The sequence below is a fragment of the Sarcophilus harrisii genome, chromosome 3 (assembly GCF_902635505.1).
Source record: "Sarcophilus harrisii chromosome 3, mSarHar1.11, whole genome shotgun sequence".
Taxonomy (NCBI): domain Eukaryota; kingdom Metazoa; phylum Chordata; class Mammalia; order Dasyuromorphia; family Dasyuridae; genus Sarcophilus; species Sarcophilus harrisii.
The window spans coordinates 236,701,827-236,816,682 of NC_045428.1; the positions used below are offsets into that span (position 1 = coordinate 236,701,827).

The 114,856-nt window shown below is 33.6% G+C and overlaps 1 protein-coding gene across 3 annotated transcripts; it reads left to right on the forward strand.

The window, feature by feature from the left end:
- Positions 1–10,137: 10,137 nt before the first annotated feature.
- Positions 10,138–111,411, forward strand: HLCS (holocarboxylase synthetase). 3 transcript variants are annotated; one of them, XM_003763395.3, is made up of 11 exons: positions 10,138–10,215; positions 16,588–16,740; positions 25,235–25,397; positions 26,900–27,816; positions 28,692–28,871; positions 45,567–45,838; positions 97,311–97,378; positions 102,770–102,930; positions 107,438–107,552; positions 110,016–110,229; positions 110,813–111,411. In XM_003763395.3, the coding sequence occupies exons 3-11, from the start codon at positions 25,346–25,348 to the stop codon at positions 110,979–110,981; spliced, it is 2,148 nt and encodes a 715-aa protein (XP_003763443.1). In that variant the 5' UTR covers positions 10,138–10,215; positions 16,588–16,740; positions 25,235–25,345; the 3' UTR covers positions 110,982–111,411. The 3 variants fall into 3 exon arrangements, with proteins under 3 accessions (XP_003763443.1, XP_031815095.1, XP_031815096.1); XM_031959235.1 differs by having other exon boundaries at positions 10,139–10,659; XM_031959236.1 differs by lacking the exon at positions 16,588–16,740 and having other exon boundaries at positions 10,139–10,659.
- Positions 111,412–114,856: the final 3,445 nt, after the last annotated feature.

The following is a 114,856-nucleotide window of genomic DNA, read 5'->3' on the forward strand; positions in this document are numbered from 1 at the left end:
AGATTGTTTAGATCTGATTTTAATTGGGCAAAAAGTGTTTTGCAATTGTGTTCATATAGTTCCTGGCTTTGACTTGGCAGGTATACACCCAAATATTTTATTTTTTTTTCTATACTTATTTTGAATGGAATTTCTCTTTCTATCTCTTACTGCTGGGATTTATTAGTAACATATAGAAATGCTGATGATTTATGTTGATTTATTTTATATCCTGCAACTTGACTAAAGTTGTTTATTGATTCAAGAAGGTTTTCAGATGATTCTGTAGAATTCTCTAAGTATCCCATCATATTATCTGCAAAAAGTGATAGTTTTATCTCCTCACTGCCTGGTCTAATTTCTTTCTTTTCTTGTATCTAAAGCCAAAATTTCTAGTACAATATTGAATAATAGTGGGGATAATGGGTATCCTTGTTTCACCGTTGATATTATTGGGAATGCATCTAACTTCTCCCCATTACAAATTATGCTTGCTGGTGGTTTTTAATAGTTGCTGCTTCTCATTAAAAAACAAAACAAAACAAAAAAACTCTACTTATTCCTATATTCTCTAATTTGTTTTTTTTTTTTTTTTTGAATGGGTGTTATATTTTGTCAAAAACTTTTTCTCTATCTATTGAGATTATCATATGATTTCGATTAATTTTGTTACCAATATGGTCAATTATGCTGATAGTTTTCCTTACCAGCCCTGCATTCCTAGTATAAATCCCACTTGGTCAAAGTGTATTATCTTGGGAGCCAAGATGGCAGAAAAAGCACACGCGACTTTCTAAGCTCCTCTCATTCCCCTCATAACCAACTATTTTATCCAGCCTCAGAAATAGCTCTTCACTGCTTAAATTCATGAAGATCAGAAGCATACAACTTACCTGCTGAAGTCAAGCTAGAAGATCGCCAGGAACAGACTAGCATAGTCAGTGAGAGACTAGCGTCCTCAGCAGACCAGGGGCGGGGGTGATCTCTGTGGCTAGAGATGTTATAGAGACCACTCTGCTATAGGCTAACTGCTCTGCCTTGATTACAAAGCAGTAAACTGACAGAGAAATTAAAGCCTGGAACAGAGGGTACTCTAAAAAACGCCAGAACCTAACACTGGCTGTAGCTACTCAAACCCGGAAGTGACTCAGGAGACTGAAACACAGCCCTGCAGCCACATCCTGCAGTTCGGGGCCTTTGCGGGGGCAGTTACAAACCCACACAGCAGTGGGGCACAGCCTGGGAAGCCTCTAATCAGGACAGTGGGGGGCTCAGCCTGGGGCAATAGAACTTCCCCAAGAGGACAGTGCTTCCCAGAGCAGAGACACTTCCTGCCCTGCAAATCCATTCACTGATCAACTGCTAATACCCACCAGCCCCAGGGCGGGATTTGGCTTGGGATAGTGAAACTCTCACTGCTCAGCGTCTAGCCCCAGGGCAGTCATTATCTCACACAGTGGGGGTTCTTTGCAGGACACTTTCCCAGCTCTGCCCTGCAGGCCTGAGTTACTTCCAGGTGGGGAACTCTTTCCCAGAGCACTCCAGTACCTCTCTGCTTTTTGCAGCCGGCTAGCAGGACAGCTACCCGTCCATACATCGCTCACTGCTCTGCAGAAGCAGCTGGTAACCTCCTGGCCCTGAAGGCAGATCCTACAGGCTTTAACAAAATGAGTAAGAAAATCAAAAGGACGATTGATAGTTTCTACTCAGAAAGAGAACTGCTTTTCAACCCTGAAGAGACTAATAGCAGACAGTCTCCAGACAATTGTTGGTCCCCAATACAAAAGGCTCTCCTAGAAGAGACTATTAAATATTGGTAGAATTTACTTGTAAATTCATCTGAATCCTGGACACATTTTCTTAGGGAGTTCATTGATAGCTTGTTCAGTTTCTTTTTTTAAATGGGAGTAATTTTTCCCCTCTTTTGTTAATCTGGGTAATTTATATTTTTGTAAATATTCATCCATTTCAATTAGATTGTTAGATTTGTTGGCATACAGTTGGACAAAATTGATTTAATTTTTTCTTCATTGTAGTGAGTTCACTATTTTCATTTTTGATGCTAGTTGTTTTTTTCTTTTCTTTTTCTGATCAAATTAACCAAAGGTTTATCTATTTTGTTGGTTTTTTCATAAAACCAACTTAGTTTTATTAATTAGTTCAATAGTTTCCTTTCAATTTTATTCAATTCAATTCAAAATTAATATTTCCTTTGATTTTTAGCATTTCTAATTTGCTATTTAATTGAAGGTTTTTAATTTGTTCTTTTTCTAGCTTTTTAAATTACATGCTCTTTATTGAATGTAATTTTTATTGCATCGTGTTCTGAAAAGGAAACATTAACTATTTCTTTCTGCATTAGATTGTGAGATTTTTATGCTCTAATAGATGGTCAGTTTTTGTGTAGGTGCCATGTACTGCTGAGAAAAACACATATTCCTTTCTTATCCTTATTCAGTTTTTCCCAGAGGTCTATCACATTTAAGTTTTCTAACTTAGTTTCTTTCTTGTTTCTTTAGTGGTAAGATTTATTTAATTCTGAGGAGAAGGTTGAAATCCCCACTAGTAAGTTTTGCTCTTTATTTCTTCTTATAATTGACAACTTCTTTAAGAATTTGGATGCTATAGTGTTACTACTGAACTTACATCCCAAAGAGATTTTAAAGAAGGTAAAGGGACCCACATATGCAAAAATTTTGTGGCAGCCCTTTTTGTAGTGGCTAGAAATTGGAAATTGAATGGATGCCCATCAATTGGAGAATGGCTGAATAAATTGTGGTATATGAATGTTATGGAATATTATTGTTCTGTAAAAAATGACCAGCAGGATAATTTCAGAAAGGCCTGGAGAGACTTACATAAACTGATGTTAAGTGGAATGAGCAGAACCAGATCATAATACACTTCAACAACAATATTATACAATGATCAATTCTGATGTGGCTTTCCTCAACAATGAGATGATTCAAACCAGTTCCAATTTTTCAGTAATAAAGACAATCAGCTACACCCAGAGAGAGAACCATGGGAACTGAGTGTGGACCACAACATAGCATTTCCACTCTTTCTTTTGCTTGCATTTTTATTTTCCTTCTCAGGTTTTTCTACCTTCTTTCTATATCTGAGCAGGACCAAAAGAAGAATTTGCATAATAATGGATTGTTCAAGATTATGTGATCAACAATGATGGATATAGCTCTTTTCAATAATGAGGTGATTCAAGGCAATTCCAGAAGACTTTTTAATGGAAAGTGCCATCATCATCCAGAGAGAGAACTATGGAGACTAAATGTAGATCAAAACATGGGAATTTTTACACTTTTTGTTTGCTATTTTTCTCCCCTTTCACATCTTTTTTTTTTTTTTTTTTTTTTTTGATCCGATTTTTTTTTAATTTTAAAAGCTTTTTATTTTCAAAACATGGACAGATAATTTGACAACATTGACCCTTGCATAGCCTTGTGTTTCAGATTTTCCCCTCCTTCTCCCCACTTTCTCCCCTAGATGGCAAGCAATCCAATATATGTTATACATGTTAAAATATATGTTAAATCCAATATGTATAAATATTTATATAATTCTTTTATTGCACAAGAGAAATCAGATCAAAAAAAGGAAGTAAATGAGTAAGAAAACAAAATGCAAGTGAACAACAACAAAAAGTGAGAATGTTATGTTGTGATCCACATTCAGTTTCTATAGTCCTTTCTCTGGGTGTATATGGCTCTCTTCATCTCAAGATCACTGGAAATTATATCAGTCATCTCATTGTTGGAAAGAGTCACATCCATCAGAACGGATCATTGTTTAATATTGATGTTGCCATGTACAATTATCTCTTGGTTCTGCTCATTTCAGTTAGCATCAATTCATGTTAAGTCTCTCCAAACCTCTCTAAAATAATCCTCCTGATCGTTTCTTATAGAACAATAATATTTCATAACATTCATATACCATAATTTAGTCAGCCATTCTCCAATTGATGGGCATCCATTCAGTTTCCAATTTCTAGCCACTACGAAAAGGGCTGCCACAAACATTTTTGCACATGTGGGTCCCTTTCCTTCCTTTAAGATCACTTTGGGTTGACCTGATTTTTCTTGCACATCATGACAAACATGGAAATATGGTTAGAAGAGTTGCACATGTTTTACTTAAATTGGATTACTTGTTGTCTGTGGGAAGAGGGAGGAAGGATAAAGGGAGAAAAATTTGGAACACAAGGTTTTACAAAGATCAATGTTGAAAACTATCTTTGCATGTATTTGGAAAAATAAAATACATAAATAATTAAAAGACAATAATGGGTTGATTCCTTAACTGATAGATGAATCTTTTCCCCACTTTTCACCTCTCTTTTCTTATTTTATTTTTACTCATCTGTATAATATTTCTTTTGGTCAAAGAGGTTAATAGAGAATCAGGATAGTGCCATAGAAGCCAAGAGATCCTAAATGTGTAAATTTTTAAAGGTAATGCTCTTAGAAGTAATGTAATCCATTTCTGTATTTTTAAAAGTGGGTAAACTGCGTCAGAGAGGTTAGATGCTTTCAGTGTCTTCTAAGGAAAAACTACCTTATCTTTCATGGGTTTGGAAGAATTGGTATATTTTTCTTACAATACTCTATCTCTTGGTAAATTCCTTAAAGTCCTTAAGATGCCTTTAGAGTTCTTTATAGTCTGCCTTAACCATGGGGATTCAAAAAGCCACTAGGCTGCACTAAAGGAGGAAAACAAAAATAGAAACAAAAGTGTAATCCAAGTTTCCAACTAAACTTGGAGGATTTCCATGTAACTACTTTGTTGTGACCTCATATTGGTAGAAGGAGAAGAGAAGGAAACAAGCATTAAACTATGCTAAATACTAGGAATACAAAAGGAAGCCAAAGAAATCTCTGTCCTCAAGGACCTCACAAATTAATGATACTCACAACAATCTCAACAGGTAGGTGCTATTATTATCCCCATTTTACAAACAGGGAAACTGAGATTAAGATAACATACATACAGATTAAATGATTTGCCCAAGATCACACAGATAATGTCTAAGGTTGGAGTTGAACTCAGATCTTCCAGGCTCCAGACTAAACATGCTACCTATTGTACCACCTAACTAATGCAAGGTGATATGCTTCCATAATAGTTGGAGTTGCCCTGGTAACTTTTGGGAGAAAAGAGACTTTTATAGTTCCAGAGAATATTGCAAGTGCTAGATTCTCTTCAAGATTAAGTCCATACAGGTAGGCAAGGGATGAGGTATAGAGAATATAGATAGATAGATAGATAGATAGATAGATAGATAGATAGATGGATAGATATAGATGTCGATAAATAATCCTACTTATATATATAAGTATATATATTTATATATATATGAAGCGAGACAGAAATGGAGGGAGATAGAAACAGAAAAAGACAGATAAAAGAGAGAGATAAACTTTGGAAAGTGTGGACACATAAGAAACTTCAATATTTCCCTGATTTCTAGCTTTCTAGCTTTTCTAATCTTTCTACACTTAAAGGGAATTCTTGTGTGACACTAGGGCCTCTCCCTTGGTTTGAGACAAAACATCTCATTCCCAGAGGGAGAACTCATTTACTCTTATCTTCTGGCATAATCTATATAACCTTACTATTCTTAATTTTCCAACCAAAATTTAGTGGGAAGAAATTAAGTTTATAGACTTAAGCTTGGGATAATCCTTCCCCCTCTAAGGGATAATAACTAAGAAAGTGGCTTTTTGTTTTGAACCAAGATTATACACCGAACACAGCAATATTTAAGAGGTGATAGATATAATTTTATAATAATAAACCTTCTCAAAGACTGAAAAAAAGGGTCCTGTCTCCTCATGGCCCATATCCTGCTCTTTTTAAGGCTGAAATCATTATTATTTCTTCTCTGTAGAAGGGTAGGTAAGATTTCATTAATATCTATCAATGCTTCCTCCATGACCTGTTTTTAAAGAACCCATGGAGACATATCTGTCACATGGGCAGACACATATCATAGCAAAAACAAAATAAACAATGTTGTACCTCCCTGAAGGTGACTAAATATTCAATTTTTCATTTCAATTCAATAAGCTAATTAGGCATCCACTATTTGCCAGGTACTTTACTAAGGGCTGGGAATACAAAAAAGAAAAAGAAATTTCCTGCTCTCAAGAGTTTAAAGTCTAATGGGGATGAAAATACACAAAAGAAAGCTGAAAAGGGCTGGTATGTGTGTATGTTTATGTTTGTGTGTGTGTGTGTGTGTGTGTGTGTGTGTGTGTGCAAAATAGTTACCTGGAAAGTTCTGAAACCCTCTAGAAAGGAAAATTTTGGGAGGCATTTGTAACTCTAGCACTCTAATTAGAGGCAACTGAAGCAGTTGAGAAGATGTTAAGTATTGTCAAAATATTTTGAAATATAGTTTTTCAGACCTATTGTCAAGTATGCAGATTGCACCCTGAGTTTGGCATAACAATGATCCTTTTCAGCCTGGATTCATCTCAACCTCTGGCAAAGTATTACTAAGTAATACAAAGTATTACTAAGAAATTTAGCTCACCTTATTTCCCAGTGACATCTCTCACTGTAATGTTCTTCTCTAAAATATAATGTTCTCTGGGAGCAGGTTTCTTGGGGGGCTTCTGGAGGCAGCCTTCATTAAAAGGCTTCAGTTCAGTAACCCCCCAAATGCAGCCAGAAGCTAAAAGTTCAGATCCTTTATTGTCTCCTTCAAAATAGCCCCATTAGCTTTCTTAGAGGCCTATCTCTCTATTTGGTTCTGAGAGCTCATACTACTAGTCCTTTTGTTTCTTCCAGCTTCTGCCTCCAGCTCCCTCTGAATCCAAAGCCTCCAGCCAGCACAAAGGTGGAAAATGGAATGAATCTGACTCCTCTGAGAATGGGCTTGTGTCTCTCTGACTTGTGAATCTCCTGGACTCCATCCTGGTTGAGGCTCCTAGCTTATATATACTCTCTTAAAGGTGTGAATCTTAAAGATGTGAAAGGTATGAACTCTAATAAGTACTAAGTTCATTAGTAAACTAAAGAATTGTTAAGTATCATGCTAAATTAGATAATTATTGTCTATCAATTCCAGTGACCTAGCACCTTGTAAGTATTCTAACATATCACACCTTCACAATTCCTGTTCCTTGTCATTGACAATACTACATTCCCATTCCTGTCACAAAACTGGTTCTCTGACCTTCAGGGTGGACATGACCCCTAAGATCTGAGATAATGACTAATCTCATGGGACCCAAGAACAATGTATTGTCTCAAGAAATGCTAATCATAAACACTATCTCAAGATCTAAAAATCATTGTGTTTTGGGCCAAATCCTTTCATGTAGATAAGTGGGCCCAATAGCAGAAGTATAAGCACTGCTTTGGGGTTAAAATAGCTTCCCTTTTCAAATGCCATTTTCCTCACTCTGAAATTAATTGACTTTCTGTTTATTGTAAGACAATCCTGTGTCTAGTCTGCTTTGTTTAGCTCTCACTCTCCCTATCTTCCTAAAGATTAGAGAGTACTTTTGGTCTAGTTTTGATTTAATCTACATAAGGATGAGCTTTCTGGTGATCAATTTAGCCTGGAGGTGATATAAGTATTCTGTAGAAGGAAAACCAAACAGAGCTGCTAAAGGAAGATAGATGGCAAAGAATTGGAAATCTAGAGGAAGCTCATCAACTGGGGAATGGCTGAACAAGTTATGGTTTATGATTGTGGTAGAATACTATTGTATCTTAAGAAATGGAGAGCAGGATGGTTTCAGAAAAACTTGGGAGGTTTTATATCAATTGATGCCATGTCAAATAAGCAGAACCAGGAAAACATTTTACATAATAGCAAAACAAAGAATAACAGTAAAAGAATTATCTATTCTGATCAAAATAATGATCTGAGATATTCTTAAAGGACCCATGATAAAAAAATGCTATCCATTTTCAGAGAGAGAAATGATGCACTCAGAATACAGATTTAAAAGCATATTTTTTCACTTTTTTTTACTTTCTTGGGGGGTTTTGTATGACTTCTTTTGCAACATGACTAATATGAAAATGTGTTTTGCTACTTCACATGTATAATCGATATACTGTTTACCTTCTTAAGGGTTCAGGGAGAGGTGTGAGGGAATAAATGAATATGGAACTCAAAATTAAAAAAAAAAAGAATGTCAAAAATACTTTAAATATAATTGTGAAATATTAGTGAACTAAATAAAATAAATACATGAAAGTAAAAAGAAAAAAAAATAAAGGAAGATGAAGAAGATGGGACAAGAAAGACAAGAAATTCCAAGCTTTGCCACTCTTCTCATCCCACTTTGGAAGGATTGATTTCTGTATCTAAATGATGAGAAGTTTTCCCTGTTTTACAATTCAGGAAACCTTTGCAGTTCATAGTGGAACTCTCACTATAAAGAGGTGAGGACTTTGAGCAGGAGTAGCACCAGAAACTTCTGGACTACCATGAAGATGTCAACACTTACTGTATGGTTGGTGATGTTCATCTCTTTTATATTTAATACTTTTATTTTCCCCAGTTACATGTAAAGCAGTTTTTTTACATTTGTTTTTTAAAATGTTCGAGTTCCAGATTCTCTCCCTTTTTCCCCACACTTACCTCCCCTCCTTTAAGAAGACATATGTGAAGTTCTCATGCTCATTACTATCATGGTACCATGTGCTACATCTGTTTAGGGTTCCCTAACTCACCAGCCAATTATATAATCCCTTTTTTAGAAGTCCCATGGGGAAGAGCAGAAAAACAAGACTTTGCCCTATTAGTGACTTCTGAGGGATTGCTTTTCTTTTTCTGTTGACATAGACACTTCTTTGGTTGATAGAACCTCTTTCAACCTCCCCTATTTTCAGACAGCAACTCACCTCCCAACAATGATACTTCTTTGGTCTTCCAACCCCTCTGGGAGAAGGGTTGTACTGGTAGCAGTGCCGAGGACACAGATGGTAATTTAGTGGTGAGATTTGGCAAGCAATGAAAGGTTATTAGGATAACAGAGGAGGTATTCAAGAGCAGAGTACAGTAGAATTGAAATGGCCAATTGTTTGAAATTGGAAAGGGAAGAAGATCAAGTCAGAGCAGATCTAATAACCTAAGAAGATATTGAAGGAAGGAGGAAATAAAAGTCTCCTTGTGGGCAAAGAATAGATTTAGAAGTAAGACAGAAAGAGAGATAGAATAAATATGAGGTTATCAGAAAAATATTAAGAGTTATCAAAGAAATAGAATACTTTGTGAACATTGAGATCATGTGTGACTTTCCTATATATGATTTATGTGGAGTGAAGAAATAGGTCATGGGAGTGAAGGAAACTGAAATTAAGGAGTTAGAAGCATTTTTGCCAGAGTTTTAAGTAGAGGAAATTTGTGAACTAGGTACTTAAAGGTAGTACTTCTGAACTGACTAGATCTAGGCAAATTATTTTACCTCAGTTTGTCCCAATTTCCTCAGCTTTTAAGTGGTGAAAATCATAGCACCTAACTCTCAGAATTATTGTCAGGCTCAGAGTAGAAAACATTTGTAAATGCCAACCACAATGTTTATTACATAGTAGGTGATTAATTTCCTTCCTTCCTTCCATCCTTGAAAACGAATGATCGGGAGGACAGCATATAATAGCTAACATGATTTGGATTATATGGAAAAATTTGAGGATTTAACTTTAGGATCTTCAACTCTAGAAGGAGGGGGTTGAGACAGATAAGGTATTCACTAAAATACTTTCAAACACTTAATATCTATGTTTCTCATACTTAAACCCCCAATGTTTGTGGGTATTATTTTGCAAAGAAAGTGATTTTTTTTTTTTTTTTTTACATTTAAATTGGGAAATATTAATGAAATAGATAAAATATATTCTTAAAATCCATGCTTAAGGGAAATAGCCCACAGAGGTTATTCTGGTGAATCAGACAGGTAATTTTATATTAAGAGAAAAAAAATAAAAAAAACCAGGAAAAAAAGTGGAAAGCCAGAAAGCTGCGCTATATCGGACCGGAGAAACCTCAGGCCTGCCGGCCTGCTTGGGCTCTTTCCCTCAGGCTAGGAGAGGAGAGCAGGGGTGGGGCCTTTCTCAGTCGCTCCCGGCCCGACCTATCGGGATCGCGCTTTCTCTTTCCGCAGAGCCAATCAGAGCAGGAGGAGGAGCCAGGGAGGAAGTGGTAAAGGTTGTGCCGGGGGAGGGGGGATTAGGCTCTGGGACCCCCTGCTCCGGGTGAGTGACTGGCTACCTGGCTGAAAGTGGAGATACGGGGTGGGGACGTTGCCGCGGGAGCTTTGGGAAGGGCTTGGAAGCCTAGCTGCCCCCCTTTCTGCGTGCACCTGAGGCGCCCGAGGGGCGTTCCCGGGGCATGAGTCGCTAGCGGGGCTGAGAGTGGTAGGGACGCAGTTAGTGAAAGCAGTCTGGGTCCGGGAGAGGACCGCGGGCCCTCCGGGCATGCTGATCACGCTGTGTTACCTGTACCTGTGGGCGCGCTGGGGGGCGCGGCCCACGCGCGTTATCCGCAGGACGGTGCGCAGGCTGCACCGCACCCGCTGCTCCTTCACCTTCTGCAGCAGCGGCGGGGTGGGCAAGCCCGGCCCGGGGGCCTTGGCGATCACCGAGGACCGTGTCTGCTTAAGAATGGGAAACCGAGTCTTCTTCACTGACGAGTCCCAGGTAGTTTTTATTCTTTCAGGGACTGGGCTTGGGGGGCTACCGAAAGGTGAGCTTTGCCTAATCTTCCATCATCTGGAATGGAGTGGTGTCTTACCCACCTCTTACATTTCCCAGCTGTGGGAAATCCTGGAGCTTGTTTTTTCATCTCCAAAATGGGGACGATGAGACCCTTAGTACCCGTCTCGCGGGACTGTTGGGAGGCGCAAATTATGTGTAAAGCTTTTGCAGACTTGTAAAACGACATATAAAACCAAAGTGAGTTTTTATTGACTTATGGAAGGGTGGTTCTGTCATATGACTAGCGTGTTTTCTTTTTTTTTTCTAAATTTTTTTTTACTATCGTGTTTTCTCCAGCCTTTGTATTTTATGTTTATATCAATCACTTGTCACTACTGAAAATAAATTGCATTTGTTATCTCTGTGTTCATAAGGATATTCTGATATTAAGAATCCGGAGTCGTGGGAATAGTATGCACTTGTGTTGGAATCCTTACAAAGTGTTAAGTCATTAGAGTTGATAGAGACAAAAATTATCTAATTTAGCCTGGTTCTGTATGATTGATGTGATCTTTTTTTTTTTTTTTAATAGCCTTTTATTTACAGGATATATGCATGGGTAACTTTACAGCATACAATTGCCAAACCTCTTGTTCCAGTTTTTCACCTCTTACCCCCCTCCCCTAGATGGCAGGATGACCAGTAGATATTAAATATATTAAAATATAAATTAGATATACATTAGTATACATGACCAAACCGTTATTTTGCTGTACAAAAAGAATCAGACTCTGAAATATTGTACAATTAGCCTGTGAAGGAAATAAAAATGCAGGTGGGCATAAATATAGGGATTGGGAATTCAATGTAATGGTTTTTAGTCATCTCCCAGAGTTCTTTCTCTGGGCGTAGCTGGTTCAGTTCATTACTGCTCCATTAGAAATTGATTTGGTTGATCTCGTTGCTGAGGATGGCCTGGTCCATCAGAACTGGGTCATCATATAGTATTGTTGTTGAAGTATATAATGATCTCCTGGTCCTGCTCATTTCACTCAGCATCAGTTCGTGTAAGTCTCTCCAGGCCTTTCTGAAATCATCCTGTTGGTCATTTCTTACAGAACAGTAATATTCCATAATATTCATATACCACAATTTATTCAGCCATTCTCCAACTGATGGACATCCATTCAGTTTCCAGTTTTTAGCCACTACAAAAAGGGCTGCCACAAACATTCGTGCACATACAGGTCCCTTTCCCTTCTTTATAATCTCTTTGGGATATAAGCCCAGTAGTAACACTGCTGGATCAAAGGGTATGCACAGTTTGATAACTTTTTGAGCATAGTTCCAAACTACTCTCCAGAATGGTTGGATTCCTTCACAACTCCACCAAGATTGATCTGATCTTACAAGGAGATGTTATGGGCCAGAAGAAACAAGATACAAGTGGAACTGAGAAACAATGCTTTTGTTCACACCTTTAGAGAGCTCATATAAGCAAGAGTGCTCTCTGGCCCTAAGAGCTTCATTTAAGAAGATCTTTGTTGTGCTATTTGCTGACCAGCTGTATGACCTTGAAAAATTGTAAATATACTTTATATGTTTCTTGAAAATTTTTATTCTTGTTGGGCATATGTTCCTATACTATTTAGGGAGTGGAGTTGGAAATATCTACAAACTTTTTCATTTTGACTAAATCCTGTTCAAGATATATGTCAAATGCTACTTGAAAAGTTAGTGCTGACTAAAAGTAGAGTAGTTTGGCTTATTGAAGTAAGGCAATTTTAGTCAAATGACACCTTGGATAAATTATTAGAAGTGGAAATCTCCCAAACCTTCCTCCAGTACTTCCTTGTGGTATGGAGGTGGCTCTACGTAAAACCGGTTTTAGGAAAAAAATGTTAAAATTTGTGAAAGTTTTATTTTGTGATGCTTTGTTAGAGGATTAAGTTAGTCTAAAAATGAAGGGCTCATTTCTAATTTGTTAGCTACTAAGTGACAGATTCATTGTATGGGATGCAAAGAACCCATTGTATGGGTTAAAGAATTTAGGAAAATAGGTACTATAAGAGGTATCTCATACCTCCGGTAGTATAAAGTACCATCTACATAGTAGCCTTGTTAAATGGCTTTTCAACAATGAGATGATTGAGGCCAGTTCTTCCAATTATCTTGTGATGAATAGAGCCATCTACACCCAAAGAGAAAGCTGTGGGAACTGAGCATTTTCACTTTTTGTTGTTTGCTTGCATTTTTATTTTCTTTTTTGCCTTGTTCTGACTTGTGGAAAATGATAATTGTATAAAAATGTATATATAGGATTTAATATATATTTTTCAACATGTTAAACATATATTGGATTACTTGCCATGGGGGAGTGGGGTAGGGAAAGAAAAATTTGTAACACAAGGTTTGGCAAGGTTTAATGTTGAAAAATTATCCATACATATGCTTTGAAAATAAAAAGCTATAATAGAAAGAAGAAAGACTTGTTAACTAACTGTGGAGATGGTTACATTCATGCCAGGATATTGTATGAGAATGTAAAAAAGTTCCTGAAAGCTGTGTAAAATTGTCGAGAAAGGAAAGATAAAATAGTGAGTGGAGAGTATAATTTGAGATATTCCAAGAAATGTAAATTTGGGCTAAAAGAGGGCCTTGAATACTATGTAACTTTCATTCTGTTAAAAATGTTTGAACAGTATTTTTTTGAGTATCATATTCTCAAATCCACCCTTCTTTCAAATTTTCCTGTTACTGTTACATCATTTTTCTAGTCATTGGTCAGAACCATTATGTAGTCCTTGGCTCCTCATTTTCATTCAATCTACATATCCAATCTTGTTTTTTCTTCTCTACAGCATTTCCACCTCTGTCCTATATTATCTATCAGGCTTTGCCTACCTTAGATTGTGTCTTCCCATAGGTTTCCTCTATAGTGGATGTAGGAGTGCCTCTGGTGTGAGGCCTTGCCTTTTTCTAGGCTGCTCATTCACCTCTGGTGTCCACTTTCATCCAATTGTTTTCTGTGGCTTCAAGTGTTCACACTTCCTAGTGTACACACCCCAACAATTGTCTCTGCAGATGGGCTAAAGCATGCTGAAGGTAACCAGCCTCAAACCTATGGGAGTTGGATGTCTACTCTAAGCATGTAACTACTTCCTCTGATGCAGATGAGAACAATTTATTCTATGAAAGTGGGTGAAAAACTTTGTGGAGCTTCTAGAGCTTGGTTATATATCGATGGCCACTGGACATTGACTCTGGAAGAGAGATTGAGGTTGATGACTTGGTGCAACTCTTCTCACACTTAAATCCAAATCATATACAAGGCAAGATATCATCTTGTGATGCCATTGATCCTCTGAAATGAAGTGACAAAACTAAGTGGAAGCAGATTTCCATTCCTCTAGCACACTACATATAGATTGTACATTGGAGATTTAGTAGATTATAACTTTGTCTACAAATGTCTGCATGTATTCAATGGGCCCTGTAAGTTTTATTTTATGTGTTAATGGTGCCCATAGTATGAGCTGTGGAACTACAAGTCCTTTTAAATGATTACAAAGATGTCAGCCCATCCTATATGACTGATCCTTGTTTTTGCTTAAGTTCATCACCCAATGTGTTGAAAGACTTCTTATTTTTGAAGGTACCTGACATTTTGAAGGTACCAATAGGTCTCTAGGTGATTACCTATCATTCCTCACCCTTACTACATAATAGGACCATCTTCTCTTCCTATCATAGGATTTCATGAAGACATCTTTTACTTCTGTTTTTTGAAATCCTTATTAGTTCCATATGTCTTTCCATTGTTTGTGTGATAATTTTTGTGTGATTTTTGGTTATTTGGAAATCTAATCTCCCTCTAAGTATTTCTAAGGAGATACAGTCTGAATTTTGGAGGAACTCCCTTTGGATGGCAAGAGCCTTTTAATACTCCTGTTTGTTGAAGATATTGTGCATATTGCATCACACTGGAGAATATTGCAAAATATGCTGCAAGGAATCTGTGACCAAGTTTGGCTTGATCATCTAAATAGAAAAGACCAAGTGGTTGACATTCGTTTATTGCCCATATTACAACATGCATTTGGAAGGACACTCTATGGAATTTGTCATGTATTTCTGGAACAAATAGTATACATGGACAGTGAATTAGATCTAGATCTATTAGAGTTGAACAAGAAGAAAACGAGTCAGGATTGTTTTTAAGAAACCGTTGAGCTCTTTTAATAACTCCAGTGAAATCCAGTGAAATGAAGTGCCTTCTTTATAGTACCAACATTATATCCATGTGCTATAAAGCAAATATATTGCAGTATTACAATAGTGCCTGGTACTGAGTGCATAGCAAATGTTCTGTCTCTTAAAATCTCTACAAAATAAGTTATAAAGTTGATTTTCAAAAAGATTTTTAAAAAGTCAGCCTTATTAAAACTTTTGTTTTTAAAACTTTGCAAAATCTGGGAACTGAATGAATTACAAAATAGCTGTAACTTGATTGGTACAGGCTGGTCAGTAGGTATTGCTTTGGATTTTAGCTCCACTATATGTTATGGTTTCATGAGTTCATGTAGCCAAAATGAGAAGGATGTAGAATGATTTTCTTGCAAGAGCCCAATTGATATTGCTAAACATGCATTTTGTTATTTTCTCTAGCTCTGTTTGCTTTCTATGTCTGACCTTAGGTAAATATGCTCAGGAATTATTTTAAAATGTACACTTTATATTTCTAATAGGAAAGGGCTAGATAAAAATGAAAGTTTTAGAACATTTTGCTTAAGAACAAATGCAATAAAGAAGGAATCTGATAATTATTTAAACTGGCATGGTTTAAAGTGACAATGAGAAAGAGACCCTTTCTGAGGTCAGAAGCTGTTTTCTTTGTTGTTGGTTTTTGTTGTTGTTGTTGTTATTGTTGTTTTTATAGCACTCAATACAGGTTTTGCCACATAGTAGGCATTTAATAAACATTTGTTGAATTGAATTATACATATTTGAGTGGCCAATTTTTTATTTTTAGAAGTACAAGCGTACTTTTTTTTTCATTTGCTTTGCGTTTTACAAATGTGGGAGGGGGGTTTTTGGTTTTGGGTTTGGGTTTTTTTTGCAAATTAAAGGTTTGTGGAAGTCCTGTAAGGATATCAGTCTCACATTGCTCACATTGTGTCTCTGATCACATTTTGGTAATTCTTTCAATATTTGCTACTTTTTCCATTATTGGTTTCTGATTATCGTAAGTGTTTTGGGGTGCCATGAATTGTACTCTTGTTAGATGAAGTTCTATGGCGGGCAAAATTCTATCATAGCATCACATGCTACAGAGAAATCTTTTGTGAAAGGAATAATCAAATGGTGTGGCAATTTTTATTAAGAAATAGGCCTAACCACCTCATCTTTCAGTAGCCCCTACCCTGATTAAACAGCAGCCATCAACAATCAAGGCAAGACCTTCAAAATATTGAAGGCTATTGAAGGCTCCAGTGATAAGAGCATTTTTTTTTTTAAGCAGCAAGGCATTTCCCCCCACCCCACCCTACAAGCAATTGGAGTTAAGTGACTTGCCCAGTGTCACACAGCTAGGAAGTATAGGAAGGATTTGAATTCGGGTCTTCATTGACTTAGCCATTGCTTTATATACTGTGCCATCTAGTTGTGACTACAAGGTATTTTAAAATAAGATATATACATTGTTTTTGTAGGCATCAAGTATAAACCTAACTTTATATGCACTGGGGTTTTAAAAAATATTGCAAAAATTTGGTATGATTTGTTTTATTGTAATATTTGCTTTTATGTGTAGTGGTTTAGAACTGAACCTACACTATCTGAGATATGCCTATACTCAAAATGCCTGGCACTGTACTGTTAGAATAATGATAATAGATCTAACTTTTCTTTTTTTCTCCCTTTACATCCTAGTCTATTGATGACTTAAATAAGTGGGCACTACTTCTTGTTTCTCCTTTTATTTATCCCGGGGATATTCTTGAAGCAGAACACATAGCATTTGTGATAGAAAGCATTTTGCTACGAAGTCAGAATTTACCAGCACCATTTTTCCCTTCAGAAACGGTGAGTGACATTTTTATGTCTTGCTGAAGATTGGACTAATAGTAGTAGAATAGTAGTAGTTTAAACTACTGTGCTGTATATATCAATAGCATGACAACGAACTAAATTTAATAAGCTAAATTGCCTTTGGAATTGTAGTCCACACCGACTCAAGTTTATCCCACTTAATAAAGACATTCACCTTTGTAATAACTCTTTTATAAAATTGCCTTTCCCTTTTTCTCTGCCTCCTCTATTTAAACTTTGAAGGAAGCCTGACTTAGGCTACCTCCTCTCTCCCCATTCTCTTCAGTTGTAAGTTCATGAGTTCCCCACTGCTGACTTTCAGGTCATTCTTCCAGATTTTTCAAATACCAACTTAAATGCTATCTTTAGAAAACTTTTCATGATTCCCTTCAGCTTGCTCTCAACTGTACTTTTTTTTTCAAGTGACATTAATTTTACTTAGCAAGTAATGCTATGTAGAAAAAAGCCCCACATTTAGTTATAGCCATATTATGTAGCCAGATCATATATCCATAATTCTTGCCTCTTTTCTTAGAGGAAGAAAGTTTTATATCCCTGTCAGTTCTAGTACTGAGATTGTTCATAATACATCATAGTGTGACTGCTTACTACTACTACTATTACTACCTTCTTACATTATCTTAGTTGTTGAAACCATTTTTATTGTGATTGCTTTGTTCTGTATTAATTTCTAGAAATTCTTCCATGTTTCACTGAAATTCTCTGATAGTCACCATTTCTTCTTTTGCCTTATTTACATGTACTAAAGGGTAGACATTTCCCAATCAATAGACATCCCTTTTATTTCCAGTTATTTGCTACTACAAAAGTAATGCTCTGAAGATTTTTTTCTTATTGACTTTTTTTTTTAATATATGTAATGCAGTCTGATGACTTCATGTAAGTCCCTTATCCCTCTCAGCTTGGGTGCAGAGACATTATATATTGACTTTGTATCTTTCCCAGTGCCTCTCATGGTACTCTGTACATAGTACATGCTTATAAATGTTTCTTATAATGTATGTCTAAACATTATTTTGCTTCCAAAGAGGTTCATTCTATTAATTTATATTAGATTTTTCAAATTACTAAAATGCTTGATAACTATCCTATACCAGCAAGGAAAGTCCTACAAGTGGTGGTGCATTCTAGAGGTATTTAAATAGTCCTACCTAGGGTTTTTTTTATACTTTACAAATAATTCTTATGCACATTGTGGTTAATTTCCAACTTAGTACTTTCCCCTATGAGTGTTTGTCCCTGTGTGTAGTCACCTACCCCATCTAGAGAAGAAGCTTGTCTACTAACTAGTGGTGGTTTTGTTATAGACCTTTCACCTCAAAGGTTTTCATAATGCTTTTAGTAAGCTGCTCGTCTTTTCCTCTGATCTTTTTAGTGCATGAAGAACAAATACTGAAGAATTCCTTAGGAAACATGTACAACAGAAATATAGATACGATACTTTACACAAAGCATAGTAACTGGACATAAATTATATAACCTCTATAATCACCTAAGTCAATACTGTATGGAACCAACTCCCCTCAATTTTGCTTAGTGTAATAAATTTCCCATTTGCTCTAAATTCCCATTTTCAGAACCCAAACAAGACCTTGTAGTCTTTAAATGCCATTATAAATGTTATGGTTTTTACTAATCTGTTTTGTTTCCTTGAAATCAGAAAATCTTACTTGTTTAATTTTTTTGACATGTGCTGGACTCCCAGTGTCACTGTAAAAATGACATCCAGCCAGTTTTTTGTTTTTTTTTTTAACTGTAATTCCTGATCATGTGCAATGCCCAATATCTCTGGGTATTCACAGATAGACAATATCTGACAAAATGAATTTTATATTTCTAACTATTTTAAGAGACGAAACTACCTAGTGCTAGGAAAATTTGACTTTCAGGGCATCCTGTGGTAATAGTGGTACTTGTCCAGACCTGCTAACAGTCCCTGGCCTTATTTAACATTTTCCCATCAAGTAATTGCCAATATTCTTCAGGGGATATTGCTCAAATCTTCCAATTTTTTCTCTCTACTTTTCTACTTTTCTATCTACTTTAGATAGGATGCGGATAAAACCAAACATTCACCCTCACTCTTCTGTCTACAAGCCCCTTCTTTTATATATTCCTTATCAGTTAAACAATTCCCCATTATCTTTCCTTCTGATTATATCTAATGTGTCACTGTAACTTCCCAAGGGCTTTTACTAATCTACTCTGATTTCCTTTTATTCACAATCCACTAAAAATTCCTAAAATTCCTGACTACTTTACATTAGAGGATCTCTGTCCCAGTATCTACTAAATCTTTACTCCAGACTACTCCCTACCTAGGGGTTACTAGGATTTCCTGGTGGGGTCTAGAAAGAAGGAACCCCAGGTTCCCTAACCCTAACTTTTTTTTTCTGGACACTCCCTGAAGTGTCCATACTTACAGGTGGTCTGACTCTCCATGCTGAAACACCTCTTCCTATCCCCATCTCTCCAGTAAGGGGGAAATTTTCAGTATTTTTACAGAGTTCCTTCCTCAGTCTACTATGGGCTCCAATGTTGCTCCCCCTCTCAGCTTCTCTCCTGAAGCTGCTTCTGTAAGTGCTGCTGAAGGAGAAAATTTATAAAGGTGGGGGAGGGCTGTACCTGAAAAATCTTGGTAGTCATTAATCTGCCTTTTCAGTAGGAAAATTTTCTAACTTCTTACTAAAAGGTTCTTTCCATTCATAAAAATATTAAAGCTTAACAACCAATCTTTATCAGCCCCAAACTTTGGCCAGAATATTGAAAGTCTTATAATAGGATAATAACAATTCTGTGGCCATTCATAAAAACAATACTTTTATCATTATCTTTTCTCCAGGTTCACTCACTGTCTCCCCACTTTTCTAACATCTTTTATATTGGGCTTATTGGAAGAATATTGGTTTTCCTTACCTCCCCTCAGGTACCTGTTCCTTACTATTTTTTATCCCCATCCTATGGACATTCTCTTCTAGTTTAGGATCTGAAGTAGCCATACCATTTTGGGCCCCAACCCAAATTTTGATCCTTTTCTTAGCTTGTCCAATGCACTAGCTTATATGGTTCAGAGATCCATTCTAATCTCTGCATTTAGGGCATTAGATTCTGCTCAATGCATTCCCTTTTCAGTTATCCTTACAGCTGAGAGAAAACTAGGCATCAGGACTCCTCAAAAAGAAGTGGGGGCACTTTTCCCAATTCCTGACCCACTCATCTCAGTGATTTCCTGGCCAATGCACTAATTGTTAGAAATAAAAATTTCTGACTTGAGATTTCCTGGAGTGGAGAAAGATTTTATTAGGTGTCTAGTAAGAAGAGAGTGCCTTTTGAGAGGGCACAAAGACCAGAATATATACAATGTTTACATATACATATACAATCCTGTTCCCTTGCCATATCATATGTTCAAAAATGGTGGATGTCTCCTTAAGGGAAAAGTTGGTTGACTTATTAAGCATGCTTAATTGAAAATTTAGCTTTTCCAGGGCATATCACAGATCATTTGCATTCAACCAGATTTGGCTTAAGATGTTCTTTAATTCTCTTCAGCTATATAGCTTACATCACATTCTTTTTCACCATGGCAACAGAGGGAGGTTGTGAGACTGAAACTTTTCAAATGGAAACAAAATCTTATAATTTTACTTCTCACAATTCAGTACCACCTGTGTAGGTGTGAAGAGGTAGAATGATGGGAGGATGTGATGGTTGACTGGGCATAATGGAATATATAATAAGGGAGCCATTCAAGAGAGGAAGGCAGAGTAGAGTTGAATTGATTCTTCAGGGAGTAAAGATGGGGAGAAGAGGAGAGTGGCTAGCACAGGGAATGTCACCTGGCTGTCTTAACCCCACCAATAAAAGCAATAGAGCAATATATCAAAGAGAGAAGTACTTTGAGCTGAATAATAAGATGAGAATGTATATGATTTAAAGGGTTAGGGCAAATGGGTTAGAAGTTGAATCTAGGGAGGAAAAATTTGGCAAAAATTTGGAAATTGAGCAGATACTATTTCAGATTCTGCTACTCTTTGTAAGAAGCAGGATCAAGATCAATTAAGGAGGGCCTAAGTTAGCTTAGGAGGAGAACCTGAAAAGGTAGCTGATTGGCTAAACTAGATGAGATAATTAAGAAAATTCAAATGAAAGTGATTAGAGGGTTAAGTCTTTTAATTCATTGAAAGGACAAATAGGTGATTTATGCATGGAAAGGGCAAATAGGTGAGTAGGGCTATGTAGTTGAGACAGCAAAAGTTGTAGAATTTTTAATTTAAATTTTCTTAATAAAATTTTTCAATTTTTATTAAGAATTATAATTGGCTCTAAAGTTATTTGGCACCCACAACCTGAAACCCTAGGTTTATTTATTTTTTTTATTTACAAAACATATGCATCGATAATTTTTCAAATTGATCCTTTCAAAACCTTTTTTCCCCTTCTTCCCCTTATCCCCTCCTCCCCTAGATGGTTAGATAATCCAATCCAACCTTGAAACCCTAGTTTCAAGAATCCAGGCTAAAAAACAATGCATTATGGAGAGTAGAAAAAAATTGCAGTGATTTGCTTATAGTATATAGTGTTTGAATTTCTTCAACCATCTTCTGTGTAACCTGTATTGGAGGATAAAGAGACCCAAAGAACTAATCATCTCGCTTTAGGATTTTAGGAAGAATGAAGGGTTCCAAGAAGTTTAAAAAAAAAAAAAAAAAGATTCTATAGAGGAAGAAGAATCTGAGGGTGGAGGAGGGAAGACGTCCTGTGTTTGATGTCCCATGAAAAAGTGTTAGAGAGGAGAAAGTGGAGGAAAAAGACATCTGCATTTACTATTTACGTTTTATTTTTCCCCTAATTTCATGTAAAGATAATTTTCAGCATTCATTTTTAAATAGCATTTTATTTTTCCAAATACATGCACCTTTGCAAAACCTTGCATTCCAAATTTTTCTCTCTCTTCTACCTGTACCCAAGATTGCAAGCACTCCAGTATATGTGGGTGGATAAAAGTTCCCAAAATTTTTCTTTGCCTCTCCCTTCCTTCTACTGTTCCCCAGAATGGCAGTCTGATATAGGTTACACATCCGCATCCATGTTCAATATTTCTACATGAGTAGAAACTGAACAAAAGGAAAAACCCCACCAAAAAACCCCCCAAAGAAAATAAAATGAAACCTATGCAGTTAGACTGCATTATTTTATTCTCTGGCTATGGATAGTAGCATTTTCAGAGCTGGATGCTCTGAGGAAGGAGTACAGTCTCAGGACCTGTCTGTTGTTTGATAAGAGATCATCGAATAAGGGTCAGAGGAAGAGGATATAGTAAGTGGTGATTCAATGCTCAGGATCACTGAGGCCCACTATTGACATAATTCATAACTATATAGAGATCAGAAGCAGAATAAATTTGAAAGATGGAAATCTAGTAAGGAAGTGACACTATTTCCTATTTTCAAGGTCATGATATAGGAAAACAGGATTTGTTTTGGCATGTACCCTAAATTTTCAAAGGTTTCAAAAAAATGATCTATGGAAAAAAATTGGTTCTGGTGGGGTCAATCCAGGAAGGATGGAAAAGGGTCAGGAATAAAATTTTGCAGACACAAAGAGAAATATGTATGCAAAGGGAACTTACAAATCAGTGACTGTCTAAATTAATCAAAAGAGTTGATCAGGTTCTTAATATTTGTGTCTTGGGCTTCTTTTGCAGTCTGATTCACCTCATTTACTTCATCTCAGAATATTTTTTTGTTTGTTTTTTTGCTGAGGCAACTGGGGTTAAGTGACTTGCCCAGGGTCACACAGCTAGGAAGTGTCACACCTAGCTGCCCCCTACTTAGATTTTAAAAGAAATTTATGGAAGATTTTCAACAAGAGTTGAAATTTAATATAAACATTATCAGAAAATTCAGTTAAATAGCACACTTGTTACTTGGGCATTCTAGATATGTTATCCAGAAAAAAAAAGCTTTGCAGTTTTGACATTAAAAATAAGTTAGTTTTTTTTTTTTTTTTAATTTTTGTTTAATAGCCTTTTATTTACAGGATATATGCATGGGTAACTTTACAGCATTAACAATTGCCAAACCTCTTGTTCCAATTTTCACCTCTTACCCCTCTCCCCCTCCCCCAGATGGCAGGATGACCAGTAAATGTTAAATACATTAAAATATAAATTAGATACACAATATGTATATATGACCAAAACGTTATTTTGCTGTACAAAAAGAATCAGACTCTGAAATATTGTACAATTAGCTTGTGAAGGAAATCAAAAATGCAGGTGTGCATAAATATAGGGATTGGGAATTCAATGTAATGGTTTTTAGTCATCTCCCAGAGTTCTTTTTCTGGGCATAGCTAGTTCAGTTCATTACTGCTCCATTAGAAATGATTTGGTTGATCTCGTTGCTGAGGATGGCCTGATCCATCAGAACTGGTCATCATCTAGTATTGTTGTTGAAGTATATAATGATCTCCTGGTCCTGCTCATTTCACTCAGCATCAGTTCGTGTAAGTCTCTCCAGGCCTTTCTGAAATCATCCTGTTGGTCATTTCTTACAGAACAGTAATATTCCATAATTTTCATATACCACAATTTATTCAGCCATTCTCCAACTGATGGACATCCATTCAGTTTCCAGTTTCTAGCCACTACAAAAAGGGCTGCCACAAACATTCGTGCACATACAGGTCCCTTTCCCTTCTTTATAATCTCTTTGGGATATAATCCCAGTAGTAACACTGCTGGATCAAAGGGTATGCACAGTTTGATAACTTTTTGAGCATAGTTCCAAACTACTCTCCAGAATGGTTGGATTCGTTCACAACTCCACCAACAATGCATCAATGTCTCAGTTTTCCTGCATCCCCTCCAACAATCATCATTATTTTTTCCTGTCATCTTGGCCAATATGACAGGTGTGTAGTGGTATCTTTGTCTTAATTTGCATTTCTCTGATTAATAATGACTTGGAGCAACTTTTCATATGACTAGAAATAGTTTCAATTTCTTCATCTGAGAATTGTCCATATCCTTTGACCATTTTTCAATTGGAGAGTGGCTTGAAAATAGGTTAGTTTTATGTGATGAAAATGACATTTGCATTCCTGACAATTTTACAGGACCCTTCTTCATTCACAAAAATTTTCTGACATTGCTTGCATCTTCCATACATATTTCTCTTTGTGTCTGCAATATTCTTTGTGACTTTTGGGGATGAGGAGAGTAGAAGTATGTTTTCATGCCTTTTCACTCATTTCTTTAGTATGCTATTACATAGCTCATACATTTCTTTTTTTCATTCACACAGCTAAACACTAGTTTATTAGACTTGTATCACCTAGACTGTAGCAATAGCCTTCTGATTTCCTACTTCAATGAAATGTCTTTCTACTCTAATCCTTTCTGTATTCAAAGCTACCAAAGTGATCTTTCTCAAGTATTAGTCTGACCATGTAATTCCCTTCCTTCTCCCACTTTCTTCAATCTCATCTTTATTATGCTACTTTGGCTCCCTTCAAGATCAATAATGGCACCAATGTCAATGCAATACTTTACAAATAGTTTAAAATTCCACAACATCTCTGGGAGATTATTTTACAAATGAGGAAACTGAGGAAGTTAAAATATAAACTAAAACTAAAAAACCAAGAAAATGAAATTTTTTATAAGTACAAGGAAGGGACATGACTATAAAAAGGAAAAAAAGGAGGCTGCACCAGATCTGTACACTAGATAAGTGTACTTCCTAAGCAAGTCACTTAACCCCAGTTGCCTCTCCTTTCCTGCCCCCTTCCTCCCCCCCCCCCAAAAAAAAAAAGAGTAGGGAAGGGAGTCTTTTGATTATTCTCAAGGAAGTAGTTGTTAGACACTAAAGGAACTGAAAAAATATTTGGGTAGGAAGACCTTACTAGAGCTCTTGAAACTCCTGTTCATGCCTACAATCTCCTCCTGGGTTGTAAGGCTTGTCCTATATTTAGTTACATTTAGTACATGAAAATTGCAAGACTCTAATCATTTTATAATCATATTATTTAATTTTTTTTTCCTCAGCTCTAAACAATTAGCATTTAAAATTCTGTTTTTCTCTGCTTGAGAATGTAAAAAACTCCTGAAATGTGACTTTAGGGTAACACAGCAGAGGTAGAAAAGAGTAAGGAAGAAGGTAATTTGTATATAATAGAGTTAGGCCTGAATAAATAAAGTTATTCAGTTCTAGAATCTCTGGGTTTCTTTATTTGGAGTCAGAAGATTGCACTTGTTATTTGTAAACTGTGATTTTAAATAGAAACAAGAACTTCTTTATTAGAATTTTTGCATTTGAGAAAGCTAAAACAATAATGATTCTGTTAATGTGATTATTACAGAGCTTAAATTTTCTTTATAGGTATGATAGAATTTTTTTTTTAAATGACTAATGTAGTCATTAATGTAATCTTCTGCCTTTTTCTTTTTTTTTTCTTTTAGATTGTAAAGTGGTCAGACTGTTGTTTGCCATTAGCCTGCAGACCTGGTGAGCCTTATAAGCTATTTGCTGAAGCAAGTATAGATAATTTCAGCAAGTTGGGCATTGCATTCATGGAAAACAGACTCCAAATGGATAATGGAATGGTGCCACAAAAGATTGTCTGTAAGTATCTTCATGAATGCTAATATTAGCAATAATAAGATTAATATGAATAATAAGGTTAATAATAAGATAAGGGAAACTAGAGAGCACAGTAGACTGAGCATTGACCCTGGAGTCAGGAGGACCTGAGTTCAAAGCTGGGCCCACTTTACTGGGGCTACACTTTACTAGCTATGTGACCCTAGGCAAGTCTCTTAACCCAAAATGCCTCACAAAAAAAATAGGAAAGATATATTTTTAAAAATAGCAGTTATTAGTTTAGTTATTAAGATTCAAATATTCAGTAAATATTTTAATATTCAAAATCTTGTAAGCATGAAAAAACCAAAAACATTTAAGTGATATAGTATACTTTTACCATGTTCTTTCACCTCTTGATACTTAGCTCTATTCATGTGCCTCTTCCTGCAGGAGGTCTTACCTTGTAATTTCTCTGAATAAATCTTGTATGTACTTATTCATGAATGTTTTCTCCCTTTTAGAATGTTTCTCAAGGGTAGCATTTTTGCTTTTTTCTTTTTATTCTCAGTGTGCCTAGCACATAGTAATTGCTTAATAAAGCTTGTGGATTGATCCATATTTTTTATGCTTAATTGAAAAGCTTATAGAATACCTTATTGTTGTCCTTTCTAGGATGCTATCTTTAAATTCAGAAGCCAGGCTATTTATATTCTCTCAGAATACTTTCACTTAAAATCATTTTTTAAAAATGAAAAACCAATTAAAAACCAATTTTGATCTCCCACTTAATTCATAAGTTTATAGTAGTTGCTGGTATTTCTAAGCTTACTTTTTCTTTTGCTGAGGCAATTGGAGTTAAGTGACTTGCCCACTTCAGGGCTGGTGCTCTGTGTTATCTAGCTGCCCCAGATTTTACTTTTTAAAAATTTCCTTTCAATGTTTTCTAGAAACAAAATTCTGAAAATTAATGCAGAGAATCTTTAATAAACTTAACATAGTTTTTTCCTTCCTTTATAATTTGCTGTCTTTGAACAAGTCCTTGAGTTTGTGTAAATTGCTTTGCTTATTTTTGAGGGTGCCTAGCAAATAATAAAATTATCCATTTCTACAAAACATCCATAATTAAAAGGAATTTCAAGAGGCTCTGTAGTCTACCTCTCAATAACAATTAAAAAAAAATGGATCAGACATACAACATTTCTTATATTTAATATATATATTTATTAAGTTAGAATCAAATGAACTAATAGCCACCAAACATGAAAAACTTATTTTTTTCTTTGTTTATAGTTCTGGTAATATAGTTTAAATAGATTTTTGGATTAATTTCACAAATTTAATTGAAATTCATTGACTGTTGATGTTACTAATTTTATAAAGCCTATGCTTTTGAATAAAGGTTGTATGTAGTATTGATTATAATTTTGTGTTTTGCTTTTTAAAGCTAGCATAATGTGGGGGATTCACTTCGGGTATTTATGAGATGTATTGAAAAGGATTTTGTCAGTAAAATATACGATTCTTTTCTCTTTATGCTCTAGCTGTACATCTTCAGGACTCGGTGCTAAAAGAACTACAGCAATTGACAGTATCCAAGATCACAGAAGTGGAGGAATTTAAAATCAAACCAGAAATGATAGAGCCTTTAATAGATAGGAATGACCAAAAGGTTCAAAATGAGGAGTATAATCAGAAGAAAGGCAGTGCTTGTCAGGAAGAACCCACCAATGCATCAGAAAAAGGAGCTGAATTTGATGAATACCATCATTTACATCTTTCAAGTTGCCATGAATGTTTGGAACTAGAAAGCAGCACCATTGAATCAGTAAGATTTGCATCTGCAGAAGACATTCCAGATCTTCCTTATGATTTCAGCAGCAGCCAAGAAGGCAGTGTTGATACCACTTGCCAAACTGTACAAAATATTCCTGGGAAGCCACCGAATATTTTACTCTTTGTGGGCTCTGACTGTCAGAAAGTACAGCAAAGATTCCAGCAGCTCCATTCCATTCTGATGGATTGTCTTGACACTGATTGTTATATAATCTATCACCTGAAGGAGAAGAATGTGCTCAGTGATCCATGGGTACATAACTGTTTGTTGTTGATCATTGCCACAGAAGAGCCTATTTCTGAAGCAGTTTACCAAAAGTTCATGGTGTACCTGTCCCAAGGTGGGAAGGTTTTGGGGCTGTCTTCCTCCTTTACATTTGGTGGCCTACAGCTGAAAAGCAAAGAGGAACTAAAGAAGAGCATTCAGACATTGGTTTTTTCCAAGGCTGATGACAGTGAAATGAAACTGAATGTAGTGACGAGTGGGATCCTGTTTGAAGAAGGCACTGGAGAGCTGCCTAGCCATCCTGGAAAGCTCAAGGGTTACTTAGAAAACTTGGATAGAGACAGGATGATTGTTCATCTGCCTTTTGGAACAAATGGAGGAGAAGCAATTCTTTGTCAGGTATTAAGAACAGAACTTATAGAGAAATGTGGCTTTTGCCCTAAAAAAAAGGTTAAATTTACATTTTGAGGATTTTTTTCTTGGTTCATGTTGATTATTAGGTTTTCTCTAGACTTTTTGTAATTGTAATATATATAAACCCAAATCCTTTCTATGAAGGAGGTATTTAAAATAACTTTCTGAAAGCTTTACTATGGAAAACATTGCTAACACAGAATAGAGCACAGAGAACATGATCCATTCTTTCTTTGGTAGAAGATGGTCTCCATCTTCTACTTATTGTGAAATCAATAGAAAGAAAATAAATATGTATAAATAAACAAAACAAATTGAAAAGAGAAAATATGTTTTGGGCTACTTTTCCTGTATCTACCATTTCTTCATTTGGAGGCGTTTCATAATGAATTTTTTAGCTGAGTGACCCTGCAAGTCATGTAACTTTGTTCTTGCTTATCTGTCAAGTGGTGATTAAATAAGATATTATGCTATCTTTAAAGTAAATCGTCATCATGCTGTCATCATCATGATTATTTCAAAATACAGGAATGATAGCAGCTGTCTAGCTCAGAGCTTTATGAACTTCAAATGTAACTGACTTTGGGAAAGCAATTGTGAAGTGGCTTTTAATTCTCTTTCTGGAGAGATAGCATCCTTGAGCTCTCTATACCACTATTTCATTTTCTTTCTCTCCCTCTAGTCACCAACCCTACTACCAACAAACCTGTTATGATAAGTTATCGTTCACTATTGATTTAAGTGTCTCAGATTCTAAATTTTTGCATTATTCATAAGCTTTTTTTTTTTTTTTTTTTTTTTTGGTCTTGGTGTAACATAACTGTAGCATACATAGGCATCCTAATTCTTTTTTTCTTTAGGTGCACTTGGAAATGTCTCCCAACACTTTAATAGAAACTCAAGATGCCTTTAATTTATTGAAATCAAGCAATTTCATGAGATTTGAAGTCCTTAAAGAGATCCTGACGGTCCTTGGCTTAAGTTGTGAATTAAAGAAAATTCCTCCCCTGACTCCTCTTTATTTGCTCACAGCTGATGAGGTAAGTGAGCTTAATTTAGTAAGTTCAATGGGAAATTGATGCTTTATTCTCTTTAATTATTTAATGTTTCTCTTTAAATGTTTTATTTTTTCTTCTTTATGTATATATACTTATGTGTATGTGTGTGTTGTCACATTTCACCTGGATTTCATCTTTAAAGTAATTTTATGTATGCGTGTATATATATGTATACACATGTACACACGCATATATACACATATGATAAACATGTGTTTATGTGTGTGGGTATGTATACATGCATATTTGTGTTAATGTGTATATATAAATATGAATTTTATGAGAAGGGATTATATTTCTACTTTTTTTTTTTACCTGATACATAGAAAATCTAATGTCAAATGATTCTTGAGACTTTGGTATATCCTTTGATCACAAACATGTTAAACTTGGGGAAAAAATTTTGTATACTTTTTTAAAAAATACAAATACTTTTGTATTTTGACTTTATTTTGATCCTGTTTCTCTAAATCAAACTTTTGATTATTTCATTCTTCTAAAGTCTGCCACCTACTGGCCAGTAAGCCAGATGTTCTGTTTTCATACCACAATGGGATGGGATGAGAACTTTACCAGGAATATGTCTGTTCTACTTTTCCAAATTTAAATGTAATTGGATATATAAATCTTTGGTTGAGTCTATGATACTTTGGTGTAATTATGTACTAGTCAAACTAAACATGACACCTAATTGTGGATTTGTAGAAATCTGATATGGGCAGCTAGGTTACACAAGAGTTCTGTGGCTGGAATCGGGAGCACATGAGTTGAAGTATGGCCTTGATAGTATTGGTGTGAAACTGGGCCATTTACTTAACTATGTTTGCTTCAATTTCCTTGTATGTAAAAAAATTGGAGAGGGAAATTTTTCTTTGCTAAGAAAACTCCAAATGAGGTCACTAAGTGGGATTGAGGTTTTTGTTTAATCTAACAGTTGTTTGTTCTAAATGCCTTATTCATTTGTCTTTGTAAAGGCTTGTTTTGTGACCATAAATGGGCCACTTTCCTCTTGTTGCCTCAGACAGTTCTCTATACATCCACACTGTTATCAACATTTCTTCTGTGTATCTTTTCTCTCCACTCATAGCCACCAGGTTACAGGCTCTTTTTCACCTCAGGCCTAGACCTCTGCAATAGCCTTTTGGTTGTTCTTGTCTCTCTTCTGTCTCCTCCATCTTGTCTTCCACTTCCACTCTGCCTAAGTAAAAGGCTGACCAGTGTCATCCCAGTGCTCAATAAATTTCAGTGACTTGATTCCAGGATCAAATATGAAAATTCAAAGCCCTTCTTGATGAGGCATTTTCCTATTTTTTTAGTTTTCTTTCACTTCATTCTTTTCCATGTACTTCAGCAACATCTGTGTCTTTACTCTACACTGCATTTCTCGACTCTTTGTCCTTTCTGTCCTTCCATGCCTGAAATGCTCGTAGTCATACTGGCTTCCTTCAAGACTCATCTTCTTGGGAGAATCTTTCTCCTAGTGTCTTCCTTTTAAATCAAAATTTAGAACAAAAATTTGTTTTAATAGGGAAAAATGAAATATTTTAAAAAGCTGTTAAAAAAAACTTGGCAACTTTACACATTTCATGGAGATGGCATTATGGTACATAAAACAAAACAAAACAGAATCAGTAGATTCAAATCCTGCCACATACTTCTTAATTGTATGATCTTTGGCTAGTCACTTAGTTTCTCTTTGCCTCAGTTTCTTCATCTGAAAATTGAGGAAGTTGAACTAAATGACTTTTAGTATATAGTTCAGTTCAACAAGAAAGCTATCCGTTAAAAATCAGTTTTAATATAAAACCAATACTGGTAATTTAGACTGGGGGAATACATTTACTCCTTTTTTTTGGAATCTAGCTTGTTATTAACTTTTCCAACTGACAATAATTGGCTATTATAAACAATGCATAAATATTTAAATATGTTTGGAATGGATATTGTGACTTTGTTTTTCCCTTGGATCTCCTTCAGCTTTTTTGACTATGTGGAGAAAATATCAACCCATTCCTTAAATTTGCCTTTTGCAGAAGGCCTTCCCCAGGGCTCTTCCCTGCTAGTAATCTAAGATTGCTTTCCATTGCATTGTTTGTATCTTGTATCTTGTATTTACATTATTATTTACATGTTTTCTTAGTTCATAGAATTTTTCTTGAGGTAAGAGACCATATTTTTGCCTTTAGTGTTTATTCCTGGAACAGGTTCTCTTAAAGTCTTGTTGACTAACAGATTAAATAACATTCTTTTCACTAAGCCCTTAGCCAAAGCAGAGTCAGATTAAAATAATAGGATTTTTTTATTATCACTTTGAGAACTTTTCTTCTGAATAAGGAACTCCTGTTAGATAAATTTCTTCCATTGGTTTAAGATTTATTATCTTAAATTAAGTTACCAGGAGTACCAGAACTTGCTCAAAGATGCACATATCAGAAGCTGGATAGGAATCCCAGTTTTCTTGGTTCCATTGATGGCTCTTTGTCCTACTTCCTGACAACTATCTATTTTGTATATAAGTTTTCTTCTTACACCTCATCAGTAGTTTCAGTATGCCATAAAGAATTGGAATGGGGCGGAAAGAGAAGTAAAAAGTAAGAATTCTTCTGAATTCTTGATGAAATGTCTGTGACATATGAGATGTGCACAGAGGAGGTGGAGCTGGGCTGTAACCACACTTTTAACATCTGGACTAGAAGATTTCTTACTTGTGTTCATACTTAAAATTTCAATTGTGCAGAGAACGTACCTTGCCAAGAAGTAGATATGTGGGCAAATTAGTAAAACTTTAATTATGGTACAGAGTGCTACATCTACTGTGCTATATTGGCTATTCTGATATTTTTCTGTTTTGGAGGACAGGGCATATTGAAAAGTTCTAGTTAATTTGTGTTAATTATAAAGGGTATTTTTGCTCTAAGCAGCCATAAAAGATAAATGTAAAATCTTTTGTCTTTCAGAATGTTGCAATTTTGCTTTTTTCTGTTATCATGTGAAGATTGCTAGTTTTTGCTAAAAAGAGTGATATCAATTCAGGAAGCATCAAAATTTGCATCTTGCCGATCCAGTATAGTTAGCCTCAGATATTTTGTGTAAAATTTTGTGTAAAATTTGGGTAAAATTTGTGAGGGCAAGGCACTCAATTGTAGTTGTATAGATCATACTTAGTGCTATATAAATGCTATCTGCTTCTGTTTCCTTTTGCTACATCCTCTCAGAGACATTGAGCAATTTACAAGGCTAAGATATAGTAAGTAGAGTCCCACACAGTGATAATTATCTCTTCATATAAAAAGGCCAAGTGATTTTTGGATTGGTTTTTATATATCACTTGTTTTGCTGCTATAATCTGATCTTTTGCCTCATAGAATGCTACATCTTTTATATGTTATACATATATGATTATATTAGATGTTTTAAGTCTTCTGATATTTATTAGTTATGACCTGTCCTTTATGAACCTCAATTTACTTATCTTTGAAATAGGGTATTTTATAGGATTGCTTTGAGAAGGTACTGCCTAAATATGATTTTATTTTCATTATTATTTCATAGGATTGTTTTGAGAAAAACAATTCATAAACCTATTCATAAAGTGCTGAGAATAAGGTGTGGAATATAAAATGTCAAGATTGTTGTTAGCTGTCATTTTACATTAAAAAGAGTGGATAACCTTGCTGCTGCTGAGAATCATAATAGTCTTTTGCCACAAGGTGTCCTAAGTGAGTTAAATTGACTGCTAACAATGTTTTTTGGAACTGAAAGTAGAAAGAATAGCTAAGAAAAGACAACATAGTTCAATTTCTATTCACTGCACTTTAAACAGGGAAATAATTTAAATGTCAAAACTAAAAAGCATTTCTACATATATAATAGGGCACAAAAAAGACTTCTAAATAAAGCTGAGAATTGCTTCTGGTCTTTCTCATTGTGCTTTTTGTCCATATAATTTTCACCAAGTCAAAATAGAATGCTTTTAGTTCTCAAAACATCACATTTCCTATTTGTTTTTATTTGCTTGATTTTGCTCATTGATTTAGACTTTGCTCCCCAATGGAGCAGAGTTAGAATTGCAAGAAAAAACAAACCATAAGCACCTCTATGGGGAGGTCTCAGAACAGTCCATGGCTATTCTTTGGCTATGGTCAAATGACTTAAAAAGATGAAGATTGTGGATGAACAATTAACAATTAAGATGTCAATGAACAATTAACATCGTATTGTTTCTTGCTTTTGCTTTTACCCTCAAACTCAGTTGAGACAATTTCCTTCTGTTTCTTTTTTTGCTTAATTGCCTAGATGTGTTCATCTAGACCTATATGACTCAAAGCAGATGGCATCACGGATAAGACTATTCATAAGCTCCCTTTATTATCCATTATGGAGTAAACTAGTCTTATTACCATTACCCTCAATGGATTATTGTGCTTAAAGATCCTAAAAGTAGATATAGCAGATAATACTCTCTCACCATCCTGGAAACCTAGAATAGGAGGGAAAATCTAACATGCCACAGACAAAAAGGAAGCCATTTTTGGAGAAGATGCCACATATAAGCATGCCATCATTCCATGATGGTTGCAGATTTGTAGAACAGCAGGAGCCTAATGTTGTATTCTTTTCTCTTTTCTCTCTGTGGTGTGTATGTGTGTGTTGTGTTTATGTATATTTTACATTATAGGGTCTATACATCATTTTGGGGGGTATATAGAAGACAGTACTAAAGGTAATTATAGTTCAGTTAAAACAAGTAATTGCGCTGTAGGGTGGTACAGTGGGTAGAGTGTTGGACATGGATTTGACTGAGTTCAAGTCTGGTCTCAGACATTTAGTAGCTATCTGACTCAAGAAAATGGCAGTATCTTTGCCAAGGAAACCCCAAAATAGGTTCACAGAGTTGGACATGACTGAAAATTGGGCTGTGATTCAGTTATTAGATACTTTATTCACTTTGATGACTTTAGATAGTAATTATCTTACAGAGGAAGAAAGAAATGCTCAAACAAGTGACTGCAGAAGTGATATTGTAGGACCCAGAATCCAAGTCTTCTAATGTTCTTACTTGTTACCTTTCACTTCCTTTTTGTTTCTTTTCTTTCTTTTTTTTGGAAAAGGCAGATTTCATAAACATGAAGATTTTTTATAAGGGTGGACCACAAACTCTGGGTAGATTTAGGTCAGGGAATGGCACTCTATGGTGAACTTGCCAAAGATGGCAATGGAGCCAGATGCTGTCATCATACCTCCCTCTCTCCCTTCAGAGTGTCAGCTGTCAGTGTCTGCTCTCCTGTCCCCTTCTGTCATGCCAGAAGCACAAGAGGATTAACTTTTCCATTCTACATTTTTTGCAAGATTTCTTTATGCTCTTTTAGGTGCCTATGTACCAAAATTTGATCTTCCTGAATAATTGTAACAATTGGAATATGCAGTCTATTAAACTATGGCATGAAATTTTTCTAAATATAAAGTTCAATCTTTTGGTCTGTAGCTAATTAAGAATACTGAGAATTAAAAGCAAGTTTGGCATTGGTTGGAATCTTGTGAGATGTTCTCATGTTACTTCCCAAGGATCACAGATGTAACTTCATAACAAGAAATAGCAACAGTGTTATTAAACAAACTGGGTTAAAATGATAAAATACATTTTATGCTTTTTTTTTTTTTAACTTTGAAAGCTTATACTTAAGGAAATGGAATAGATTTTTTTTAACAAATATTTATTTTGCTACTTGATATTTAATAATTTCCTTAATGACTTCTAGAGTACCCAGCTTTTTCTAGATAATTTTAATGGAGGGATTTTTCTCTTCTCTTTATCTCTTTAGCTAAATCATTTAATACATGGCTTCTTAACCTTTTTTTTTTTTTTTAATTATGTCTTTAGCCATTTGATCAAGCTCATGAATCCTTCCTCAGAATAATGTTTTAAAATGCTTAAAATATTAGTATTAGTATGTACAACATACTGGATCACCATGTGGAATATATTCCCAATGATGGTCAAGATAAAATAGATTACATATAACATATATATATATAACAAGATGGATGTATATAATAATTATATAATATATAATGAGATAAAATAGATACATATTTCCTTTTTGAAATACCCCTTTCTATTTTTCATACTGATTAATATGTAGGAGATAAATCTGTAAAAAAAATTCTTTTACAAATTGGGGAAAATTCTCAAATTGTTGTATCACCAAGTCAACCATTATGTCTTAAGACTTTACTTTCATTTTACTTTCATTTTAACTTTCTCATATTTATAATGTTCTTGGTATGATTTGAGTTTTGATATAGGAATGTCAACTACATTATATGCCTACTACATTTATTTTTAATCATTCAAACTACTGCTTTTCTTTCTTACAGCTGTATATAGGTAATGTGTATAAGTGTGATATACAGAATTTCGCAAAATTGTTTTGGCTGACACCCTAAACAGTGTTTAATACAGTTTTTGTGTGTGTGTGTGTGTGTGTGTGTGTGTGTATGTGTGTGTGTGTGTATATATATATATACACACACACATATGATATACATATATATGTACGTATACACATATATACACACATATTTGGACAGATGGACACTTGTGTGCCTGTCTATGTATCTATATGCTAATTTTTTTTGCAGGCTTCCTTCCCCTGTTATTCAAATATAAAATCTTTATTCCTTGCAGATTCTCCTATGACCCAGTAACCACCTCATCCTGGAAAAAAAATGAGAGAAAAACATTCTGCTTTTGTAGTCCCTTCCTTCGAACCTTCATTAAAAGAGAAGTGCTTGGGTTAGAAGTGTGAATTACTTTCTAGACTTTTTTCACCATTTTCTACTTTGGATAACATTTTTTCCCCTTCTTAAATATTTCTCTCCTTTGGAATGTAAGCTTCTTTCAGGACAGGGATTTATGTTTACGTTCCAAAAGTAAAAATGTCTAAAATAAAACTTATCTTTCTCCCTTTTCACTGACCCTTCCCTGGTTACTATTCTCCAAGTTACTTCCAAGTTATATAGATGTGTGTTCCTCTTTTTGTCTTGTAATTTTCATCTTTTTAATCTTGAAAAACTGGCAACTCATTCATGCTTCAAAAAGCTTAAAAATTACTTTTCCTTAGAAAGATTTCTGTGATTTTTTAAAAAGATAAATTAGAATAAAATAGAATTGTGATGTTAATAGTGAAAATGGAATTATTCATTTTTGCAGTAGAGGATACAGAGGCTGAAATACATTACTTGTTCAGTGTGACTATGACTATTTTTTTTTATTCTTTTCTGTGTTCCTTGTTGCCTACCACTTTGTTGGAGATGCCTCAGAAGTATTAATTATTTATGCCCGTCATTTACAGTCATGTGTTTGTGAAAGAGGTGGTCTTTTTTATTTTTTCAAATTGTTCTTTGGTACCAAGTCTGTAACTTATAATGTACCTTAAGAGCATTTTTTCTTTCCTTCATGCCAATGGTTGGAGTTCTGCTTGCTTGCTTTGTTCTCAGAAATTTGGGAGTTTGAAATCAGGTAGCAGGTAAATTCTAGATTTTAGTCTTCTGATTATTTTCCTGCCCCCTGAAAAGGCTATCTACTGTGCCACCTTATACCTATTCTATTATTTGGCACTTTCATAATTTTTCTCCAGAAACACTGAAACCCACGTGTAGTTTTGTGATCCTTTGATAACTCATAGCCTTTTCTTTTGACCTTCAATATTTATTCATAGATGCCTGGTGTTTTTTAATTGATCTAGAGACCATATTCTTCTTAGTAATATCTTTTCTCTTTATGTGTGATGCTCAATCTACAGTTCTTCCTTTTGGTAATTTCATTCCTTTATTCTCATTTTCTACTATTGTTCCTTTTCTGTTTCCCTCTACCTTCATGATGGTCTTTGGGAGGACTGGATTTCAAAGCCTTCTTATCCTCTCAACCTTGGCACTTGACATTTTACATTCCACACCTCCTTATTCTCTACCTCTTTTTTTTTTTTTTTTTTTTAACAGAAAGTTATTTCTGTAAAAACAGAACTTGATTTTCCCCTTGGACTTAATGGAGTGCCCTATAATGACATACAAGCATCATATCTCAATTCTGGGATATTTCTCAGGTTTCTAATGAAGTATTAAGTGCTGTGCCAGCCAGGATAGTTTTCCCACACATTCTGAGGAGAGAGATTAGTTTGCTTGTTTGGATACCACTGCCTTTATAGTGGACTTGGGGGAGTGGATTTCTAGAGATTACATGATAGAATAAAAAATTAGCCTCTCTGTTGACCATTACATTGTTTGGGTTTTTGTCATAGTGCAATTTTAGTTCTTAGTGCAAGACAGAGAGCAGATCAAATTTAGCCCTACTCGTGGTCAAGTGACTAGGAAGTCTGGATAAATTCCTTTTTCACGGGAAAAAAGGGACAATTTTAGTGATAATAGATCTCTTTGTACCTCTTTGGTGACTATGTTTTAATTCATTAAGAGTATTTATGTGATATGAGATGTGACGTGATGTGACGTGATGTGATGTGAGATGAGAGAGAGAGAGAGAGAGTGTGTGAGTGAGAGAGTGTGTGTGTGTGTGTGTTTGTGTGTGTATTGTACAAATGTTTTTGTTCTCTGGATCTTTTCTTTTTAAAAAATTATTTACTTCGTGTATGTATGAACCTAGATGTTTTCAACGGTTTCTTAAACTTAAAACTGTTTTATATGACCCTTGGATTTGGGGGTGATTTGTTTTTTTTTTTTTTTTAAATACAGACCTATTTTTATCATTGTTTTTCCTTCAAATTCAATGATTTTTCTAAAAGGTGGAATAATTTTTGGTATTAACTTAATGAAATGAACTTGTAATTGGAGACTTTTCCCCACCCTTAAATATAATAAAATATCTGTATCTAGAGATCACAGATCTTAAAGGAAATTCATTCAAATTTTTTTCACATCCTGTAATTTTTCTTTTTTGAGTGTTACATTTTCTCATTTCCCCTTGACGGATATACTTAAGAGAACTATAAAAACAAATGCAAGTGAAAAAATAATAGGGAACAAATGGACTGTAATAGATCGCTCCTTTAATATAATAGCTTAATATGTCTTTTCCTCTTTGGGATAGGATGATTTTTAGTTTTATTACTTTGTACCTCTTTTATTTTGGAAATTAGATTTCCCATGAAAATGAGCTTAGGTATAAGTTATTTTCACATAGATGATTTCTGTTTTCATAATTGAGAAATTGTAATTGATACCCTGTTTTCTATACATGTTTATTCAGTTCTTTGTATTTTAGCGTACAAACTTATTGATTAGTGCTTACAATATGCTAAGGGTTTGGGATGCAAAAAGAAAAGTCAAGATAAACATTGCTTTCATGGAGCTGACATTTTAATTAGGCAAAACAACACATACAATAATATTCATCTACAGGGTATATGGAAGGTTTCAGTAATCCAAGTGTTCAGCAGTAGGTAAATGGCAAGGCCCAGAGATTATATCTAGATTAGATGACAATGAAACACAGGATCAGGATAGGTAGTAAGATCTAATCTTACTTGGGAATGGACTTATCTGAGCACAGAGAATGAAGCAGCCAAGGTCAAAGTCAGAAGATAAGAGGGGCTCTGATAATTTGTGGATTTTCTCCTTGGTTACTATAGTTTTGGGGAATGATTCCTGAATAGTTTCTGAGAAAGCCAGGATCCAGGCTAGAGGCAGGGAAAGGTACTGTGATGCAAAGTGGAGAAATTTTTATTCTTGTTAATCACCACGTTTTATCTTTTCTAAAATTCTATTGAGGATATTTTCTTCATTTTTTGGGGGGAGGCTGTAAAAGTAAGTTGGCTGACTTTTACTTCTGTGTATTTGCATTTCCAGTCTCTTGTTTTTTATTGTTTTTATTTTTGGTGAAGCTTCTTCTGAGGACAAATTCTGTACTGAAATTCTAATTTATCTTTTAAACTAGTCAAATATCATGTGGTCTATTCCTGTTCTCAAATTCCTTGAAGTTCTCTGTGGACTCATTGCTCCATTAAGTATTGGATCATTTTCTTTCATTTTGCTTTCCTTATTAGATAGAGAATGACCTCTTAGTACTTTTTCATTAACCTTCAATAGGAAGGGAGCATTCTTCAGTCACCAAACAAGTTACAAGCAGCCTGGCTAATCATCCTTAACACCCACCCAATCCAATTGGCCCCATATCACATGTATTGACTTCTCCACTCACACAAACGGTATCTTAGTGTAGACTTTCATCATCTGTCACCTTTTCAAGTCTCTCCCAACTATTCACTTAGCGCAGTTTCCACTTTCTTCATGAATACTTTTCTGTTCTCCCTTCCTCTCTTCTGCTAGTGCATTCCTTCCCAGAACTACCTTGCGACTTTGAATTGTATTCTTCATGTTCTTCAGTTAGAATGTAAGCTGCCAGGGGTCAAGGACTTTCATTTTGCCTTATATTCCCAGTTTGAAGGGTATAGTAGAATTTTAATAATAACTGCTTCCTCATTAGTTTTTCTTGCTCTTAGAAAGTTACTGAATAAAATAATGAATACTGAATTAAAAAATAAATAAAAAGCATAAAAAGGAAAGTTTTTATAAGGCTTAGTTTTGATAATATGGTTTTAAAGAGACATGGGGAGCAGGTGAATCTTTGATTAAAGATTAAAAAAAAATCTGCTTTTACTTTTGGCCAAAATGTCCCTATGGTTTTGAATGGTTTTAAATGTTTCTCCAGACAGGATCTGTCACTTCATTTGGGGATTGACATTTTCAGAGTCAGGTTTTGAATACTGTTAGTATTCAAAATTGGTTTCAAAGTTAGTGTTTTCTTTTCATTTGGTTCTAACTTTTAACTGTACCTAGAACTTATGCATTCCTGTTTCCCAATCCAAGTTTTAGACTTCCTTATTAGCCATTGTGGTTCTTTCTATATTCACTCTATAAATTGAATAGCTCATTTATCCTTGATCTGTGGGATTTTAATATAAAGTTATGTACACAGAAACATTTTAGAAATATTACTACTGCCAGAATGGATGGTTACATCTAGCTATGTGGTTAGAGATCATTATTTTGATAATGCTAACATAGCCATTGATGAAACTTTGTTCCTTCTCTCCTACATGCTATATTTATATGAACCACTAGAGGTTGCTAGGAAACAAGCCAGCAAAAAATGGCCTATCTGATATGCCTGTGTAACTTACTTAGTACAGAGAAGTGTACAGTCAATTCAACCTTTTGGCACGCTATGTCTAAGTAAAAGGAGCAATGGAAGAAATATATAATAGCAATATAAGAAATGATACAAACACTACAAATCATGTAATGATTTTTTTTGCTATAAAAAAGGAATTTGACTCAGTAAGGGCTGATAGGTGATAAAATAATTAGAGTATCAGGAAGTGAGAGAATGAGAACAGCAAGTGGTAGTAGGAATTAAGTGAACCATACTGATTCTATCTTGTGACTCAGTTCTGGAGCTATCTCAGTTTTGGGTCTAGCCCCATACTGCTCAGTTTGTTCAGTTATTGTTCCTTTGATTGAATACAGATACTTTCTGGGAATTCTCTCTCTACTTTGGATAGTCTTTCATTTTTTCTCTGAGTAGAAATCAGATAACTTAATTTTGTTTCTTTTAACCAATTGACCTTATTTGATTTATTCATAAAAATTTTTCTGTATTTAGGGCCCAGTGCCAAAGCTGAAGAAGGTCATTGGTCCCAATTTGTTATGCATTTGGCATGCATTGCTAAATCATTTGATATGCTCAGGAACTCAAACCTCAGTCATTCAGTCTTTCTTCCTCTACCACAGAAGAAATCCTGCCTCTTATTTGTGAGATCCTGTGCAAGTGTGATCCTGAGCAAGTAAATTGGGAATAAAAATAGTCCCTCTCTATAACAATTTTGTCAAGATCAAATGAAATGACATTTAAGCTTCGTAAGCTTAAAAATACCATATAAAAATTACCATTATCACTAATGGGAGCTTTAAAAGCTTTTCTCCAAAGGAGATGCATTTCATGGAGTCCTGAATTTGAAGACAATCTGGGTCTATTCTGGTTATTTTCTCTGAGCACCGAACAGTTACTTTTTAGTGCTTTTCCTCAGCTATAACAGAAAAAGTGTAGCCTAGAGGTCCAAACCTCTAATTTGGACTAGAGATCTTTGAGGTTCTTTTCATCTCTTTAAGTAGATGATCCTGTGATTCATGCATATGTTAATTTTATACATGATTCCTTGATACAGGTATAATCTTGGACAACTTTACCATCTTTTGATGTCTTTCTATGAAGGCATTAAACATAGAGATGTATTTTTGCCAAAAGTGTTCCTGCCTGACATGAAAGATGTTCAAATAAGGGGAAAATGAAAGACATAAGATATTAGATATAAGATGCAATTAGAGGCAGGCGCAGTTTAATTCTTAAATGAATTAATGGAAAAAGCATTTCACATTCAGGACTGTGCTTACAGGTTAGCAGCCTTGTCCTCAAGGAGCTTAAATTCTAATGGGAATGACAGAACAAAAAGGAAGCTGTGGGAAGGAAGGATTTTATATATATATAATTTATTTACTATGTAAAAGATATTCAGTGGATCTACTTAGTTGTGCACACATTTCTATACCATGTGACTGCTATTCTGACATCTTCAAATTTGGATTCCACCCCTGGGACCAACCTGGGCTGTGATAAAGGTTTTTGCCTTATTTTGCTTCATCTCAGGCTTTCACCTTACTTCTTGGCCATCCCTTTACTATACCAACTCATGTACTTTTTCCTTTTTGCCTCTCCATAGTCCTTTTTAGAATATAAACTCTTTGGGGGCAGAAACTCTGTTGTTTACTTGTTTTTGTACTATTTACTTGTATTTGTATTCCCAATCATTGAGTCAAGCACCTAAATAAACTTTTATTAAAAATTGATTTTATTAAAATTTTATTATTTTATTTTCTCTCTCTCTGCCTCTTTTTTCCTTTGTCCTTTTAAATGCTTCTCCCTTCTTCTCTCCCCCCTCTCAGTATTACATTAATATATCTTAATGGCCTTCTTAACATTGACATGTTAAATGTTCCATGTAGTTCAGAATGTTTTGTTTCCACATTAATAATCTTGGTGTAGAGCCTAGGCTTACCACAGGTAGTGAAATCAAGATTAATCTCCAAATCCAATAGATGACATTTCTCAGTGTTAGTCATTTTGGGCACATGTTAAATATTTTGGGCACACATCTCTATTTGTCAAATAGTCTGAGACCCTACTCCTGCATTATATGGGTTATAGTACCATAATAATATGGAGCTTCCTTGTTAGGGCCTCTGATCACTTTTCTCTGCAAAGCCCTTTCTCTTCTTCAATCACAAAGTCATTTGGATTCAATTGTGCCAATTAACACTAAATGTAGATCAGGCCGGGTTCAGTTTTGCAGTTGAAATGAAATGAGACACTGGTAGACCAGTTAATTGTTAACAGAAGTATAGGAAGGATGTTTGGTAGGGAAAATTGATTGGACATAGATTGCCTATTTTTTGCTATGGTGCTGCCAATAATAGTCAATAAACATTTATTAAGTGGCAGGCACTGTGTGTTCTAATTACAGAAAAAGATAGTCCCTGACCTCAAGGAACTTACCCTCTATGAAGGGAGGGGTGTATGTGACAATATGGAAAAGGAAGCTGATGAAAATGCTTGAGCGGCATGGAGAGGGAAGATGTAATCAGAGCAGCTGATAGAAAACAAAAATTCTGAACAAAAGTTTTGGGAAGAGTTTATTGCTCTGCCTTTCAAACCCTTCAACTAAGCAATTGAGGGAGATGAGGAAGTAGAGTATCTCCATTCTGATGCGATTATCCTGGGGAAGGCAAGATACTCTGGGTGTTAAAACCAGCTAAAAATTAAATGAAAGCAGCTGGTAGGAAATGTTTAAGTTAAGTAAGTGCCTACTGTGTTGTTAGGCACTGTACTAAGCAGTGGAGAATACAAGACAGAAATCCTTACTATATAGGAGTTTACAGTCTAGTGGGAGAAGACAACCAATAAAAAGTTGGAAAGCAGAGTGTTGTGAATATGAAACCAATAGAACTGCAGATTGAAAGTGGAGGGTGGCCCCAGCTCTCTAAAGGAAAGCTTAGGGGAAGGTGTTGCTCAACAACTCTCTCCCTACTCTAAAATACTTTTCTGTAATTTCTGCACTATGTCTTCCAAAATATTAAAAATCAAAAATTGGTTAATAAGTGAATATTTACTAATATAACAGAAGATGGTTTTTATCACTGCTTCCTCTACAGCCTTTACTAGTGGCTTTTTCCCCCTTTTACCAGGTAACATATTTTAACTGTAGTCCCTGAGAAGAAATGTCTCTAGTTTTGCTGTCTAACTCAGAGGATTGATGTTGATGTTAAATATTCTGTACCAAGCAGTATTAGCACATGTAGAATTCTCTGCCTATGCATATAAATCATCCTGTTGCTTTTATTGGTAGCATATTATGTGTTGTGAATTCGTAATAGCTGTTATCATGATCCTTGTATTAGGCCTTTTTCATTGTTTATGGTACTAGAATCTGGGCTAGTATATTGGAGAGATTTCTTGCTTTTTCATTCAGTCCTTTTCTACCTCATTGTATCTTTGCTTTCTCATTTCAGAAACCTCTGTGTTTGCTAATAAGCAAACAGTTTTGTCTAATAAGCATTGACAAAAGCTTTTCACTCATACAAGATAAATTTAATCTTAGAAGTGAGCATTTGGCCTAGTAGAGGTCAACAAACCTTAATACTGTGTAATTATGATTTGGTCCTGGAAAAGGTCAGAAAATACATCTTCCTCTTTCATTGGAGAAGTGAGTGTGACTTCAGTAGACATGTTAAATGTTTCCTTTTTTGCTGTTGTTACATGGAATGACTCTTTGGATAGGTGGGTGGGAGAAGAATATATTCAAAAAGAACAGTAATAGTTTTTTTACATGTTGAGCTTGAGATGGTTATGGACATACTGTTGGACTTTCAGGTGTTTGAGAGGTCAGGTTGACCTCTATAGAGGTATTCATTTAAGTCAGAGGAGTGGCAAAGAAAAAGAAGTGGGAGGGAAAAGATGGTGAGAGCAGGACAAGAAAAACTAGAAAGGAAAGGGCACTCCTTAAAAATAATAGCTTCACAACTCTGAGGAGAGAATGGGGAATAGGTTTCCTCTACAGGTTGCACTCTGAATGTTTGCTACCATGTCCCATCTCTTCATTCCAATGTCTCACTGTAGCCCTGGTATTCATATGTTGCCCCTGTGTCACTTATTCTCATTAGATAGCTTCTCCCAGAATCCCCAGGACAGCTATGTCTCATTCCTCTCTAGGCTTTATTCATGTCCTTAGGAGGGATACCTTCAAATCCTATCCATTCTCCTGTTTCATCCTGTTTTTGTATCATCTCCTATTAGAATACATTTTATGTGTAGAGCTACATGTGCTTTATTCTAGCACACAATGGCTGGCACATGGTTGGTTGTTGAGGATGATCACTTATGTTGGGGTCAAGATACAGTATGTCTGGGATGAAGAGAAGCTGTGGCTCTATCCCAGCTGGGACACAATTAGTCCATAAGATTTGTGTTGGAGATGTCTTTAAATTTGGGCATCTTACATTTCCTTTGACCTTTGGTAATTCTGCTTTGTTCATACAGCAAAATATTTGCTTTGATTCAGGCATGACATGTGGCTTGGTAAATTCTTGCTGACTGTAGATTGAGTCTGTTTTTCCAGATGGAAAGACCTGAGTATATTAAGTAAGAAGGAGCCAGTGGAGATTTTGAGCAGCCTTGGTAGCCTAGCTGAGATAAGTTTATCATCCACCGATGATACATAGTGTGTTGCTGCTAATCAGTAAATAAATAAATATATATATATATATAGTTAACAAAGGTCTAGTCTGAACATCTAGTTGTTTATATTAGTGTCTGACTTACAAGGGACTCTTCATGACCTCTTTTGGGGTTTCATGGTGAAGTGATTTCTCCAACTCCTTACAAGTGAAGATATTGAGAACAGGGATAAATGACTTCTCCTAGGTCATTTATCTTGTCTGAGAAGTTTGCTCTGAATTGAACTGGTGGAAGATCATCCCTAGATGCTCAGAACCCTAGTATTTTCCTGGTAAAGATAGAGCACTAGTCCTGGAGTCAAGAGCACTTGAGTTCAAATGTGGCCATATGCACTTGACATTTATTTGACCCAGCAAGTCACTTATTCCCTATTGCCTGCCCCCAAAACAAACCAAAAGCCCCCAAACTCAAAAAGACAAGTGATCCAAAGGAAAATAACCTTGTATTGAATGTCAGTAGATGGTAGCATATTGCCAGTGATCACTTTTATGTATTTAAGTGACATTAAGGACATATGTGATCAATAAAGAAGTGTTATACTGCCATCAACTAAATGTGTAAAAAAAAAAAAAAAAACTTGTGAAGATGGACAGTTTCTCTGTGGAAGACACAAACACAACTTAAGGTTGAAAAGTGTGGATAAGTAACAAATGGAACTGATAGAGGGAAATTTTACATAGCTTCTGGCTCCTGCTATTTTTGTTTTTGTTTTCCTACTATTTTTGAGTTTTTATCTCCAGTATCTAGCATAGACTTATGCTTAATAAATTTGTTGAATTGAAATAATTTAGACCTTTTCATTTCTTTTGATACAGGAAGTCCGAATTTCTTTTATGCAGTGGCTCACAAGAAATGTGGGACCTGAAGGAGTAATGAAATTCAGGAAGCTGACCCTTAAATTTGTTTCATCCTATAAACCAGAATTGGAAGTAACCCCATCTCATATGCCAGTTATCACTGCTACAGAGGATTTTGCCCCAGAACATTTTAACCTGGAGATCTATCAAAAAAATTTGCATACAAAGCAACTAGGAAAAATAATTCTGTTTGCTGAAGTGACTTCATCCACAATGAATCTTCTGGATGGGTAAGATTTTGGTGTTCTTTAAAAAAAAGTCATAGACCAAGGAAAGAGACATCCCCATTTTAGAAGAATATGATCTTGATTAGAAAGGCTTCAAGGTTTATATTTTTAAGAATTGGTGATTGTGGATCTGATGTCTATTTAAATTAGGCTTCTTAGAATGGTCTCTGAAAAAGGGTTAAGTGACTTGTCCTGGGTCACAGTTTCTGAGGCAAGATTAAGACTGATGTTATAAGCTTAAATAGAACTGGGATTCTTGGCCTCTAGTGTAGAAGAGATGTATGATGGAGTGTGTTCATACCATCTGCTTTGCTGCATAAAAGGAATAATACATTTTAGAATTAAATATTAAGATAATATATAATATATGTATAGGATATATAAGATGATTATTCTGGTATTCTTGTTGAAATGGAATTTAATTTCAGCTTTGATAAGGAAATTATAGGCCAGGCAAGTAGTTCCATGTGTGTTCATAGCTTTGATATTTATTGTTTTGGGAAAATCTTTGGTTTCCCAAATTTTGCTTCACTGAGTTAATTTATACTTCTTATATTTCTCATGTTTTGTTTTGTTTTGTTTTGTTTTTTGCTCTCCAGGTGAATTAAAGGTGGTAATTTACATGTGTAAATCACTGTCACTGTCCTTGAAGTCTTTCTCTCCTCTACACCATTACAAAAAAGCCTTCCTGGGCATAGAAACAATAATTTTATTTCAATAATGAAATTGTTAACGGGTAGAGTGAAATTGTTTCAATGATAATGGAATTGTTGACTAGTAGAGTGCTGAGGATACAGAAAAATAGACACTGCCCTTAAGGAGCTTACAGTCTAAGCTTTATATAAGTTAAATAGTAAATAAGAGAGGAGAGAAATTAAGAATTAGTAATTAGGAAAGGCTTTTGGTAAAAGATTTCAGTTGGGACTTAATGACTCTTAAATTTGAGAAATCAGTAGATAGAGCATACCAGTCAGTCTCTAAAATGAATATAAAGTAGATAGAAAAGTATGTAGATAGCTAATTTCAAAAAAATTAGCCAAATTTATTATTTATTAAATTTATTTACATTTTTTAATATATGTTACATAATTTAATTTCTTTGGTACCTCAGAAGGCACTTCAGAATTTTATTGTGTCTCACTGTCTTCATTGTGGACATTAGCTTTTTTGGTTCATTATTTTGGAGATCTGAGATACAGATAGAATGCTTACTGTATATGTATATACACTTTACTATTTAATGATGCTTTAGCTTATTATCCATTTTCAACACTTAGCATCATTCTGTCCAGCTTATTGCTTCTTGAAATTCACCAAGTCCAGAAAAGTCGGGTATATGTAACTCGGCTTTTCATTTATATATGTAGTTTTTCTTATTATTGAAAGACATTCTTGTCTGTGTAGAGTAAACATAAGAGATGTAATCTGAGTCTTACATAGGATATCCTTGTGAGTTAGCTAAACTCACTTACATTTTGGGGGGTAATATTCCATACCAGTTTTCACGGTATAAGGTCAGATCCAAGAGGATAAAGTGGATTAAAAGCTAGCCTTGATGTCAGGAAGTCCTTTACTTTGAAATACACTAGCTTTGTGATGATGGGCAAGCAAGTTATTTAACTGTGTTCCTGATAACTATATATTACTAGTGTGTTTGCATTTTGAAGGGAGTTCCCAACACTACTTGCCTGGCCTATAATTTCCTTATCAATCTCCCTTCTCCAGTCTATTTAGTATAGCACTGTCAAATAAGACTTTTTATAAGACTATTTATGATCATGCCATTCCACCAAACACATTTTCTTTACCCTTTCACATAGATAAAAAACTAACTAATCCAGCTGAAGTTCTCTGAATTGTTATCAAATGAAAGATTTTGTTTGATTTCATTGCATGAAAGTCAACCCATCTTGGAGCCATAAAACTTGTCTTAGATACTGATGACTCAGTGTAGTTGGAAGGAGCTTGGTTGTAATTAAACATTGGGAAAATGGATGTTGGAAGAAATATGGGATATGTTCATACCTAAACAAAAATGATGTCATAGAATTTGTGGGGGTGGGAAGGAGAGGGATAGGGGAAAAGAACATACTAACATGCAAATGAGCATTTTCTGGGTATTCTCAATTGTATTTCACTGAAATTATTCATATTGCCTCCTTATTTAGCTACTTTGATCTTAAAATTTCTGTTAGATATTGGTCAACCATATTTTGACCATGAAGTGACTGAATATTTGGAAAACCTCAGTGGATTTATGTACTGTATAGTATTTATTTAGAGAAAATATTGGAGGGTGTTTCCATGTCCTCTTAGCATTAGCAAAATCTTTTTGATAGCTGAAAATCAAGAGGACTAGCTTGAGGAGTCCTTTAGATTATTTTGTGAGTTCAGTAAGATAGATCCATGAGAACACTAGAGTGTTGGTTCTTGCTGGTTCTACTTTAGAGAGATAATTAGAAAGGGGCAGGGGGGAAAGGAGCAGGAATAAATAGTACTTGATTTATAGAAATTGAGATGATAGTCCCAAATCTGCTAATTCATTGTATTTATGTATCTCTTTCATTTGTGAAGTTTAAAGTAGTAATGAATGGTCCAAATTAAAATCTTAAATTTAAGACTCTTCTCTTTCCCCACTCACTCCCTTATCCATGTCACTTTTGAGAATGTTAGTTTTGTGACTAGAAGTGATACATAATCGTTCCTTTTTCTTGTCATTTAATGGCGTATTTCTTTCAGTTTCAGAATTTAGGGTTAATGAGAGTTTAATTTAATTATCAAATCTTTATCTTTCTTTTCCCCTTGTGCTACTTTCTTGTGTCCTCATTTCCCTTCTTTCTGCTCCTCCAGTCTACCTTCTAATCTCCATTCCAGTCTCTTTTCCTTCCCTCTCCCCTCAACCCTTCTCTTACTCTTACCCACCCCTCCTGAGGCTTCCCCAAATCCAAATAGGGGAGGGGAAGATTAAAATCCTGAGAGGACAAGAAATTGGGCTGGAACTAATTTAATGGCTGAGTGACCTCACAGTAGAGAAATCACTAGATCCTAATAGGGGTCTTTGTCTACATTTCCACCGTAGCTGGTAACATGCCAGTCAAGAGTCAAGCTAGAGAAACAGGTGGGAGCTATTAGACCTGTCATAAAGTTTGAAAAATTGATTCAGGAGTTGAAGTGAATAGATTGAACTTGACAGTGTTGTCCTAAAGATTCTAAGGCAAAATTCTGTAGTTTAATTTTAAATCCCTTGATTATTCATTAGCTTTCCAGATGGCTTTTGTTGATATTTTGCATATTAATGCCTATATTGTGTCATCATGTACTCTTAATTTAGACTAAGGTAATGAGAACACTATAAATATACCTGTATCTTAAATTAAGCAGATGTTAGTGAAATAACATGAAAAACAACTAAAAAGCTCCCCAATTCTATTCCAAAGTAAGAAATTAAAAAATTTTTAAAAGCATATTAAAGTTGGGCACTTAAAAATCTTAATCTAGTAAGGCCATTATTTTTTAAAATTAATTTATATTGATATCTTGTGTTTTTACATCACATATATTCAAACTGTGTTCTTCCTCTATTCCTTAAAATATATAAAAAATATATAAGAAAAACAAGTTCTGCAAAAAAAAAAAAAGTTGTATCTCAGAAAAAGTTCTGCAAAAATAACCAACCAGTGTTAAAAAACCCACATGATATTATATACAGTATACATTTCTGCAGTTTTTGTAGCATTTAATTTTGTTCTCATTTTTTGTTCTCATAATTATGTTTTCCTAATTCTGTTTAATATATTAATAAAATAAAGTAATGTAAAAATATAACAAATATAATAATTAATATTCCTAATTGTGTTTAATATATTTTACATATCAGTTCATATGTCTGTCAGTGCTTCTGTGTATTCATGATATTTATTTCTTATAGTACAATAATATTGCATTATATTCACGTAACTGTTTCCAAGTAAATGAGCATTGTCTGTATTTCCTGTTCTTTGCTACTAGAAACTATTAGAAATAATAATCTTAGAAATATTTGATGCAAAGGATTTTCCCCAACTTAACCCAATTCCCCCCCCCTTTTTTAAACTAGTTTCATGTAATAAAATGATCTCTGTCCTTTATTTAGTGAAGAATTTATCTGCCATATGTAGTTGTAATAGAAGTTGTTAGAAAAATTAGAAATTAGAAAATTTCTTTGATCTGTTTTTTTAACTGGGTTCATGATCTGCCTCTTACCTATGTTGACTGTTACCCTGGACAGTTAAAATCCCAATATCTTGAATAAATCTGAACTATAGGTGCTGAACATAGTTCCTTCCTCCATAAGTTTCTTATACTACTCTAGTCTAGTTCTAATCTGTATGCTATTATCTTTATCAAGTCATGTGTCCTTCTTGATATAGTGATTCCTGCCTAGTTTCTGCCAGATTCCTTTATAAATTTCCAAGAGTTACATTAGATTAATTTAAATTCTTTATCTCATCTTTATCTCATTTTTATCTTTTCATTTTCAATATGAGTATCTCTTATCTCTTAGTGATAACAAAGTTATCCTTTATTTCTTTAAGGATTATGTTGTAATGTGTGTGTGTCCTAAAAAAAAAAAGTCATAGGATAAAAAAATTTGTGCTTGATTAATCAATCAAATATCTTCTCTTTCTTGTTCTGTGGGCTTGTGAGTAATTAAATTGGATTTTTCCATATGTATTGAAATACTTCTAAAAATAAAATGAAAGGCTTTTGAAATATATTAATATATTTCTTAAAATAATTTACATATTCGTTCAAGCTGAACCCATTATGCTCTGAAATACTCTACAGATACATTTTTTCCTTTGGACTTGGACTTGGACTTTGGACAGTAAATCATGTTCTATTTCAACATGAGTGGTATTCTGTCTGATCTAAACCTTTCAATTTTTTTTCTGCATTGCACAAGGAATCATTCATCATTTTCACTTTCCTTTCCCATAAGAATAATCAAATTAGTGAGCAGGAAAATGATGAAATCATACTTGGCAATGAATAACTTTTTAGATGTTAGATTTTTTTTTAGTCTTTGGGAAATTGAGGAACAAGGGAGACAATGGGGAAATAGTACATGCACATACATTGTTCAAGTGTACTTTTTCCTCCTTCGTTCTGATCTGAAGTTTTAATATGGCTATTGACCGTATTTCTCTACAGTTTATAAAATATTCATAAAATTAATCATGATTATATTGCAATAGAATTTTAGGTATATTTAATAGAATTTAGATACAAATAAAAGATGTTTTAGAGGCAGTCATGTTTCACCTGGGTGACCTTGGGCAAGTAACAATCTTTTATCTGTATACTAAGAGGGTTGATCCCCAAGAGGCTTTCTAGATTAGAAACTTATTCCACATGTGCAAAATGATATATGTTGAATTTGCTTTTTTTGAGAATAATCAAATCATTTGCACCTCTTCCACATCAAACAGTAGCCTATACTTTATCGTTATTAAGATTGCTATTCAAGATAGCATTTTTTGTAATGTTTTTGCTTAATGTAAGTAAAAACATTTACATTAATTTTTACTTATTAAGCCTATTTTTCAATCTACTTTGTTTCCAGTTCTTTGCTAAAATAAGAACTATTGCTATCAGCATTTTATTAAGGACTTCGACAGTATGGATTTGTATTTGAGATCATATTTGAACTCGAGTCTTCCTAACTCAAATCCAGTGCTCTGTCCATGTATTCAGCTACTTATATATTGATGACATACTTTTTTTAAAAATTAGAAAATCGGTAGTAAAGAGCAAATAAATGTTATTTGGTATTGAGTAAATTTTAAACAACAACAAAAGCATATTTAGCTTTCAGTTGCCTTGACATAGTTGTTAAATGTGCTAAGCTGTTTCTAGTATAAGGAAAATTGTATGATGCACTTTGTCATTGGCCTTAATTTGCACCAAGTTAAAGCTGCCATTTATTTCCCATCTCAGATTTATACCCTTTTATTGAACTGAAATTTTCTCTAAAGTAGTGAAAAAAGTTTTACAGAACAGAACTGGAATTCTTGATAAATTAAAACAAGATATCTTATAATTGTATTAATTTGGTTAAAAAAAACCTTCAAAAGTACAAGAAATATCTGAAACATTTTTCAGATGCATGCTAAGCAGTGTGAAATGGCTGTCTAGAAAGATAATGCTATTGCAGGTAGCATTAATAAAAGTATATATAGTACCTGTCAAAAGTGAGCCAACCTGCAATAGCACCTATTTCACAACATTGTTGTAAAGATAACATGTACAGCATTTTTGCGATTTTAAAAAACCCTACATAAACTAGTACGACTAGCTATTATTCATATGTAGTAGGAATAGTCTTGCTCTAGGTATCCCTCCCAGGCTGGGGCCTTCCTTCCCTTTCTTTTTGATTGATTTCCTCTCAGCCTGACAAGTTTTTTTCCCCTGTGGCTTTTGTGCTATAAATAGTATTATGTCCCTAAGGATTATGTATGAGCTGTGAAATCAGCACTAAGATCTGCTAAAGCTTCACAAAAAATACTTTCAATCCATAAACATGCTTTACTAGCAATGCATAGAAAGATTGGGCACATTAAAAGTAGTAAGATTAACAGTGACCAGGGAAATTAATAACTCTGGATATGTAGATTGTGTAGCATCCTCTATCTAAGCTAGATGGTTCCATTTTGTTCTATTTCACAAGGCATGACATCTCATAAATGAGTTGATCTGTTGTTGCTTCTTTGATTTTCTGCTTCTAAGCCTTTCTTGCTCACCTGTACTTCTTATCTATATATATATAGTATCCACCACTGCAATGCCTCTTATTGGCAAAAGCTTCTCCAAATGCAATTCCTTTGGCAGCATTCTTCTCATCCTTGTAGCAACAAGAGGTGGTAATATTTGGAATAATAATTAATAATAAAGAAATAATAAAGATGTTTCTTCTTTTTTCCCTCATCATGCTTCCTCTCCTTTCTGTTGCTCAGCTGGAAATTAGCAATTATTTTTATGCCTTAGGCATTTATATATATCTTATAAGCTGGTGTCTAGGGTGATGTTATACATGTGTTCTGAACATGAAAGAATATAAGCAGTAATATTAAGTTGGGATTATTTGCAAATTTATTTATTTTTATTTAAATAATAAGAATAAAAAGAGAATAAAAGAGAGAGAATCCTCCCTAAAAAAGCCATGATAAAATTTTCTTAAAGAGTAATTGACTTGGTTAATTACTTACTTTACATACAAAAATTTATATGAAAACCCACAATCTGTATACCCTTGTTATGCTAAATCCCAAATGCCTAATTTCACTTCAGTTATGCTCCTAGTGAATATAATTTTAAAAATATAAATTTGTATGCACATAAAGTTTTCATTTCTCACACCTCGTATCATTTAGCTTTGTTATGGGTTTTATAAGTTATAAGGAAAATGCAACTCCCTGTTGTACATGTCTGATTCTCAAGTTTGCTATAAAGTGCATAATTTTGCATTCTAAAGAATGGTCTCATTATTTAAAATATTTACAAAAGTAGAAAGAAGGGGATTGTTAAGGAATTGTAAACTTCCATTATGTAGTTTTAAAAATCTTAAATAAATTTAACAGTTTTTTGCAAAATGCCCTATTTATGACCTTGTCTAAAAGCTTTTTGGTTTTCCCTGTGTATTTTTAATGTTCTGAAGTTACTACATATTGTTATATGATTCTTTTGAGAACTGATGAGAACTTGCACTCTGATCTTTTAGGTTTAGCTTTTGTTTTTTTGTTGAACCCTGAATATTCAGAGAAATTTGTTTTGCAAAAGCCTTTCCTCTTAAAAAATTTAACATAACAAACATGAGCATATTCTCATGAAACCATGAATGTAATTTATACATAGCCATTCTTTTCATCTTCAAAATCTTCATCTTCAAAAAAAGATGATTCAGGGCAATTTCAATAGAATTGTAATGGCAAATGCCATCCACATCCAGAAAGAGAACTACGGAGACTGAATGTGGATCAAAGCATAATATTTTCATCTTTATTGTTGCTTGTTTTCTTTTTCATGTTTTTTTCCCCTTTTGATCAGCATGACAGATATGGAAGTATGTTTGGAAGAATTGCACATGTTTAACATATATCAGATTGCTTGCAGTCTTGGGGGATGGAGCAAGTCGGGAAGGGTGGAAATAAATTGAAAACAACAATAAATGAAAAGAATGTAAAAGAAAATTCTCCAGTAAAACAAATACTTTAGTTTAGCTTTCTTCTTTCTTCCTTTAAAAATTAACTAAGTATTAACTAAAAGGATGGGAACTAAAAAGGATGTCCTTTATTGCTTAGTTAGATGTGGTTAGTACTGATAAAATACTATTGTGATAGTAATAAATAACTTATTACTGTCACAGGACTTGAAAAGACTTATATGAACTGATGTAAGTGAAGTAAGCAAAACCAGAAATACAGTATTTATTATTCCTTCAATATTTTACACAATGAACAAATTTTGAGGAATTTTGTAAATAAAATTTAGCCAATAAATTTGCTGCAAGTACCATGATAAATGCAGTGATCACCCATGATTCTTTGGGATATGATATTACAAATAGATTATGGATTTAGTATGTACAGTGAGACATTTTCACATAACAATTAAGAGAACTTGTTGTTTTTTCCTCAGGAGTTAGGGGGTAGGGATTTAGTGTGGAAAGCAAAAAAGTTATAGAAAGCCACAAATGTAAAATTTATCTTAATTTTATTTTCTTATTGTTTTTAAAATTTTTTTTTAAATTTAAAATAAAATAAAAAAATCCCTTCCACCCCTCATTGAGAAGGCAAGCCATTTAGCATGGGTTATCCATATGTAGTCATGTAAAACATATTTCCGTGTTATCCTGTGAAAGAAAATAGATCAAAAAAACCCCAAGAAAAACAAGAGTGTCTTTCAGCGTTTAGATTTCACCAGTTTCTCTGGAGATAGATGGCACCTTTCATTATATTGCACAGAAGATCTAAATTATTCATATAGCTTTTACTGTGTATTATATTCTCTTAGTTCTGCTCATTTTTGAGTATCCTTCTCTGATCTTATAGCACAATAGCATTCTATCATAATCTTTTTCAATTATTTCCCAATTGATAGACATTTCTAATTCTTTGCTACTACTAAGAGATAACATTGTTAATAAGTTCCATTTGTATTGTTATCTCTTTGGGATAAAGAGCTAGTAGTGATATTGCTTCATCAAAATATTGTTATCTCTTTGGGATAAAGAGCTAGTAGTGATATTGCTTCATCAAAATATGCAATTTTATAGTTTTTTGGGCATGGTTCTAAATGTTGAATATATTTTCAGAAAAGATAATTGTAGTATTTTACTTTATTTAAAAAGTAATCTGTAAATAGTCATAATGTGGAAACATATCAATAAAACAAAACAAAATTTATGGGCTTATTTATATCAAGTCCTTCGTCAGAGGATCAGCCTATCAAAAGGTCAAGAGACCACATCAGAATGTCATTTCATGATTGTCTCATCCCTAATATGCTAGATATTTTTATGACTTCATATAGAATTTTCTTGGCAAATATGCTGGAGTAGTTTTTCCATTTCTTTCTCCAGTGGATTAAGACAAATGGTAAAGTGACTACCAGGAACACATAGCTAATGAATATTTAAGCCTGGATTTGTACTCAAGTCTTACTAACTCACTTACTTACTAACTTACTAAGACCATCCAAGTTGTGAGAGACGTATTATTACCAGGTTGTCTTATTACTGGTTTAGTAAGGTGCCATATTGGGAAATATGGAACACAGAATAAAACAAAAAAAAAGCAACCTGCCTTGTACAGTAAAGAAAGGCTATCTGAAAAGGAAGATGAAAAAAGGTCAGATCAATTGGAACCCAGTGGATGACAGCACCAGATCTAGGTAAAGTTTGTTTTCAAAATGATACTTTATGAGTCAGTTGGGAATAGACTTTTGAAAGAGGGGTGGAGATTCCTAGTAGGGATTCCTAATTCAGAGGTAGAGTCCTGATATTCAAATTCTCCATCAGAAAGACTTTTAGCTGTTCCTGTTGGTTTCATTTTTGACAGTGAATCTGGGGATTTGAGCTTCTCTTGAGCTCCAAGGTAGGCTTGGTATTGAGATCTTTATACAACTTGATGTTAGCGTATGAAATTTTCATCCATAAGAACTCTTTAAAAAAAAAAAAATGCTCTGAATTTTTGTCTGTTTCTCCTGTTTTCAGTTTGAAAAGAGGAAAAAAATAAAATCTATGTATGTATAATTGAGTGAAACAAATGCCAACATGTAGCTATATCCTCTGAAATTGTGTTTGGTCATTGTCTTGATCAGATTTTTCCTACTTTATAAAAAGTTCTTTGTCTTTACAGTGGTTGTTGGTGCTACTGGTTCTGCTTATCTTGTTTACCCAACTTTCTTTGAGACAACCCTCAGCATTTTATTATATACCGCAGAAATATGCCTCCTCATTCTTGTTGCCCATTGAGGATGAAAGAAAAGCAAAATCTGTTACAAACATGTATAATCAATTGACAAATTTCTACATTGACCACAAAAAATCATTCTTTATGCACTCTTCAGCTTTCTACCAAGAGTTGGGTCATTTAATTGATCAATATAACTAATTCTTTTCTCAAATTATTTCTCTTTACTATATTTACATCTGGTTTTGTTTACTCTGCATCATTTCATAGAAGCTTTCCCAGGTTTTCATGAAACTATGTACTGCATCATTTCTTATAGAACAGTAGTATTTGGTGACATTTATATACTATAACTAGTTCATCCACTTCTGAAATGATGGCCACCTTCTTTGATTACAACCTCAAAGAGCTATAAAACTTTTTGTACATTCTTATGCAGTTATAGCCAGTCTGTCTTGCTTAGGACTAATCCCTTCCTCTTAATCCCTCCTTCCTCCTTCTCCCTTTTCCCTTCCATTTCCTTTGTGAATGAAATATGTCTCTACTCAACTGTGTGTCTGTCTCATAAAGGTCTCAAATTCTGCTACAGATTCTTCTGTGAGTGTACATTCTTTCCATCTTTGATCAGTTTAGATGAGAGTGTGGTTGAAGTGTCAGTTTTTCTTGTTTTTATAGGTGGCTAATTTGCCCAGCCTAATTATGCAAGGTAATTTTCCCTTCCTTTTCTTTCTCAATATATTCTCATTCCCTCTCTTTCTGTTCCATTTTTTTATGGAACTACTCTCAGGCATTCTGTTTAATTAGACTGATCATGATCAGTTTAGAGGAGAGAGACATGTATCATCTCATATTTGAATGTAAACCCCCATCTTTGTTCCACATTTACTTGTTTGTTTCCCTTAAACTTCAAGTACTTACAAAGTATTCTGATCCAGGGCTCAATTTGATTGCTGCCCCCTTATCTGAGTTTTGATTTGAGCAATATTAGAGAACAAATCCCTCAATACCTAAAAATGCATTAAAAAGAGCCATGATGCAGAAAAAGACACAGCCATAAACTGTCTAATCTGGAATTGCACATAAGACACAGTACTGCTGAAGCTGAAGAAAAACCCATAAAAATGTCCAGCTAGAGCTTCAGAGGTCTTTTTCACAAGCACTAGTATTAGGAGTATTAGAAGAAATGAAGCAAGAGATGCAAAGACCTTTTACTATGACATAAAATTTATAATTTGGAATATGGAATTCAGTAGATAGAGCCTTGACCTTTTATCTTGCCATTGGACTTTTCATTACTGTGGAAAGAGACTGACTTTGTAGTGGTGGTAAAAAATTGGTTCTCTTATTATTCTTATTCTCTTTCAAAACAAAGGACAGGCATCTATTGTAGAATACTTCTGGATTTAGCAGCCATCTGGAAAGCTTTATTGATTCAGAGCAACAGAATTGTGGACCCCTGAACACCACTCCTGGTGTATAGGTTCCCTCTGCCTTGGATCTGTGACCCAGAACCAGCTGAAGGGAGAAAAACTTTGAGCTGGTTTGTTTAGAACTTCCTTTTGCTCTGGTTTAGTTTGCTCCTGGTCATTTTCTCTTTGTTAACCCATGCTGAGTTTGAGCTGAATTCTTCCTTTAGGATTTGTTTGGTGGCATTTTCTTGATCTGTTTCTAGATGTAGAGGAGTTTTGAGAGTTGTTCACTCTACTGCTTTCTGACTTTACCTTTTCCCTTCAAAATTACTTGGAACATAGTAGTATTTCACAGTTCTGTTGGTGGGATGGGTTTCCTTAATATTTTTGAAGCCAGGATCCATTATCGTTACCAATTTATTTCTGGTTAATTATCTTAGTAACAGATTAATTATTTAACATTTATATAATGTCTGGGGGCAGCACAGTGGATGGAGTGCAGACTTGGAGCTGTTTGACGCTGGGCAAATCAGTTTTATCTGTAAAATGAGCTGAAGAAGGAAATGGCAAAGCATTCCAGTATTTCTTCCAAGAAAACCCCAAATGGTGTTACAAAGAATTAGACTCAACTAACAGCAACAAAGTAGGTGCCAAGCTAAGTGCTTTAAAGACATTAAAACCTGCAATTAATAGAAAATGGCAAAAAAAAAAAAAAAAATTACTGTTACTGTTTAATTTAGAACCTGTCCCAGATGCAGATTGCTTTGGAGAAATTAGAAGGCAGTGGTGTCAAATTCAAATAGAAGCTGAAATGGGGGAAAAGGGTGATAATTTTTTAGAAAACCACAAATTAACATCTATGTAACATTACATTTCCCAATTACAATTTAGCCTTGGTTTGGTGCACAGGGCTACCCTGTGTTCTAAGGAATGTGACTTACAGACTTTTCTTTGAACTAGGAAAATAGATTGGGGGTGCTCAGACTTGCATAAGAGCAATGGATCGAGAGTGCTACTATACCAATTTCTAACATGATTTTAGGTTTGAAATTACCCGTTTTTGCACTTAAGACAAAAAGTATTTAATAATTACTTGCTTTTTGCCACTGTGCTAAGCTTTGGAACTGCCAAGGACAAAAAATGAAATGGTTCAAAAGATCTAAATTAGTAGCAATTGAGTAGTATCTGGTTTCCACTGTTTTGGTGTTTTCCCTGGTTTCAATGTTGCTTATGTATAATATTTTGGCAAAAAATGTTTTCTTTTTCATGGTTAGTCTTCCTTTGAAATTCCAAAAATGTTTCTTTGCTAATAGTAGGTCAGAGCTTCCTCATCGTGGATGCTTCTGTTGGCTTTTTGCTTTAATTCTAACTAGATACTTATTGTTCATTGTTGCTACTTTCTTCTAATATTGTCCAGATTTAAAATCTATAATCTCAACCTTAACGAGAGTAAGGAACCATACATGAATTCAAGAATTAGTTGCTCCTTGTCCTGAAAGGAAAACCATTTTAACATCATTGAACAACTCTATGAAAAAGGCTTGAGTATTATTTTACATGATTTTAGACTTTCATGACTGGAAATTAGATACGCAGTTGAAAAATTATATTTCACTTGAACTTTTGCAAACTTAGGGCATACCATTATTAAAAAAATCAAACACAACACCTTACATGGAGTACAGTACCAGATGTTATATGAACTACAACAGAAATTACTGATGGCCACCTGCTTACTGCTTATTAAAATGTGTATAATAACTGATGTCATTTAGCTTATATATTATAGAATTTTATATTAGTTCACATCAGAATAATATTTTTCAGTAGAATGTTTAGACATTTCTGTCATGTTATAAAACTTTTGGAATATTATGATTGTCACTTGTTATTAATTTTTGAAAAAAACAGTTGAATTGAAATCGGGGCACTTCACTTTTAACTTTCCCTATTTAGTACTTTATTACTGTAAGGAAAGTAAGCCTTCAGGGAGGAAGTGGAGAGTATTCTTGCTTTTGATGACCAGTAATACAAGAAATAACTTGTTCTGCTTGTCAGAGGACAGCTGAAGATGTTTCATGGATAATAGAGTTTGCTATCCTGTGTTTATCCTGTTACTTGTTGAGTACGAAAAATAATACATTCCTTATTTTTATATACATTTCATTTTAGTCTACTATATTTTATAATATTTTATATTATTATTTAATAATAAATAGTTATATTATAATCCATATAATATAATATATAATAAATAGTTAATAATAGTTACTTTGGAGAGGGGAGATAAATTTGTAACCTCTTATCTAGATCAGTAATTCACAGATCCCTTAATTTTTGGTGATTGTCCAAGAGCTTCATGCTAAAAATTCTTCAATGGCGCCTTATGAATTAAATAATTGTTTAGTTATAATAACTTTTATAATAATATGCTTTTTCTTCTGTTACAAAAAGCATGTGTATTTTTTATTATAACTTTGTTTCTACAAGGATTTGAAACTATCTTAATCATGCACACTGACTTTGTTATTCCTGTTTCTGTTCTATGTAAATATAGCATTTTGAATGCAAACCGGTTCCCAATTCATGGTCAGACAGATGGGAATACTGTCATTTGTGTCTGTACAATACATCAGAGTAGCTCCCTCATTCCCTGCTGTTACCTCTAATTGTACCTCAGCAGCTGTGTTCTCATATGATCAGGATATTATGAACATTTTTGTTCTTTTAGTGCAGATATTAGATTATTTGAAACGTTCCTTGTGCAAGGACAAGTCATTCTGAAACCATCACAGACCATCACAAATATTCTGCAGAAACAAACCTTATATTGCCTCATTGAGAATGTGATTATGAGGTCTTGCTGGATTACTTAATTCTTACAGAATGTTCTACATAAAATTCATATTTTTAATAATTTTATAATGTTATATTTAGTTAATTTTAGAATTTTGTTTTATGATAATTACAAAATTTGTAGTTTTGGGGGCATTTAATGAATAAATCTAAAACGGTATTGGGAATAGTTTATTAAATTACCTGAGAGATTCAGAATAAACTTTTTGTTTATTTATTTTTACTGTTAAATTAAGGGAAAATTTAGAAATTGAGGGGAAAATATTTCCCCTTTATGGTGAAATCATGAACACTACATTAGTAAGAAAAAATGTTTTATTTTTGTTCACTTCTGTAAGGGAAAAAATGTAGTCTGGCTTTAAAAAAAAAAAAAAAAAAGCCAAAAAATCACTGTTGCTAGCTTCTGTTCTTAATGGGTGACTAAATTTGTACATACATCTCCCAAATACCTTTCTTTTCTTCTCAAAAATTATGTCAGAAGAGTTTATTTGTACATCTTAAGCACATGCTATGGGCCAGCCATTATAAGTTTTAGAGACACAAATACAAAAAAAGATATAACAGTTATGAGATGGGAGGGCACTAATAGTTGGGAAGATCAGGAAAGGCTAAATATATTTTTTTAAAAGTGCTTTTTTAAAGGAAGAGAGGAAGTTTGTGATGCATTGGTACAATGCATTGGTAAAGAGGGAGTATATTCTAGGCATGGGAGCCAGCAAGTGTAAAGGCATGGGAGATGGAACCCTATAGAATAGAGACAGGGCCATTTTTGACTGGGTTTTAGAGTAGGAGAGGTTAGAAAGCTAGATTGCGGTTGGTTGAAAAATGTTTTAAAACCTAAATGGAAGAATCTATATTTTATATTTAATCAGTCATAAAGCCAGGTTAGAAGTCATATTTCTAAGGGTTGAGGAGTATCAGTTCATATATACAGGCTGCTTTTTGAGAGATGGGACTGAGAATTTCAGAGAATGTTTTTATCCAAGTTATATGGACAGTTGTATTAAAGTATTTTTAAAAATTCTTTTATTGGGATGCTGAGTTCAGGAGAAGGCAAGGTATAGGGCAAGGTATTTACCTGCTTCATTTTAGATTGTGACTTTGGGATAGAAAACCATTTTTCCTTTGTGGCCTTTGGAGAAGGCCTTTATATTTTAAAAGGGATTGTAAGTGTAAGATTTCAGCACTGCTTTTATTGTGATTTTCTCTAAAAATAAACCTGTGTTAAAGCCTATGTTATTAATCACTGAGTAATAATTTATAAGTGGCAAAATGTTAAAGTAGGTAAGTGCCTCCTTCTGTGGAAGTCTGAACTGTTATTTCTTCTATTAATATATTCTCAGATTTATAATCATCTGGTATCTCTCTTGTTCATACAAATATCCATAAGTATCCATATAGCTATTCTTTCTAGCCATTTTCTGCTACTGCTTTATAGACATTTCCTTTCCACTATAAAAGCTCTTCCTTGTGTGAGCTATTCTCTCAGTGCGTCTCTCCATTCTCAGTACATCCCCGTTTTTTCTTTTTCTTTTTTTTTTTTTTGAGATCATCTGAAGATAATCATTTTGCATCCATATCTGTGTATGTAGACTCCTTATTTCTGCTTTAATTCTATTCTATTTATAATGTTATAAATAAATTACAATGTTTTAATATTATAATGAATTCCAACAGTTTAAAACTGAGTCTATTATGATTTGTCTTTCATGTTTGTTTTTATAATTCATTTTCTTGTGTTGTGTCACATTTTTCTATTCAACTTTGTTCTTTTCATCTCATTAAATACATTCATTAAACGTCCACCTCCCCACCCTTTTAAAGTTTAGATTATATATATATATATAATTATTTTATATTTAATAATTTAGATTATTCTCAGTTGTAATTCTAGGTCCTTTGTCTTCAAGAATATCATTCCAATCCCTCTACAAATTTTTCATGATTCTGATTGTGGCTCCTTAATGTTTTCATTGTCTCTTTCTGGTTGTCTCCTGTTTTCCCTGACCTGGGAATTCTGAAATTTGGCTATGACATTCCTAGAAGTATTTTGAGATTTCTTTCTGAAGTTGCTCAATGGATTCTTTGAATTTCCATTTCTATTTTGCCCTCTGAATCCAAGATCAGTTTTTTGTGACACTTTCTTAAATGATGATGTGGCTTTTTTTTTTTAATCATGGCTTTCATGTAGTCATATTTTATACACCATATAAATATAGGTTAGTGATAGAAAGCCACTGGAGTGAAAGGTGACAAGGTTAGACTTGGGCTTTACGAGGATGTACCCATACCAATTTATTACAAAATGAATATATGTGAGCAGGAAATGGAGAAAGGGAGAAAGACCATGAACTAGGCACTGAATTTATTGAACTAGAGAGAAAATCCTGGAAGTCAGTAGATGACTGCTGGAAGACTTTGGATTGTAGAGGTAGATTGAACATACTTCAAAGAAAAGAGTTATGATGATAAGGGGAGACCCTTAAAGTGGCTGTGGTGAGCAAGCAGCATTCCAAATCCTCCACCTTGACAAGTGAGTTGGAGAAAATGGATCACCACTAGAAAGGGTAGCTAGGGAGGACATGTTGTAAGAAGGAAGCCAAATCTCAGAATCAAAGAATAGAGGGTGTGGAAAAGGAAAGGAAAGAATTTAACTTTTTCATCATTTTTTCATCATTGCTTTTGTATGGTAATAGGAAAAATTTGGGGGTTGTTTTCATTCTTACTTATTAATACTTTATAGCATTCTTTCCTGTTAATAGCTTTTGAAAAGAATTATATAATCTATAATTTATTTCCTTTGACTACTTATTTATTACAAAATGACTTTTAGGATGTGTATGGGCATTGAACAATTTATTACAAATTTCTTCTCATTCAGTTGCTTCCCTTATTTTAGAAGCATTAATTTCATCTGTTAGCAGCTTTTCAGTTTTATGTATCCAAATTTTATTTTATCTTTTGTAATTACCTCTAAACTTTGTTTAATACATCCTAGAATACATTCCCCATCCATACATGTGATAGACATGATTTACTTTCTAATTGTATGATCTTTAATAATGTTGCATAGCCATTTAATATTGTCACATTCATTTATAACATATAATATATATATAACATATTTATAACTTTATAACACTTATAAGCCCATCACTGAAGAAAAAAATAGCAGAAAATAACAGAAAAATTCCCTTGAGTTTAACTTCTAAGATGTACTAATGTACATGATAACTATGTGAACATAACTATAAGCAACTGTCTACAGAAAAACTAATTGAAAAAACTTTAGATAGTTCCAAACTACCAAAGGTTTACTTCATATAATTAGACAGTATTTCATAGACACCTGGGTACAATCCTTGATTCTGCACTATCTCTCATCCTTCATTTCCAATCTATTGCCAAGGCCTATCAGTTTTGCAATGCAATATCTCACAAATAACTCTTCTGTCCTGGTAGTACCACCATTCATGTATAGGCCCTCATTACCTCATGTCTGAACAATTAATTGGAGTAACCTGCTTTGGTTGACCTGCTGTAAGTTTCTCTAATCTCTCCTCTAATCAACCTCCCAAGTGATTTTTTACTGGTCCCACCATGTCACCTTATTATTCAATAAACTCCAATGACTCGCTATTCCCTTTAGGATCCAGTACATAATTCTCTGAAGTTTAAAACCTTCCATAATCTGCCCCACTCTGCCTTTCTAGTTTTACACTTTCCTACTGTTCAAGTGACACTAGCCTCCTTGCTTGGAATTTTCTCCCTTCTATTTCTGTCTCTTGGTCTCCTTGGCTTTCTTAAAATCCCAGCTAAAACCCAACTTGTAATCTTTCTTGATTTTAGTTCCTTCCCTTTGTTGGTCATTTCTATATATTTTTTGTACATAACATGCATATAAAATATATATATATTTTGTCAATATATATAAAATATATAAACTATATATAAAGAAGATATATAGATATTCACGAATTTGTTAGCTTGTTGTCTTTCCATTAGATTGTGACTATCTTTTGCTTTCTTTATATTCCCATTGTTCATACTAAATGTTTAACTGATTGATTCAGTAAATGTTTAAAATGGTAACGATATCAATCTAAAAATATTAATAGTGGCTTTCTCTAGTGTGGGATGATGGTGGAAAGGAAGATATCTTGTAACCCCCCAAATTAGTTTTTAAAAGAATATTAAATAGGTATTTAAAAGATACTTATTGACTAACTCTACTCCTTGCTATTAAAGGGCTAGGTGTAATAGGAGTAATATTTGCCACTTGGCTAGTATTTCCTTAAAGGGTATTAAAACTGTTCATAATTGGCTCATGTAGCTAAAGCCTGAGCCATTACTATAGCTTCCTGATTGCTTAAATATAAAAGCCAGCCTCTTAAGGAGTAAGGATTTGCTCTTCCTCAAGCTTAATTGGGGCTAACACAGAAGCTAGAAGTTATATTCAAGTGAATCAATGTTTTGTCCTTGCTATGTGTCCTTTCTGTGCTGTAGCTAAGTAAATTTTTTTTTTTGTCTACTATCATTTTGTTCTAATTGCAAACCGGAAATACCAGATAGGTCTGAATTACATATAGTATAGGTACATATAGTACATATACATATAGCTTTCTTATTTTAGTTTTGGTAAGAAAAAGTGTTTAGTTTTTTTTTTTTCTTATCTATTGAAACATAGGACAAAAATTATTTGTATATTACTATATAACTCCATGATTTAACAGTACATTTTGTTGTGTTTCAGAAGAAAAGGCATACTTATTTATATTCCTGAGAACCCAAGAATGCCTTGATTACTGGGTTATTTCAATAATTTACATGCTACTTGATTTCAACACTTTCTGAATCATTATGGTGTCTTTTTTATTTCAGAATTAGATTTCCTTTCATCACAGGAATGTTGCAGTATCTTGATTTTTAAATGAACCTTTCATTCTTTCATTCTCTCCTTTCCAAAGACTTGAATTTAGCTAGTGCCTGCGGTGTTTTTTTTTTTTTTTTTTTAAAGTAGTCTTCCTCAAGGGTATTTTTTCATGTCAAAAAACATTTTAGATGGATTTTATTTATTTTTTTGGCTATTTTCCTTGTGCAACGCACATATTGTAACTGGTTAGCCCAGTGTCAGGTATACAGTAGGCTATGTATAAATGCTTATTCCATTCCCCTTTTTAGGATTACTTACAAATGTCTTTAGATTATGAATCCAAGTAAAAGACATGATGTGTTATCTTTTCAAATTAATAACATGGTTTTATGATGGATGTATTAACTTTAGAATTATATGGTGATATTTTAGTTATAGTACTGGTTTTTGTTATTACTGGGGTGGTCTTGGAAAGTCACTATTCTATTAGAAATTGGACTAGCTTATCTCTAATCTTATTTGCCAAAAAGCATGTACTTTTCTATGCTATTTATATATACTCTTCAATTTTTGTCTTCAATTTTTTCAACTTGACAGGAAATCATTCAAAGTCTATCGTCTTTCTTAAATGTGACCTTTTTGAGGAGTATACCCATTTCTATGCATTTCTTGAGAATTCATTTCTTGATTATAGTTGTACTATAGGACAAAAATAAACTCCTAATTTAGCATTTTGCAAATCTCCTTGCGTTCAGGATATAGATGAATGTATTGAGCTTTACATTGTTTACTGTTGGACCAAACTGAACAAAGATGGGTATCTATTGATCAGAATGTTTCTAAAGCCTCCACTTGGAATAAAATTGTTTGCTTTTGGATTTAGTTCTTCAGAGTTCAAGGTTGAAAGAAAATTTAAAAAACAACAACAAATAAATCCAGGACTTCTAAACTTGAATTTCTCCTCTGGCTAATTCCTTCATATTATTTCTTGATTTTGATGCCACCATCATGAATGCACTCCATTCCATGGTTTTTCCTAGAGGAGGCATTCTTAACCTGAGCTGTTATTTATTCTTTTGTTTTAATCTTGAGTATTCAGAGAATTTTACTACAATTTTGTTTTGCAAAACCCTAAATAGCTGTAAAACCCTGGACTTAATAATCTTTTGTATTTATTTTCATTTTCATAAAGTTTCATTTTTTTCATGAGCATACAGTGGAAGTTTTAGCTCTGAATTAAAGATTTTGTTTCATACATAAAGACTGACTATATCTGGCCACAGAACTGTACTTTTGTCTTCTTAATGGATAAATCTGTAGCTGTCATGTAACTGGAGTTATATTTGACTTATCAGCACCAACTAATAATTAAAGATCTTTTATTTGAATTCCTGGCAACAAAAAGTGAAATATTTCACTTTCAAATTTCAAATTTTAGTTTATCCAGTTCCTATTGAGGGTGTGAATTCAGTACTGGGTCAAACTGCAAAAGAGAAATGACAAGCTGTATTAGTTTTCATATGTGTGACAGCCAGTCACCCATAGTTTTTAAAAATTGCCATGCTTATTTAGCAGTGTCTTTGAATCAGTATACATTATTAATTGTATTAAATGTTGACCCCTGAGTATACTTCTGTATCGCAAAATGTGAGGTACACTTTCAGGACTTGTGCTGTAGACTATAGACTATAGACTGTTGTCTTCAGCAAATGCATTTGTGTTAACTGAGTTGAGAGCTTTATAGAACTTTTATTTGATGGTAGGGGGAGGAATCTGGCAAGCAAGTTATTTTTTGAGAAATGAACAGAGTGAGCTTGTCACTTCAAGGAAGAAATATTGGTTGCCAATGATAAAATTTGAATTTTCAAGTGAAATTTTTCCAGTGAAAAGTGGTGGAAATATTAATTTCTTTATATTGTATAATAAAATGTGACCAAATAGGGAAAACATGTATAACTCACTGAACCAGTATTTTCCAAATATACCCATCAAATGGATGGATAAAAGATCCATTAAAAGTGCAAGATATATTTGTGAATTTTAATGTAAAAAAAGTTCATTGAAATGGTTTCAGATTCCACATACTTCAAAATCACATATATAATAAATAACCATTTGTTGAATATAGTATCAAGTATAGTATAGTATCCCAAGCTTTGGGATTTTTTTCCCCTCCATTTTTCAGCTATATCTGTGTAAGGCTGGATTTCTATATATAGTAAAATCAAAACAACAAATTTCGACATGTGAATGCAAAAAACAGATCTGAGAATCCAGCTGTTTTGTCTCTAAAGGCAAGACATTAAAGAGATTTGCAAAAATGTAATACATTTACATTTAATTTAATGTAATATTGGTAGGTTATTTAATGAAAAAATATTTTCATAAATTTATCAGTTTTTACTTCTAATATGTAAGTAGACAAAGTCTGACAATAAATGTTTGTAGAACTAGTAGAATAAACCTATAGATAGAGATAGAAAGGTCAATTATATGGTACAGTAGATAGAATGCCTGACTTGGAGTCATCTTCCTGAAATTTAAATGGAATTATTCTTACCTGTGTGTTTTTCCCAGGTTCCTCATCTGTAAAATGAATTTAAGAAAGAGAGGACAAACTACTTCAATGTCATTGCCAAGAAAACCCCAAAAGGGCTCACAGAGTCAGACATGACATCAAAAAATAGCCCTCCAGTGATCTTATTATTTTATTATTTTCTGCCCTATTTTAATAATCTAGTATATAACATACATTTACTAGAGCTTTCCAGCTAGCTTCTTAGCTCCTGCAAAGCTAAAAAAAAAAAAGTAATCTGTCATATTTGTCTTCTCACTTCTATACCTAGTTGGTAAGTGTCAACATCACTTTCATAATATCTCTTGCGTCCACTTGTGTTCAGGGTCTTAAACAATCTCATGTCTAGATAATTGATCTCACACAAGGCTCCCACTCCAGTTGTCAAATGAAACTAAGCATAGTCATTCAGTCTATTCCAATGGCTTCTTATCTCTAGAATCAAATATGAATAGATGCCTGCTGATATTTGATCTCTTCTCACTTTTCCAATCTTCTTACACTTCTTATACTCTGTAATCCAGTGACACAGATCTTCTTGATGCTCATTGACCATAACATTGGTTATTTTTTTTTTTTTTTTTGAGAAGGGGATGGGGGGCAATTTTAAGTGACTTGTCCAGCTAGTATAAGTAGTAATAGCCCAGTGCTATATCTATCACCTCATTTGCTAGCTATCTCCAAGCTTGCAAATTCTCTTCTGGAATTCTTCCCTTCTTCATTTCCTTTGTCCTTGTCCCTACTAAACTCCGACCTTCTATACTTTTCTCAATATCCTTTAATGCTAGTGCTTTCCTTTTGTACTGATCTAATATTTATCCTATCTCTATCTTGTTATATGCATCATTATTTGCTTGTTATATCCCACTAGGCTTGTATTCTTGTACTTGCAGAATAGCAATTAATCTTGCTTTTTTTTGGGTGGGGGAGGAGCAAAAAATGATTATAGGTGCTTTAGAGTTATAAACATGTTTTACTCATGTTGTATAAACTTAGTTTCAAAATCATTAAGGTCTATTTTATGATGATGGTTATGTTATCATTATCACTGCTGTAATCATTCACATAATTGTATTCCTTATTTTAGCTTAAGGAGTATGCTATTGGTGTAATGGGGAGTGAAGAAAAAGTGTAAATTTTGAATGCATAGTTATTGTTATTGTGTTTTCCTAAAAAATCACCATTGCAGGGGTTAAAACTCTATTTCCTGTATTAAAAAAATAACTTTGGGTTATAGATAAAAACGGAGGGTTAAATGAAAAGAAACTTACAGCAATAGGTTTGCATATAGAACTTAATTGGACCAATTGACCTTGTGTGATGTATTTACAATTGCCTTAAAATTGTAAGCAGATGTTTGAAAACCCTTCGTTAATAGGTTCCTGACATCTGTTTCAACATTGCCCACCAAAGCAGCTCTAATTAGTAGAATACCTAATGCATGCATCTTTTCTTTACTAGGCTAATCGATCAGTTTTGTTCCTTGGATATATAAGGCAGCCATTATAGCTTATTTTATTTGAATAAATTTTACATTTTATTTACGTAGATCAGTATACAATGCAGTTGGAGCATATACCTGTGTCTGGAGTGAGTGTGTGTGTGTGTGTGTGTGTGTGTGTGTGAGATAAACAAAAGTATAGTATGTTATCAAGGGATGAATAGGTAGAATATAATATTTTAAACCCCCTCAATCAATATAGGTGTTTTCCTTGATCATAATGTTTGTGTTAAAATTACAAACTGAAATTGGGAAAATTTCTGTGTCTTAATATAAGAAATTTGGGGAGTTAATTGAAGTTGTCTTATATATTAATATTTTTACAAAAAATAGAAATTGCATTCAACATAGGTCAGGATAGTATTTGCACTGTCATTTAAAAAATAAACATCACAGTTTTGTTTGCCTCAGTTTTGTCAGTTGTAGAGTGGATTTCCTCCTATGGTGGTTCTGAGGATCCTTCAGGATTCAGTCCATAAATCTAGTTAACCTTATTTCTTATTTCTGGTTTTAGTCAAGTGGGGAGTGCCTGCCTTATCTAAAATCTTTAATTTTTGTTTGTGTGGGTAGCAATATTTACTTATAACATTAGAAGATTAAATGAATCAGTATTATTTGAGAATAACATGAAGTTCTCAAGGCGCATACTGAAAAGAAGTCTATGAAAAAACATAACATAAATGTGAAGTTAAAAATATATGAAAACAAAGGAATTTGGAAATGAGGCCTTAGTTATAGAAAAGATTTCATGGAAAAGATTGAGCTTTTCTTCTGCCTGAGGTCTTTTTTTTTTTTTTTTTTTTTGCTATGAGGTAATTGGGGTTAAGTGACTCGGCCAAGGTCACACAGCTAGGAAGTGTTTAAGTGTCATTCTGACTTCAGGGGTGGTGCTATTTTCACTGCACCACCTATCTTACCCCAGCTGTTCTAAAGGAACAGAAATGATGTAGAAAAGGAGTCTTTTATTCTTTTTTATTTAAAAAATAATTATAATAAATTATAGAAAATAATTTTTTACATTTTTAAAATTTGAGTTCCATATTCTCTCTTACTCCTCCCACTTGTTTAACAGTTTTTTTCTTTTTGGTTCTTCATTTCCTATAATGGTTTGAAGCCAATAGAGCTTTATTTTGTCTGAAAAATATTCCCAATGTTGAGTCACACTTAACTAGGCTATTTATGTCTTCAACTTCATTCCTTCAGTAGCCTTGGTATCTAATGAAAATCCTATCTAATGAAATACAGCTTTTTACTTTAGAATTTATCAAAGGTTGATGTTCAGTGCCATCATCATCAACTTTTTGCCATCATCATCAACTTGTTTAGACTAGTCAGTGTATATACTGTGTAACAAGGTTTGAGACAGTTTCTGAATTATTTAATTATTTTATTAATAAGGCCCGAACATTACTTTTATACCATATACTTTATATCATATACATATACTTTTATAGACATGAGAGTGGTTTGTGTTTTATATATTATGTATTAAGCACATAAGAATGGAAAGATTGTTTATACTCCGGAATGTATTGTTTTGTGATTTGAAGAATGGAAAGAAACCTAATATGGTTCATAGAATGAGGAAGGAAAACAATCTAGACATGTGGAACTGAATCAGCTAAAAAGCTCATAAAAAGTTGAGACATGAGGAGACTTCTAGTTGGCAAGTGTCTAATATGTTTGGGATATAAAATATGCAGATTAGTATAAGATTTGGACATTAGGGTAAGGTGATGACAGTTTGTAGACAGATTGAATGGCAGGTTCAGAAGTAAGGATATTAGATATTGGGATATCTAATGATAGTAGATATTGGGAAACCCTATGAATTTTGAACAGAAAAGTGACATAATCAGATTGATTCAAAGGGAAGACTATTTCCCAGCTATCTGTTAAGGATGGAGAAAGGGATGATATGGGATGAGATTTCACTATAATTATATATTATAATAACTGAGGTGATAGTAAAATAAATTATTTCACTTCTGTGAAAAACAAACTTAGGGTAAGAAAATCATTTTCTGTGGATCTTAGTACTTATTCTGAGATCCAGTTTGCAAAAATAGAAAGATTGGGAAAATTTTGGAGACTGTGTAGGATTTTTAAAAAATTTCCAGCATTTATAACTTATTTCATTTATCACATTTGAAATTGAAATGGAAGTTCAGATTTCTTTTTTTGTTGTTATATTTGAAAATACCTAAAATATATACATATACATATTTTATATTTTTTCATGACTTTAAGATGTAGAGAGAAAAAAAGTTCCTTTTTGTTTGAAGTAAACTACTTTTAAATTTTCTTAATATTTTTACATGTTTACATATTTTTACATATTTACATACATGTGCATGCTATATGATTTGAAGGGATACATTTATTGCTAGAAAGACTGCCAAAAATTAGGACAATTTGGCCAAGACACATAGATTGTGCTTTCTTTTTTCTTCCCATTGAAAGAAAAGGAATGAAAAAGAAATTTGAGAAAGTGAATAAATAGCTGGCTAGAATATGGAATCTGGGAATAGGACTTAGACTTCTGGACCATAGCTCCTGAAAGTTTCTGTAAAAAAAATCTAGATTGTAAGACTGCACTGGCACCTCGGATACCTCAGAATCAGCCGGAGTCAGGATAAGCAAAAGTCCCTCATCTTTATTCTCAGTCCTTAGACGCAGGATGGAACAGGATGGAAGCAGAATCTCTGCAATCACCGTCCCCCTGGTCTACTGCCGAGAATGTGTCCCTGGCTAGCCTTACTCCACCCCCTAGTCCCTCCTACAATCCTCTATACACCAATCATTGAGCCAGTACGGATAGTGGAAAGGACCATTTTCCAAGCGTATGCCTGTAGAATACTGTCCAATCAGTAATTAGCCTCAAGTGCTCAGCAGTCCTGACCTCAGTGCATCAACCCAGTAGTTTTAGCCCTCTACACTAGATAGCTTTTAAAAATGTATTGTATATACAAGTGGGTGAGAGAGAGAAAGGTGCAAAGGGAAGGAGGAATGGAATATGATGCTTTGTTGTAAGTCCAGGTGCCTGGCAAGGTTTTCCACGAGCATGAGGGCATACCAGAATGTTTGGGAGAAAGAAAATTTTTTATAAAGGGGGGATAATTTCAATTGGGAACATGTCTATAAGACATACTTTCTAATTTGAAGTTGTAGGTGCAATATTAGAGGTTAGGAGAAAAAGACATGAAAAAAATCTTTATTAGAGATGTTAGTTGAATTCATGAGTGCTGATAAGGTTACCAAGATAATAGTATAGAGGGAACATAGAAGAAAAAACCCTTAAGAAAACCTTCATTCATTGGGCATAATCTATCCAGCAAAGGAGACTATGAGAATTGGTCATGAACTGGAGAAGAAAGTGTCAAGGAGAAAGAAGATCAAAGATTGAGAAAAGATCAGGATTGAGAAAAAGCCATTATATTTGTCTGTTGATAAACAGACAGTTGGGAGCTAAGAAGAGTCAGAAATTAAGTAGAAGAATTGATTATAGAATATTTACAATTTGTCCATTTCTCAAGGAATATAATAGGAAAGATTGGTGGATACCAGTATATATGGATGGATCAGGTTTTGTAAAAAAAAGGCAGCAAATTTAAAATATGTCTGCCCATATATAGCATTTGATATTGTATGAACTCTATTTTTCCTGATCAGAAATATTAAATGCCTTACAAGAAATGCCAGATCAGCAGATATACTGAGGGTAGACACAGATGAGTGACTAATGATCTTCAAATAAGGTTCAGGAAAATGTTGCTAGTTCATTTTATAGTTGTGGATACAAGATGGGTGATAAAATATATAGGATAGCATATATACTTTTTCATATTATATTATATTCATATCATATTATATTATTTTATATTATATTACATATAGTTTCAATAGTTTCCTCCTTTTTCAATAGTTTCCAAGAATATGATCAGAATGAAACCTTAGCTACACAATGAGCCACTGCAAACTGCTGATGTGGACTCACCTTATAGTCATACATACAAGTTAACTAAAAGGCTTCCAAAGGCATTAAATAGGAAATAAAGAATGTTTGTTATTTCCCCTCTAGGATATATTATTTTACTTTTTTTTTTCTTGTGTGGTTTTTTTTTGGGGGGGTATTTAAGGTGTTCATTTCTTATTCCTTGCCTATTCATTATTAACGAACAATTAATGAACAAAACATATTAACATTCTTTTCTCCCTTTCAAAAAACTTTACATTTAAATAAAGAAATAAATAACTTGAAATGGATAGACATTAAAGAAAAAATGGTTCATAAATAAAGTGGAATGCTGTTATGTGCATGCATACTTTGTGACTGATTTTAATAGGATATTACATCTTACTGGAAAAACATTTCTTGTCAGGAAAAACTTCTAAGTAAATGTGGGAATTTATAATGTACAATGATGAATCACAAGAAGTAAATTCTACACAGGTTTTAGGAACTAAAAGCTTATTTCTGGATTTTTTTTGGGGGGGGGCTGGTTTGGCTTTTTAAATGTTTTTAAATTTTTTTTCTAGAAATTTTAATAACATTTTGTAATAAGATTAGAACATTTATACTAATGGAACATATACTGATCTGCACATTATGCTTATAATAGATTTTAGTAGAAAGGCATTTGCCCAATTAAATTTACAGATTAGGTCTTTTATTGATTTATGTCATGTTGGAAATCAATACTAAAATACTTTGAATCTTTAATTGTCAATCCATTTATAAAAATTTACTTTAGGGAAAGCTGCTAATGCGGAATTTGTTTTCTTTTAGTGAATAGTATTGATAATTATCTAATGCAGTGAGAAATGTGACAATTGTATAGCTAAGCTGGATTGTGGGAATAAGTAGGGGATGGACAAAGTTTCTATATTTTGGAAAGTTTCCAGAGTAGGCTTTTTTTCCTTAAAGATATTTTATTGATGCTTATCAGTGGTGATGGTGATTGCTACTACTGAGCTGGTAAGTGTTACTCTTACTTGCCCATCACTTTTTTGGTCATCCTTTATTGATACCTTTGACCTTTTTTATTTTAAATAAATTTGACTCCATTTCCTATAGTTGAGAAATGAAGCCTTTATCAGAGAATCTTGCTGCAAAATATTCCCAGTTTCATTTCTAATATTAGCAGCATTGAGTTTTTTTCTGTGAGCTGTTGTCAAAGGGATGATAGTTGGAACCATGGGAACTAATGAGCTCATGAAGAGCAAGTTTATAGAGAGAAGAGTTTATAGAACAGCCTGTGGGATGCAAAAAAAGGAGGTGGAATAGTAGAATCTTTAGGTTTATGCAGTGTTCTGAGGGAGTGTCACTCTCAATCTCTCACTTCACAAATGAAAAAAAAAAGTGTCAGGATTCTTTATACCATAGTGCCCTAGAGTAGCAATCTTCACAGTGAATGTCATTAATTTAAAAAGGTCTTGACCTCAAGGAATATGTGATCACTATTAGAAGATGGGAAGATAGCCTGCATCCCATTTTGCATTGGGTAGGCAGTTATAAAACTCCCATCATCTACTCTATCTGCTCCTGTTATTGTGTAAACTTCCAAGCTTTCCCCTTCTGTCAAATGAGATGATTCCTCAGTTGATTATGATCTAACTCTGACCTGGGAATCCATCTGCTTTCAGCACACCCAGCCTTATACATGTTTGTTTGTATGCACACATGAATATAGAATGAACTTGTTCTCTTCAACAGGTTTTCTTTTTCATTATTAATTGGATAGGGACGGAGAAGATGTGGACCTAAAAAAATAATTTCAATTAAAAAGTCACTCTAGTGGGTCAAATAAAAATTCTTGTGTTTGAAATGTACAGCCCATCATAACCTACCTGCCATTATACATTAACCTATTCTTCAATCCAGCCAAATTTGACCTCCCTTTCCTCATACTTTCAAAGTATAATAGCTATATCCAACCATTTATATAAATAACATTAGTACCAATATAGATTATCAAAGATAGTTTTCAGCATTCACCCTTTGCAAAACCTTGTGTTTTTCTCCCCCTTCTCCTCCAACAGCAAGTTATCCAGTAAAGATTAAACATGTACAATTCTTCTAAACATATTTCCACATTTATCATGTAGCACAAGAAAAATCAAGATATATTAATTTTAACTAATTGCTACACTTGTTAAGCAGACCTCCCTTTGTTAAATGCTAGATCTACCTCAGAAGAACATGAAAAGGAAATTAGGACCATAAAATAAGTGGACCATATTTTTAAAAAGAGAGACAGAGAAAATAGGTTTACATTGGAACAGCTAGGTGGTACAGTGGATAGAGTGCCTTCCTGCCCTAAAATCAGGAAGGTTCATCTTCATGAGTTCAAATCTGGCTTCCGACTGTTGTGACCCCAAGCAAGTCACCCAGTTTTCCTCAGTTTCCTCATTGGTAAAATGATTTCTTCTGAAAAGCAACCATAAAGTCCATAAGGACTACATTTTATTGTTTTATGTATTTTTCAGTTTAAGAAATTTAAAAAAGATATCTATTTGCTTATCCAAATTGATCAACTTAAATGATTACTAACACTAATTACTTCCCTGTTTCCTAGAGCATACACTGGACTTTTGGGGAGAAAATCACATTGCTCTTAGGACAGAAATGGTTTCTACATCATTATTATTAAAATAGATTGCTTATTTCATTTTTAATTTCATTTTGAAGATTCATTAGGGGACATACTCAGAATTTTATAAAATATATATATATATATATATATATTTTTTTTTTTTTTTTTTTGCTAGAGTGGTACTTAATGTCTTCACTCTAGAGGTACTTTATAGAAATCCACAATATAATAATTTGTGGATTTCATTTCATCTAACCATAACCTACTATATATTTATATTATTTAATACTTTAAAGAATGGGAAGTCATTTGTTTCATTGTCCCATCCATTGTCACTTTTTAGGGTAGTGATCATATGGTGACAATGAGAGAATAAAAAGTGAGACTTATTTTGTTCTTTGTTTTACTTTTTGTTTTTACATAGCCTTCTCAGCTTCCTCTCCTCTTCCTCCTTATCCAGTTTCAAGTTATTCATTCTCTCTTACTGCCATTAATTTTTTTTCTAACATAATTTGGAGACAACAAAATTTTTTGATGTGACTATCAATCAACACAGTCAATTGGCATTAATTATTCTTTTGAGTTGTTTGCTGTTTTCACCCCGTAACAATAAATGTTTCATTCTGACTACATCTTAATAAGTGGCTATTTTGTTTCCTTATTGATTTCCAATAAATACAATAAAAAATGTTCAAACAAATAGATTTTTCACTATGGGAAATTGTGCTTTTTAAGTGACTAATATTTTTGTAGTGATTGCTATTGGAACACATGCTTCTGAGTTGGTTTTAACTGTTCACTTATGCTTTCTTATAAAAAAAAAATCCTTCCCTTTCTCAGCATTTAATCTGTTTCCTTTGATTATTTTGTCATATCTTAATGTAAACATATTTTGGTTACAGGTGTCAGATGAATTTCTGGGTTCTCTTTTCAACGTTATCAGACAAAAGTGTATTCTTTAAGACTTTTAATGAACCTTCTTATTGTGGACACTCAAGGTCTAATAGTATGCCATTTGGTAAAGTTGTTGAGAATTTTAATGCATTTTAGTTCTCATTCTGCATGTCCTATGTGCTCCTCACAGGAGGGTCTTTAGAAATAGGATTAACTTCTAAAAGAATGCATTAGGCATGCCACAGAAGTAGGCAGTGCTTTAACTAGTCTGATAAATTGTTCCATGCTTCAGATCTTCTGTCAAGGGAAAAAATCCCCAACATATACATATATGTATATCTATATATATACACATACATTCTTATTGAATAGATAGGAACTCTTATATTTAGGAGTTATATATTTTGTATTATACCAATCTGATCTCATATCTACTTTCTGAAATTAATTCGACACTGCTTTATATGTTAATCCACAAAGGATTGATTTTTTAGGAAGGTCAATGCAGTGCAGCCCCAGAAATGGAAGCAAAGCTCCACTTAAAACAACTCATTATTTCAGTTCCCAGATGTAAGCCTAGAGGCTTTTCACTGTGAAGCTGAGCCAGCTATAGGCGGCTTGGTCATTTTGCAGAATACATCAAACAAGGGTGTTTGATGTGATCGGTAAGATAGTTGAACTAATTAAGTTTAGTTAACCAGTTCTCAAATTGAACAATTATACTTGGAAAGTTTCTAACACAATAGAACAGTCTTTTTAGCCATAAGCATTCTCAGTAATGGAACAGTATTTTTAAAAGAAGCTTAAATAAATTTCATGCAGTGTAGATATCCCTACATTTTGTTTCAGTAGTTCCTAAATTCCATTCTTTATTCAAGAAAATACATCATTTGTAAAAGAATTGGAAGTTCAATGCTTAATCTTGGAGGCAGGGGTAGAGGGAAACAAGGTGAATCTAGATAGGAATATCTTAGATAGTTTTAAAAAGTTTTAAAAATGATTCAGCTACCTTGATCAAGAAAAAAAGGCCATAATATATATCATGCTGCAAGTGTGCCACAGAACAACTAATATCTATAAAAATATAAATAGAGATCATATACATGATTATTTAGCAAAATAAATAAAAATAAGAACCTTTTTTAAAAATGAGTGCAGAAGATTTGGTAAGAAATTACCAGTTGAGGCACAAGGAACACCTGTAGATAGATATTCAGTCTTTTAAAAGAAGGTATTAAACATTTTCTCCCTAAATCTCCCTAAATACATTGGTTGGACATGGGTCTATAGTTGGGGGAGGGTCCATTGATGGTACATTTATCTTGGATGGAGACTGGATCCAGAATTCTGTTCTCATAATTGTATTGTATTGGTAGCCTTTTGGTTTTTGGTTCTTTCAGTGATTCCCAATTCCTTGTAGAAAAGACTGTATTACCATCCATTTCTCTGGCACTTCATAAAATCCCTCAGTTCCTTAAAAGCACAATTTAGATGTCACCTATACAAACTACTTACCTTTTCAATTGTTAGCACTCTCTTTGGTTTTGAAACTACTTTGTGAAGACTGTATACTTGATATATCCCAATGGTACAAATCCCAAGAGTAGTATATCAGCTCTTTGAAGAGAAGGCCCTTTTCCCCCTTATCCTGATTCTTGTGCTATACTTCAGCAACTAGCACAGTAAATATATAAGTAGTAGAGTCTTAATACATAGAGAAGGAAGAGAAGGAGAGAGGGAAGAAGGAAAGAAAGAGCATTAAATGCTTTCCATATGCAAGGTACTATGCCAAGTATTTTAATCATTTGATCCTTACAACAACTCTGTGTTACTATATATAGTATAGGAAATAATATCTACTACTATTACTATAGTATAGAAAATAGTATTTACTATTTCCATTTTATACTTGAGGAATCACTCAGTGTCTGTAGCTGGATATGAATTCAGGTTTTCCTAGCTCCATCCAAATTGATTGTGCCAGTTAGCTGTCTTTTCAGAAACAAATGTAAAAAGTAATATGAGCAAGGCAGAAGTGACTCACTTAAATTCACTTCATGTGCGAGACAAAACATCACAGATGATGCCTTGATGTCATTGGTTCTTTTCAAAAATGAATGATCAACAACAACAATATAAGGAAGGCATTCTGCTAGATGCTGAAGATATAAAGATTCTTTCCTCAAGGATATGGTAATAGAATGGATGAGATAGGAATAATCTGTCTTTAACCAGGTACTTGAGATACAGGGCAGAATATGATAATTACAAAGGAGAGGAACATAAAGAGTGATGAACATTTTTGAGTGTTGTTCTATGACTTTGTAGTACTGATGACATCTGAGATGGATTCTTAAGATGAAATGATATGAAAAGCTATAGATCAACCTAGAAGAATCTACTATCCTCCATTTATGCTAGGTATTTGTGAAACAATTCTCACTTAAAAGGAGCCTAAAAGGACTTCTAAATAGTAAAGGGGCACATTTTAGCCATGGAGAATAGTATGAGTAAATGCAGGGGAATGGGAAATTGCAGAATGGGAACAGAACACTAAGGACAATAAGTAGTAGCTAGCTTTAGTGTGTGTGAAGGGAAATAGTTTGAAAATTTTTGTGTTAGGACAAAGAAGTAATGATTTATTTGAAAAACCACTAAAGAATTTTGAGTAAAGACTGAAATAGTGGTATATTAGGAATGCTCATCTTTTTTTTCTTTGGAAGTAGAATTTAAAACTGAATAAAAATGTGTAGATGATTTGTGGAAATTAGAATTAGTGAAGTGAGTCAGAAATTGATCTTGAGGAGAAAATTGCATATTAATCAATTGTCTATATAATGGCAAAACTATTTGACATTTTACTTCCCAATGGATGCGTATGTTTTAAAATATACATACTTTTTAAATACACATTTCTTTTGTTTCAGTTGTTTAAACAACTGAAATTGTTGGAAACCAAAAATTTGGTTTCATAGGATCCTCCATCCAAGTGTTAGAATTAGTATCTATTTCAGGATTAGAGTAGTAGTGTATAGTTAATTACTCTGGGGCTGTTCTCTCTGGGGTCTTAGTTGTAGTTATATTGAGGTTCTTCATTATATTTATTCATCCCATGATATTTTCCATTGTATTATTAATATAATTATTATTTTTTGCAAGGGAAGAGAATATGGTTTCTCTGAAGATTTTTTTTTTTTCTAGTGGAGATTTCTTTCATTTTCGCTCTTTGAAACAGATGGGTTCCTTAGTAATTGAATGAGGCAGAATGGTGGGTAAAGTTTAGATCTTGGATTTTAAAAAATTGTCCAGATGTAGTTTAAGGGGAAACCATGTCCATCGTCATTTTCTTATCATTTTTATGCTCTGGTCTTCATTTGTTAAGCAAGTGACTTGCAAACATGTCACATTTTCTCACATTTGTATTAGAATTGATGTAGATTTGTTACATCAGACTTCCAACTACCAGGATTGTCTGGTGTCAGCCTCAGCCTATGGGAGGGGAATTCCCAACAAGGAACCCTAGCTTCTTGTATTTAGTAGAGAGTATTGGTCTTGGAATCAGAACATCTGGAGCGCAAAAGATGGAGAAGTGAGGAGCAAGGAGAATGGATCTGGTTTCCACTTTCTAGGCTTTGAGGCGCAGTGTAGTAAGTAATAATAGTAATAGTAAGAAGTAGTAATAAAATAAGGTGTATCAGTATGTCCTCTGGCTTATTGAATCTTTTCTGTCATCTGGCAACTAGTTTGCTCTTGAATTGGATGCATATTAACCTATTTTAATTTTAATTTCTTCTTCAACCCTTTCAAAAATGTGCAGATGCAAGTGGGTAAATTTTAAAGTTTATAGTGTATTGAATTGTATTGAAACTTGTAACATCTATTTTTGCCTTTGCATAATACATAAACTATATATTGTAGTATCCCTAGCCTAGCACATTGACTAAAGAATAGGAAATGCTTAATAAATGCTTGCTGATTGATTGATTTTACCATTAATGAGTGAAATATTGTTTCATTTTTTTATTGAAAATTGTTAATTTTCAAACCATGTTGACAACCACATTTTAAAAATCTTGTGACATAGTCCATGAACTGTAATGTTTAAACTGGTGAAATGATCTATCAATTGAAAATTTTTAGTTCCTCAGGTTATTGAAAGATTTTGTTAATACACTTTTTGCTTTGAAGTAGAGGGGCTTACTTAATAAAGCAAATATTTGATTCTGATCTCTGTACCATCTTCTATTATTTTAGTCCTGTTCACATTGTTCCCAGCTGCATTATGTATCCCCAGTGCCAAAAATTAAGTCAATGTAAAAGTATACTCTGGTTTTTACTCAGAGGTCACGGATAGTCCCTCTACCCTTGGCAGTCAGCAGTGTTCTTATTATACTTCATTTATATACTTGGGAAGACTTGGGAGGACCAGCTGGGCTCCCTGTCTGCACTCATCAAGAGTTAATTTCTGAGTGAGGTACTGTTGTCATGAACAAGTGCAGAAGATACTTAGGTGGTCCTGCCAAATAAGAAGAGCCCTTAATTAGCAACAATGTTCAATCAGATTGCTTAACCTGCCACAGGGCTAGGGAGGCCATGTTCCTTCTCGCTACCCTGCGAGCAGACAACCTCAGAAGACAACTTAAATGTTTCTTTTACTATGAAGGGAGCTACTTAAACGCAAGAGAGGCAGTACATAATCCAAATAGACCAAAGCCTATTGCATGGAATACCTCCATAATTATTTCTGACAGGAAGGGAAGGGTAAAATCTTTCATTTTTGTATTATTTTCATAAGCCATGTGTTCTCTAGTAAGACTACATACCTGCTTTTTTTTGTGTGTCTTCTTTTCTTCATTTGTTTCATGTCTCATTTTTCATATTGCCTCATGTTTAATGTCGTCATTTTCCCAAGTTGTGTGTCGAGGCTGTAAAGTGGCATTTGTATATTGGGATTTTATATTGAATCACAAAACCTGTATCTTTATTCCAGTTTCCTACTTATTAACAGTCTTTAATTTAACTTATCTCTATTTCAGTTTTTTCACCTGTAAAAGGAAATACTTGTCCTGCCTACCTTACCATTTTTAGGAAAACATTTTGTAGCTGTGAATGAAGAACTATGGTAGATGAAGTTGGAGAAAAGAACAATTCCTGACTAGGGGTATTAGGGAAAGATTCATTGAGCTCAGCTTTTGGGTAAGATTTCAGTAAACATATAGGTATGCCAGAGGGCAGATAATCGCAGTGCCAAATGTGTTCTTTATAAGTATAATGTGCTTTTATTTGGTATTGTTATAAGAGTACCTTTAGTATTGGTGTAATTTATGTCTCATTCAGTTCTGAAATCTTTCATTATTCATTTATTGAACAGTACAATTTTGATGATTTTGGGCCTCTGGTAAGATTGTTGAGGGAGGGGGACATATTAACTCATTTCAACAACTTTCAAAATAAGAAAAAATGACCCAAATACTGAATAGGAAAAGAAATAGGAAAGAAAGAAAAGAAATGAAAATCCTCACAGGAAAATCTTGTCAGAGAAACCAGGGATGGAAGAAATTGTGTCCTTTCCTTGCAATAAAAAATCTTAAATACATGAAGAAATAACAATTTAAAAATGTATAAGTGAAATTAAATGCATTGAAGAACCTGTAGAAAGGAATGATTATGTAATAAATATGTCTAAAATCTTGGGAATGAAAACCCCCAGTAATTAACCAATTCAGCTCTACACTATCTTCTACTGTATAATCTTTTTGCTCCCTTAACTTGTTGCCACTCATGCCTTGTCAAACCTTAGCCCTAGATTATACCCACTCTGTCTCCTTCACTCTTAGTCGTATTTCTGAATGGAACAGAAGAAAATGCAAAATCATGCTACCTGCTAACAATCACATAACAAATCCTTTTAATACCATCTGATTTTTAGGGCACCTACATGGTGTAGTGGATAGTGATGGCCCTAGAGTTAGGAAGACTCTTAAATCACTCTGGACTTTGGACAAGTCATTTAATTCTGTTTCTCAAATGAGCTGAAGAAGGAAATGGCAAAGTATCTTTGCCAGGAAAACCTAAAATGGGATCATGAAGAATTAGTCACAACAACACTAGTAGCATCAATTTTTTCACACTTCCAATAGAGTATAATCCAAATCTTCAGGAAGTACAGACCCAAATATAAATGTAAAAATGTGAACTAAATGGCAAAATGTAATAACAAAAATAATGTAGACTGAGGCACTCTTGGTATGAGCAACTTATTAAATAAAGCATGAATTTAGGATCTCAACTATGCCAACAAAGAACTTGAATAAGGGGGATAATTCTCTTTCATAGTTTTCAGGAGTACTGAACAAAGAACAGTACTTCATGTTTTGGGAACAAAAGTCAAAATATAAATATGTCAGATGTCACATTTGACATCCAAATGTGAATGTCAGAATTACTATGGTTACAGATCTGAGGCATGGGGGACAATATATGATTAATTGTGAATGAAGGGTTAGCAACAACTTCCTCCTTCCTTCCTGCGACTAAGAAATATTGATTGTTGTTGTTTGGTTTACCTGCAAGGTAGTAGTGTACTAAATTTCCTTGAAGGATAGGTTGGTGGTGTATATACTAGACCAGGGTCCCTGGTGTCCACCACCATTATCTCTTAAAGATAATGAATTTCTATGAGGCATGAATAATTAGGAGCATTAACTGGGTTTCTAAACTTGATACAGTTGAATTTCTGAACTACTTTCAGAGACAAAGAACCACATCTTGGGCACTAACAAGACAAAATCAGTAGGATCAATTTTTAAAAGGTAGAATCAATTTGATCATATCAATATCAAGTAATTAATAAAGCAATATCAAGGGAATATTAAACAATTAAATCATTATCAACCACTACAGTAGGAATGAAAACAAGTTTCTGGAAAATTCATGGTTGTAAGGTTGGGAACTCCTTGCTGTGCTTTTCTATTACCATGGCTATCTGCTGAGGTTCTGACCCCTCCTGTTGCCCGCTATTCTTTCCAACCATCCTGCACTGCTATTGTTCCTTCCATCCTGAACTGCCATTCACTTAGTTGCTCTATCCCTGAAAGGGTTTAGAATGAAACCATCTTGGTTACGTGCTTTATGCTAACTAAAACCTCACAACCCTATCCTACTATTTTATAGTAGGACTCTTGGGTGGCAGAATGGATAGAAAACCAGGCTAAAGTCACTTGTTCAGATTTGTCCTCAAGATACTTACTAGCTGGGTTTAACCCTGTTTACCATAGTTCTTATATTTAAAAATGAGCTGGCAAAGGAAATGGCCAACCACTCCAGTTTTCTTGCCAGGAAAATCTCAGATGGGGTTGGGAAGAGTTGAACAAATGACTGAAAAACACATGTATCTTTTCTAGTGAAGGTTCACAGACCTTAGCCCTAGATTCATTGAATTCCTTTCCTCTCTGTTGGGTCATTCTCATCTTTTTGCTCACCCTTTTGTTGTTGATAAAAATACTCACCCTTTTGTTTTTATCCTTTCAAATTCTGAATGTTTCCCAGTAACCAGTATCCAGCAGCAGTCAGATGAGTATTTATTTACAAGTAAAAAGAGTAAAAAAGAATTTTTAAAAGATCCCTCTCTACCCTGAAGATGCTTGTATTCTCAAGGGAGAAGAAGATGGATAAAAGGGAAGCTAAGGGAAAGGGAAAACTTAGTAGGCAAGTCTCTATGGACAGAAGCATAGCTAGGAAGGAACTGAAACATAACTGATCTGGGCAAATGGAGACTACCAAGTATTCACTATGAAGGCAGGATAACTAGAAGAATGCTCTAGGATGAAAGAGCACTAGGAAACACTGAGGAAGACAAACTTTTATAACTGCTGCTCCACACCAATTCTACTTGAGAATTTGTAGTCTTACATCTATCATACAAGGTACTTAAGTACATCTTGTAGCTACCATTGAAAATAGCCTTAATTTTATCCATATTACAGAATCATGGACCAAGGTGTGAAATCTCTAATCATGCATATAGCATGATAAATATATAGGTCAATGGAAGGACATGGTATGTGGCATTATATAGTATGTTTCATACAACAGACTAAATAAAAAAAGATATGGTAGAAAAATATGGGTTGTCATTAAATAAGATATCCTAAAAGGCAGTTTTAATCCATTAAATGGGCATCAACTGGAAGTTGATAAACTGGAAATTCAACTTCACAAATACCCAGAGAGCAACATTCTCTTATCCCTGAGGCAAACTTGTGTCATTTATACCTTTGGTATTCCCAGGCTTACTTAAATCAGTCTACAATTCTAGTATTGCATCTGAAGATGAATACTACTTTTTATAGTCTCTAATCCCTAATTAGTTAGGCTCAGCTGGTGGCCTCTGTTCCCTTGGGGTCTCAATAGCATAAAGTGTTAAGCAGGAAATTGATAGCTTGCAGATCAAGCCTGCCTTCTATCAAGGCAGAGAGCTCTTTAAGACTTGAGCAGTCTTAGAATGTTTCTTTGATTCTTAAGAGGACATGAAGATGAAGCAAAATGACTACCGTGATAAAGGAAAACCCACTCAACAAGTATGTTACTTGTACTTTGCTACTGTCATAATCACCATCTAACGCAGCAGGACATTCCACATCTAAACAACTTGTGTTGCCCATTCCCATAAGACAAGATAACAAAGACCCTAAGTTGACAGGACAAGAGCCAATTCTTTCAAAACTTGGCTTCCACTGGCCCCCATTTCTTTTTTCCGCCTACTTCCCATCAATTTATGGTAAACCAATGCTATGTTCTGTTCCTAAGTACACCCAATGTCATAAACCTGTCTTGCCTATGATTTTATTTTTAAATTATTTTTTCTTTTGCTTCCCTCCTGCTAATCCCTATTTATAAAACACTTATAAAGCAAGTAAATATGAGTCATGCAAAGCATATTTTCACCTTAGCTGCCGTATAATTTGCTTATGATATCTCCCATTTTCAATTTATCTTAGTATATGTGTGAGATGCTGGTTTATGCCAAACTACTCTCCAGCTTTCCTAATAATTTTCATCAGATAGTGAGTCTTGTCCCAGTAGTTGTGATTTGTGGATTTATTTACTGTACTCATTTATATCTTTATTGTATAATTAATTTCATTGATCAACCACTCTGCTTTTATGTAGCAATTGTTTTAATGATTACCTTTCCGTAGCAGTATAGGCTGATATCTGATGTTACTAAACCACATTTGTCTTTCAGTCTTGCCTAACTCTTAATGACCCCATTTGGGGTTTTCTTGGCAAAGATACTGGACACCTCATTTTATGATGGATAACTCAGGCAAGCAGGGTTAAGTGACTTACCCAAGTTCATAGCTAGATATCTGAAGCCACATTTGAACTTAGGAGAATAAATTTTCCTGATTTCTTCAGATCTCTTTATTTTTTAGGTTTATCTGGACAGGCAGACTCCACGGATTTTTTAAAATCTTAATAGAAATTTTCTGTCTTCCTTTTGTGTTTTGTTGGCAAAATACAGAAATAATGATTTAGAAAGGTTTATTTTATATCCTAGTTTTTTTTTTTAATTGAGTCTAGTAAGCATCATCTGCAAAAAAAAAGTGATAGTATTGTCTCCTCATTACCTATTTATACCTTCAATTTCTTTTTCATGTCTAAATGCTCTAGTAAGTATTTCTAAAAATATTGTTTTCATAAAATTAACTTCTAGTTTTATTTGTTTTTAAATTTTAATTTTATTTAATTTAATTTTATTAATCTATTTTAATTGACATCCTTTGATTTTGAAAATTGAATTTCAAATTATCAGTTATTTATGATCTTTGACACAATTATTCTTTAATATTAGATTATTGATTTTCTAATTTTTCTAAATTTTAGTCTATATTTCATATCTATTAAATATACCTGGTATTTAAAGGACATAGATTTCCATTTTGGTATTCTCAAAAGATCTATCATATTTAATTTTCCTAAAATTCTACTGATCACTTTTGTGATTAGACTTATCTAATTCTTAGAAGGGGTAAATTTTGGTTATCCACTTTTAAAAGTTTTTACCTCTGTTTCTTCTTTTTACCTTCCTTCCAACAGTTTGATTGCTGACATATTAATTATTATATGCTGACATATTACTTAAGGTTACTTTGTTTATGATGCCTTTTTAGCAAAATTTTAGCAAAAATTCGGTCTGTATTTGCTTTTGATCTGAAATTAGTATTTGCTATCCTTGCTTTTGTCTTCCTGTACTATACCTAATTGGATCCTGTACTTAGTGTTAGGGGCCAGTAAATGACAATAAAACTTACTCATTTTAGCCTATATGTCACTAGTGCTTTAAATATAGTGCTCTAAACAGGAATGGGGGCTGGGCAATACTGAAAAGAAATGTTTTGATGTAGGGAAATTTAATTAAAAAGAATTTTTTAAGTTATTTTGTTTCATTTCCATCCAGTTCATAATCATTCCTTTCTACTCTTCCTTAGTCATTAGGATACTCTTATTCATTAAAATCTTATAGTTTTGATGATATTTACAGGGAAGCTGATTTACTGGAATAAAGAAGTTCTGTAAGTTTGAAGCTTGGAACATTACCAGTTTGTCTGAACTTAGGTTTCAAATTTTACTGGCGCTTTGTTGGCAAAGCACATTTTGGAGTCCTTCCATATTTGAGCATGTTTCCTGACACCTTCAGTGGTATGGTACTGTTTTAAAATTTTAATTTTCTAAAAGAAAGAAAGGCAAATGTGTGTGTATATATACAGAGAAGATTGATTATTAAAAATAATAAAAAATTAACACCTGAGCAGTCCTTTCTTTTTTAAAGGGGTTGAGAAGATAAGTCTGAGCATTAAGAGAAAAGTGTTTCATATAATATTAGAAGATGATTCTCAATATAAGTGCTAAATTCTTATTAAAAAATTTAGGATCCGGGGAATGAAAACATGCGTGAAGGAAAAAACAATACAATTAAAACCTACAACAATTTAATTTTACAATTATGGTCCCATAATCTATTTTTTTTTTTTCATGAAACCCTTACTTTAAAGAAAGAGTTCCTTGTACCCTGAGGAGTTAAAATGGTGGCAAACCTTTTATAAAATGGTCTCTACTTGCAAATTGATCTCTCATAGAATAGAGTGTGAGGGAGGTTCTGGAGAGAAGGCTGAATGTGAGATTATAAGTGGTGGGGTGATGCTCAGGGCAAATGGTTCTGTGAAAGGAATGATGTTTTTGAGGCCAGCTGGCAGGAGTGGGAAATTCTTCCTACTAATTATCCTGAAAAGGATAAGTAAGATATTGGCTGGAAAGACCAATAATGTACTGAGTGGTAGTATGGCGCTGCTCTTTTTCTTTCCAAAGGAAGAAACATGTTAACTTGAATTTTGAAGTTTGTCTGTCCAGATGTTCAGACTCTATGTATCCAAATGTAAAGAAATGAGTATATGTGTATATATATAAGAATGTTTAGAGGAGCATATTATATATTTAATACAGGATGTGCATAACATGAACAAACACACACTTATACACTCATAGTTAATTTTAAAAACATAGATAAGCCAAGTTTGTATTTCATAAGCAAGAATAAAAATTTAATGTAAACTTGGTTGCTTTGTGATTTCCTTGGATTGAATTCTGTAGAAATTTCTGTAGAGACCTAAATGAAGTCAAATCAAAATTCACTTTTTAAGCTCCTATTATATATGCCAGGCATTGTGGTACACACACACACACATACACACACAAATCAATAACAACAGGCAAGAAAGCTTACAATCTGGAAGTAATAATCCTAATAAAAATGTATAAGTATTATAAGAATCAGCAAAGGCTTTTGATAGAAGATAGAATTTTAGTTGGAACTTGAAGGAAGCCAGGGGAAGAATATGAAGAATAGAATTCTAGGTATATGGGAGAAAGCCAAAGTTGTGAGATGTGCTTTGGAAGCGCAGCTCCAAGTATCATATCATTGCAGAGGTATTGTGTGTAAGGTACAAGAATGCTGGAAAAATGGGAAAGGGCAGGTTACAAAAGGCTTTAAAAACTATTGATAAAACTGTTATATATAAAACTGTATACTTTGATCATGGATTAAATAGGGTAGGGGAGTAACCTTGTCAGACCACAGTTAAGTGAAGAGTGGAGTGGAATGAAGAGATACTTTGAGGGAGAGAGACACACCAGCAATGAGATATTAAGGATCTGCACCAGTGCAGTTATCAGAGGAAAAAGAGATGTTATGAATTTGATAGGACTTGGCAACTGATTGGTTAGGGGGGGCTGATAATGAGGAGTCCAGGATGACATCTTGACTGTGACTTGGTTGATTAGGAGAATAGTGGTACTCACAACATTAATAGGAAAGCTTAGAAGAGGGGAGGGTCTGGAGTTTTAGACATGTTGAATATAAGATGTCTATGGGACATCCAGTTCAAAAGGTCCAAGAGTTGATTCGAAATGTAAGATTGAAGGTCAGATCAAAGAAGTTAAAATTAGATTTAAGAATCATCTTCATAGAAATGATCATTGAATCTATTGGGGCAGATGAGATTGTCAAGCTAAATATAGAGTGAGAAGAGAAGAGGGCACGGAAATTCAGTCTGCTGTTTGTCTTCTTGAGGACCTTGAATGCTTTGAATTTTACTAGAAGAAAGTTTTGATAGTAGGGATGGAAGGATCAAGGGAGGCTTTTGAAATTGGAAGCACAGGTATGTTTATATGACAGGTATGACTGTAGGGAAGGAGCCAATAGACATGGAGTGTAAAGATAAGTGGAGATGACAGAGCAATCTGTTGGAAGAGATGGGATAGAATAGAATTACTTTTGCAGGTGTGACCTTGTGATGAGAGAAGAATAGAAGAAGTCCTCCATCATCACTTCATGGTTGAGTTGGGAGTCTCCTCCAAATAAAATGGAAAAAACACTACCTGTCTCATTGTCACAAAAGCCCTCCTGATTATATATGATTGGTAGCAGGATCCTACTTGGGACCTATATCCAAATTTTAATGTTAATATTGTAAGAAAATTTTTGCTTTGACTCTTGGGAGGTGTCTATCTGTGCCAGGCTGGAATAATACTTGTCTTTTAGAAGGAAGAAATCCAACTTGGGGTGATAGTGTTAGAAAGCATCTGAATAATGGATGAGGAAAAGAGGAAGGTTATGATGAATGGCCTCAATTTTTTTCTGTGAGGCAAGTATATTAATTGGGGAAACGTGAATTTGTAGACCCAATTTTTTTTCCTCAACTTTGTTTCAGCTGTAGGAGGCTGGGACCTCACTCCCCACCTTGGTCAGGAAATATCTCTTTACTTATACAGTCATTAGTTATTCTGGGTACCCCTTAGCTAACATTGCTCCATCTCTAAAAAATTTCCATGTTTGTTGACTTAGTTTACTTTCAGTCTGACTTCACTGGCACAGTCGAGAACAATCAAAGAATACTGGCTCTTTTTTTACTCTACCAGGCAGCCTCCTCCAGCACCCACTGTACTAATCTGTAACTCTAGTCAGCAAAGCTCTGGTGATGGGAAGCCAGGCAGTGTCCTTTTGTGTGGGCACACCAGCCTCTTCATTTCCAAGTCTCTCCCCAATTCAACCATGATGTGAACCATGAGGCCATCTCTCTCCCAATCTAGCCAAGGGAGGAGGTTTACCTAACACATCAAGTATATACAACAAAATTATAGTGGTACTTAGCTATCTTGGATGCTACAGAGATAGGGAATGGGATGGGGGTGTTACTCAACTCTGGTCAGTCAGACTTAGAAACAACTAGAATTACTATACAGTTTAGCCACTAAGCACCAAATTGAACCAATTTTATTTATGTACTTTATGACTTACTCATAATTGATGAATTCTTAAATTATGATGGAAATTATTGTGGAAATTTAGATGCTAAATTCTGAGTTCACTTGCAATTGTTCTGAGCCCTATTAGGAAGATTCTTGACACCTCAGCAGAGTTTGAGCTATCTAATGACCAGATGCAAAACCGAAGGGAATATAAAAGTTCTCTTGAACTTGTCCTTTTGAGCTGCCATTTTCCAGAATCGGCGAACCTAGAAAACTGTGTCAAGGACAAAATTCCCCCGACATCATTTGTTTTACCCTAACCTGGACTCTGTGTATTTTTGGGAGTCAAGATAGGTACCAGTCTGTCTGTGCCAGGTTGGGATAATACTTGTGCAGAGAAGCACAAATTATCTCATAAGTATACTCTCTTATCTTCATAGTCTAGCCGTTTCCAAGGGAAAAGAATGAAGCTTTTGCCATCACCTTGCTCCTCCTATGTCATGGCTCTTTTTGGTATCCCCTCCTCCCTTGTCTTGCTATTATAAAAATGCAAGACTGGGAACCCGTTGGATTCCACATGCATTCTCTTGTAATAAATCTGGTTTTCATGATGTGATCATCATGTGATCCATTTTATGTAGATCTTGGTATTGGTTTATTGGAATATAGTTTATTGGAAGTATTTTTGTAACTAAAGAGTGAATTATATTGATTGTTTAGGGGAAATTGAGGCAAGATCTAACTTTGAAGGTTCCTTTATTTTTGCGTCAATATTCATTAGGGAGATTGGCCTGTAATTTTCTTTGTTTTGACTCTTACTAGTTTAGGTATCAGCACTATATTTGTGTCATAGAAGGAATTTGACATTTTTCCAGAATAGCTGAAATATTGTTTTAATGCTAACTTGGAAGAATGTGAAAATAGAGCATTTTCCCTCTTTAGCTATTTTGGTAAGAACTCACAAAAAACAACTACTTTGCTATTTCTACAATAGTAAAAAGAAAGGGATTTTTAGTCAATGATTTTTATGTATGTGAGAACAACAATACATAAGAATAAAAATGTTTTATGCTTTTTTGGGTTTTTTTAATACTTTTGGTTTAAAAAATTCAGGCAACCTCATTTTCAGAAATATGAAAATGAGAAGATTCATAAAAGCTCCATTGTTAACTAGGAGCTATATGGCAAAGCCCCTAGGGTCATCTCAGATAGCACAAGTAAATCTCTGCCTCTGGTCTTCTCAACCTAAGTAGTTAGCTGTTATGTTCCTCCTTCTAGAAATTTCTTCATTGCTTGTAGGCAGAACAAACTTGGTCCTCTTAAGTGCTGACAAACCTCATGTAGTTTCATTCATATGTTCCCTTAATCATTTTTCTTTGTTCTAAAAGTCTGTGTGGTTTTTTTTGTTTATTATCTCCACTAATTATAGTATATAGTTGTCTAGTTTTTAGGAAATTAAGGGGATTTCCATCAATAGGACTGAGCAAGTTGTTGTATATGATTGTGTGCTATAAGAAATGATGATGTAGGTTAATTTCAGAAAAAAAAAACTAGAAAGATTTATGCATCGTGAATTGGTGAAATGAGCAGAACTAGGGGAACATTGTAATTGCTATTTTGGGTGATGATCAACTATAAATGGCCTATTTTCGGCATTTTATTTGAAGGATTTACAATAAATACTACTCCTCTCCAGAAAAAGAACTGGTAGAAGCTGAATGGAGATAGAAGCATACTTCACATACCATACACACAATTTGGCTCTTGCTAGTTTAGGTATCAGCAGTATATTTGTGTTATAGAAGTGTGTAAGTGTGTGTGTGTGTGTGTCTGTGTGTGTGTGTGTGTGTGTGTCTAAAAGAAACACTTTTTTTTTTGAGTTATATTTTGTCAAAAGCTTTTTCTGTGTTTATAGAGATTATTCGATTTCTGTTAGATTTGTCATTGATATGACCAGTCTTCTTTATATTGACTCAGTCCTGCATTCCTGGTATAAATCTCATAGTGATCATAGTGTATTATCTTACTAATAAATTGTTATAATCCTTTCACTAATAGTTTGTTTAAACTCATTAGGGAGATTGGTCTATAATTTTCTGTGTTTTGGCTCTTGCTAGTTTAGGTATCAGCAGTATATTTGTGTCATAGAAGGAATTTTGAATATTTTCCCAAATAGTTTATACTGTGCAGCATTTGGTAGAATTTACTTGTAAATCCATCTTGCCCAGGAAATGTATTTTTCTTTTCTTTGTATTTTATATATATATATATAAAAAAATAAAACATAAAATAAAACAGAACATTATCATGTGCCCAGTAGAATAGGGAGGATTCACAATCTATAACAAAAAAGGATATATAATAGTAGAAGAAATTATATTCATGAATGTCCAACTTTTCTTTACTTCCTTGTAAGTTGTACTTTTTTTTTTTTGTGGGGTTATTTTCCCCACATCATCCAATTGATAAGTTATAGTTAAGCAAATATATATATATAATCTTCTCTCCCCATACATACATATTTACTATCCCTGCTAACTCTTTGCTTTCATTTCGCTCCTTAACTTGCCTTGCTATTTTAACTTCTTCATACCCATGCATCCCTGTTTTCTTTCCCAATCCTTTGCTTTCCCCTCTGCCCATTACTCTTCCTTATTTCTTTATAGATTTTGGAGAATGCGCATTTTAGTAAGATTTAGTACCCTTAGTACCTTTAGTACCCTCTAAGTACCCTTAGTAGGATTTATGCAGTGTTGTCTATTTAACTCATGCCTGATGAGTAGCCTTCTTTCTCCCCGTCTAATGCCTCTGTCAATTCTTTTTCACCTCATTTGTATAACATAATTACTATTTTTACCTTAACTCTTTCTTTTGAGCTATTCCAGGACCTGCAGTTTTGTTTTGTTTTTTTTAATTGTGGCTGCTGCTAAGTACTGTACAAACTTAATTGTAGATCCAGTGTATTTGAATTGGTTTTTGATGAATTTTTTTTTTCCTTTTTGATGTGAGTTTTTTAACATTTGTTTTCCACAAAAGATCAGTGAATATTTCTACTTTCCCCTCATGTTTCAGGACAATTTTCTTGGATTATTTTTTGTATTATTGTGCCAAGGTTCTTTTTTTGGCCACAATCATTTTCTTCTTGATCTTTTTCTTTTAAGACTGTGTCTCCTTTTCTAGTTTTTTTTTTTTTTTTTTTTTTTTTTGATATATGTCTCTCAATGTCTCTCATTTGATTTTTAAATTTAAAAATCAAAAGAGTTCTTCTATAAATTCTCTCTGGGCAGAGAGCCCACTCTTTGAGGGATAGAAAAAGTTTTGTTTTTTTTTTTTTTCCCCCTCCAATTCACTGCCCTCCTATAGATTAATCCCATCTATCCTATTTCCATAGTAAGTTTCTGTGGTTAGGTTCATTCTTTTAATGAGTATTATTGGTGTAAGCACCAATTGTGGATTGGGGGATAGTGCCTCTAGCTTCACTTCAACTCTCCCCTTTGACCTGGAACCCTAAACCAAAAGCTCTTGCCTTTGACCTGGAACCCTAAACCAAAAGTTCTGCCCTCCTGCAAATGCTGCAACCAGCAGCAACACTCAGTTTTACATTTAATGGATGTGTTGGTTCCCAGTGCTGCATCTTTGCAGCACAGCTGAGCCTGGTATTCCTAATTAGCCTTCCCACACTCAGACCCTGGACCTCACACACAGTTGGAAGTTTCTGTGGTTCCTGCTAAGGTTCCAGCCAAATCTAGTTAGCCCCAGGTTTCCCCACTTTGAGCTAGCCTGGAAGTGTTTGCACTGGATTCTTTCTTTGGATCTTATTGGGTGTACAAGGAGGACTTTTGTTCTGGCAAGTCTTTTTTCAACAGATAATGTTCATCCTGTGGCCCAAATTTGTTATGTTTAGAGGGGAAATCTGGAGAGCTTAAATTATCCATCTATACTGCCATCTTTTTAGAATTGTCATCTGGATATTTTTTCTTCGGGAGTTCATTGATAGTTTGTTCTTTTTCTGAAATGGGGGTGATTTAAGTTATTTAATTTCTCTTCTATTAGTCTGGGGAATTTATTTTTGTAAATATCAATTTCAATTAGAGGTTAGAAATTTCAATTAATCAGATTTTAAATTGAAATTAGATTTTTCAATTAGTCAGATTTTCAATTGAACTTAGAAATTTCAGCTAATCAGATTTGTTGACACAGCAAAATAGCCCTAATTATTGCTTTAATTTCTTCTTTGGTGGTGTTTATTCTTTTTACTTTTGCTAGTTTTCCTTTTTGCCTAATCAAATTAATCAATAATAATCAAAATAACTATTTGATTTTTAAATTAAAAAACTCAAAGAGTTCTATAAATTCTCTCTGGGCAGGGAGCCATTTAACATAACTCTGGGGGATAGAAGAGGCTTTCAATAATTTTCTTACTTTCAGTTTTATTAATCTCCTTTGATTTTTGGAATTTCTAATTTATATTTAATTGGGAGGTGTTTTAATTTGTTTTCTAGCTTTTTTAGTTGCATGCCAATTCATTTATTCACTGTATATATAAGAATTGATTTGGCTGTATCCTGTAGGTTTAGTTTTTATTCTCTGGATGAAATTATTGATCATTTCTATGTTTTCTTCTTTGACACACTCATTGTATTTTATTTATTAAATTGTATTTTATAAGAAATGGAAGTAGAACTGGCAAATGGTCCTTAAAGCTTGATTCTCTTTGAAAATGCCAGTTTGGAAAGGAAAACATCTGGTACACTTGCTAGTTCTCTTTTCAGTTGTGGTTCAGAGTAAATTTTCTAACAATCGTTTGTAGCAGGATGTTTTAGTAGTCAGATGTTTAGCATTCTGGTACCATCTATGAATTATCAGAGGGGTGACAAATTTTGTTGTTTGTCACTGCTAGCTGTATTTTCTATTACAGCTAGCTTTAGCTTGATTTAGACTGAAATAAACACTTATTCTGTAGCATCTTTCCCATTAATACATATTAGAATAATAGGAAGAGCAGTGGTACTTACAATTAGCCTTCCCCTATAGTAGTCCTCTTTTTTTATTTTTTAATTTTCTTTTAAATTTTGAACTTTTAGCTTCAAATGTGAATGCTTCTACACACAATAAAAAGGGAATATATATATATATATATATATATATATATATATATATATAAATAAAACTTTTTATTAAAACTTTTTACTAAAATGTATATTTTCATGTTAGTTACAAAACTGCTTTGTATCTCTTAAACTCTCTACTTATTTGTACTTGTTCTTTATCTCTCAGTTTGGGAGGGGGTTGGGTTTTTTTATTTTTTTTTTTTTGCATTAATCGTATTACCTCTCCTTCTTGCAATTTAAATAGAAGTCCTCATACCTTGTAATTAAAACTTGTAGTCAAGCAAAATAAATCAGTACATTGTCCATATATTGTCCATATATTGTCCATAAATGTATTGCCAGTTTGGCCAAGAGATGGGAAACCTATCTTATTATCAGTCTTCTGAAATCATAATTAGGCATTAACTTTGAAGTCTTTTACATTATTGTGATAATATTTTAATTTTTTTCCCTCCTGGTTGTTCTCATTTTACCCTACATATAATATTCATTTTCAGGAAGACCTATAAAAAAGTCCCACATTATTTTCCTTCAGATAGATATCCAATACATTGATGAATAGAAGTTTCAGATCATAAATTCAGATCACTTATATTCCTAATTTATTAAAAGTAAATTTTGACAGAATTCAGGTCAATATTATGTCTATTTAGTAATTCAGTGGAAAGAATGTAATACAGTAATACAACATGAAGTTAAAATAGTCTAATGTAGCTCAGAGAAAATTCTCACAGTGACATTGTTGACTCATTTGGTGGTATTAAAGTACACTTTTCTACCTATCCCCAGAAGGGAAGTTCATATTCTTTTAAGTGAAGCCATTTTAAAAGCAGAAACCAAGCCTAAAATAATCCAGTTCTCAGAAGGTGTGGATTTATTTACTATAGTTAAAACATAATTAGTTCTCCTGGGAAAGTGTATCTTTTAAACTGCTTTATTGCCACCATATTGATTTTTTAAATAATCGGAAACTTATGTTATTATATATAATTCTAGAGTTTAAACAAAAATGCACTCTAAGTAGAAACAAATGTCAGGAATTGCTGGTTGTTTTTTGTTGGAGATGGGGACACCAGCTTGGAAAAAATACACCCTTGATAGAAAATTTTGAAGAAATTCAATTCAAAGAAACTTTGTGGTGTGTGTGTGTGTGTGTGCGTGTGCGTGCACGCACATATTCACAACCCTTTTTGGGAAGTTCTGAGATTTTCTTGATAAGTTAGTAAGTGATCTTTATGTTTTCTCCAGACTTTAAATTAATCAAAGAAACCTTTAGTTACCATACTTACAAATAATTACAAAACAAATAATAGTCCAAAATAGATGAATGTATTTATTTATTTAATTGGAGGGGGGCTTTCATTTTCATTTTTGCTGACCATCTTTTCCACAATTTGCAGGTTGATGTTTGAGGTGCCACCAGACCTCGGTTTAGTAGCAATTGCAGCCCAGCAAACACAAGGAAAAGGTAAGTCAACTCTTGTTATCATATTCCAAAATTTCAGCCAATTGTTTCATTGGAATTGCCTTGGAACTATAGTCATTTGATGTGCTTGATGTGTAAAAAAAAAAAAAACAACATAATCATAATCTATCAATAAATAAATCATAATAACCAATACATAATAATCAAAATGAATAGCAAGGTTAAAACACTCTTGGTAGTCCATATGTCATTTTATGTCCATAGTCATTCTAACTTTTGGTTAGTTAACTCCTATACATTTTCCTTAATGATTTTAAGGCTTTATAGTACTGATTGGGACCATATTATATGTGAACTTATTTTTTCAAACCCTGTAAGTATCTATTATAATAATGTTTAACATTTAAAGGAAGAGAGAAGGTGATTGAAAAGACGGAGACATTTCACTATCATATGTACTGTGCATATAATAAGCAAAAGTAGAAAGTACACTGATTTGAAGAACCCCGGGCCTTGTCATATGTAAAATGACATAAAAGTTAGAACATGATAGCCTCAGAGACTCCCTTCTAACTTTAAATCTAATAAAAAATTTTCCAAGCTTCTACTAAGAAGGCAAGGAAATCTTGTCTTTGTCTTTCCTTAAATTGTGTTAATATTGTGGGAATTAAATCTATACCATTTACAATAAAAAAATAAGATGTCTTCAAGATCATAGAATTGGGTGAAGGAATATCTCCACACAAGATGGCCGAGCTTCTCCTTAGGTTGGGCAGTAGGAAATGGTACAAGCTAACAATCATTGACCTAAGTGGTCATAAGGCAGTCACATGCTTTTTGTTGGACCAGGGATTAGTCCAGAGGTACAAAATTATTTGTACCACAATGGGTTTAGTCACAATAACAACAAAAAACAAGGGTAGATTCCAACTTGAAAGTTGGAATCTGTAGCTCACAGCTCTGAGAACTATAGTTCTATATACTATACACTATATTAGTATAATATAGTATAATATTAATAATATAATAATAATATAGTATATTAGTATAATATAGCATTATTTACTAGAATTATAGTTCTATTAAAATGATTAATACTCTTTGTAATAGAGTATAATACTCTACAATATCTATGTTAAAGACAATTCTAACTCTTAGAAAACTATAAGAACTGAAATGGTATATAAGCATTGTGGGAATAAATTTGCTCATTAGTCTTACAAATGAAAAAATATTTGTAAAGTCCTTAGCATAGAGCCTAGCTCATAGTTGGTGCTGCATTCAGGTCCTTCTGAATTCAAAGTTAGCACCACAGGGGCTGGTATTCTGAGATAGATTTTTAAAAAAGAAACAGCTGCCAACTAACATCATGTTCGTACATCTGTATCCATTTTCCCCCCATTGAGAGCTCTTTCTAGCTTATTCTATTTTGTCTATAGTCTTTATTCTCCTGCCTTCAATTTGCTTTTTTCTCAGAAAGGTCAATTGTTAACATGATGGGAGAGTGAATTTATTTAAGATATGAAGCTGTCATAATGAATTGTGATCATGTATTTTTTTCTTGATATATTAATCAAGTAGCATACACATAAAAAAACCCCACTAAAGTACTTTTTTTTTCAAAAATAAAATTTTAATAATCATTGATATAACTACCATTCCAGCTCCCCCATACACCACAGAATGAAGAAACAGGACTGAAAGTGTAAAACTCACAATTCTGCCTATTAATTTACAGAATGGAAGTGTATATAAAAGAGAGGAGCAAATGGAAAAGACAATAAACTAATCAATCACTTGGTATCAAGTGAAGGGAAAAATGATTAAGGAAGAAAAGAACCTCAAGGGTAAGGGACAAAGTGAGAGAAGAAAAAGGTAGAAACATTGCTTTAGTGGTAAAAGCATATATAAATATAGATATAGATATCTATGTAGATATATAAATATATATCTCACTACAAATCCTATAAAGGGGCATCCTACAAAGGGAGACCACTCTCCCTTTATTGGAGAGACTACTCATCCTGTCACAGGAGAATGGTGAGCTCTTCTCAGCAAGTTACATCTTCAAAAGTGGAAGAACATGGACTCAGGGAAGATATATTGAGGTGAATGGGAAAACAGTTATCAAGGGTAAGGCCAAGTTCATTAATGAACTACACAATCAAAGAACAAAGTGATATCTTCTTTCTCACCTGCAGTAATTGATATTTTGAGGCATAATGGGGGACAAAAACAATGGTCTTTAGAAGAGGGAGATTAAAATAGTCTCCTCAGAAGTATTGGAAAAATCCTATCCCCACAAACACATTAACAAAAATGGAAAAAAGGATCAATTAGCTAAAATTGTATTGATAAACCAATTCAATAAAATATCAAATGAGCAGTGTAAAATAAGAGCAAAACTAGACAAAATAAAAAGAAGCAAAGTATTGGGATACAAAATTAAATCGGCTACATTTCCATATAATAAAATAAGAATGAAAAATAGGGAAATTTCATTACAAATATAGAATGCATAATTACATAATTATATCCCTTCCCTTAGCACATAGTCCATCATACATTCTAAATGGATGCTCAGCCCTATAATATTAAAGATCATACCAGAATTATGTGAGCAACAAAATGGACATTTTTTTCCTTGTCATCATGACTTCTCAGACCTCTCCAAAACAGAAATGACATATCAGACAAAATCTAAAAGGTTTAAAAAAAGTAGCAGCAAGACTGGTCCTGGTAGACCCAAAGACACTAGTAGGCACATTGGTTGGTACTTGCAATGAAATCCAACACCACACTTTGGTTCCCCTTTCTCTTTTCAATGCCATGGAGACCACAGGTCCAGGTTATGGAAGCTTTGAATGGTACCTCTCAGCACTGTCCAGAAGAATTGTATTGATAGGATCCTATGTAACATTCCTCTAAGCCTATAGAAAAGACCTCTGCATCTATATCTGACCTCTGCAAAGTTTCAGGGCAGAGACCTGAAGTTGGTGAACCAGGAGTTATCTAGTAAATAAAAATTCAAAATTTAATTAAATTTTAAAATTACTGTAAAATTTAAATTTAATTCAAAATTAAAGTAAAATTAATTTTAATTCTTATCAAGTGATGAAGATAAAGAAAACCACAAAGGAAATAAAATTTAAAAAGGAAAAAAAAATAATCTTTTCTGCTCTCATCAGAAAATGTAAGAGGGAATGGATAATCCAAATAAGATTTCAAGATATAGTTTAAGGTGACTTGAAACATTTTTAGCTAGAGAACAAAAATTTTAAGAATTTTGCTTTTTAATCACCCCGAACAGAAATGCAGAAAGAGTTAAGAAATTAAGTGACAGTCGGGGACAGTCACAGCAATAGAATGAAATCAGAGAACTTCTTTCTAAATGTAGGAGAATAGTGAAGACCAAAGTCTTCTATATACACAGCAGTCATTGCATATATTTGTCTAGGAGAGACTGAGACTGAGTCTCCTTAACTGCCTTTTGTGCTTTATGTTTTCAGAGCTTAATGTTTTTCTAAAATTACCTGTGGCTACCTCATGAACTTGAGATTGAATAGAATTAGCATGGCAGTTACTGGTTGCCTAATGTGATGACTTTCATGTAGCAAAGTGTTACCTGCAGCTCACAAAGAGACTTTAGGTTCAAGTAGACTAGGTTCAGTCTTAGGGAATTATTTTAGTATTAGTAGCAAAGAAAATAAAACAGATTTTTCGTTTCACTCTCATTCTTTACATCTCTATCTGAAATTTTTCCAGGAAAACCTCCTTAAGCAAAACTTGATTTTAAATGACATCTAGGGTCTTCACAAAAATGATTAATAAAATCTCTTTTAAAAAATTATCCATTGGATAAGTTAATATATATCAGATTGTATCAGCTATTTATTCCATTGTAAAAGAAAATCCTTCATCAAAACTTACAATGGATAAAAATAGAATGCAGTCATCCAGCCAAATATAAAAAAGATTAGTGTTTGACAATTTTATGGGAAATTATAATGAATCCTTTCAGTTTTTGACAAATTTACTTGGCAAAACTGTCTAACTACTTGACAGTAGATGGATTTTGGTGCACATCCCATACCATATGCCTCAGTAAGTTCCAGTTGTTGATGGACATAATTATGAAAAATAACTATATAAAGAATGCAAAAAATGAATATACTCAATAGTGGAAGAGAAATAACTTTCAACAAATAGAAGGAATTATTAGATATGAGACATGTGCTCAATCATATTAAAATTTTTTAAATGCTTGTGACAATAGAATCAAAAGAAAAAGGTTAGCTAAAATACTGTTTTTGCAATACAAGATAGTATTAAATCTAAATTATGTGAGGAACTTTGAAATTATTAAGGCTTGTACTAGCTAAATCACTGAATTAGGCAGCAATGGAAAAAAAATTACATTTGCAAAAAATAGTTCACTAATCAAAGAAATACATTTTACAACAAGCTAAAGGTATATTGTCTCCTACAACAAATAAAAGCTTTAAAACTCAGTTTGAAACAGGTATACTCTTTCATTTTTGTTGGAATTGCAAACTTGCAATTGTCTTTTTAGAGAGCCTTCTGGCACTTTATAGGGAATATTATAAAAAATAATCATCAAGCACTACTGTACTGTGTCTAAAGACAAAAGGCAATCCCTATCCTTATGGAACTTACATTTTAATGGAAAACATGAACCTAAAGAAGCATAATGTCTTTCCTTTGGCATTCAGTTCACACTGCCAATGACAGGTTGTATCCCCAAAGGAATTCTAGGATTCTAGAATTCTATGTATGTGGCTGTCTTGCTAAACTCTAATTTGAAAGTCCTCAGAAAAGTGCCAACAATCTGTCAATCAACAATCAGTACTTTGTCAAAGTCGATGGTTCAAATGAACAGCTACAAAGCATTTCCCCAAAATCAGAGGCTTAGACTCCCACAAAAACACTGAACCCATGAGGAGAGTAGTAGAAGTCAATTTACAATATCATGGTAGTGAGGCACGTATGTGAAGAAATTAAGATTAAGTGAAAATTTTTGTTTCAATTGTTACTGAAAAAAAATTTTCTTAATGTTAGTGTTAGTTCTTATGTTAAGTTCAATCCTTCTTTGATTTTTTTTATTTTTATTCTGTTGTCTTATCCTGTGGAAGTGATAGTTCAATTAAGATCTTATTCCTAAGCATTTCAGGTAATCAGTGCTTCATATGATTTACTCTTTCTTAGTATCTTTGTCTTTCTTTAAAGAATTTTAAGATAATAATATGAAGATATGCAAGAAAAGCCACCTGTATTGCCATAAGGAATACCCACACTGATGGAATCACAGACCACTAAAATACTGCAATGTATATGCTATGCACACAAACACGAATATGTGTACTGGTAAGCCTGTACAAAAATAGTACATCTAATGGTTTATTTCTTCTCTAGGTCGTGATGGGAATGTCTGGCTTAGTCCTATAGGATGTTCTCTTTCTACCTTACACCTTCAAATCCCCTTATATTCTCATCTGGGTCAGAGAATTCCATTTGTTCAACACTTGATGTCTTTGGCAGTGGTGCAGGCAGTTCGATCAATTCCTGAATATGAGGTACATATTCTAAATCACTTTTGTATGTGGCTTTGTTTGTTTGTTTGTTTTGCTTTAATTATTTAATTCAAGAAATTTTACATATTAGTCATTTTAAAAAATCAGTGAATTTTAATTATGCAGGAATGACATAGAAAAGTTTGGTCAAGTTATATTCTAAATTAGCCATTGGCAAATACAGTTAATATTAGTTCTTAATAAAAGCAATAGAGACTATAGCCATCATAAAATTCTTTGATAGTTTCTTCTATTTGTTTACTTTGTTATATTGAAATGTTATTTGAATTCTTAAAAGTTCATTTGACTTATGAATTAATTGTTCTGCTGTGGAGAATCATTTTTGATGTGTATGTGTGTGTATATAAAACCATTTCTCCAAATAACCTCAATGCATTCTTCCAGAAAGATTTTTTAAACTATTTTAAGTTTTTTATTTTCAAAATATATACATGGATAATTTTCAAAATTCACCCTTACAAAATCTTGTGTTCTAAGTTTTTTTCCCTCCCTTCTTCCCAACCTCTTCCCTAGTTGGCAAATAAAGCAATATATGTTAAACACGTGCAGTTCTTGTATGTTCATTTTTAAGGATTTTTCAGAAATAATTGTAGCATAAATTTTCACATTTGATCAACTTATATCATAAATTTGATCTATACAAACCTCAAAGGAGATGGAGCTTGATACATTGTTAGATTTCCTATATATATTGGACTGAGTTTTAGGCAGCTAGACTCACTTGTGGCTTTTTTTTACTAGCTGTAAAGATACATTTGCCTGTTACATTGTGTCTTTGTCGGATACATTGTTTCTGATAATGTGCCTAAGACTGGGTCAAGAAAATTAATAATACACTGCCAATTTCTTCCCAGTTTCTCTTGGTTCCACAAACCTTTTTCCCCTCTCTAGATCTCTAGATCTTACTGGGAGACTTTCTTTGGCAAGCAGGTTTAGTTTTTGGCCAGCAAGATTTTTTCCTTGGGTTTGTTTGGTTGAAACCCCCTTGTGTCATTTCTGAAATAAGCAATTAAGAGTACGTCTTTGGAGAAAATCTCCAAGTGAAAAACTAAACATCTTTCTCTTCTTACATAATTCCCTTTTAATGTTGCCATTTCCTAATATTTGCTGCTAATAAAACTTTGGCATTTTACAGAAGTAGTTAACTCAAGACATATGTTTCCTATATCAAATCAATGACATACACATTTACACATGAATTTATTGTAGCACCCAGTAGCCCTGCTGGAGTGTAAGTGTTCAGTTACATGCTTTAACATCCAGGCTTCAGAAGTTGCACTGTAAATTTTCACTTTGAAAACTGAGACTATAAAATCTTATAGCAGGAGTATATAATTTAATGCTAGCAGAAATGGAACAAAGAAATGAGTTTAGCACTTGAGAAAGGAAATAAAATAATGCACCCAGAAAATGGTTGTTGGTTGTTGTTGTTTTTTAAACTTGACCTTGCTTTAACTTTATGAAAACTTTGTTGTTGTTTTTAATCTTTGTAATAATATGTATTTCAGACCTCCATTACAGAGATTTTTATAGCTAAGTTCAAGTAAAACTGGGGTTTGTGTTTGGTAAAAATAAAAACAAAATCTAAAATTTAAAATAGTTTGACATGGGATGACAGATTAATAGGTTTAGAGATGTTATAAGGTCATTTAGTTGAAGAATTCAGAGAAACTTGGAAAATTTGCATGAAATGATCGGAATAAAGAAAGTTAAGCCAAAAGAGCAATATACTATCACTAACACTAAAAGGCAACTGTTTATTTCAATGGATCATTTTGGTTCCAGAGAACAAAGAAAGTGTTTCCTTTTGATAAACAATATAACCTTTTTCCTTTTGTTAGCTATTTAGCTTTGTTTACAAGGGAAAGTTCATTACAATATAAGTGGGGAAATGAGTAATGTTCTCAAAGGAACAACTTTTTTTAAATGAGAAAAGTTTGTGTAAGATATGCTGCTAGTTTTATCTAGATCCCTACATTCGTCAAGAGTGCTGCCACCAGTGGCACTTTTGTTTTGTTCTGCCTAACAGGTAAGTCTTTTGTTGCTTGAATGGTAGTAGCTCTTTCTGCTGTCCAGGTTCTTAGGTAACCCATGGCTGAGGGATGCTGTCGCACAATGGTTGCATGTGCTATACTTCTTAGAGGCATTTGAGTAGGAGTAGTTCCCATAGTTTCTATCTGTTCATTTACTTTTCAGTAAACTTGTAAAGTAAACTTTTTTTTATCAGTCAACATCCTACATTTTCCAGATTTCTTTCAGAGAGTCTGTATAGATAGAAATAATACAACAAAAGTAAAAAATAACACAATAGAAGCAAAAGCATGTAATAGTAATAAGTGGAGAAATAATTACTAGTTATAGGTAGTCTAGGGCACCATAATAAAATAGTACATTATAAAAATTAATTTGCAAGTTCAGTGCCATATAAAACCACCAATGATTTACAATGATTTATAAGAGCAAAAGGTCTACAATATCAAGGGGAATAGTGAAAAGAAAAGTGAATTATTTGACTTCAAACTATATTACAAAACAGTAATCAAAGAAATCAGAAGTAACTTGGAATTTATTCCAATTACTTGGAATAAAAACTCCTGAAAAACCTGGAAACAAGTTTGGGAAAAATTTATAAATAACACCCTATACTGTTCTGGAAAAATGAACTGAAGATGGATACAGTATTCAAATATAAAAAGATCACATCATAACAAATTAAAAAAAGACAAGGCATGAAGAATTTTGGTACCTTTTACAGCTATGTTATAAGGGATATGACTTTTATATTTTATTTTGTAATTTATAAATTTTTATTTTAAATTTAATTTTAAAATTTTAATAAATTTTATATATAAATTTATAAATTTTATATTTTATTTTATAATTTATTCTGATTGTGAATTTTGTTGTCTTCCATGCCTTGTATAATTTTATTTTATTTATCATTGTTTATTATTATTATCATTTATCATTTTTTATTATTTCTCTTTTTGAAAACTTAAAAATTGGAAACCAGTTTCGCTCCTTTTTTTAAAATTTTCATGCCTTTAAAATATTATTTTATTATTTTGTGTGATAAACTCCAAGTATATGTGATTTGACTTTTAGGGGCTTAGCGAGATCCTCCTAGAATTTCTCTACCTTTTTTGTCATCAGTAATTGGTGTTAGAGCATAAACTGCAATTATTTTCTTGGTGTTTATTCCTCTTCCCTTCTCCTTCTCTCCCCCAAAAAGTTTCAAAATCAAATCAATATACACTTTGATACTTTAATACAACAGATGAGACCAGATGATAGGAACAAATGAAAATGGATTCAAATACATAGAAAATATAGTTCAGGAGAAACACATGAGACAAAAGACTTTAGATATTAGGGAAAAACAACTTGAGCAAAGGTACAGACTGACTTGCCTTCAGGAAATTACAAAGTTTTTTTTAATGATTCCAAATTCTCCCAGAAACAAAGATCTTTATTTCAATACCAATATTCTAATTATATTATTTTTTTTTTACTTCAAAACTTGGAATACAATAGTCTTCTGTGAATTTAAAATTAATATTACACAGTGCAATGAGAAGACATGTGATAAGTATATATGCCACAGTAAATAAATAACTTTGGAGAATGGGAGTAAAATAGAAAAAGGAAACGAGCTGATCATGTGATTGGGGGATGGGAATGATATTCCATTAGTATTTGTAAGACATGAGAAAACCAAGAAGGCCCTTAGTATTTGGGATATGCTTCCTTTGCCAAGTATATTGGACAAGAGTTAAGTAGGATGGGTAGTGATCTTCATCACTGAAGGGAATATTCAAGTTCATGATTTAAAAAATTTTTTAAATGGGACCCCTTAAAACATTAGGTAGTCTCTCTCTTAGGGAGTTTTTGTTTTTGTTTTTTTTGTTTTGTTTTGTTTTTTGTTTTTCTTTCTTGGGAATTTGTTTTATGTTTTTGGTTTTAGTCATTTTTGCAAGGGGAGAAGACACTGAGGTTGGTGCTAAAATATTTTTCTAAGTCTGTATCTATTGTATGTAGAGCTTAATATAGGAAGGAGAGATGAGTTAATACCAGAGTATATTATTTTTTTTTAAATAATAGCTTTTTATTCTCAAAATATTAGTAAAGATAGTTTTTAACATTCACATTTGCAAAATCTTATTTTTCAAAATTTTCTCTCCCTTTCTCTCTGACCCTTCCTGTAGACATCAGATAATCCAATATAGGTTAAACATGTGCAATTCTTCTAAACATACTTTCACATTTATCATGCTGAACAAGAAAATTCAGATCAAAAAGGGGGGAAAAAATGAGAATGTTAATTCTACTAACTTCACTTACCATCAGTTCATGCAAGTCTCTTCAGACCTTTCTGAATCTGAGTATATTAATATCAAGATGACTCACTCCAGTTTGCTTTTTAGATGACCTCCTAAGGTCCATTCAAACCAAATCAATCTGATTATTGTATTGGGTTTTTTTTTAATAGGATATCAATTTAAGAGTAAAGTGGCCCAATGATATCTACTACAGTGATCAAATGAAGCTTGGCGGAGTTTTGGTCAATTCAACACTTATGGGAACAACTTTTCATATTCTTATTGGTAAGTTTTTACATTGTTTTACTAGTAGTATTAGCACTACTACTACTAGCACCAACCAATTGTGGTTGGTCTATTTTTTTTCAAGTAGAAAGTAAAAATAGATTTTGCATCAGCTATTTTGAGTTTCTCATCTCATTTAGTCTGTAGCTTTTATTTTCTTTTATCGCCATTCTAGAGAGCAAATACTGATAAGAGAAGGGACTTAAGAAGTTGGGAGTTCTTAAATTTATTTAGTCCTTTGAATAGCAAATCTGAGACCCTGGAAAGGAGAAAGTTGTTGTCACACTGAAGATTTTGTGGGTATCCTAACCCTGTTCCCTCTAGGAATATGGACTGAAGTCTTCCCCTAGAGAAGTCTCTTTGCCTTTGTTACTCCTGTCCTATCTCACTACCCTCCTACCTCTGTGAGTAGACAAGAAAAAATAGAGTTCTAACCCTGCCCCATCTTGAAGATTCAGAGGCCTCTTTTGGACTTACTGCTAATGTGGAAGCAGCCAACTTCCATGCTCTACTTCAGTGTCTCATCCTTTTCATAATTGATTGCCCAGTTTTCTGATCCCTTGTTGCAAGGGCCCTTTCCAAGGCCAGGGTCTCAGACCACAAACTGAATTAGGAATTATGAAGTGTCAGAAGCCATTAACTTGGGATGAGCTAAAGAAAGTCATGTCAGATATGAGTTCAGTCAAGATTTGATCATTAGATGTTTATTATTTCAGATATTCCAAACCTGATTTTCTTGTTGAACACCTTCTGCTGTCATATTCATCCTAATATCACAAAACCATGTTATTTCAGAGTGAAAAGGGATTGTAATGGCCATCTCTGACTCTGGGATAGTGTTCTCCAAAGTAGAAGTCAGGCAACCTGAGGTGTCATGGAATATTATCACAGAATGGAGATTACCTCCCATCCTCCACAAAATAGCCACTCACAGAGCTTGCTTTTACTTCACCTATTGCATTCCTTCTCACCTATTGCATTCCAAAGTTAATGACGTTTCCTTCTGGAAAGTTATGATCTTAACCTTGATCAGAATAACTAATTGGGAAAAAAAACATTTTTAACACAAAAAACATTCTTCCAGAAGTTCTTATTGAGTTGGTATTTCTGTTATTTCATAACTAGTAAAAATGGAGAGTGATTATGGGGAGGTTAGAAGAAATGGTACAAGGACATTGACGGTCTCTCTGAAAAACAATTGCACTGCTCAGCATAGCATACCAGGTCAAAGAATGACCTGTGCTCTCTGAGCAAAGCAGAATTGGAGAGGCTCAAAATAAACATGAGACACACAAATTTAGAGACAGCTCCACTGTAAATGTTCATATAGAATAATTGTGCCCGACCTGTGGTAGAGCCACATCTTGTATTGGTTTTATCAGTTGGACCTATTACACCTTGATCCTCATGTAATCATTTTGGTCCTTTTGGTAAGTGAACAACTTAACTAAATCTATCTGAACTGTCTTTGATCTGCAATATGAGACATTTGAATTTTTTCTGAGAATAATTTTTCTCCCCATCTTATATATAAAGACTTCCTTTATGGAGAGTAGAAATTTGATGATTTTACTTTTTTTCCTGTTACATGCTATTCCTTAGTAAGGACCTTTTTTCATACTGTTTTCTTGAAAATAGTTGTTTGTTGAAGGTCATGACCTCTCTTTGAGAAGACGGGTTTGTTAGGTAAGGGAGCAGGTAATGCTTTTCAAAGACTGCCCATGCTCATCACTTTCTTGAAACATAATTCAGAGGGCCATGAAGGAGCCCAGCATATGTACTGAATGTGAGAGGGCCACTTGCCAGCACTAGGACCATATCATTGTCATTTATAGTCAGGAAACTAATGGGGAGATAAAGAACTTCCAAGGGCTGTTAAAGTGAAACAAAAAGAAGTGTATTGGTCTTGTTGTGACCAAGATTTAAATCCACTGAGTTTTTCAACTGAGTCAGAATTTCTGGCAAAAGTCTGCACTTCCAATGATTACATAGGAGGAATAATGTTGTTTTGGGGTCAGATTTAGCTTGAGTTTTTGGTTCACCTCAACAGTGTGAAATAATGCTGAGAAGCTTGTTTGCCTGCTTCATTGTGAGTTTTAAAATGAATTCCCTTTGGCCTTTCCTGTCTCAAATTATCATTTTCCAAGATAGGAGTAGTAGAAATTAAGACTGGCCAAACTGACAATTACCAGGAGGGAAAAAGGATGAAAAGGGAGATGGCATCAGAAGGTCTTTCTCCAGATGATCAGAGTAAAAATATACCATGTTTCCCTGTATATAGGGATTGCAAGAAAAATAATGTAATGCTTAGAAATCTAATTTGGGGAAGGAATGAAATTATCTTTCCAATTGATTTCAAGGTATTTACATTTATTTACATTATATATTTTCCAATAGTGATTGCCTGAGAATATGAGGAGCAGTTTATATATATATTTTTTGTTTTATTTTTTATTGTTTCAGGCTGTGGAATTAATGTGAATAACAGTAACCCTACTATTTGCATCAATGATCTCATCATAGAATATAATAAGAAATATAATAAAAACCTCAGTCTGTTACATGTGGATTATCTTGTTGCAAGAACAATAACTGTACTGGAGAGCCTAATAGATGCATTTCAGGACAAAGGACCTAATGCAATTCTTCCTCTATATTACAAATACTGGATACACAGGTTGGTGGTTTTTCTTGTTTCCTTCCTTAGTTCCATTGTCAGAGAAATAGTTTATAAAAAGATAATTTTCAAGCACCTTCTCAGCATTCACCTAGATATTTAAAACTCTACTTTAGACAGTAGCCAAAATATAATTTTATAAAATATTAAAGTCATAATAATAACGAATAGTATCAATCATACAATTACTTTCACACAATTAACCCTAATACAATTATCCCCATATCATATTTTTCTTAAATAACTTTTAAAAAGTTTTCACCCAGATTTCTCAAATTTTCCCCAATTTTTTCAATCCTTTATATCTTCCCATCTGCCCTGATTTTATTTTTAGAGCAAAACAAAACTGAAATTGGGGGGAAAAAATGTATTTAAGACTTCATGTAGTTTTAATTGTATAAAAAATAAAGGATGTTATTAAAATCATCATCATATAATATAAAAACTTGAAGCATCTTGCATTTAGAAAAGATTCCCCACTCTGTATTTTTCATTGTTTTACTAGTTTAAAAATTATATTTGTAAGATGATGTATCAAATTTCTAAGTAGTTCTAAGTTAGTTCTAATGCTCTTCATCTACAGCGGTCAGCAAGTCCATCTGGGAAAAGATGAGGGCCCTTTGGTGTGGATTGTTGGAATTGATGATTCTGGCTTCCTTCAAGTTCATCAAGAAGGAGGTGATGTTATGACTGTGCATCCAGACGGCAACTCTTTTGACATGCTGAAAAACCTTATCATCCCCAAGAATTAATAGCCAACAAAATGGTTGCCTGTTAATGTTGGACATTCAACTGTCATGAGCAAGATAAGAGTGTGCCCCTATCTAAGATTAATTTAAGGCAAAAGTGCATAAGCACCTGCAAATACATTCCTGTTTTATTTCTTAGGTCTTTTTCTAAGCCCATTAATCAGAATGTTCTGTTTGGGATTGTGGGTGCTTGAGGTTCTTTCCTTAATGACTTTTCTCATGCCTTTTTGTTTACTATTTATTTCTCTCTCTTTTTAAGAAGAGTCACCAGCCTTTCCCTTCTTAGATTTAACTTTGTGCTGATACATGTAGCTCTTTTATGGAAATAGTATAGGGAAATTTAGATGTTTTCACAGTAGTCAAGCCGTCATTATTGCTCCCTTTGAAAAGGAAAAAAAAAAACCAGTCCTTGAGTCATTGCTCAGTTATGTGGGATGGAATTATCCTTTCTACTCAACCAGGGAGATAAAACAAAACAAAAAACAAACAAACAAAAAAAATAAAACAAAACAAAACAAAAAAACAGTTTTTATTTCTTAAAAGAAAAAATAATTTTCTTTATTAAAAGAAAAATAATTTTTCAGAGATGGTGCTTATTTATTTGTCATTTGTTATATTTAAGTGGCTAAAGAAATTTAATATATATGAGTAGAGATCAAAGGTATAGTGGAAAATCATAATTTATAGTAAATGTGTTTGGAGAGTAGGAATGCATATTACATAAATTGAAATTTACTACAAATTCAAAAGTTGAAGGAATTTTTAAGCTCAAACTCCTTAAAGAATGAAATTTAGTATGTTTGGTGTTGTGTAACCCGACATGGTTACATATCTAACCTCTTGGTGTTTACCAAGAGGGTAGATTATCTGAAGATGCCATATTTGCATCTGCACAGTATGTCTTAACTGCGGAGTGTTTTAAGTTATTAAAGTTAGGATTGCCTGAGATTTTTGGGATATAATATTGTACTTTAAGTGAGGATTGGGATCTTCTAAGACAGTTCTAGCTTTGAAATGTGAAAAATTCACTGTAACAGAATTATAAAAAGATAACAGCCTCTAATTCGAGACTGAATGAATTAACTCAGCATTTGGTTTGTAAATTGTAAGCATTCTTTCTCCCTCATTTCATATTTTCAAGAAATAAAACTTTTAAGCTAATTTAGAGTCGGTTATTGCTTAGTTATTTTGAGGCTTTAAAAGATGCTAAAAATCTGATAGAACAAAAGAAAGGAAGCATTTTTTTGTTTTCTATTCCATAGTGCTTCATACTTTTTCCATGAAAAATTTTTCCTGTTAATGCTATTCCTTAGTAAGGACCTTTTTTGATACTGTTTTCTTGAAAACAGATGTTTGTTGAAGGCCATAACCTCTCTTTGAGAAGATAGGTTTGTTAGGTAAGGGAGCAGGTAATGCCCTTCAGAGACTGCCCGTTATCTTCTTTTAACTTTTAACACATGCTACCTGCCAATCATAAATTTGTCTAACCTTTCCCAACCAGTATTAGGGAAATAATTGGAAGGAAAGTGGAGTAGAACAAAACCTCTTCATTATATAGTAATAGTGAAAAGTTGATGCAAAAAGTGAGTTTCATCATATACTAGTGAGGCACAGTTATTTGCTCAGCAAGGAAATATTTAGCTAAGTTAAGCAGTCTCTGGAAATCTAACAAAGAAAAATTGCCATTTTCATAAACAAGATTTTAGTTGGAATTACTTATGGAGGGGGGTGGGGAAGAGAGACAACAACAACCAAAAAAAAGCCATCAAAAACTATGTTCCCAATGTGCCTTTATTTGGATTTAGTCACAAATTTGGGGGGTTTTTTCTTAATATTTCTCTAAAATTATAAAAATGGGCTCACCTTTGAGAAGTAGTCTGTGAAATTTCACTAAATTAAGAGTGAAATGACTCCTTTCTACATAGTGAATTTTTTTCTTGAATCTTATGACAAAATAAATGTAAGTTTTCCCTTAGCATTGTCATCATTAATTTTTGAATCTCTTTGAAAAAGAAGTTTCATTTTATTTTGTTTAAACTGTGATAAGTATTTTGGAAAAGTGTTATTGAAATTACTTTTGAAAACTAAATATGGAAGCATCACAGTCCATAGACACATTTTGATATTTTCAACTTTGTTTTTAAATAGACTGTTCAGAATTGTCTGAACAGAGACTTTAATTGAATGATGCATTTTTTATGAAACTGATTTTGCTTCTGATACACCAAAGAAATTGTATTGTTTTAATCCTGTTCTATAGAATGGCTAAATTAAGGTCACTTCATTGTTTAGCAGTTACTATTAAGAAAATCAAAATAATTTCTAAACTCTCATCTAAATCTGGACTTTAAAAATGGGATGGTTAATAAGAAATTTTATATCATTTGAACTCTATAATAGGAGGGGGAAAAAAAGAAATCTTAGTAGAAATTAGTACTAAGAATTAGAAATAATTCTAAGAAATAACATAGCCATTAAGCAGCTCCATGATCCTTAGAAATAAAATTATTAAAACTTCTATATTACTGGAATCATCTCTTCCACTATGATGTGGTTGGTGGTAGTAATAATGCCAATACTGATGATGAAGAGCACAAGGAGGATTACAAAAGCAGCAAGGTGATTCAGGGAATATGGTCAGGAAGATTGGAATTCAAATCAGGTCTCGGACACTTATTTGCTATATTACTCTGGGCAAGTTATTCAGCTGCTCTTTGTCTCAGTTTCCTCATCTGTAAAATGGGGATAAAATATGACCTACCTCTTAGGATTGTGGTGTTGAGTGAAAATAATTATAAAATGCTTAGTACACTGTCTGGCACATAATATGCCTTGGAGAAAAAGTGCCTCTATTATACACAGCAGAAATATCAGGACTTTCTTTGGAATATAGACTATCCAGGGAAATAGTATATCTGAACTATTAATTTACAAAGAGTGTTTGTATTTGTAGATATGTCTTATGTTGTATTTAAAGTTTCCATCTCTCAGTTTTTAGAACATTCAGAAATGTGGGTATAAGATACTTCAGGAGCTAATCCTTAGGACTTAATTAGAAAGAGTTGCAGGTAAAAGAAATTGAAGGCCATATTTTTAGCTTGTAGGGATCAGTTATTTGAAAGATCTTGGCATGTAGGACTGGGATGAAATGGATATTTATGAAATAAAAACACTAATATAGCTTGGTAATAAAGGGAGTTGCTTTTAATTTCAACCAAGCAAAGGTTAAGTAGCTGTGATGGGAGGGAAGAATGACCCCACAAAACTCTACAGCAAAATGTTGCCTTGAGGAGCAGGCTGGATATGATATGATCCCACGGGCAATAGCAACACTATTCACTTCATTATTCAACAGATTGATGGATAAAAACTAAGGGAGTAGATCATGATCTTAACTCTGGAGAAAATAATGGACTTCATCCCCAGTGTAGGAAAAGAATGGTAAATGAGAAATTTGTGTCTAAAGGGTTTGAACTTTGACCTCACACAAAATTAATTTCTCCTTAATATTTAGAAACCAAAGACGCTTTTAGGAAATTGCTATACACAAATGTAATAAAATGAAATATAAACTTACATTTTTTTGACTTTGAAAGAACAATCTTTGTAAAGTATTTACTCAAAATAAATGAACAACGTCTTTGGAAAAGAAATGCTTCAAAATGGTTCTTTGTTCTTATTCATAGTGTATGTTTTATTTAAGACAACAATTAACTGTGTTTGATAGTTTTTATTAATATGAAAAATACATAATAAATGACAAAAATACATAAGGAATGCATATGTATTTGTAAGAATTGAAGTTGGGCTTTGGGAGTTGGTTTTAATAATTTTGACAAGTTTATTTTCATCACAAAACAAGGTCCTAAAGCTTAAAA

What these genes read in the sequence shown, in the direction of transcription:
- HLCS (XM_031959235.1), top strand. Translation starts at nt 10,438, where the DNA reads ATGCTGATCACGCTGTGTTACCTGTACCTGTGGGCGCGCTGGGGGGCG. An exon ending in TCTTCACTGACGAGTCCCAG is followed by an intron (nt 10,660 to 16,587) that starts GTAGTTTTTATT and finishes TTTACATCCTAG; the next exon opens with TCTATTGATGACTTAAATAA. An exon ending in ACAATGAATCTTCTGGATGG is followed by an intron (nt 45,839 to 97,310) that starts GTAAGATTTTGG and finishes CACAATTTGCAG; the next exon opens with GTTGATGTTTGAGGTGCCAC.